Here is a 121,896-nt window from a genome sequence, read left to right as displayed (position 1 = left end):
ACACACTCAAAGATAAAATTAAGAATTTCAAGGTAGTGGCTACAGAGCATTAAATCCCAAGCTCCAAACTCTCCTGGACATGGATCCCCATGTGGCTGAACTAGTTACATATGTCCATGAAATTTACCCTGTACACACAAGGAAGATTTCTAAATCTCATTAAATAGCATAAGTACAGGAAGTTGAAACAAAAAAAGGAAAACACACTTCACATAGATATTAACTTTAGATCTCTCAGACCCATAATGCAAAAACACCACTTACATCCTCACCTGGAGGATGAGCTAAAGAGCAGGCGTCTCACCTCTACTCCATTCAAGCCAGACTGCAGAGCTGACCAGAAGCAGTGGTATGTATGGATGAGCTAGAACTAGATTTCTAAGCATTAAGTTAGGCTTTATTCCAAAGTATAATGCCTTTAGCTATTCAAAGGGTATTTCATAAAAGAACACAGAATAATATCAGAACAACAACAAGAAGGAAATATGACCAGTTAGTTTCCTTTGCCTTAATAACTTATGCTTTTATGGCTTAGCAGTTCAACATGAGCTTCATTCCCCAGAGGTTTATATTAAAAACTTCCTGTTGGGATTGGCTCCAAATAAGTCCTTTTGTATTTCTGGCATCTTTTGCTGGGCTAAGAGATCCAGTCGACTTTCTAGGGTATTGGAAACCTTTATTCTAAGATTGCCACTGTAGACCTCCACACCGCCAGGTGCACCTCTCGATCAACTTGAACTGCCACACGTTTTTGGGAGACTGACATGTATTCAGGGATGCTTTTCTTGTACAATCACCACAGGCTCCCACAGTCGAAACAGACCCTGGAGCGCTAACTTATACTAGTAGACTTCTGGGTCTGCCACAGTCCTGATGAGTCTCAGCTTTGCATCATTCAGCACATCTGAGACGAGGTCATTTGGGCTCTCAGGACATTCAGCCTTGCCTGATTCCTTATGATAGACATCTGGATTGTCTTCTGCTGCTCTGTCTGATTTTTCTTCTTCTCAGAATACTCTATAATCTTCAGTTGTTGGGTTTGCACAAGGTGTCCTTTCTCGATGTTGAATTCTTCCTCAGCCTTGGCATCTATTTGTTCTGCCTTCTTATTGGCTTCCTGCTCAATGAAAGCCATCATGTGCTTAATTTGCTTCTGCACATCAACATCACTCAGGGCCATGGCTGCTCCTGGAAAGGAGGTGGAGGGAGAAGTGGCAGGCCCTCTGGATCCTTTGAGTAGGGCTGAGTTTGGGGAGAGTCTCCAGAATTCCACCTCCTTAGCTGCGGAGTGCAGAAGGGGCAGAAGGAGAGAGAGCATCCATAGAGGAGGTCCTGGAGACCATCTATCCACCGCTCATTTCACAGACGAGGAAGCTGAGGCCCAGAGAGGGGAAGCAACCTGTCTGGGGTCATACCTTAGAAGAACAAAGACTTGAACCTGGGTTCTTAGAGTTCTCTCTCTACTACACTCACCGTCTTTTTGTCATCAAATAATAATGAGACAATATGGCAGATCTAGTCCAAAAGTTTTCTAGTCAGGAAACATTACTACAGATGCCACACGGATAAAAAGAATCACAAGGGACTACTATGAACAATTATATGCCAACAAATTGGAAAACCTAGAAGAAATGGATAAATTCCTAGAAACATACACTCTACCAAGACTGAATCATGAAGAAATGGAAAATCTGAACATATCTACAACTAATAAAGAGATTAAGTCTGTAATTAAAAACCTCCCAACTAACAAAAGCCCAGGACCAGATGATTATATTGAAGAATTCTGCTAAATATTAAAAAAAAAATTAATGCCAATCCCTCTCAAACTTTACCCCATCCAAAAAAAAAAAAAAAGAGGAAGCACTTCCAAATTCATTTTATGAGGCAGACATACAGAGCAAAGGAACAGAACAGAGGGCTCAGAAGTAAACCCACACATATGCAATGAAATGGTTTTCGACAGGGGCACTGAGACTGCACAATGGAGAAAGGATAGTGTGTCCTCAATAAATTCTATTGGGAAAACTGAATACCTATATACACAAAAATCAACTGAAATGGATTAAACATAAGAGCTAAACTTATAAAACTCCTAGAAGAAAACATTGGGAAAATCTTTATAATATTGGTCTTCGCTAGGATTTCTTGGCATGACACCAAAAGCATAGGCAACAAAAGCAAATGAGACTATATCAAATTCAAACTCTCTGCAGCAAAGAAAGCAATTAGTATAGCAATAAAGCAACTTATGGAATGGGAGAAAATATTTGCAAACCATATATCTGATAAGAAATTAATATTCAAATTATATAAGAAACTTGTAAAACTCAATAGCAAAAAAAAATTTTTAAAAGAAGAAAAAGAAAAGAAAGGAGGAAAGAAAACAAGTAAAGAATAGATATTTCTCCAGAGAAGATGTACAAATGTCCAAAAGGTATATAAGAAAATGTTCAACAGCACTAATCATCAGGGAACTGCAAATCAAAACCACAATGATATATCACCTTACGTTTGTTAGGACAGCCATTCTCACCAACCCCCCGCCACACACACACACACACAAAGCAGAAAATAAATGTGTTGGGGAGGATGTGGAGAAATTGAAACTTTTGTGAAATATAGGTGGAAATGTAAAATGGTGTAGCAGTTATGAAAAACAGCATGGAGGTCCTTAAAAAGTTAAAAACAGAACTACTATATGATCCAGCAATCCCATTTCTGGGTATTTATCCAAAAGAATTGAAAATAGGACCTCAAAGAGATATTTGTCACTCTCCCTTCATGTTCATTGCAGCTTTATTCACAAAAGCTAAGAGGGGGAAACAACCTAAGTGCCACTGAGAGTTGAATGGGTTAAAAAATATGTGGTATATACAAACAATAGATTATTATTTTGCTTTAACATATGACAAGGATATCCTGTCACCTGCTACATCAAGGATGAACCTTGACATTATGCTAAGTGAACTAAGTCAGTCACAGGACAAATACTTCATGATTTCACTTAAATGAAGTATCTAACATAGACAAATTCATGAAAACAGAAAAAGGAATGGTGGTTTCCAGGCGCAAAGGCGGGGGAGAGTTGGGAAGTTGATGGCTATAGAGTTTCAATCCTGCCAGATGCAAATGCTCTCGAGATCTGCTGTCCAACAATGTGCATATAGTTTACAATACTGCAATGTAACTTAAAAATTTGTTAAGAGGGTAGATTTCATGCTCTATGTTTCTTAACACAATAAAAAAATAGAGTGGTATCCCAGAAAGATGTACTACTCACCAAACTTGGTGGAAAATGACCCAGTAATGGTGACAAAGACCAAGACTTTGGGTTTATCCTCACAAACTGTTATTGGAAGTTAAAAAAAAAAAAATTCCCTCATCAATTTAGGATGTCACTTTTTAAAAATTGCACTTTTGTAAATAGAACAAAACATTATCTGCTCTTAAATAAGACTAATAGCTGGGGAGGGGGAGACACCCTGGGTAACTCTGCTGGTCACCAGATTTGGGAGCCAGTGTCAATGAAAGCAGAGAGAGCAGACGTCCAGGAAGCCCCAGGTTCTGCGTGTAGAAGAAAAACTGTACCAGATGAAGCCTTACCGGTCCGCTGCCAAGGGCCAGCCTTTGCTCTGGTGCCTGGAGTCTACAGGCGGAATGCAGAACTTGGAAAGCACAGTGGAACCTGGCACTGTTTCTTCTTTCTGCAGACGACCCTCACATTCTGCCCAGGCAGCTTGAGCCAAAGAGCCAGGCTGTCACTGGGGAAGGCTGGCCAAGTCTGCGAGAGGAGGCCAAGAGGGATTTCCCTGGCACACAGGCCAAGCGGGGGCTCCCCTTATGAGCTCGGAATCTCAATTAAGTTGGCCGATGGTGGGCTTCAGATCTGGAGTAGGCTCACCTTAACCAAGCCATCAGAAATGGATATGTATGTGTGAACCGGACGGCCAGTTTGTTAATTTACTAATGAAAAATACAGCTGTGGTATTGGCAGATCCTGGCCTTTCCCCCTAGTATATGAGTCGCATGGGAAGACAATCCAAAAGTGGTTTAATGAGAAACCAGAGCAAGTAATATTTGCCAGATGGTCTTTAAGGGGGCCACTCCTACCACGGGCTGGCCTGCTTTGGTGAGGGAGGGTATCTTCCCCAGGTCCAGATGGGGCTGACCTGGGCACCGCCAGCTTCCACGGGATGGATTCTGGAGTCAGACTGCCGGAATGCAGACGCTAGTGCTGCACTTACCACCATCTGTGACTTTGGCAAAGCAGCTCACTCCCTGAGGCTTCATTTCCCTCATCTGTGTAATAGAAATAATAGCATCCCCGTCATAGGATTATTGTGAGGATTAAATAAAAGAAATGAATTTTCAGCATAATGCTAGGCATGTAGTTAATTATCATGCTTGGTAGTTATCATCACTACTACAATTACCACTACGTATTAGTAGCATCTCTTCTCTGCTTCAGACCTCATTCCTCTTCACAATCACTCTGTGTATACAGATTGCCTGTGGCTGATGGTTTCCACGCCTTAAAGTAAGTGGAAAAACAGCCTAGTCTCGTCTCCTTATATTAAACTTAGCAGCCCTTTGTGAAGTTTGAGAAGCTCCCGGTACTTCCTGGCATCTTTACCGACAGTCTCAGATAACCAGCCCCCTCCTTAGTGAAGGCAGGTCAAGTCCCTGGGTCCAGGGTTCTGGGGCTTGGGTGGAGTCACCTCATAGCCTGTCCCACGCCACCGCACTGAAATCTCAGTCCAGAGTTCTGCCCCCTGCCACACTCCTGCTCCTACACACCTTATCAGTGCATGGACCTGAAGGTGGCGACAAGGTGGGTCAGGGTTAAAAGTCAGGGTTGAGCAAGTAAGTGTCTCTGCAGGCATTGCAGGTGCTCGTGGAATGTGTCTGGCAGATGGAACTTTCAGTCTGTCTGGGATGAGGATTATGAGGCTACATGGGCCGCTGGTGTGAGCAAAACAACAGGACAGACACAGAACCAACCGACAAATGCAAATCGCACACCGTCTGCCCTGGTGTAAGAGCCCACAGCCCTCTATTCTGATGGGGCAGCCTTGCGCTGTAAATGGCATCCCCCTTGCCCATGCTTGAGGCTGGGGGCAGCATCTAGGGCTCGATAGTACTGCCCTGCCCCCATAAGCTATTCAGTACCAAGATCTTTCATTGCCTTCTACCCCCAACACATCAGGCTGAGCCCCAGTTAATAGCTTCTGCTCGCAGTGTTCTTTCAGCTAAAATGCCCTCCTCTGCTTCTCTCCACTTACCTAAATCCCACCTGTATATTCAGGCCCAGGTTGGAGCCTCACCACCTCCTTAACCTCTGGACTCCTCAAAATAATGACAACATGGCTCTTTGCCAGATATAATTCAGAGCGGGCTTTGGTGTCTTGTTTTTTGTTTGGTTGGTTTTTTTTGTTTTCAGTTACCTAGCTTCTTCCAGGAAATTCCTTCAAGACAAGAATCTCCATTTCCATCAGGGTCTGGGTGCATGTAGGCATGGGTTAAAAATGGACTGATCAGATTAAGAGATGGGGAAGGGGCAGGGATTTCTTTTTTTCTCTTTTTTGTTGTGAAATATAATACATATATGGAAAAGTATATGGAACAAAGGTGTGTGGCTTTACTGACTTACTGTGATATATAAATATCCTGTACCCACCACCTAGGTCAAGAAATAGAACACGGCCAGCACCCCAGGGGCCCCTGCTTATGACATGAGTGAAATAGTTCAAAACTGATGATTTTGTATTTGTGGGCATAGCAGTATCCTTAGAGAAAGTGTGAGCTTAGAAATCTCTCTTCGCCAGCCTTTACCCTTGCCCAGGGAGCCTGTGTGTGCCCTAGAGAAGGAAGTGCTGAATCCACAGCACCATGAGAGGGAGGGGCCGGCAGCAGTGCCTGGTGGGCAAACCTTGTCTGTGGCCTGGAGCCCTGCCCAGACCCTGAAACATCTGTTCTTCATTCCAGCTAGGAGTTGTAAGCAAGCCTAAGGACAGACTTCTGGGTATGGGCTCCCTGCCGCTGGCCACAAAGTGAGGCAGCCCCACCTGGGCCTCCAGGCACTTAGAGGTTGCGGAGTGAGGAAGGAGAGGGACATTATGTACCAGGCACTGTGTAGGCACTGGGGATGGAGGAGAGAACAAGTCAGCAACCCTGCCTCTCCTGCCCACAGTGTAATGGAGAAGAAGAACCAGTAAGCAGGTTATCACTTGATAGTGTGAGGCATTAGGAACCAATAGTTTCAAGAAAGCTAAGTGAATGCAGAGATCCAGTTGCTTAGTCCCCTTCCAAGTTTCATCATGGGTTCCTTCATAATATAAATACATTGTCCTATAGACAGGTAAACCCTGTAGTGGGTCGTTTGAGAAATACAATCATTGAGAACAGATACCTTAACTTAGTGAAAGTTACCTGGTAAAAGTAACAAGTTGGTAGAATTCATTAAGGAGGATAGAGATTTCTGCCAAAGAAGATGTACAAATGGGTAACAAGCATGTAAAAAAAAAAGTTCAATATCACTCATCTTTATGAACACCTGACTCTATGCAATACTTTGGGGTTTCTAGAGAGAACCTTGGTTCAGAAACTTGGAAAGGTATTTGGCACCCAAAATGGGATGGGATAAGAGCCAGGAGAGGATACAGGTTGAACGGCTACAGGCTTTAGCCAAGAGTGGTCCTGTGGAGAAAGGGTCAATCCAGAAGGGAGGGGTAAAGACAGGCATTGAGGGACCAATCCTGTGATAAGCAGAGAGGGTGAGATGGTCTAGCTCGGGAGAGCGCTGGGGTCCAAGGCACCGTGGTAAGGACATGTAGGAGGACTGGGTGCAGAGAACAGACTGGTTTGATGGCAGCAAGCAGGCCTGCTGGAGTGGTGGGAGTGAGCAGTGTCCAGAAAGATGGGTGTAGTTCAGCCGGGGAAGGTTTGAAATGTCAGACTGAGATTGGGGCATTGGACAAAGGAGACCCATCAAAGGCTTCTAAGTAGGGCTGGAACTTAGGTTTGGCCAAATTCCAGCCCTGCTCAGGAGATTAGCAGAGGAGAGTCTGGTTATCAGCCAAATGCCAGGTGGAGACTGTGCATGGTTGAGGGCTTGGACAAGAACACAAGGACGGAGCACTGGGGTGGAAGGAGATGCGGTACTGAGCCAGCGGCAGGTCTGGCGAGTCACCGCTGCAGCTCACAAAGCCGAGCAGCTCAGCTCAGGGCCAGTGAGTAAGGGGACACGTACAATTTTACTCTAAGTACTCCACCCCCAGTGGCAAAGCAAGCTTGGGTCAGGGCAGGAGAAAGCTAATGCCTACAGAGGCCAGAAACCAGCAGGAGAAGAAACACTTCTCCCCAAATAATTTACACTGAGAATTCACATCTTAATTTCCCCTTTTCAAACACCTGTAGGAAGGTTGCTTGGAAGCAGTTAGGTTCTTTCCAAGAGCAATTTGCTTCAAAGTTGCATATCTCAAAGGCTTTCAACCATGGTTTCCCTCCAAAGATTCCATTCTTGTTTAAGGGGCCCAGGCCTCTGCCATCTTAGGAAATATTAACTTTGGGGTCATAAGATCTGATATTTTAGAGAAGTGGAAATCCCATTTTAAAAGAAAAATCCACCTATCTATTTTCTTCATTTTATTATGGTAAAATATACATGACATACATTTTTACCATTTTAACTGCTCAGTGACGTTCAATGGCGTTCAGTACACTACATTATTGTGTATCCACCACCATCATCCATCTTCAGAACTTTCTCATCTTCCCAAACTGAAACTCTGTACCCATGGGACACTAACTCCCCATTCCCCAGCCACACCTTCATTTCACTGTGTGTCTCTATGAGTGTGACTATTCCATGAACTTCATATAAATGGAACATTCAATATTTGTCCTGTGTGACTGGCTGATTTCACTTAGCATACTGTTTTCAAGGTTCATCCATGTTGTAACATGTGTGAGAATCTCTTTCCTCTATAAAGCTGAATAACATTTTCTTGAATGTACCTAGCACATTTTGTTCATCATCTATGCTTTCATCTTTTGGCTGTTGTGAATAATGTTGCCAGAAACACGCCTGTACGAATATCTCTCCGAGTTCGTGCTTTCCACCCTTTTGGGTGTATATACCTAGAAACTGAACTTCTGGATCATACAGCAATTCTAATTTTTTTAAGAAACTGCCAAACCACTTTCTACAGCGGCTATTCCCCTTTACAATCTCACAAGCAAGGCACAAGGGTTTCCATTTCTTCAATCCTTACCAATACTTGTTTTTTTCTGGGGTTTTTGATAATAGCCATCCTAATGGGCATGAAGTGATACCTTATTGTGGTTTTGATTTGCATTTCCCTAGTGATTAGTGATGCTGTGCCCTCCTTCACATGCTTATCACTCGTTTGCATATCTTTTTTGGCAGAAATGTCAATTCAGGCCCTTTGCCCATTTTTTAAAAATCTGATTGCTTGTTTTAGTTGTTGTTGTTGGTGAATTGTAGGAGTTCTTTAACTTTCTGTGGTTCTGAGCATTCACTTCCAGCTGCAAGCCAGGTAGCCATCCTGCAAACAGAGCCCTGCGGCGGGGGGGGGTGGAGTGGAGTGGGGGGGAGTGTTCAACGTGTGAACCATGCAACCAAATCGAATACAAAATCTGGAGTTTATTACAGGTAGTAAGGTTAAATATTATGTAGTCAAACTTTTATATGTTATATATGTATATCTAGATGTATACATGTATATATACATATAAGATGTATGTACATATTCTGATTCACAGTGAAAAATATATTTGTTACTGTGATTTGTAGTATAAAACCTTTAAGAAGCACAGCCTTCAAGTTAATGGAATCTACCCTCCTCAGAAAGCAGCTCAGCAACCATTTATTGTTACTCAAGTAGATCCTTGGAAGGTCTCACTCAATCTACTTATCAAAGTATTCACCCTCCAAAACAGGCCTCTTCTAAGGGGGAGAGGTGGCCTAAGATTCTGGCTCCATGAGTACAAGCAGTTTATATGGCTGATGTTTATTGTGCTCAGTAAACACAGGATGTCATGGGATGCTAATTCCTCCAAGGCAGGACCCACTTCTCCCTCTTCATACCAGGGGACCTCTGAGGGTAGGAAACAAGCTGCCCCTGAAATTAAAAATCTCTCTCTTGGCCTCAGACGCCTCCTTAGGCAGCAGCTTGGGGTGCGGTGAGAAGTGCGAAGGACTCTCTCAGGTTTCAGTCCTGACGTCACTCAAAGCCTGGGCCATGTGCATAAAGGCTCAAAATCTGTCTGAATTCCATCGGGATAAAGACACAAAGCCTTGTCTGTAAAATAAGAAGGTTAATAAGGAATTCTGCTGCTCTGTCAATGGGGCGGTGAAAGCCAAATGATGTAAGGAGTGAACAACCTTTGTGCTGTGCTAGGTCAATGTCAGATGCCATTCACAAAATACCCTCCGTCTCATCTTGCCCTTCCTAGAACCACAGCCCTCAAGCTGCCTGTGGGGAGGTAGGCCTATGCTTCCAGAGGGTCTGAGTTCAGCAGGGAGCCCCAGGACACAAGCTTCCAGAGGGTCTGAGGTCAGCAGGGAGCCCCAGGACACAAGCCCTGCTGAGAACTGGCTGGCCAAGCCTCCAGCCTGTGAGCTGTGGGCAGGAACAGCCCCAGTGGAGTACAGGTGCTCTGCTTGCTCAGAAACACAGTCTTCAGCTCAGGGGACAGAGATGCCAAACACTGCTTTTAGTAAAAGGTGAAAGACTTATAGGACCTGAAGAGAAACCAGCGTATGCAAACGCTGCTTTAATACTGACTTAATTCTCACTGTGATAGGTCCTGGCTGGCCTCACCTCTGCTAAGAGACACATCTCAATCCCTGACACAGGGAAGGGTCTGGTTTGTAAGGAGAGTGTATCCATCCAACTCTGCTCCTTACTATAGATGAGGACTTCTGTGATGATCTTATTGGGGAAAGTACTATTTCTGACTCATCTTAATATATACTTCCCACAGAGTCCAGCACACAGCATCACTTAATTATATACTGCTCACAAAAATTAGGGGATATTTCAAAATGCACTTTCAAGATCAGGGAACGTGCAGCTACTCCAGTACTTTCAGCCTTTTGTATAGTGCATTTTCACCAATGAAATAAAAGTTGGTTTTGCATCTCATTTGCATAATTGAACAAGTTTGATTTGTCATTTGCTTTTCTGATTTTTTTTATCACTTCATATTTATTTAGAAATATCCCCTAATGTTTATGAGCAGTGTATTAGTTGGACCTATAGATGAATAGATGAGTGGTGAGGAAATAGTCTCCCCTGCGGGCAATCACAACATTAGGGATTTGCAACCCTCTTTCAGAGGAAAAAGGGAGGTATGGAAAATGGGAAGAGTGCCCAGAGGGACACCTCCTCCCATCCTGATCACATTCCTAGAACAGAGAGCTCAATAAGAACTTTAAAAATGTAAGTTAATTTTTTTTATTTTAGTGAGGAAAGAGAGAGAGAGAGAGAAAGAGAGAGAGAGAAGGGGGGAGGAACAGGAAGCATCAACTCCAATATGTGCCTTGACCAGGCAAGCCTGGAGTTTCAAACCAGCGACCTCAGCGTTCCAAGTCGACACTTTGTCACCAAATGTTCACTGTGCCATCCCAGGTCAAGCTAAAAATGTAAGTTATTTAAATAATTTTCCTGGGTCCTCAAGTCTATTCTACTCAGAAAGGTGGCTTAAAAACCCAAGAAGGCTCCCACAATCCTAACATATCCCGTTATCAGAGATGACACTCAACATAAATAACAAACAGTTAACCAACCAGAGCAGTCCTGCCTCAGTAGCAACAGGGTCCTAAAGGCCCCTGGCTCTGTCAGGTATTAGCCCTTGATGTTGAATGAAGAGGTCAGAGCAGGCCTGGGAAAGGCCTGCAAGGACTGGAGCACCTGCAAGAGAGGGCTTCAAGGCAGGCAGCATTTACCAACCAACATGAAATCATTTTACTTATTTTATAACCTGTCCTACTATATCATTGTACAGAGGTTGAAGGTTAGCCCTGTCCCTGTGGAATCTATTGGAAATTTTTACCTTTAACTAAAGGCCTTAGGAATGCACAGTTTAGGACACAGATATGGTATTTGTTGTTTTGTTTCATTTCCTTAATCTTTTTCTCTGTATATTTTAGTTTGGGTAGGTTCTGTTGTTATGTCTTCAATGTCACAAATATATATATATATATTAGTGAGAGAGAAAGAGAGAGAGATGGACAGACTGAAAGGAAGGGAGAGAGATGAGAAGCATCAATTTGTAGTTGTGGCAACTTAGTTGTTCACTGATTGCTTTCTCATATGTGCCTTGACTAGAGGGCTCCAGCTGAGCCAATGACCCCTTGCTCAGACCCAGTGACCTTGGGCTCACACCTGTGACTTCTGGGCTCAAGTCAGCAACAATGGGGTCATGTCTATGATCCCATGCTCAAGCCAAAGACCCTGTGCTCAAGGTGGTGAACTCACTCTCAAGCTGGCAACTTCGGGATTTTGAACCTGGGTCCTCAGCATCCCAGGCCGATGCTCTATCCACTGTACCACTGCCAGGCACAGATATTTTTTTCTACAATATCTAATCTGCTGTTAAAACCAGCCAGAGAATTTTTCCTTTCAGGTACTGTATTCTTCAATTCCAGAAGTTCGATTTAGTTCTTTTTTATATCTTCCATTCCCTTCCTCCTCATCTTCACATTTTTCTTTAAATCCTTATTTATATTTATAACACTGTTTCAAATCCTCACCTGCTAATTCCATTATCTCTTATTTCTGGGTTTGTTTCTGCTGTTTTTTCTCTTGATTACATTTTTCTACTTATTTGCATGTCTAGTAAGTCTTGTCATTCTGAATGTTATATTATTGAATGTCTCTATTCTGTTGTTGTCCTTTAAAAAATGACAATTATTTTGCCTGGCAGTTACGGTAATAGTGAATGCACTTGTTCTTTATGAGTCTTGTTTATAAACTTTGTTGGGGGGGACATCTACAGCTACTTTTACTCTAGGGTTAATTTAGCCTTTCAACAAATGCATACCCCTTCTGGAATTTCTACCAAACCTTCTGCACAGTCTACAAGATCTCTCCCTATTGGCTGGCTGGAACGTAAACATCTCCCAACTCTGTGTGAGCCCTGGGAAGTAATCAGCTCACGTTCCCTGGCAGTTCTTTGCCTAGCATTGTGGAGTTTCACTCCATGCATGTACAGTTTAGTATCAGCAGCAGACTCGAGAGGCTCATGCTGGAGGCTTTTTTTACTGCTATACCCCCTCCTCTCTGGTACTGCGTCTTGAAAAACCTCCTAACCTATCTCCTCAACTCAGCATAGCCACTGTGGTCTGCTTCTGTTCCCCCCTTACTGTACTGCAACTCAGAAAGTACTTTCTGGAGAAAGTCAAGGTGAGAGTAAAGCTTGCCTCATTTGTCCTCTTCTTTCAGGAATCACAGCCCCATGCCATGTGCTGTCCAGTCTCTGAAAACAGTGGTTTCATATATTTTGTGCAATTTCCAAGTTACTTACATTAGGAAGGTATTATAGGTTGAATGTGTCTCCCCAAATTTGTATGTTAAAAACTAAAGCCCAAAGTGTTGATATTAGTAGATCGGCCCTTCCAGAGGTGATTAGGTCACCAGGGCAGAGCCTTCATGAATAGAATTAGTGCTCTTATAAAGAGGCTCAACAGAGTTGCCGAATGCCTTCTACCATGTGAGGACACACAAGAAGTCTGCAACTCATAGGAAGGCCCTCACCAAACCACGCTGGTACCCTGATCCCAGAATTCCAATCCCCAGAATTTTATGTGAAATATATTTCTGTTGTTTATAAGCTACCCAGTCTGTGGTATATTGTCACAACAGCTGGAATGAACTAAGACAGAAGGTAACTATTATACCCGTTACTTGGGTATGGCAGAAATGGGAACCTCTACATGAAGCACAATCAATATTATATACTGCTCACAAAAACTAGGGGCTATTTTGTCACTTCATATTCATTTTGAAATATCCCCTAATTTTTGTGAGCATTATAGTTTCCAAATAAATACAAGCCAGTTCCCCTGCGCCACTAATCTAGCACTCTGTTCACCCTAGATGACTCACCATTCCCAAGAAGTTGTGTGCTGTTCCTTCTTGCCCTGGTTTGGGTCAGGCTTTCCCAGGCACTCTTATCTTACCCCTATTAGCTTCTTAAACCCCAGGCCAAAAACACTCTTCCGCAAATCCTTCCTTCGCTAGGTACTAACAGCCTCCCCTGCACTTCCAGAAGCCTGTTCTTTATCCTTTACCATTCCACTGATCACATTATATAGTAATTATCTATTTGCTCATCAGTTCCTTTCCTCCTCCCCTCCAGCGATCATGGTTTTCCAGGTCTTTGTCTCCTGCCCGGGAATAGAGCCTGGCATCTAGTAAACCCCAATAAATGTTTGTTAAATGAAATACTGGATGAATCAATGAAGAGTAGGAACTACAGGAACAAGAGAAGGCTAAGTAGAGATTTCACTGTGCTCACACAGACCACTGTGTGTCTTGACAGTTACACTTGACACAACAGGAGAAAAGCAAGCAAGCACAAAGCCTATGGGATGCTTAGAAACAAAGTTGATTTCTGTCTCTCAAACCCCTAAAATTTGAGAACTGTGTTTGTTGTCGTTACTGTTGTTTTTACCATTTGAGGCATTATCCTCTTCAGCCATAGGAAAGTGAGATTTCTGTTAAGATCTATTTAGTCCTTCAAGCTAACCCACCCATGGGCTGACCTGGGGTATCCAGCATAATTTCTCCCTCCACTTCACATACACACTAGTGGAATCAGCCGAGAGCTCTAAGTATTCCTGGCAGTCAGTTTTGGCTTTTCTATGGGCCAAAGGGATGAGGTCACCATCACCAATGAAGTCACCTCTGCATGATTCATCTGACATCAGCTCCCCACGTGAAATGCACTGACATTTTCAGAGCTTCTCCCAGACCATCCAGAACCTGGGGTGCCTGACATTTTTTAAGGTTGTAGATCTGATCCTCCAGCACCTTGGATCCCTAGTAAATGTGTGTCCCGAAAGCACTGGTAAGCTGGAGTCCTGAACTGGGCAGGTCTCTGAGAAGCCTCCAGTTATGGGACAGACTTTGTCATACCTCATAAAGGTGTTCCCCATGTCTTCAGCAACTGCTTCTCCCCTTGTCCCAAAGCTGTTCTCAGGAGCTCTCAGGACACATTCCAAAGCACCCTGGAGTTCTCAAGGGAAAGATCTGATCTTATTCTTACAGCTTGCATTTATAGATAAGGAAGCTGAGGCCCAGAGAAGCGGGCCTCTAACTAGCATCTGAGCTGGGATCAAAGGCACTCTCCCGGTTGGTTGAGTACACTCCAGTAGTTTCTAACCTTTTCTGATGGAACTTTCTTTCAGAATACTAGTCCCAGCAAATGCTGCCTAAAGAAATGGTCCTATAGGCAAAGGGGAGCGAGTCCTTCTCTCTTCCCCTGTAAGAAGTGGCAGTAAGGGGCCCTGAACCAAGATCTGACTTCAAGGCTGCCTTCCTTGTCATTCATACAAAGTATCTTCCAGATTCATTGCATAAGCTAAAGCAGTGGGCAATGCAAATGCCCACCCACCCTTAGAAACATTTGGAGGGCTCTGGTGAGATTTTTTTTTTTTTTTTTTAGGTGAGATTTTGAGTGTGATTTCACAAGGATCTACCAATAATCTAGGAAGTCCTCCTGGGAAAATGACAATCGGGTTTGGGGTTGAGAGTTGATGCCTCAGAAATGAGCCATAAGGACATAACAGTATTTCCCAAAGTGAAATGTTCTTGAACACTGGAATTAGCTGGAAGTCTTTGGGATAAGCACTTCAACTCTCCAAGTCTGTTCGCTTAATTACAACCTAAGGAAGTCTGAGGAAGATGGTCCAGTTGACCTCCGTGCTGCTTCTCAACACAGCATTTTTTAGTCCTGTGGCTCAATGAAAGAAGTGGTTCAACCTCATGTCAGCAGAGGGTGGGGTGCCATGTCAGTGTGGAGTGTACCCACTCTCCTCCACCCTCTCCCACAGTGTCTAACTTTCAAAGTAGCACTATTGGTCAGTAAATGGGACCGGGCGGCCAGGTGTTTCCAGGCTTTGCCAGGCAGGGAGACCGAGGTTGCTGCCCTAGTGGCCAATGCTTAGAGCACCAGAGTGTATCACTTCTCAGGGATCACAACACCTTCAAGAGGCACTGGGGATTGCCAGGGGGCCTCTGAGAATGTCTCTTGCAGTGGGAACAAAGGAACATTTGTTGCCTTCACAGCTGGTGGTATGTCCCTTTTCTGGATGGTTGTGGGGTGCTACAGTGATTCAAGATGCTGTAACTCCCTTAGTCACCAGTTTCATAGTAAATGATTCAAGCTTCTGCTGTGAAAGGCATGGGTGGTTGTGGGAAAGGGGCCCAAAAAATAAGCCAGAGGTTCCCACTTTTCAGCTCAAGGACCACCACTCCATGAACCTTAAAGAAAATTTTTTATAACTCTCTTGGTCTTTCTTTCTTCCCGATTTCTCGTTCTGTTGTGCACTTAAGAGGCCGATGGGATGGATCCTGCCTTCCGGGTGGAGTTTAAAATGTATGTATAATTTTGCATGCCTATTGCGTCATCATTGGAGTCGTCGTAGTCCCCCAAGAGGCCTCCTGGTCTTCTCCTAGCATTGGGGCCTTTGGACGCTTCCGGGCGCTTCGGGCACTTTCGCGAGGAGCCCTCGGCTCCTCCCTAGCGGTTCCCTCACGGCCCCCTCCCCCAGCCTTACCTTTCTCCCCTCCCTTCTCCTGGACTCCTCCTCCGCGTCCCCTCTCTGCTGCCCTGACGGGGAGTCAAGCTAGGGTGAGCCGGCAGCGCCGAGTGGCGGCCGCCGGCGGGTCGCAGGAGCCGGCCGGCGTGCGCGGGCGGGCGACCCGCACTCGGAGGAGGCGCCTGGTCTCCACTCCTGCACTGCCGAGCCGGGAGTGGGCCCGGACCGCGCGGGGCGGGGAGAGCCGCCTGGCCCCTCCCATCTCTGCCCTCCCCAAAGTTGCGGTCTCCCCCCCGGGCCGGACAGTCTTATGATCCAGCGGTTCCTCCCGGGGAGGCCGGGCCGGGGCGAGCGCGCGGGTACCGAGCGGCGGGGGCAGCGGGCGGGCGCGGCGACCGGGGCCCGGGTGGGGATCCGGGCAGTGACCGAGGCGGCGGCAGCGCCCCCGGCCCGCCGCCCCCTCCCCTTGGGTGGGGGGAGCCGCTGCATGGGTCCGGAGGGACGGCCCTGCTGCGCGGAGCGGCGGCGGCGGCGGCGGACCCCCCAGGCGGGCTGGGGTTGAGCCCGGTGCCGGGGCGGGGGTTCCCGGGGGACCATGCCCGGAGGCCGGCCGGCCGCAGCATGGCTAACGGGCCCGGCGCGCTGATGCTCAAGTGTGTGGTGGTCGGCGACGGGGCGGTGGGCAAGACGTGCCTACTCATGAGCTATGCCAACGACGCCTTCCCGGAGGAGTACGTGCCCACCGTCTTCGACCACTACGCAGGTAAGCCTCGGGACTGCTGACTAGGGGGCTGCGCCCCGGACAGGGAACTTTGGAGCAACTTTGGAGGAGCCCCCTCGCTGCCTCCCCTGAGCGCGCTCCCCACCCCTCCCCCGCCGCGCCAGCCGCTGGGCGGCCAGCCCCACCCCCAGGCTTGCCTTTGGCCATTCCCTTTGCGGGCAGATTGGACCCCTCTTCCTACCCCCACTCTCCCACCCCCGTGCCCAGTGCCAGCTCCCCGCACTTCCCAACCCTTTTGGCGTCTTGGGCCGACCTCCTTGACCTTCCCACAAACGCCTCCCCTTCTGCCCCAAGCCCCCGGGATTACATTTGGGGGACCCGGCGGGAGAGACGCGGCTACCGGACTTGGGGGAGGGGAGCAGGCTGTAGCTTGGGGCCACATCGCACCCGGACCTCACGCCAGTTAAGAGTGAGCTGAGCACAAAGGGGTGACGTCTCGCTGCGAGCGCCCTCAAGCATCCAGCTGGGTTGGGAGAAGAAGGTCCTGTTGGGGGAGCGAAATTGTCCCAGAGTCTATGTAATTGTGAGTTTTTCTCCCCGCCCCCACTTCTGCCCCTGCAGTCAGCGTCACCGTAGGGGGCAAGCAGTACCTCCTGGGACTCTATGACACGGCAGGACAGGTGAGTGTCTTAGCCCCTGGCCGACACCCCCTACCCTTTCCAGATTCAGGGTGCCTGCGAAGGGCCTTTGGTAACTGAGGTGTCTAAGGAGGGAGGGCGTGTCTGCGAGGGGCTGCTCTGGATCAAGTCTTTTCTTTTTTCAAGTCAGCAGATAAGAAGGAAAAAAACTCAACATCAACCCAGAGCAGCCCACACCATGTGAAGCTCTGGGCTGTGAAAGTTTTTGCCTGTGTGTGCCTTCTGTATGATGCCCGGTGTGTGGGTCCCCAACTCCTGTTGCAAAGTGGCAGCGGCCAATCGGGAAGCGCCCTTATTTTTGGTTGCAGATGACCAGGTCTCCCCCTCACATCCTCTGTCTGGTCTCTCATTGGTGAGTGGTCTGCCTGCCCGAGGATCCTGATTGGTGGAAAATGGCATCATCTAATATGATGGGAAGGCATTTGGTACTGGTTATGTTTATTACAACATCACTGCACTCTGGGACTGGAGTCCCTGAAAACATAATTGGTGTTGTTACCAGGGGACTACAGGGAAAAAAGAAAAGAAAAAAACAACTATTCAGCCCCTCCCCCGAGGTACGGAGGGGCAGGAAGGGTTAGGAGTTCAGTGTGAATCTTGGAAGTAGGGCTTTATTTATTTATTTTCTCTGGGAAGGCCAGGTGACTTTGGCTTTTTTTATGGGAGAGGTTATTGTGCACAAAGAAAATGCACACTTCTCCCAGCAGTCTCTGGCCATTATTTGCAAGTTAGAAGTGAACTAAAGGAGTAAGTTCACTTCTCTCTTCCTCTGTTACAGCTCTACCCTCTTCTCAGACCCACTTTTGCTCTGGGGCTAAGATGATTGTGTGAAGTTTTGCAAAATCCAGCCCTGTGATTAGATCATACAGACTTGGGTCCTTGAGGACACCTTGAGCAGCTGAGGGGTTTAGTGAGTGTCTTTGGGGGATGTCCAGCAATAGCTTCCTTATTTGTAAAAGGTACTTAGCACTGAGTCTCTGGCACATGTTAGGTAAGTGCTCAATAAAGGGGAGCTGTTCTTTATGGCTTTTCTTGTTTTAGATTTCAGAATTGTGGTACCAGGTTAGATTCTAAAAAATGTCTTATCAGGAGCGTGCCTTGATGTGGCCTCTGGTTTCTAAACTGTTAAGTTAGAGGAGCACCTGAGGATTGAGAAGCTGTTGTAGTGGGAGGTGCCTGAGGCTGCCCCCTTTCTCCAAACTGACCCAAGTTAGTACAAAGAGTTCTTCTAGCCCCTTTTGGTTGCTAGCATTATAGTTGTAATTCCTTCTCACTATTAGAATGCATAGAAACTAACTTTTAAGTAACAGTTAACTTTTAAACAACAGGTTGAAATTACTGGTTGAAAGAAGACAGGTTTTAAAATATGGTCTCTATTTTTAACTTCGGTCACTACCTCTTTTTTCTTTTCTCCTTTACTGTCACCATGACCAGTTTTTATCCATGAGTAGTATTCAGTAGGACAATGTATCAGAACTGTTCTATGCTCATTCAAACCCAACTAATATTTACTGAGTTTCTTCTGAAAATGAGGCATGGGATAACCACGTGCAAATATTTTGTATTTTCTCCACAAAACAACTTTATGAGATAGAAGATACTCTGTCTTTGCAGATGAGGAAACGGGCTCAGAGAGTCAGGGCTGCTGACAGATGGTCACAGCTACTGAGACATAGTGCTGGGTTTAGGACATGGGTCTGTTTCTGCCCCATTTAGAAGTGGTTATGTACACAGGAAGCCATGGGAGGTGCTGAGATACCACCTGGGGTGATTGAATTGCTTGTGTGTCTGTAGACATGGTATTTGGAATCTTCACAGCTATTTTCTGAGTGGGAGCTGTATGCCACCTCTACAGAGTAGAGAACCCAGATCCAAAGAGTCACCCAAAATTAGAGCCTACTCACAAAACCAGGACTTCCCTTATGTCATCATAATTGCTGTTTCCCATGGAGATTCTAAAATATATACCAGGTGAGATTAACCTCTTAATGAGGTTCAAATACTACTATTTTTGGCCAGTGGTGAGACCCCTCTTCTGTTGGCCAAGATATGTATTAAACCCCTTTGGTATTTCTCCCAGTGTCTGAGACTTTTGTTTTTGGATCAAAGTTAGTGATAATTCATCTTTCAGCATTTAAGGGTTTATTATTAATAAGCAATCTTAACAAAGTAATGATCAGTAAGATTAAATGGTGAGTGCCTACTGCATACCTAGCATTGTGCTAAATACCTGGGAGGTCAAAAGAATATATTTAAGATAAGTATCTGCCATGGCTGATGACAACATTGGTGAAAGTATTTGGATCAGATGCTTGTTCATGCATGTTATGTGGGCGATTTCTGTGTTGTATTTGGTCATTATGACCCCATGCCTCTGAATAGGTATCTGATTAATCTTACAATAACAATAATGATAAACACATGCGCACAAGAACACACACACAAGAATTTTAGGCCTGATGGGTGACCAATGGGCTTTGTAACCCAACAGGCTTGAGCTCAGATCTTTCCCATGTTCTACTAGTCATATGATTCTAAGTTATTTTCTTTCTTTGTGATCTAGTAAAAAATGTGGATAATTAGACTATACCGAAGTGTATTTGAGCCAACTTATATTGTTTAATTTATGTAAAAGCATAGACACTGTCCTTCCTTTACACATAGTAGGTGTATAATGTGTTACGATAAATAATTGTACTCTACCCTGGGCAGTTTTGTGGACAGAAGGGATCACAGGTGGACGAGGACAGTGTATTATGCTGGAGTTGATCTTAGTTCCACTAGGGATTCCAGATTCTATACTGTTCTCAGCAGCGATGTGGAGCTGGCTGTGCACTTTATACATAATCCCCACAGCCCCATGGACATGGTGGAGTACTCTCTGCTCCAAGCGCCCTATTGTGTCATATGATTCCTTTCTGAATCAGCCTGCATCCTCAGTGATGTAAAAGAAATTCTTAGAAAAACTAAGAACTCAATGTAAAATTTGAAAAACAAGTGGGGTGTGTAGGTTTTGGCTGTTTCTACTTTGGGAGGCAAGATGGGATGAGGAGGAAGCTCACAGCACTGGAGAGCAGTTACTTTCTCCAGAAAGTTCCCTCATGCACATGGGCACTCACTGTATTTGCACAACAGTACCTGCCTCTGGTTGGCACTTCTAGTCTACATGCTTATTCTTCTTGGTCTCTGACCCCAGTTAAATTCAAAGCCATAGGCAAACATTTGCCCAATTTGCATGTTAGGGAGCTCAAGAGATGACTGTATAGGCCTACCTCGTTTCATTGTGTTTTACTTTATTGCGCTTCACAGATATTTTGGGGTTTTTTTTTTACAAATGGAAGGCAGGAGCCTCCACTAGCAAAAAGATTACAGCTTGCTCTGTTGCAGTGGTCTGGATCAGAAGCTGCAGTATTTCTGAGGTATGACTTTAGAAGATGACCTGCTGCCTTCCAGAGCAGGCTGCTTCCCCTCTTGACCTCTCTCGTACTGCTGCTGTTGGGAGAGAGAGCGAGGAAGAGGAAGAAGTATGAATGTGAGTGTGTTGGGCAGTGTCAGTCCCCCTCACGTGCTCTGCCTGGGGACATCCCTCAACATCCCCAGCACCACTCACTAGCATTACTGCCAGAGGGAAGCCCCCTTGGCTGGCCAAGCCCCTGGGTGGTCCAGGAGCAGCTGACATTTTAACTGCCAAGCATTTTGGAGTGGAAGTTGAGGGCAGCGCCTTCCTCCTCACTGGGGCCTTGTGCAGGGGTCTGGCTTCCGGCCTGGGCCTCTGTGGAGCTTCTCCTTTCTTGTACAGCTTTCAGAACTTCAGCGTAGGCTCTGCAGCAGCCCCGCTGTTGCTCAGGGAGGGCCTGGCGAGGCGAGACTTTCCTTCCTGCCTCTGCACTGTTTGGAAGCACATGGGAAGTGGGAAGAGCTCTCGCTCTCTGTGCAGAGGAGTGGTGGGGAGCTGCCTGCCAAGCTGCTCTGGAGCTGCTGGCTCTGGACTTATCTCTTAATCCTTGGCAGGAAGGCAGAACTTGATACCCTGAACAGAGAGGACTGACGCCCCGTTTATCCCAGGTCCCGGAATACCCACACTCAGGAAGGAGTGTTGGGGGTGAGTTTGGGTTCCCTAGAGTTCCAGATTTAGCCACAGTGTGTGGAAGTCCATATGTGTGCTTTTGGGTGTGCTGTTGCTGTGTCTGTTAACTTAAACACACTCAAGTTCAAGGACGCATACATGAGAGCTATAAATACCCTTAACTCAGGTGTTCTTTGGGGTTGCTTTTTTAGTGACAAGCAAGATCTCTTTCTCACTTGACATTGCCCAGCAGCTGTGGCTGCCCCGCAAGCCCTCTGGGCACCGAGGGAAGCACTTCCCCTCCCTAGGGGAATCTCCACGGGAGGCAGCCTCTGAAGGCAGCCTCAGAATTCCCCACCATGCCCCGCCTTCTGTATTTCGTGGGGCAGCACCCAAGGGCCCTTTATAATGGGGAGGGGAAAGGAGGAGGGCTGGGCGAGCTCCTCCCACCTTCGGGCAGCACTCCTTACAATGCCTTCCCAGGGAGACTTTTCCCAGATGAGGAAATTGAGAGTGAGTGGGCTTATGACAAACAAAGACGTGATTAGGGAAAAAAGTTTTCTTCGAAGGGGACCTGCAGGGAACATCACTAGGGCTGAGTAAGTGCCCGCTCACATCACTCAGGCCCCAAGTCCCTGAAGCCCTACTTTACATCCGTGAGGTGAGGGGCGCAGGGAGCGGAGTTTAGGAGGAGCCGCGGAATTCCTTCCAGAGGGCAGCTGCAACAGGTGAGATGCTGGCACTAAGCATCCTGGTTTCCCTTAGTAACCTACTGTAGATTTGTCATCTGTGCATTTCACTAACCTTTTCAGAAGCTATTTATATCTCCAGCCTGCACCACATCATATGGAATGCTGGCTCCCCGCTCCGTGTTGGGAAGGTGGATGGCCTTAGTTGGCTCCAGAACGTCAGCCATGACTGAGTGACCTGTGTTCCTTCTCTTAGGACTCGGATGTGAATTTGGGAAGTGCCAGGTCAGACAGGCAGGCAGGGACCTCGGGGTGAGGACAGCCCCCATCGGTTCTGATAGCTTTCTCTTTGTGCCTTACCCCTTCCTGACCCTCTGATCCATCTGGCTTCTCCACTTCTGTCGTGATTCTCTTGAGGTCTGGTGACAGCAGGTGTATCAGGGTGTTACAGGTGTGCTGCTGGGGGTGGGGCAGTTTGCAGCCCCAAGAAAGCTGAGCCTGTGTTGCCATTATCTGTGTCTGCAGGGTATGAAAATGGTAGGAAGCGTGGCTTTAAAGCTCATGGGTCAGAGGCCCAGTGAAGAGCTGGGTTTTTGTGGTTTTGTTGTGGAATTTTGGGTTTCAGGAGAGAGACCTAAGGGTATTAAAACGAAACAAAATAAAGCGGCTCTCCAGAGGGGTATCAGTTTCTGGCAACGGCACATGTATTGGCAGCAGCAGGTCCTGTCAAGAGGCCTCAGATATAGAATAGCAATACTGCAAGGAGGAGGCAAGAGAAGCAATTACAAACAAAACCAAGGACCACATGTCTTTTTTATTTTTTTGAGAGAGAGAGCAAGAGAGAGAGATGAGAAGCATCAGCTCGTAGTTGCATCACTTTAGTTGTTCACTGATTGCTTCTAGTATGTGCCTTGACCAGGGGCTCAAGCTGAGCCAGTGACCTTTGGATCCAAACCAGTGACCTTTGGGCTCAAGCCAGCGACCATGGGGTCATGTCAATGATTCCACGCCCAAACTGGTGACCCCATGCTCAAGCTGGTGAGCCTGCACTCAAGTTGGCGACCTCGGGGTTTCGAACCTGAAGCCTCAGCATCCCAGGTTCATGTTCTGTCCACTGCGCCACCACTGGTTAGGCCACACATCTTTTTTAAACACTAAAATTTCTGTGCTTCCATTGAATTTCATTTTGCTCAGAGGGACTTGGCTTTGCCCTAATTTGGCATGCTAGGTCCAGGGAGCAGCTCTCCTTGACTTCAGCAGCTTGTTCTTCCTCTTTTAGTTTCAGACAGACAGCTGCTTTGCATGAAGAAGCAAAGGGACACACAGCCAGGATGGCAGCATGGGGCAGCAGGATGGTCATGCCTGGGTCATCAGAGCTCCCCCAGGAGAGATCTCCTAGTTCCACTGCCTGCCAGCACCTCCCGTGCCAGTTCTGGCTCTTTTTAGCTGCACGAGGACAGACCACTGTGTCTTGAGTTTTTCTCCACCACGGTTTTCAGCATTTAGCCCAGAGCCTGGTGCGTGGAAGGCATACATCAACTATTTCTTAGATTGAGTTCTCATTTGGCTGTCAAGTCATTTTTTGCTAAAAAGTGAACCAAAGACTAAGGTTAGAGCTGTTAGAGAATAGCTTCAGGCACAACCCTTTTCTTGGGAAAAAGCTTTGTCAATCCAGTAGAAGTCTCCAAGGTTAAAAGAAGTGATGGAATGGAGGTGTGCAGCAGGCCACAAGGCCTGGCTCTCAGGTCTTCGTGTCTTGCCTGAGACCTCACCCGCAGGTTTCCTGAGAAGGAGGCAGCTTGGCAGTGCAAGTGTGAGTTTTAGATTCTCCAGACCAACTTTGAATCCCAGCTCCTCCTCTTTGTAGCTGTGAGACAGACCACCAGCCAGCCAGCTCACCTCTGTGAGCCCCTCTCCGCTTCCTGTAAACTGGAGATAATGTCTACAGTGCAGGATTGCTGTGAAGCTTAGAGAGGAGGTGCGGTTCCCCCGTATGGCCTGGTGCTCAGCCTGTGGTTACTGAGAATGATGGTCCAGTCCAGCTTGGGGGCTTTGCAGCAGTTCAGATGGTGTTGATTCAGCACCTGCTCTTGGTTCGACCTTCTGTGGGAGAAGTGGGTGGGGGATTAGATCACAGAAAGGTCCATTTGTGTAACTGGAAAACCTCACTATGTGAAACTGAGCACTGTTCAGTCCCAACTAGGAATAGTGGCAGGGGTGAGCTTTTTGGAAGATCTAGGCATTCAGGAAGAGCGGGGAGGTGGTAAGAGTATCCTGGTTACCTCTGTGGGCCCCACAGTGGACTGCCAGAGCCTACTTCCCAGCAAGGAGCTTGACCTCTCAAAACTTCAGTTTTCTAATCTGTGTAATGGGGATTATAATAGTACCTCCTTGTAGATTCATTGGATCAAACCAGAGCTTCTCAGCTTCCATATAATGGATTTTCTCAGGCTCAAGGCAGCTAGCTGACTGGGGCCTGGGACAGGCAGCCCTGGCTCAGATTGTCCTTTCCATTGTGAGCAATCCAACCTCAGTCACATAATCCATGGCCCCTCCCTCCCACCTGCTGTGTGCTCAACCGGTATTCTTTTCTCTGTATCTTGAAGTCAAAACTTGGGAAACATTGCAGTAAACGAGGTCATGCAGGCAGAGGGCCACGGGGGCTCACATTCTGGTTGGAGGTGTAGGCATGGGGTGTCCCAAATGTGTCTTTTTATGAACCTCGGATCTCTGCTATCAGTATCAACATATAGAGTAGGGTTTATAACTAAATTAGGGAGTTTCCCACCCAGTAACTGACAATTTAGTAATTAGGAGATATTAATTTGGTGCTGTGTTCCTTGTTGATTTTAATAGAAGGAACAAAAAGTGGCGGAAGGGGCTTTTATTGTTGCTGTTTTGTTTCAAGTGACTGGTAGGAATAGTGAACCAGCCCTTCCTGGGCTCGGGTTAAAAAACTGGACGGTAGGGGCTGCTGCTAAAATGGCTTCAAAAAAACTGCCCCCTACCTGGGAAGGGAAGGGTCTTTTGTTAGTTTCTTCATTAACCTCTACTCTTGCTTATACAGGACATGCCCGGGTGGCCACATTGCTGGTGGGGCTATGGGAGAAGTCCAGGCCATCCGTATGCAGGTGTGGCCTCTCCCCAGGAAGGAGGAAGGGGGCTCGGAGGAAGGGGGCTCTGCCACGCTGACAGTAGCTGTCTCTCCTCAGGCCCGGGCAGCAGGGCTCCCTCCTTGCCCTGGGGCTCTCACCTCTGCTCTGCCTGCTGGCCTTTACTTGACGTTAGCTTGCTGGTTGGGTGCTGCAGAGCAAGGCAGCTTTGGCCTGCAAATGACAGGTGTCTTTTCTGTGCCAACCAGCTGCCCCAAGCCTTTCTTTTCTCTGAGAGTTTCTGTAGGTGAAAACTGCCATTTCAAATCTGTTTTGTCTCTCTTCCATTTGAATATGCGCTGCATATACCCAAAACTTTTTCTGACACCTGCTACTCATTTTGTTTGCCTTCCTGGGCTCTTCCTATTGGCACCACCTCTGCGTGAACTGCATCCTGCCTGGGCTGGCTGTCAGGACTAGATGAAAACATTCATGCAGTCAGTCAGCAAACATTCCCCAAGCACCAAATGTGAGCTGAAACCTGTGCCAGTGGCCAGGCTTACCAGACAGGCCAGACACAGGCCCTGTCCCCAGGAGCTCACAGTTCACTGGGGACACAGAGGGGGTCAGGTTCTGTCCTTCCAAGGTTATTAACGGTTCCTAGAGCTAAGCTGACCAAGGGGTTCTCCAGGTCAATTTTTGATGAAGAACGTTGCTCAGATTGGATTCTTAAATGCTCAATATGTTTAAGAAGGGTTCCAGTTACTGGTTCTCATGTGTGCATGTCAAACCAACATGTATCCAGTGAACTTGTTACAAATCCAAATTCTTAGTCTCAACCCCAGACCTGAATGGGAAACTTTGGGAAGTCTCTTCCAATGAGCCCTCCCGGTGATTCCGGTGCGGGTGGCAATGCAGAGCAAAACAGAGGGAGTTAAGGGACTTACTACCTCCTCTTAGTGAGCCACCGTCCCTCCCCCCTCCTCCAACACAAATACTCCCCCTTCCGCAGGCACCCTCACTGACCCTGGAGTGCATAATTTTGTCACTGTTAACCCCTGCACCACCAAACGCACCTCCTTTCTAGATTTTTACACGTGGTCGTGACTTCCCCGGATTTGTTGCAGTGAATTGAAGCAAGCACTGCTGCTGTCTTCCTGGCTCTCCTCATGGAGGTGGAGCCAAGGCACTCTCAGGGAAAAACAGAAGCAGAACTTTCTAAGCCTCCCTTGGCTCCATTGGTGTACTGTCTGGCCCAGGGCTGTGCACACAGCAGGCTCCATGGGCATTCTTTGATGAGCCATTTTCTCTTCTGTGCATTAAGCGGCCAGACAGATTGGGGCCCGGGCCATGCCTATTCACCATGGCGGAGGCTAGCACTCGGGTGACGACAGGCCTGCCCCTGAGGAGGATGCCATTGTGGTTTGTGCTAAATTAGTTCCAAAGCAACAGATGAGCGATGAAGTCTTTTTGTGTTAAAACTCCCCAGGCAGATCACCAGGAAAGGTTGGAGGAAGGACTGTTACTGAGACACCCATCTTGGCAGTAATTCCTTCTGGGGCTAACCCAGGCTTTCTGTGTGAGTGTCCTCCTACTCCATTTCTACACAGACACACACACCAGACAGACAGACAGACACACACACACACGCACACACCTTAAAGTTCTTTCTTCCTTCCATCTTCTTTCTTTCCTTTTCTGTCCTTCTGTCTGTCTGTCTCTCTCACTTTTTCTCTCTCTTTCCCAGACTCGTCCAGTGTAGAAAAGCCACCTCTTTCAAATGGCATAATAGTTGGGATTACAAATGAGTTGGCTCAGAACATGCTCCCTCTGAGAGCCACTGCTGAGAAAGAACATTTAATTCGGATTGTCCAGTTCAATTAAAATTCCATTTACCCCAGCTTAATTTTCTAAGGGCTGTCCTCCCCAGCAGGCCGGTTTGGAGCTCACATTTACTGCCTTAAGGAGTTTCTCCTGGGCTCCTTGGCCTTGATGGGGTGGGGCTGGGCTTAGACTGGCAGGAGGTAGCTTCTGGTCTTCAGCTGCAGAAAGTGAGAAGGTCCTTTCGAGGCTGAGACATCCGCGCCCTCCTCCTCAGTGACTCCAGCCTTCTGGAGGCTGAACCCTTCTTTCAGTTTCATCTGAGCAAAGTATCTGTTGGCTATAGTCTAGCATTTGGTATGATTCACGTGTAAATCTTTACTCGGCACCCAGATGGTAATGTAGCAGATAGCACTTAGCACAGGGTTTACAGGGGATGGAGGGGCAGAAGAAACCAGGTATGTTTTGGATTTAGGGGAATCTGTCAGAAACATTAATGGAAAGAACCTTTCCCATGACTTGACGTCATCTCCATGTTGGCTTTCTTATCAGCTCACTTTGAAGGGAATTCTGATCTGTCTGGACATTACTGAAGGCCTTTAAAAATCAGGGTATAGGTGGTCATTTTTTTTTATTTATTCATTTTAGAGGGGAGAGAGAGAGAGAAAGAAAGGGGGGAGGAGCAGGAAGCATCAACTCCCATATGTGCCTTGACCAGGCAGGCCCAGGATTTTGAACCGGCGACCTCAGCATTCCAGGTCGACGCTTTATCCACTGCGCCACCACAGGTCAGGCTAGGCGGTCATTTTAATGCATTGCTAGTTTAAGCACAGTAAAACACATTTCTTAACTCCCAGAGTGTATTAGTAGAAAGGCTGCCGGATCTATTTGGGCATAATATTGGCCGGAGTGTGTATTGTTCTCCAGCAAGTGTGGGCCTTTAGGAACCCTTGGTGTTTGATGTGAGCTATCCCTTCAGGGTATCCTGCGGCCCTCGGTTGGGAGCAAGGGAAAGAAGGTGAAGAGAATGGGCTGACCTGATCAGCTCTGCCTGGATAGGAGGGAAGCCACAAGCCACATGCTGCCCTGGGGGGTCCCTGACATCCACTTCCTGACCTGCCAGCGTATATAAACAGGCACATCTAGGCAGGCTGGTGTGATGAAGAAAGTGACTACTCAGAATTCCTGGTGGATCGGACTGCTTGCAGGGGTCCCCAAACTTTTTACACAGGGGGCCAGTTCACTGTCCCTCAGACCGTTGGAGGGCCGCCACATACAGTGCTCCTCTCACTGACCACCAGTGAAAGAGGTGCCCCTTCTGGAAGTGCGGTGGGGGCCAGATAAATGACCTCAGGGGGCCGCAGTTTGGGATCGCCTGAAATGTATAAGTTTATTCCAATTTCTTTCTTTAAAAATTGAGATGCAACTCACATTCAGTAGACTTTATATACTTACAAAGTTACACTACCATCAGCACTATTTAATTCCGGAACAGTTTCATCACCCCCTGTACCCTATTAGCAGTCACTCCCTATTCTCCCTTCCCCCCAGCACCTAGCAACCACTAATCTACTTGTTGCCCCTTGGGTTTGCCTATTCTGGACATTTCATATAAATGGAATCATGCGATAAGTGACCTTTTATGTCTGGCTTCGTTCACTTAGCATAATGTTTTCACGGTTCACTGTGTTGTAGAATGTATCATACTTCATTTCTTTTTATGGCTGAATAATCCTTGTCTTTCCTTTTTATTCTCTTTTTTCTGTCTTCATTACATGGGCATTTTGCCCCGGGCTCTGGGAACCATTTTTGAGGTTGTGAGGCAGAGGGTGAGGTTCTGCTGGTCATGCATGTCTGGTGCCGTTTTCACCCAGCCTTGGGTAGGGGTGGGGGTGGTCTCCCCTCTCCCCTTCCAGTGTTCTGTTCATAGCCTCCCCCATCTCTGTCCCCATCCTTATATCTTTATTTGTCAAATACACGAGCATCTGTTAAACACAGGCGAGTAGAGTGAGGAATGTGAAGATTCATCACATAGGGTTCTTCCCCTGTAGGAATTTAGAGTCTGGTGGGAGGGGAAGATATATACAGATGACCAGAATGCAAGTAGACAACGGGATGTGCTGTGAGAAGGTGAAAACGGTCAAGTGTGAGGAGAGTTGTGAAGTGTTCTGCTGCCTGGCTGCTTGCCCAGAGCCTCACAGACAGGCAGGGACTCCGCGGGGCTGTCTGGATTCAGAAACCGACTTTATTGAGGCACTCACCAGTGTTTTGGTCCGCAAGTCTGATCCGTGTTGATTCATAAGAGATCTAGATATAAATGAGCGTGCCAAAGGATTAATTTACCATGTAGTCTCGTAAAAATGGATACAAGACATAAACCAGTAACTCACAAAAAAAGGAAAGCAAATAACCAGTGAACACTCGCTATGCAAAGATATGCAAATAAAAAATATATTTTTTACCTATCACATTGGATAAGATGGGACAACAGTGTTAGCCAGGAGTCAGGGAAGTGAATGCTCTGGGCACCATTGTTGGGAGTAAAAACAGACACAACAATTTGGAGGTTCTTTTAGTGTTCTGACACTCAATTTCAATGTGTGTGGGAGTATTCCCTGCCCATACAACAAGCAAACATCAGCAGGGTTGTCCAAGGATTCAACTCAATTCTGACACTGTATCCTGAGGCAGCATCAGATTCCACAGGTTAGGGGTTCAGTCCCTCTCCACCCCTCCCACTTCAGACACCAGTCTCATGTCCAGGTTGTTGACCTGTGCTTCTGACCAGCCAGTGACAGATTGTAGGTTTCTAGGACCTGCTTCAACTCAGAATGCCAGTTGCAAGTCCAGATTGTTACCTGTATTTCTGACCAACTGGCTATCAATCAGGTTCCCATGATTCCCTCCTTAGGGAGTTCAGTTAATTTGCTAGAGTAGCTCACAGAACTCAGAGAAACGTGTTTCTTACTAGATCATGGGTTTCGTAAAGGGACTATCAGCCAGACATAGAGCTGCATAGTGCAAGGTGTGTGGGAAGGGACATGGAGCTTTTCTGTTCTCTATGAGCATGCCACTCGCCATGCTCCTCCGTGAGTTCCCCAACTCTGATATCTGAACTGTGTCCTTTTGGGGTTTTATGGAGGCTTCACTGCGTAGGCACGATTGAGTAAATCATTGGCCATTGGTAACTGATGCAACTTCAGCCCTTCTTCTTTCTCTCTCCCCGGAAGGGGTGGGGAGGAGTTGGGAATTCCAAGTTCCAACCCTCTAATCACACGGTTGGGTCTCCTGGAACTGGCCCCATCCTTAGGTGGGGTCCAAAAGTCACCTCCTTAACATAACAAGAGACACCTTTATTCTGTCCTCACTTAGGAAATTCCAAGGGTTTTAGGAGTTCTATGCCAGAAAGGGGGATCCAAACCAAATATATAGTTCTTATAAATCACAATATTACAGAGGTTAATTTAGCAAAAACCCTTAAATTTCCAATGATCTGTTTCTTTTGATTTACACCAAAACATTCAGAGCACCAAAATATTTACATAAAATGATATTCTTCACAGCAATATTTATAATAGTGATGAATTATAAACACATTAATGAATAGTAAAAAGGAATTTGTTAAATGATGGCATGATGTGTATTAGCATAATCATAGCCATTAAAAACTGCTTTCAACAAATATTTAAAGATATATGAAAAGGCTAACGATGTGAGTATGAAAAAAAGCAGGAATCAAAACTATATATGGCATGATTACAACTATGAAGAATTTGCATAAGTATGATGTACAAGGAAAGAACCGGAACAAAATTGTCAAAATGTTAGAGTGGTTAGCTCTAGGTAGTGATATTTAATATTTTTAATAATTTATTTCTTTATACGTTATTTTGTTTTCCTCCAATTAAAAAAATCATTTTTATTAAGGTTATACATGCAAATGGCTTAGTCAACAATTTTGTAAGATCCTATTATGGAGAAACAAATATCCTTCTCCACTTCCCCTATAGTAGTGCCATTTCCCACTCCCCTGAGGCAACCACTTTCAATTCTTAGCTGTTTATTTTGGTAAAAAAATATTCTCTGTTGACACCATGCATGATGAGGCATTAGTTCTCTTGCACACATACTTTCCACTTCTTATCCACCCTTTCTCAGTAACTATATTGTAATTTGATCACTGGTCAGCGGTTATATATTTTTTTTCCTTTGCTGCTATTTGCTTTTTAAAACAATGTATCTTTTCCATGCACCTGACAGAGTTATTCTGAGTTTCTTCTTGAGGGCGTCCCTCCTGAGACAGATCTGCTCCAGTGTGGGCTGTTGCCTCTAGCCTGCCCCACAACTGTCATCTTGGGATTTCCCTTCTTCATTATTGGGTTTCCCTTTCCCTCATAATAGATCCCTATTTTGACATTTTTTTGGTTGTCTTGTTTTATTCCCTCATTCTGGTGGAGCATACATTTTATTAATTTCCTGAGAAAAGTTGCATTGTAGGCAAAGCATTTTGATACCTACTATATTTGAAAAGGTCTATATTTCCTTCATATCTGATTGACAGTTTGAAAATAGATTGGAAGTCTTTTTTTTTTTTAAACTTAGAAGAAAAAAGTCTCCATTGCCTTCTTGCTTCAATTTATGCTATTCCAGGTCTGATGCCATTCTGATCCATGATTCATTGTCAAGAACATGGAGCCCTGGCTGGATGGCTCAGTGGTAGAGCGTCGGCCTGGCGTGCAGGAGTCCCGGGTTCGATTCCCAGCCAGGGCACACAGGAGAAGCGCCCATCTGCTTCTCCACCCCTCCCCTTCTCCTTCCTCTCTCTCTCTTCCCCTCCCGCAGCCAAGGCTCCATTGGAGCAAAGTTGGCCCGGGCACTGAGGATGGCTCCATGGCCTCTGCCTCAGGTGCTAGAATGGCTCTGGTTGCAACAGAGCGACGCCCCGGATGGGCAGAGCATCGCCCCCTGGTGGGCATGCCGGGTGGATCCCGGTCGGGCGCATGCGGGAGTCTGTCTGACTGCCTCCCCGTTTCCAACTTCAGAAAAATACAAAAAAAAACACAACCCCCCCCAAAAAAAAGAACTGGGTTTCATTTCTGGAAACTTCTAGGAGCTGCCATTTTACCCTCCAGAAATTTTACAATCAGTGACTTTGGGGTAGCTTGCTGACTATTGTGGGCCCTTTAAATCTAGAAACTCACGTCCTTCAGTTCTGAGGAATTTTCTTGGTTTATTTCTTTGATTCCTTCACTTCCAGTTAATCTCTTCTATTACACTAGAACTCACAGTATTTAGATGGTGCAATTCTTGGGATGATCCTCCAATTTCCTTTTATAGGGTGCGGCAAAAGTAGGTTTACAGTTTGTTCATATGGAGAATGGTATAATAATTAATAAATAATAACACAAGAATATGTTCTGTTTCTCATACTCAAAACTGTAAACATACTTTTATCTCACTCTGTATTTGATCTGTGTCTTTTTGCTCTATATTTTGGAGAGTTCCTTAATTTTATAATCTACCCCTTCTATTTTTTTTTTAAGTATTCCATTTTTTAATATTCAAGAAACTTTTCCTGTTCTGTATTGTACCTTTCTTTTTTTCTTTAGCATCTTTTGAGTTTGGTTTGGCTTGCTTTTTGATTGCTTTTTGTTTTGGCTTGCTCTAATTTCTCTAAAGATATTAATTATAGTTGTGGGGTGTTTTTTTGTTGTTGTTGTTTTAATGAGAGTTAAGAAGGGAGAGAAACGAGAAGCATCCACTTTTCATTGCGGCATCTTAGTTGTTCGTTAATTGCTTTCTCACATGTGCCTTGACCAGAGGGCTCCAGCAGAGCAAGTGACCCCTTACTCAAGCCAGCGACCTTTGGGCTCAAGCCAGCGACCATGGGGTCATGTCTATGATCCCACACCCAAGCTAGCAATCCTACACTCAAGCTGGTGAGCCAGTGCCCAAGCAGGTGACCTCGGGGCCCCAAACCTGGGTCCTCAGCATCCTAGGCCAATGCTCTATTCACTGCGCCACCGGCTGGTCAGGCTTAATGATAGTTTTCTGAAGCTTTGTTTCCCTGTGTAGTCTCTCATTTTGATCTCTGTTTCATGGCAGTTCCTCAAGTGTCTACTCATGTGGGGAGCCTGGTGTATGTGTGGGGCTGGCTGACTCTGGCCTTGACTGGACGTGGGGGTGGGGGTTTCTCACCCTCAGCACCTTTGATATTTTGGGCTGGATAAGCCTTTGTTGTAGGGGCTGTCCTGTGCATTGTAGGATGTTTAGCAGCATCCCTGGCCTCTTCCCAGTAGAGGCCCCACTCTCATAATGACAATCAAAAGTATCTCCAGACATTGCCAAATGTTCCCGTGGGGCAACATCACCCCTGTCACTTCCTCAGTGAAGAACCACTGCTGTCGGGTGATCTGTCTGGGCCTTTCATTGGGGAAGCTGTAATGTCAGACTTTGGTCTTTCCTCTTGAGCTGGTATATTCCCCAGAAAAGAATCTTCCACCCTCCTGCCTGAGGGTTTCCTGCTGGGCTGCCAGTGTTCTGGGAGGTGAGTGGAGGTAGCAGGGGAGGGGTCTCAGTTTTCAGTGTGGACCCTAGCCTTGTATGTTTGGTATGTTCAACTGGGCCTTCCATCGCCCCATCCAGGGAACCCTCTGTTCTGCTTTCTCCAGAGAATAACTGTCCTTTGCCTTGCATCACAGTTGGGGAGAGTGTTTACCATGATAGAGAGGGGTCTGGGACTAAACTGCTTCCGAAGCCTGCTGTCAGTCCACCCTCCGTGCGGCTCCACCTCCTGCCCGTGCAGAACACAGGGCTACAGTTTAGTCCCCACACCTCTGGGGGTTCTGTTGTGCAGGAGGGGGTGCTTCTTAACTTCTCCCCTCTCTGCTAGCCCAGGATTTGGCTCCCTGAGTCTAAATCACTTCCAACTTCTTCTTTTGACTTCTGGCTTCGAAAATTGGGTTGCTCTTCTGTCTCCTTTCCTGTTTGCTTTGTCCTTGTGACTTTAGATCTTTCCTTTTTTAAAAAAAAATTACTGTACCTGTTAGAGAACTTTGGAGCGATCAGAGAAAAGTGCATGTTTTCAGTCAATTGAGGTTTAACTGAAGAGTTCCCCATTTTTTTCCTAATAATTAGAAAACATTTATAAATAAGAAGAAAAAAGTTACAGTGCTATACACTTTTTCCAGTGCCTGCTACCTTGTGTACCTTTCCTTAGCATCAAGGTACCTAAAAAAATCAATTCATAAGCTTGTTTGGGATTGAGGATTTTCAGCAAAAGGAATTAGAAGTCTTAGAGGAGATGTATATTTCATCTGAGTCCTGAAACCATGTAATGAACTTGCCATTCCATGAGAGCATGGCTTTCTCGTGACCAGGATATGTGTATCCACCAGATCCAGCATCTTACCATTGGCACAGCTTGATGGACACTAATACAGTATTCTAATTGTGCAATTTCTCCTTTGTTAGATTCTGTAGTCTCTACAGACCATGATGTTTTAGTTAATATTTTTCAGGCAGGCCAAAGCATACTTTATTAGGATACAGCTTTCTTTATTTACACTTTTGTTACCTTGAATAGATTTGGATGTTTTCATATGTCTTAGTCATCTTAATATGACCCATACTGCAGATGACTAATAACTATTATGGTTTGATTTTCATCAATTTAATTCTTAAACGTAGCCTTATGTCAGATTATTAGGATAATTTAGTATGGTTTTGCTGTACTTATTAGCTATACCTGTATGTTATCAATGACCTTGGGAGGCTGGAAGGAGTACTTTCAACTCTGGGGATGGTGAGCAGAGGGTCTGGACAGTTTTTCTAGGTAAAGAGATGGTGTAAGTATATGGGTTTGGGGTGAGGAGGGGGCACAGGTAGGACAGGGTATTTCATGCAGCCTTTTCTAGTCCTCAAAGGTGGACATATTCTTTCCCCTCTGAATTTCTGTGGCATTCAACATAAGTGTCTCTTATCTTTGATCTTGTGCATGCATTGGCCTTCTATGGACCTGGTTACCCCATTTTGTGATAATAGTGACTTTATGAGGTAGAAAATATTATCTTACTCCTTCCCCTCCAATTTTTCTTATGAGAAAACAGACTCAGAGATAGTGAACTGACCTGTACAGGTTACATGCACAGCCCATGTGAGAGGCAACACAAGACTTCCAACCAGTCCCTTTGGCTCTAGATCTAGAATTGACCATTTTTAGTGACTTCCTCCTGCTGCCAGCATCTTACAAAGTTGCTTACCCAAGCTAGTGGCTCTCTGAAGGGAAGCTGTGTGCTGTTGGATTTTCCAGGCAGCACATAACACAGACTCAATAAAGGAGTTGATGTGACAACAGGACTCACCCGTGTGGGTAACACAGGGCAGGGCTAAGAGCTGGAAACTCACAGGTTTCTATGCAATCTGACCAGATCGTCGGGTCCATACTCAGAGTTTGAAAACTCCTTCACTCTCATCCTGACCCATCTGACTGCTCCAGTGGTAGTTTGCCACCGTGTCGTCTAGTGCCCTGGGCTCAGCAGCAGCCCACACCATCCTGGAGGGCGGATGACAGCACCTGTTCCTGCAGTGCCTCCAGGGATTATCTGAGGATACAGAAAAGAGAATAGACACTTGGAACCACTGGAATGACCTTTATTTGGTGCTTTTGTTATAAAATTTTGTTGTTGTTGCTAGTTGCATCACCTGCCTGTAGTGCTGCTTCTCTTGGATTGTGTTGCCCTGGCTGTTGGTTGGCTTCGTAAATGTTATGTATCCCTAACCAGGTTCTTTAACGTGGAAGTCCGCACCCTGGGTTGGCTGAGATTCTTAGAGCACAGGGGATGCTGGTGCAGACGTGGGTCTCATGAACACTGCCCCTCAGCCCCTGGAAACTGCCCATGGCTCTGAGCAGCATGAGCAAGCGAGCGCTCGGGTCCACTTGCTTCTTGAGTCTTCGACTTCCCAGGTCTCATTAACCATCATTTAAAAAAAAAATTTTTATAGGTAATATGGTATAGTTGTTTTCAGATATTTTCAGAAAATACTGACTTCAGTACTTGCCTGCCATGTTAAGCCAACAAAACTTCTTAGTGTGTTTTTCACAAAGTCAATTTTAATCTCAGTCTTCATTTTCCACCCATTTACTCCTCTGCCCCAAATCTGCTACAGCTCAGTGGGGAAGGAGATCTACTGGGCATGGTTGTAAGGTAGCAGCCGTGTTGCTAAGTGCCTTTCATACCTTAGCTCATTTAATCTTCCCAGCAGCTGAAGAGGAGCATCTATTAGTAATTCGATTTTATAGATCAAGGAAAACATATATTAGTACTTCATTTTATAGATAAGGGAAGCAGAAAAGACAAGGGACACATGTGATTCAGAGATTCAGAAGGTCTGTGTTCAAAACCTATGATCTATTACCTGGTTAAAACGAAGGGGCCAGGCTGGTCTTAAACTAGTTGATAAGAGAACTAGATCCCTGCCTCACTTCTGCCCTCCTCTCCGGTGACTTGGGAGAAGCAATAGGCTTCTTTGAGTCTCAGTTTCCTCTTCAGGAAAGTGGGAGCTGCCCTGTCTCATAGGCTGGTGGGGTAGTTGGGGTTTGTGTGAAAGCAGGAACAGGGTGCTCTTCTCAGAGCTGGGGGGTTAAATGAGGCCGTAGTAATGTGATACGGTTACTTGTTATAAGCCTGGAAGAGCTCTGTTGGCAGCTTCCTGTAGCACAGGAGGGCCAGAAGCGGCGGGGAGAAGATGAAGGAAGAAATGCAGAATAGGCAGAGGGGGTATAACACATGTATGGAAGTGCTTGACAGCGGGGAAGCAAGCGTGGGGATTAATGCAGCTCCCGAGCGGTTGGTGGTTGGTGCGCTGGGTGCCAGGCACTTCCTGCAGGGTGTGTTTGCTGTGTGCCACACCTTTCTGAATTTCAGAGAAATCTCTGTTAACTGTGTGTGTGCATGCGTGCATGTGTGTGAATACTTGCAAGGTTCCAGCTTGCACATTTATGGACCTATATCTTTCTTAAATTCAAGTGAAATTCACAAAACAAAATGGATCATTTTAAAGTATACAATTCAGTGGCATTTAATGCATTCACGATGTTGCACAATCTACACCTCGATCGAGTTCTGAAACATTCTCATCACCCCAGCAAACTGTATGCTTTAAAGGGTCAGTTCAGTGAAAGCATGTTTGTGAACTGCATTAGGTCATCCTGATTCTGCCTGCCTGCCTACTCACCCTCAGATGGCAGACCTCACTATATGCTTGGCTAAGGAGGGTGGTTTAAGTACTCAGATTCCAAATGGGTTTGTTAGTCATAGTTCAACTCCTCCATGCAGCTTGGCTGCCTCATCTGAGCATGGAGAAAACCAGCATTTCAGACTTAATCAGGGTGTAGTGGCTGGGGTCTTATCTTATGCTTGGCTGCTTGTCTTGGTATATTAAAAGACCAGTGAGAAACTTCAGTATTCTTAAGCCTCTTCCACAACCTCAGAAGCAGAGAAGAGTAGGTGTCAGTTCACAGCCAAAGAGAATGGTGTTTCCTCTGGGTTTGGCCCATCCATTACTTACAGTTCTGTGTTGGCTGTTCCCCTCTCCTCTTCCCCGTAACCCCCACTATGAGAAGCCCATGTGACCTACATTCACAGTGCCCTAGAATCCTCTGTAGCCTAAGTGTTGGAGAGGGTAAGAGGGCTGCTCCCATGGAAGTGTGAGGCCTGGTTATTATATGTGTCTCCCTCTAAATAGCTAGCCCTGGGGTGGTATCTACCCCAGTGTGATACAGGGACTATAGCAATAACTAATGTAGAGGGGGTCCAGAATAGTCTTAATAGGGCCCAGTGAATGGCAATAGTACACTGAGAGAGAAGGAGGGAGGGTGGAAGGGAAGGAGAAAAAGAGAAAAAGCAGAGGAATAGTAGAAAGGGAAAAGCTGGGAGTGAGGAGCTCCTTTGGATAATCCAGAGACTACTTCATTCTGATTGGGCTATTTAGGTCATGTGCTCCTCTGAAAACCAATGCCTTTGGCCAGGGGGTGGGGAATGAAACTCCATGATTGGTTTAATCCAATCAGGAATTCGTTTAGCTGAGTATGGGATTACAGTCCCCAGAGGCATCTGTCTGGATGAAGGTGAGGTGGGTCGTAAGGAAATCAGTTTTCAGAAGAAGGAAATTGAAAGATGCTCAGTAGACAATCAGTAATACCCCTCCTACCTTGGTAAAATAAATGTCAAGACAATGACAGTGGTGTAAAGTGGTAACAAGAAGTAACATGCTGAAAGTAGCACCCAGTCTGAGGCTCTCTTTTTTAGAGCTCCCATTATTCAGGTGGGGGGGTTGGACTCATTGGTGTACCTGATCCCAGAGCCGTGATCCCAGGAGCCTTGGCTGAATGTGGTGACGGCAACCTGAAGAACAAGCCTGTGACTGGAAAAGTCAGATACTTGCTTCACCTTCTTCAGCTTTGTAGCTGATGAAGGCGGTGCGGGCCAGCACTTGCCAAGCCGCTCGTGATCCGGCTGCAGTTTACCTTTCTGATTTCACCTTCCCACATGCTATCCTCATTCACTCAGCAAGAATTTAGTATGCAGTCACCACAAGCCAGGCTTTAAAGAGTAGTGTCCTGCTCTCAGGGAGTCTTGTGGAGATTACAGATAAGAAAAGAGACAATCCTCTTACAGTGTAAGAAAGGGAATGACAAAAAAAGCCCAGGGCGCTACAGATTTGTTGGATGAAGAAATTTCTAAACCAGAGCCTGAAAGATGGGTCGGAGCTGCCCAGGTATGGAAGTCTAGAGAGGGAAAGGACAGTGAGACCGGCTGGGCAACTGACTGATCCGATGTGTCTTTGGGGTGATACTGAGGACCTCCCGGGTCCTGGCTTGAGCCTGAGTGCGTGGTGATTTTTTTTTTTTAACTGAGATGGTGAACACAGGAGGTGTTGCAGATCTGAAGAATAAATGAGCTCAGTTCAGAAATAATGAATTTGAGATGCTTCTGGTTTAGCCAAAAGGAGGTGTCGGGAGCGGGGTCTGGACCTCAAGAGGCAGAGATCTGCTTCAGATAAACACTTTCTGACAGTTCTTTCAACATGTCAAGCTTAACGTGTCCAAAACTGGCCTCTTGAATTTTCTCCCTAATGTGCTCCTCCACTCTTAGTCTCCCGCACCGCCCTGCGGAAGACATTATCCATGCAGCTGCACAGGAACCCTGGGTTATTCCAAAGACCTCCCTGACCTCAAGCCACACATCCGGCCCATTACTCAAGCCTGAGTTTATTTCTAGAATATTTCTAGAACCCGCCATTTCTTTAGCTGCCTACTGCTACCACTTCATCTAAGCCGCCATCTTCTCTCACCTGAGTTACTGTAATACTCTCTCCTTGTACTCCTCCTGTCCACCTCTGGTTCATTCTCCGCAAAGCAGCCTGAATTGCCTCTTTTTTTCTTTTTTAATTCATTTTAGAAAGGAGAGGGGGGAGAGAGAGGAGAGAGAGAAGGGGAGGAGGAGCAGGAAGCATCAACTCCCATATGTGCCTTGACCAGGCAAGCCCAGGGTTTCGAACCGGTGACCTTAGCATTTCCAGGTCAATGCTTTATCCACTGCGCCACCACAGGTCAGGCAAATTGCCTCTTTTTAAAAATAAAACACATGACTCCTTTCTCAACATTTTTTTTGGTGACAGAGAACAGAGAGTCAAAGAGAGGGACAGATAGGGACAGACAGGAAGGGAGAAAGATGAGAAGCATCAATTCTTTGTTGTGTCACCTTAGCTGTTCATTGATTGCTTTCTCATATGTGCCTTGACCAGAGGGCTACAGCAGAGTGAGTGACCCCTTGCTCAAGCCAATGACTTTTGGGCTCAAGCCAGTGACCATGAGGTTATGTCTATGATCTTGTGCTCAAGCCAGCCACCCTGCACTCAAGCCGGGTGAGCCTGCGCTCAGGCCAGTGACCTCAGGTTTCAAACCTCAGTCCTCTGCCTCTCAGTCCAACACTCTATCTACTGCGCCACTGCCTGGTCAAGCATCTCTCAACTTTCTGTTGACTTTCCATTGCAGTAGGTTCTGATGATGGCTAGCTCTCCAAGCCCATCTAGTCACCCTGGTGCATACTATCCTGTCTCTAGCTCTGTAAGCCTTCCCTCAGATCTCAGGTTAGACGTCACTCCCTCTGAGAGGTCATCCTGGTGATTCTCCTAGTTCCTGGCTCTCTTCCTTCAGTGCAAGTATCCCAATTTGCATTTATAGTCCCTTTTGTCCCTATTTGTTGAATGCCTACCTCAGTGCCTCAACCAAATCAGGGTCATCCCCTCTTTTATAACAAATGTTTCTCCTTTACTTATCCTCAAATGAAATCTGCAGGTAATATAACTTCTCTATACACATAAGTTTAAATCAGTACAACATCCCAGCAGTAATATGAAGGAGAACTAAAAGTAAAGTGACCCGTCATAAAAATACTTATTTCAGTGTTAAATTCTTAAGTTCTCAGAGCTCAGTTCTCCAGAAAACATAAGTAATCAGGTGCCTACACCTAGAGGTAGAATTACCATGAATAGAACAGCCACAAATGTTGACTAACGTAGTTGTGGTTTATTGGAGATTCAGACAGTAAGAGCAACATTGCTAGTGGTATGCAACTTTCTACAATGGTAAGCAACTCCTGTAATGTTCTGAACAAAATATAGTCTGTTTTACTCCTTCGTTTTGCACTGAAATTCCCTTCCTAGAAAATTCATTAAAACCGTGCAAGAAATACTTTGTGTTTTTATGTACACCAAAGTTAGGTCTTCGATTCGGGTAATTATAAAATGTTTTTTTTTGTTCACCGGTGCCAGGCAGTACACTCACCAATCATGCACACAGGGTACCTAGCACCCTGGCTCCTTGAATGCTTAGGGATACCATATAAATACCATTTCACAACTAAACTGAAAGTTATAGGGGAAAAAAGCCAAATATTTGAAAAGTTTTTGAAAAACAGTTACCTCTTAGAATTTTATAGCACTTAAAATAATTTATTTCCTGCCTGACCGGGCAGTGGCTCAGTGGATAGAGCGTTGGACTGGGATGTGGAGGACGAGGTTCGAGATCCTGAGGTCTCCAGCTTGAGCGCGGGCTCATCTGGCTTGAGCAAAGCTCACCAGCTTGGACCCAAAGTTGCTGGCTTGAGCAAGGGGTCTCTCGGTCTGCTGAAAGCCTGCGGTCAAGGCACATATGAGAAAGCTATCAATGAACAACTAAGGTGTCGCAACGAAAAACTAATGATTAATGCTTCTCATCTCTCTCCATTTCTGCCTGTCTGTCCCTATCTGTCCCTCTCTCTGATCTCTGTCTCTGTAAAAAACAAAAAATCATTTCCTCCCCCATTCATGTCGACACCTCCTACATTTTAAAAACAGTCCCTGGACACTCGCTCAGACCTAATTGAGAGGCACTTGCCTCCTCCTCTGTCACACTGAACTCCATAGGGCAGGGAGCATTCACAGAGCTCAGCCTTGAGCTGACAGATTCTTGTTTGAATGAGTGAGTGAATGAATGAATATTCCATCAACATGAAATTTGTGCCAAGAAAATTAGAAAAGGAATATACTGCGTGGAAACATGACCTGATCTTTACCTTCTCTCTGCATGCCTTAGGGCAGCAAACCTCTGTGTTAGTGAAAGAGAGTTGTCATTATAGTTCCAGACAGTGTAGAATTTCAGCTCTAAACCCTTTACAATGAGGCAAGTCATCTCACCATGCACCAGAGAAACTGCACTGGCTCAGAAGTTGTGGTTTGTCTTTTTTTGGAAAGTCAGGCTTGTCTGTTGAAGAGCTCAAAACACTTGACCAGCTCTCTCATTTATCTTAACATGTGTATGCTATATTTATTCTCCCCTCACAGATGGGGAACTACAGCTTGCCTAAGGGCCATATTTAGCTGTCTTGATCCTCTACCTTGTGGGGTCAGCTTAGATAAAACAAAATCCTAAAACTTGATTTTTACCCGGTCCGTTAAATCTCCTCCCACATTAAATCTGTCACTAGGGTAAAAACTGTTCTTTTGAGGATTTCTAACCATGTAATGTGGCAATCTGGTTCAGCCCCAGCTTTTGGAGAAGAGGAAGTGCTGGTTCATAATGACACGGGTAGATAAGGGCAGGGCCAGTTCTCTGGTGGGTTATCTTTCTGCTGCAGCCCATTTCAACTTTCCATTTTCTCCAGCCAGCCTGCATGGGAGTTAGAATCAGTCAGGTGGTCAGAAGGAAGGTAGTGGTGGAAAGGAGCCAAAGATTTGGTTCACTAGCTCCGAAATAATTGGTAAATCAATTGGGAGCCTGAGTTATTATATCATAAATCAAAATACATCAAGATGACAGTTGCTGAAACTTAGAAGCAAAACCTTCAATTTCAAGAATTCTTTTACTAAAAGCTAATCAGACCAGTGATATATATTAAAAACCATTTCACAACTAAACTGAAGATGAAAAAAGAAAAAAAAATACCAAATATTTGAAAAGTTTTTGAAAAACAGTTACCCCTTAGGAATTTATAGCACTTAAAAAAATTACTTTCCTCCCCAAATTTCCTTTAGTTCAGCAGTAGTAGAAGGTAGTAGGCAAAATCAATAAACTCATCACTGATGTATTTTAAACCAAACTTACCAAAATGCTTCCAAAAGGGACCCAACCCAGCTTCTGTGAAAAAGACAATTATTGTTAAGGGGGTGAAAAGTGATATTTTCCTTTCACAAAGTTAAATACAAAATGAACTCAAAAGTGACAGGACCACATAAAGGAGATAAGGTTTCATAGACAACTATTACTAAGAATTATTGTAGGAATGTTTATAATTTATATTAGATTTGTGACGAAACGTTTTTCCTCTTCAGAAGTTAGCTTCTTAACGTGTGGCCTCTGGACTTCAGTACAGCGCGCTCTGGGGGTTCCAGAGTTTGAGGAGCCATGCCTGCTCCCTGTTCTGGGCTTCTCACAAGAAACAGAGGTTTCAGAGGGAGAATACTACTGTGTGCTTTGGAAGTGACAGAGCTGTTCCTTCACATACTGCAAGCCACCAGTTGTCAGGGAAATTCGTCTTGTCTTACATTTTATCTCTTGAAGTAGTTAGAAGCTGTTTTAGACTTGAGAAGTCTGGGGCTTATCTGTTCAAGAATTATTCACCTGTGAGCCTACTTTTTATCTTTCAAGGTTGTTGTAGGTTTTCATAAATGACTGTTTTTTAAAGTAGCATGCTGTATTTTTCGGGAATATAATGTTGCTATAGCACTTTATAGTCTCCAAAGCCTTTGTCACTGACTTTCTCCCATTTTACAGACAGAAGCTAAGCCTCTGAGAAGTAAGTGACTGACTAAGGCCATATTGCTATGTGCTAATCTTCTATGTGCTAATCTTCTCTGTTCTTACCTCTTCTGATAAGTCTTTTAGCATCCCCTGATTACCACTCTTGGTATCTGACTCGTAATATAGTGTTCACATGCATTTGTCTCCCTTACACTGAACTCCCTAAGAGCAGGGCCTGTTATAAATGTTCGTCTGTCTCTCACCTGTCAAATTCTTCCTCCTCTGTGCTAACCTTACGCATGTTCCCATGCCAGCTCTGTAGCTCATTCTTCTCTTCTAGGCTGTGGCTTTGAGGTCTGCAAAGCTCTATTGAGGTGCACAAGTACATAGTGGGCACTGTTATTGCTCATTTGAGCCCATTGCCTTGTTTTTAAAATATAGATACCTTATGGCAGAGTTTTGCAAATGTTTATAAGGTGTTATATAAATCAAATATGATCTGAATCTTTCTCTTCTTTCATTTCTCTAATGATTGCACTTCACACAATTCCGGACACATAGTAGGTGCTTATTAATGTTTGTTGGGTTAAGCATTTATATATTTACCTGCCCAGTTTATACTTTTCTTTCTCCCATTATTTAAAATGACTATTCTTTTATATGTATACTAGAAAGCCCGGTGGTCATACGAAATGACCGCTGTTCTAGATATTATAAATTGTAATTAAAATGATTTGTGCAAAGGTGTCTGCTAATTCAAACTGAATTACCCAGGGCAGGCGGCGAGGACGCCCCTTTGCTTACTGCCCCACGGGGTTTCCCCCTTCTACTTGCTTAATTGCTTAAAGTAGAGTGCAATGAAGGAAACCACTGGCGGTACATTTCTTAAGAGCCACCGCTAGCTCAATAAATAAAGGTGATTTAAATAATAAAATGTTAATTCACATGTCAAAGATCTCTTTGTACACAACATTTCTTGTGTAGATCTTTCCATCATTTTTAAGCTCGCCTTGCAGAGGACCATCAATTATTTTTAATTTTACGTCCGTTCTTTCACGAACTCTTGAACAGGCAACATAAAGTTGACCGTGTCCAAATGCAGGCTCAGGTTTAAAAAATGCCAACATGCTTAAGCGTTTGGCCCTGAGACTTATTGATGGTCATAGCAAAGGCAAGTTTTACAGGAAATTGTCTACGTGGATAATTCTCAATTAGTGGAACTACAATGTTTCCATACTTGCAACATTGAGAAAATCCTTTCTTGCCACGGTCAAATCAATTAGTTTCTAACTTGAAGTTTAAGGACTGACAGTGTTCACATTTAATATTCATGTCACCAGAGGAATGCTCAAAAATTAAAGTTTCTCCGTTTGAAACTGTTTTAATCCTTTTTGCATTTCGGTCAGCATTACTCTGTCGTTTTTTTGCATTTCTCTCCTGCCTTTGTTCAAGGGACTCATTTTGTCAAGACAGGCTTTTTTGTCTTGCATCTGAGGCAAGCCTTGTTTCTCTATGCTCATCAGTCTCATTTTGCCAAGAAAGACGCATTTGCTCTGCGACTGAAGCAAGCCTTGTCTTTCTCTGCTCAGTGGTTTCTTTTTGTCGAGAAAGCCATTTTTGTGCAGCTTTAGCTCCTTTTCTCTCCTCTTCAATGCTGTATTTTCTAGGAGGCATTCTTAAAAGAAATTACGTTAAGACGTAGTTTTTTTTTTTTTTTTTTTTTTTTTCTTTTTTTTTTTTTTTTTTTTTTTCATTTTTCTGAAGCTGGAAACGGGGAGAGACAGTCAGACAGACTCCCACATGCGCCCGACCGGGATCCACCCGGCACGCCCACCAGGGGCGACGCTCTGCCCACCAGGAGGCGATGCTCTGCCATCCTGGGCGTCGCCATATTGCGACCAGAGCCACTCTAGCGCCTGAGGCAGAGGCCAAGGAGCCATCCCCAGCGCCCGGGCCATCTTTGCTCCAATGGAGCCTTGGCTGCGGGAGGGGAAGAGAGAGACAGAGAGGAAAGTGCGGCGGAGGGGTGGAGAAGCAAATGGGCGCTTCTCCTATGTGCCCTGGCCGGGAATCGAACCTGGGTCCTCCGCACGCTAGGCCGACGCTCTACCGCTGAGCCAACCGGCCAGGGCCAAGACGTAGTTTTTATGTAAAACAGATGATTGCCAATGCAAACAAATGTTCACCTTCCCCCTGACACGCTCAATTTGCGTTCAGCTTTAAATTGTTTCAAAAGCAGATGATTGCCAATGCAAACAAATGTTCACCTTCCCCCTGACCCACTCAATTTGCGTTCAGCCGTGGCAACTTCACCCCACTGGCTAGTACAGTTACGCAAGCAACCAATAAGCTATCGGCGACAAACAGACACTTAAGCCGCATATAATAAAGATGTCTTGAACTCCCAACTAAACTGTAAGCTCCAGAAAAGACAACCATTTCTTGTATATATGTCTGTGTATCCCCAGAACATCTTCCATGTAGTACAGTCTCAATAAATCTTTGCTAATTGATTTAAGTGGCCAGCATGTGATAGCATACCCATGAACAAAGCATGTTAGGCCTGTACTACTATCCAGTGTAACTGGTTTTGTTTAAAATTAATGTTTTGGATGTGTATTTTAAATAGACATACACATGTTAAAAATACGTATTTTAAAGAGAATTCATGAAAATAGGAGCACCAGGTCCACATGAAGGGAACAAAGGTCGTTTAGAAGAAGGCATGGTCCCCTGGCCGGTTGGTTCAGTGGTAGAGCGTCGGCCTGGCGTGCAGAAGTCCCGGGTTCGATTTCCGGCCAGGGCACACAGGAGAAGTGCCCATCTGCTTCTCCACCCCTCCCCCTTTCCTTCCTCTCTGTCTCTCTCTTCCCCTCCCGCAGCGAGGCTCCATTGGAGCAAAGATGGCCCGGGCGCTGGGGATGGCTCCTTGGCCTCTGCCCCAGGCGCTAGAGTGGCTCTGGTCGCAACAGAGTGACGCCCCCGGAGGGGCAGAGCATCGCCCCCTGGTGGGCAGAGCGTCACCCCCTGGTGGGCGTGCCGGGTGGATCCTGGTCGGGCGCATGCGGGAGTCTGACTGTCTCTCCCCATTTCCAGCTTCAGAAAAATAAAAAAAATTTAAAAAAAGAAGAAGGCATGGTCATGGGCACTACTGGCTGAGCTGTCCATGAAACCCCCCCCCCTCCATGGCCACTTGCTCCAGTTCTGTTACATCCAGAGGTCTTTAGTTTCCTCTCAAGAGCACCATCATTGAATCTTTTTGTCTGTGGATCCTTGTCAGGTTGCGTGTTCTATTTTTCAGGGTTTAAGTTGTCATCATCACAGATCAAAGACTCTTGACAAGAGTGGAGAGTAAGTTTAATCATTAAGCTACCAGAAGACATTTTTTTAAAGAATTGATACTTCTGGTAGTTATCCAGTGGGTCAGAAACTAAAGCTTTTACTAAGCAGTTCAGTAATCTTATTGATCGAACTCATGCCTGTTTTTATGGTTTTGATGTGAGACAGTTGTCTTTAATACAGCTTTCTCTACTCCTGGGAAAGTTCCAGTTACCATGCTGAAATATCTAGAAACCTACTTTTTATTTTTTTTAAAAGAACTAAAATATAATCGATTTGTTAATTAAGAAGACACTAGAGAGTTGGCTTTGAGAAGTTCTGACTTTGATAAATGGCAGTCATTCCACATTTAATTTCTTTGTGTTGTTGAATTTAAACCATATAGCTGGAGGTGAAATTTATTTATCCCCCAAATCTAGAATTTCACATTAAATTCACTCCAGATACTGCACAGTAGATATAAATGATTTTATGTGATGCAGGTTATAGTGTGTATAGGGGCTCATTTATTTTTTTTTTAATGTGCTGTCTATTATTAGACTTCTAATTACTCAGACTGGATGGAAGCAGAAAGGTCTCCTTCTTATAATAACTGCCAGTTATTTAGTTGGAGATTATAGGCAGAAGGAGTTCATTTTAGGTAGTTTGATTTAAGAGATAACATTTGTTTTTAAGGAGTTCTAAGCATATTTGTCTTTGTTTTGTTCTTTTTATAACCCAAGTCCTTTACATTTTAATTATTTCAACAAAATCTGCAATTTAACCAATATCTAGAAATGATTAATTTAATTTCTTCCTTTATGCCCACATGTCTCTCATTGAGGAAAGTCAGTATTCACTATGGTTATGAAAGCAATCCATACAGTACTTAAGTTTTGTAGAATATATGCACTAATTTATTAAGCATATCTAGGGAATTTTGCATTCACTTACTTTTTATTCTTTGTAATATCCTTCTAGAGAAAATGTGCATTCCAGCTCCCTGATGAGGTAAACTTACTTGAAAAGTAAAATTTCATTTAAAAATCTCATTTGATTTTCTTAGAAATATATACATATTTTTTTGGCTACATTTTAAATAGTCTTAAGGCTATTGAGTCCCCAGGTGACTAATTAGCACAACAATAATATTCTTTTATTAATGTGAAAATTATACTGTCCTCAAGAGACCTCAGTTTGATTTGTGTGTTTTGATGCCAGTACAGAAAATTTTATTTCTCACTAAAGGAGTTTATTCTCTGTGGTTGGAGAGAGATGCAAAACAAGGACTGGTGTGGGGCTGTGGGACCCTGTGTGGATTATGGAAGATTTAGGAGAATCAGTTTCCCATGGGATGAAGAATTTATGTGGAAGCATTGGAATCTTTGACGTGTCTGGTGCTATGCTGAAGGATTTAGTTGCATTATTTCATTCATTCCTCATAATCCTATGTGATAGTATTCCCATGTCTAATTCTGAGAAAATTGGGAGATCTAAACTTGGATGAGGAGAGATTTTTAACAAGAGCACTCTGTTCCCTGACCATGCCGAGTTTTCTCTCTGGAATGTCAAGTTGCTGGGTAGATGCTGGGATGACGTGCTGTCACTTCTTCCCTCTTATTGACATGTAGTTTGAAGTAGGCAGCAGAGTACAGGAAAGTGTATTTAGTGTATTCAATCATACTACTTAACACTCAAACTAATTTTTACAAACATTCTGTTTTGTTAGGAAGTCTCTGATAGTAACTGCTGGGGTGGAACATGTTTGCCACCCACATTACTTGATTTCTTTATTAATTTCTTTTTTTAATATCTTATTTACTAATTTTTACAGAGATAGTAGAGAGGGGTGGGGAGCGAGAAGTATAGTTGCCTCACTTTAGTTGTTCATTGATTGCTTATTTATTGTATGCACCTTGACCGGGGAAACCCAGGGTTTCAAGCTCTGTCCACTGCATCACCACAGGTCAGGCCAATTTTTTTTTTTTTTTTTGTGACAGAGAGAGATGGAGAGAGGGAGAGATAGAGACAGAGAGGAAGGGAGAGAGATGAGAAGCATCAGTTCTTCATTGCAGCACCTTAGTTGTTCATTGATTTACTTTCTCATATGTGCCTTGATGGGAGGTGGTGGTGGGCTACAGAAGAGCGAGTAACCCCTTGCTCAAGCCAGCGACCTTGGGCTCAAGCCAGTGGCCATGGGGTCATGTCTGTGATGTCTATGATCCCATGCTCAAGGCAGCAACCCCACGCTCAAGCTATCGACCTTGGGGTTTCGAACCTAGGTCCCCTGCGTCCCAATCCAATGCTCTATCCACTGCACCACCACCTGGTCAAGTCAGGCTACTTTCTTTTAATAGCAGAGCACTGCTCTATTCAAAACCAATCAAAAGCCTCCACTTTTAAAAATAAAGGGTAACAAAGACTGAGGATGGCATTTTCCTTCTCGTCCTGCACTAGCCTACGCCTGAGACATCTTTCAGCACCCACGCTTCAGACTGTAGGTGTGCCTTTTGGATGCATCACAGAGAAACAGAGGGTTAACTCCAAAGTCAAGACTTTGAGATGTAAAAATATGCTCGAGTTGAACATTATACTAAGAAAAATGTTAGAAGATGACGTGCAAGGGAAACGGTTCCATGAGGGGAGGAACTCCTGCTGCTGAAACTCCAAGTGGATGCTCTTCATATTTGTGCCTTTAGTTCCGCTCATTGCAGTTTAGTAGTGAAGTGGGTCATCTAAGAGGGGTGGTGGCCTAGACCCAAAATAAAGTTTCCTTGAAACCAGATGAGAGGCTAGCCCTGACCAAAATAGAATCCTGACTGTTCACTCACTAGGATGTAACTAAGCAGAATTTTGTGTCATAGAAAATAGTCGAAGCAAAAGAGGATCTTCACTGCCTCTTGTGATAGATGCTAAAGCCCTCAACAGTACAGCCCTTGTGTGAAGTACAAAGCAGCAGTTTGTGTTCTGGTCTGGAAAGATCTGCGACACACTGAAGTGTGTAGAACTTGCGCTGCACGATCTCTTCTAGCGCAGATGTTTGAATGCATACAGTTGTATGCATATACATGCATGAAAAAAGAACTGGAAAGATACATCTGAAAACATCTCCATTTCAGGAAGGGAATGGAAATTGGAGAGGAAAGGGTTTTTTGTGTGAATTTCCTCAATGTGTTTCTATCTTTAAATTTTTATACACACACACACACATTAAAAGCCTATATAAACAGGGAAAGCAAAGATCTAATGTCTCAGTGAAGATGTGTGGTGGCTAAGGCATAGGTTCTGGAATAAAAAAAAATTGCCAGGGTTTAAATCCCATCTCTTCCTAATTGGCTATACATCCCTACGCAAGTTATTTAACTTCTGTGGCTGAGTTTACTCACATGGAAAACAGGGATAATGGTACCTTTGTTATAGTATAGTTTAGGGGTCCCCAAACTACGGCCCACGGGCTACATGCGGCCCCCTGAGGCCATTTATCCGGCCCCCACTGCACTTTCTGAAGGGGCACCTCTTTCGTTGGTGGTCAGTGAGAGGAGCACATTGACCATCTCATTAGCCAAAAGCAGGCCCATAGTCCCCATTGAAATACTGATCAGTTTGTTGATTTAAATTTACTTGTTCTTTATTTTAAATATTGTATTTGTTCCCGTTTTGTTTTTTTTATTTTAAAATAAGATATGTGCAGAGTGCATAGGGATTTGTTCATAGTTTTTTTTATAGTCCGGCCCTCCAGCGTTCTAAGGGACAGTGAACTGGCCCCCTGTGTAAAATGTTTGGGGACCCCTAGTATAGTTGTTTTGAAAATTAAACAAGTAATACTTGGCAGGGCATGTGGCGTAGGACCCAACCCAGTAAACTTTCAGTATGTGTTAGTTATTATAAACGATAACACTTAGACAACACCTAGCTAGAATCAATTCTTTGTGCAAACTTTTCAGTGGAAAATGTTTCCAGCGACAGCTTTAGTCACCACAGTATGTTTTCTCCAGGTTTCATTGTAGTTGTCAGTGGTCTTGTCATATTTTCACCCTACTGGTGCTGAGAACTTCAAAAGGAAGCATAGCAAAAGCAAATGGGATTATCTTGTTTTATGAAGAGGGCCATACATTTTACTTGTGGAATACTCCTGACTTTGCTTCTTTGACCGTGCTAATCTAATGTACATATTATTAATACATTATTAGTCAACTAAAGAAATGGAGACGGAAATAATGAGGTTTTTCTTTCTTCTTTAGGAAGACTATGATCGTCTGAGGCCTTTATCTTATCCAATGACTGACGTCTTCCTTATATGCTTCTCTGTGGTAAATCCAGCCTCGTTTCAAAATGTGAAAGAGGAGTGGGTGCCAGAACTTAAGGAATATGCACCAAATGTACCCTTTTTATTGATAGGAACTCAGGTATGTCTGCTTTGATTTTCCCCATTGAAGAAGACTCTCTCAGGCAACAGTGTGGTGCTGCCCTCAGACACATGCACCTAAGGTTTAGTTTAGTAGATGATGTACGTGGTTAAGCTCAGTTGTAGTTATGATAAATTCTATTACATTTTTGGGAAAAGTAGTGCTAAAAGAAAGCCAGTTATATTAGTTGGTTTTAAAATTAAGTTTCTTTGTTTAAGCTTTTACTGGTATGTGGGGATTAAGTGGGACTACATGCTTGATTCATCTTTAAAGACTTGTAATATTATGGGACGTTATTGACCTTTCTTAATTAGATTGATCTCCGAGATGACCCCAAAACTTTAGCAAGACTGAATGATATGAAAGAAAAACCTGTATGTGTGGAACAAGGACAGAAACTAGCAAAAGAGGTAATGGAACCTTTACAGAATTTATGAGTAAGTGTAAAAGCAGCTAAAGTAATACTAGAAGCTAACATTATTGCGCACTTACTACATGCTGGGCACTGTGCTGAGTGCTTTCCGTGCATTATCATCTTTGATCCTTGCACCGACCCTGAGGTAGGTCTGACTGGTTCATAGTTTTACAGAACAGAAAACGGAGGCTCGGCAATGTCAGGTCACTTGTTAGGTCCTGCAAGTAATAAATAAATGCCAGAGCTGGGTTTCAGTCAAGGCCTGACTCCAGAGCCCTGACTCTTAGACTGCCAGTATTTTCCTAATAAGTCATATGTGTAGATAGAGGCATCAGAAGAAGGTGCTGACCTATACACCCTTCTTAATCACTTAGATATCTGTGCTGTGCCACCACAGGCTCTGTCTGCAGTTAACACTCATGGAGTAGGTAGCGGAGCGACAGATTAAATCTGCAGTTAAAAACAAAAACTTATGGCTAGGTTCGAAAAGAGATGAGTTGAATTTTCTTCCAATCTCTTAATAAAAGATAGGAAGTAGCAGCATTCTAAAGCATTTATAACTGTGATGTATCTTTTAACTTCTATATTTTCCTCACCCCAAAGCTAGGCTTACTTTTTTCTCCGTTGGGCCCAACATTATTGGATTCTGTTTTTTATATATGACTTTAATAGGACTTTGGTGGAAACAGATTCTAATAAAGTCCTTTAAAATGTACTATCAGGAGACAGAAGGAAACAGGAAAACTTTAAGGAGGACAGTTTTTCCTAATGCAAAAGATAAATAACTTCACTAACAAATCACTTTAGAAATTTCACATATTCAATTTTGTAAACTTGGGGAAACAAGAAATTTCTAAATGCCATAAAGAGGGAGAGTCATAAATGAGAATATTAATGTTTTAACTACATAAAAATTTAACACATCATATACCAAAAATAAAAGTAATATAACAAACTTGACACGTATGGCAGAAAAATGGGTTAATACCCCTTTTTTAGAAAAAATTTAGAAAATTAAATTTAATGGGGTGACATTGATCAATTAGAGTAATGGGTTAATATCCTTAGTACACAGGAACCCTTTGCATATGAATTAATCAGAAAAAGACATATCCCCAGTAGAAAACTGGGCTAACAACATCAATGTAAAATTCACCAAAAAATACAGATTGCCATTGAAGATAGAAAATGTTTAAACTCCTTAACAGTCAAATGTAAGTTCAATTTCCACCCATAAAGTTGGCAAAAAAAAATAAAAGAAATGAATTATAATAACCCCTTTTCCAGGGTTGCAAGGAAATGGGCATTTTATTATATAGTGTTGGTTGTTGAGTAAAAGCAGTCCTGATAATACACAAAAGCCTTCAAGTCATGCACACTTGATCATCAATTCTGTATGTAGGAATTTATCCCAAGAAAATTATTTAGATGTGCTTAAAGAGATAGCTACAAAGCTGCTGCATTGTTTATAAAGGCGAAAAATAAAAAAACCCCTGCCATCTATTAAAAGTGTATACTAGTGTAGCCATTGAGGTGTTCAAATTTATTATGTAGTTTAAGAAAAAAGTGGTTGCAAAACAATAGGATCCCAATTTTAGGCCTCTCAGCAGCATTTGGCACAGTTTTTCCTTCATGAAATACTTTTATGTGGCTTCCTTGAATGCCCTCTTTGGTTTTTCTGCCCTCTTGTTGGCCTTTCCTCTGTCTCTTCATGTCCCTTTCTCTGAATGATGGAGGGCCCAGGGATAACACTCAGCTTCTTGGACATCTTTCTCTAGGTCTGGGTAAGCTTTTAGCAGTCTCGGGGTTTGGACAGTAGATCCCCAAACTCCTGTCTCCAGCCTGGACCTCTTCCCTAAACTCTGGGCTTGGTTGTCCATCCATTCCCTTGACAAGTCTGTCTTGGTGGCTGAGCATCTCAAAATTATCATGATGAAAACAATTCCTAATTTTATCCTCCAAGCCTGTCCTCCCAGTTACTCAGGTCAGAAACCTTGAAGTCACCCTTGACCTTGATCTTCTTAGATGAGAAAGTCAACCCTGTAGCAAAACATACTGCTCGACCTTGATAATATAGCCAGAATCGAAATGCCCTGCGCCATTCCCTCCTCTTTCAGTCAGGTCCAGATGCCTCCATCTCTGGCCTGGACTACTGGGACAGTTTCTAACCCATCTTTCTGCTTCTGCCTGTGCCCCGTGTTAACCTGTGCTCAACACAACATCCTGAATGAATTTTTTAAAATATAAACCCCATCAGGTCACTGCTCTGCTCAGAGTCCTCCGGCAGCTCCCAGCTTGTGCAGGGTCGAGGCCAGAGTCCTCAGTGTGGCTGCTGCTACCTCTCTGCCTCACTCAGGCACATGGCCTTGCTGTTCCCCAGTCTTCTACCTCAGGGCTCTGAACTTTTGCTTCTCCCTCTGCCTGAAATGCTCTTCCTTCTGGAACATTATTCGTCCTTTCATTCCTTTAGGATCTCTGCTCAAATAATCGCTTTGTCAATGAGACCTTACCTGATCTTGTCCCCAATCCTTACCTATTTCATTTATCCATTTTACTGCAGACCACACATTACCCTCTGACAGTCTACCTCTAGTTCTTATTAGTTCATGGTCTTCTCCCTCTAGGGTAAGTTTCATGAATAGAGACTTGCTTTTGTTCCTGCCTCTATTCTCTCATTTGACAAATAAAAGCGCTCAGTACATTTTCAATGAATGAATGAATAGGTCTCCTCTTAAGAGTAGAAGCCAAAGTCTTTAGTGTGCTCAAGACCACCTCACTGACCTCATCTCTTATCATTCTGCCCACTCACTCTCTCCTGCCATTGTGGCTTCTTACAGAACACTCCAAGCAAGCCTGCGTCTGGGTCTTTGCCCCTGGGATCTGTCCGCCTAGAGATTCTTCCTCTAGGTATCCCTCACTGCTCAGACTTTACCTTATAGTGCTTTCCCTGACCAGCGCCACCGTCGCTGCTATACCCATCTTCCTCACTCTTCTTTCTTTTCCTCCAGAACATGTACCACCATTCCTCTTTGTCCCCCCAGAACTTAAGCAAATGCATGCATCACACAGCAGGGACTTTGCTCAGTTGTTCATTGATATACTCAGCACCTGAAGCAGTACCTGGCATATAGTAGGTACCCAGTAAATATCTGATGAAAGAACTTAAAAAAAAAATCTGGAAGAGTATATACTAGTAATTTAACAGATGTCTCTGAATATTATGATAATTTCATTCTTTTTGCATAGCTGTATTTTATAATGTTCCTTATAATGGTGTCTTTGTGTCATATCAATTGCGTAAAAAAGGTTTTATGTATTTGTGATTTTTTTTTTCTCCCTCCCAGATAGGAGCATGCTGCTATGTGGAATGTTCAGCTTTAACCCAGAAGGGATTGAAGACTGTTTTTGATGAGGCTATCATAGCCATTTTAACTCCAAAGAAACACACAGTAAAAAAAAGAATAGGATCAAGATGTATAAACTGTTGTTTGATTACGTGAGAAATATCTTCAGTGGCCAAGGAAACTGTTCATTTCTCTCTAAAAAAGCATACGAAATGCTACAGCTATACCTAGACCTCTTATAAACACTGCAGCAGTTTAAAACTTGAAAGAAGAAAACAACCCTGTCCTCAAATTCTATAAAGTTCATTAGAATGTTTTTAAAGGTCCAAGAAGCAGCAGACAGCATCTGAAGCCACAATCTATTATAAATACTTTATTTCAACTAGAAGGTACAATCTCTCAGGGGTTTCATAGTTTAAAAAGCTACAATCACATCATGTAACTACATAAAAAACAGTGCTGTAAATGGAACTGCCCGGCTGAGACCATATACGTTTCTGCACAGTCTTTATGGAATCTGCACAAAGAAACAAAACAAAACAAAAAAACTTCTTCCTTTGTTCCAATTAATTGTTCTTATATGTAAGTTGCTTTCTATTCCAGTATATCCAGAGTGGTGAAATAACAAGGCCAGCCACGTAGCCAAAGGTCGCTCCAAGCGTACAGGAGATGGGCCATACCTGAGGAGAGAATGTATGAGATCAAAAGAGAACAAATGTTTTATTATTACTTGAGCACAAGTTAAGTGTAAACTAAATATTTCTATATTAAAGCTTAATGTGCTTTCTTAAAGAATGCCAAAAGTGTAATAAGATCATAACTGCATTTATCATGAACACTAAAAATGTACATGTCTTACTAGTGTGCATTCAACTGTAACAAGGCTTCTGCGACTGTAGATTTAGTTTGATGCTCCCCAAACTGCATGAGAGACATGCTAAAATTACAAATTAAAATTTTGGGTCAGACTTTGCCATAATCTTGGACTCAATTTAGCTCTCTGAAGTTGATAATTTGTTTTTGAATTTCCACATTGGCTTGTATATCAAAAGAAATGAGAAGTATGTATGATGACCAAATCACAAGAAACTTTTAAGTTGTGTTAAAGAGAAAAGACCTAGAATTCAAGCATGTTACCTGGAAATTATAACAAAATAATTGCTTCCATTATAAAACTGATGTCACCTTTCAGATACAAATATTGGAACCATAGCAGAAGTTACAGAACTACAACTTACGTCAAACAACTAGAGCGTAAGTTAAACAAAATACTGGCTTCCAGATACCCATTTTTTTGCAGCCATATTACATTTCACAATATTACACCAAGCCAGAAGTAAATAATATTGATTTAATCAATCCACAGGCAGTGCAAGTTGGTCCCTAGGTGAAAGGCTCTGTTTTTTAAAAAAACTTTTTCATGCGATCTCTGTGAAGTTTATTTGGTGTACTAGAGCCATTTCTAATCTTTCTGTGGGAGAACAGGCCATAGAATTGTGTTAGAGGTGAACCATCTTAATTACTAGTTCTGTTACCTAATTATGCTTCCTTGTTTGGTCTGCTGTAGATCTGCCTATTCCAAATGCCATGCAATAAATAGTGTTAGACAAAGTTTCAGTGTGGACAAACCAGTGCAGTGCAGAGAAGCATAATCTAATCTATACATTTTCCCCAGCCTTTTCTACATTTAAACTTGCTGTTGCCTAAATTATGATTTTATATCTTTGGTGATCTGTTAATTTCCATGACTTGAGCATACAGCTATGTCTATTGCACAGATTGGGTAATGGAACACTAAACTTTTATACTTGAAAATGACAGCCTTAAATACATCAGTCACAAATCTAGGATGGACTATCTTGTATGTGAGCTTTGTAGACATTTTTTAAAACATAAGCATCACCTTCCCCATTGAAGAGTAGAGCGTCTACTGGATAACTAGTCAGGAGCTTTCTCTCTGAACCAGACAACGGATGCCTTCTTTATCCCAAGAAGTGGTAGTTCACATTAAGTGCCATGGCCTTATTATGTATGCTCAAATGGAATCTTACGTAATGCTCTCATTTAATTTTGGTCTGCTATTTTTAGATAGAATTGAAAGGAACTGTATAAATCAGTTGGTATATTAGCTAAGTTGTCCAACACATGGTATAAAGGAATTAAGACAGTCAAGTATTGCACATTTCCAACTTGTCTTTGGGGATTTGATGGGAATTTATTTTTTCTCAAATTCTTATCTCTGAAACTTCACACTTGGTTTTACTAGCCAATGAAAGTTAAACTCCGGAATTTGTCCTCTAAGAGAAATGGACTAGGAATCTGGAAACACAGCTCTGGTAACTCCTGTTTCATGAATGGGCCTCAGTTTCTTCATCTCTGAATATGGAAGATAGAACAGAAGATCTCCAATATCACTCCGTTTTTTAGTTCTTAGGATTTTTTTATTTTTCACAATAATCATGGTTGGACATTACCTTCTCAGCTTTACATTCTTACGATGGTACAAATCCTGTGCACAGATTGTTAGAATGCTAAACAAAGATGAGTGTATCGTCTGAACCTGAGGTGCCTTAGGTACTCTATTGACCTTGATGGGGTTTGGAGTTTCCCATTGCTTATTAAGAGCCTCTTCATTGCTCTGGTTCTCTAGTGTGTATTTCTTTTTGCAAAATCCTTTCTGCCACTTCAAAAACCAAAGATTTGTTTTCTATTCATATGCAGATTGTAGAAAATTGCCTTATTTTCAGGAAAACATCTTCATTAAAGGCTCAACAGAAATTCAGACTAATCACTGGGAAAACTAGTTGAAAATAGTGAAATACAATACTTCAAAAATACTGACATGAATTTTGCTAGTGAGTGGAAATACACTGCTTCTAATAAGGGTATGAATGAACTTAAACTTATAGTTAACATTTTTTATATATAATCAGCTCTGAAGTTATTAAAAGTAATTTTAGAGGCTTCCTGAAATCTCATTTAACACTTGGCTAACTTATACCCTCATTCTATCTCTCAAGGTATATTTTAGGTTAGCACATTTTGAATTATCGTATTTCCAATAAGTAGAGCCTGAATTATGGTTTTTATTGTGAATTATCTTACTTTAGACATTACTTCCATTTGATTTTTAATTATTCTTAAGTACCAAATTAAGTACTGGTTTGTTGGTTGTTGCTTTTTAAAGTGATTGTTACTTTAACAGTGTTCCATCTTAATACATGGGGTTACAAATAAAATATCATGCATAGTTTACTGTCTATGTAAAGCACTGAACTTCTTACCTTAGTTTTATTTAACACCCTGTGGAAACATTTGGGATAATATACTCTTTCCTCTGTTTCTCATTACTCATCATCGGCCAAGTGTAAACATCTGCACTTTGTTAAAAAGCACACTGTCCATGAGTAGGGAGAATAATTCCTTGGGAATCCCAGTCAAAATCCAATTTGGGTTACTAAATTCTACTTTAATTATTTTGTAATTTCAGTGTGGCTCTGTGTTTCTAAACACATACATATATTCACACACATTCTTTAAAAGCTACTGTACTTCACCTCCAGTGGAATGCCAAAAATGAAGTAAATATCGGTCTTAAAATGTTGTCTAATGAGGGGTTAAGGCTTCTTGGAATACTTGCTATTATTAAATGTCTCAAGAAATCTATGCTGTCAGCAAATTAAAATGTTGGACTGGCTTTGAAGATTGTTTCCTAGTGATGGATCAGGCTTTCTTGAGTCTTGTTACAGTCATTTTTATTTTAAGAGAATTTCTTTATATAGGGTAACTTCCTTGATTTTTGTATGCCAAGATAAGGAATGGCAAAAGGAGTAGTTGAACCTGACCTGTGGTGGTGCAGTGGGATAAAGCGTCGACTTGGAACACTGAGGTCACTGGTTCGAAACCCTGGACTTGCCTGGTCAAGACACATATGGGAGTTGATGCTTCCTGCTCCTCCCCATTCTCTCTCTCTTTCCCTCTCTCTTTCTCCGCCACCCTCTGAAAATTGAATAAAGTCTTTAAAAAATATTAAAAATTTTTAAAAAGTAGTTGGAGGTGTGCCCACTAATAATTTTTCCTCAAAAAATTTACTAACCTTCCTATAATTGTTTCAAAAACTTTAAACCTATACTCGAGCAACAGAATTCATAGACTTGTCAAACAATCCTAGCTTCATCATGTATTCATAATTAGATCTTGAAGTTTATATTTAAAATTACTTGTTTAACACACAGAGATGTTTCTATTTAACATTCTTCATGTCTAAAAGGGTTAAAACCAACACATGGTATCTTCTATTAAATAGACGATTCAACTGCATTGCTACAAACATTTCTCCAAATTATAATAATCTGAGATGGCTATATATAATTATCTTGTTTTGTTTAAGGAAATAGAATACTCATAGACATTTACGTAAAGGAAGTCATTCATCATAAGTCTTTGCCACCAAAATGATGGTCCTCTTTTTATCCAATTTTTTATAAATTAAAAAAATTTTCAAGTCATGAAATAGAGTAAAAAACCCAGTGCATAACAAAACATAATACAATGCAAGTGAGTAAAATTATTAAAGTTACTGTTAAAAAGAAAAACATTTGAAAAAATGAACAGCTATATCGTGAAGAAAGTATCTTGCTTAGTGTACTATTATCCTTTCTCTATATCAAATGACACAGCTTATATTTTTCATCACTTAAGAAAGGCCAGTGCTAAAATAATCAGCATTAACAAGGGCCTAATATTATAGGTTCTGGGTACAGGGTATCCAGAAATAAATTATTTCTCAGAAATAAAACAATTTCATCCCAATAAGCTAAAAAGACTCTTTAATAAATAATAGTTTTAACTGTGTTTTCTCTCTCAAGTTGATACTGTGTCTGGTTGAAAGGCATTTCAAAATTATACAAGCTTATTTCTACCCAAAGACCACACTGCTCTCTTCTGACTGAGTATTATTATAGAACTCTGCTTACATTCTAGGAAAGGAAAACGTATTAATATATCTATGTAGTGTTTTTCAAAGCATGTTCTGAGTAGAGCAGAATAGAGATGAAGAACACTGATTTTTTGTATTAGACTGAATGAATCAGCTCTGCCATTTGTTAAATATGTGATCTGGGCAAGTTACCTTTCTGCACTTTGGTTTCTCATCTGGAAAGTGAGGATCATCATAAAACTCACCTCCTGGGGTTGCTGTAATAATTAAATGAGATAACACACTATGCAGAACTTCCAACCATACCTGTAATAGTATCTGATACACAGTACAAGTGACCAGTATATGTGAGCTACACTTGATATCTTTTAGTTCATGTCCCAAATCAGTACATACAGAGTGGGGCAAAAGTAGGTTCACAGTAGTTCATAAGGAAAACTTTACAGTAATTAAATAATAATACAAGAGCCTGGCCTGTGGTGGTGCAGTGGATAAAGTGTTGATCTGAAACCAGGTCACTGGTTCGGAAACCTGGGCTTGCCTGGTCAAGGCACATATGACAAGAAATCAATTAACAATTAAAGTAAAGTAACTATGGGCTGATATTTCTTGCTCCCCCCCCACCCCATAAAATCAATAAACAAAATCTTAAACAAAATAAAAGGATAAACTTTCATGTACTCAGAACTGTAAACCTACTTTGCCCTACCCTGCAAAGTTACCACAGTATAGAAAACCATCATTCTTCAAATCTCTACAGCTAAGATTTCTAAAGCTGCTCCTATTTAAAAAAATTAAAAATTCCTGCCCAAATTTTAAGTACTTGGAAAATAATTTTTAAAAACTACATCTAACAAAATTTACGTCTCCTTGTCAAACATGATCCATATATTATATATATAAAGTGCATCTACTTTCAGGGATTCACAGATCTCTGAAGCCCAACTAAGGACTCCCAGTTAGAAATCCCATCACTCTGACAAGTATTTTTATTAACTGCTCTGTTGGCCAAAGAAATACGATGACCCTTTACATTTTTGGTTTCCTCATTTTAAGGATCATGTTCAATGATGTAGATGGCATTTGTTTGTTGTTCTGTGATTTGAGAGTACACAGTTTAAATACATTTTGCTTAATTATAATATGCACAGTATTATGTAGGTCCCTTTAGTATGTATTAAGTGCAAATAGATTTTTAAGATTTTAATGTCATTAAAATGATAGTCACATGTTTTGATACTTTACATAACAGCTAGTTTGGTATGTCACTGACTATGGCTGTGTATAAGCTCCTGCAGACTTACTAAAATGATAATCAGGTATTTATTAGATAATTATGATTTATTGAAATTAGTTAAAAATACTCAACAGAAAGTTTTAAAATAATTACACAAAAACATTAGGCTGCTTTAAAAAATACTTCATATTTTACTTAGGAGCTTTACTTTGCTTTTCTGGGAAGAAGCAAGGGACAGTGGAGTGAGAAAGATCTGAGTTTGCAGGGCCAGGTCAGCCACTTAGGGGCTATGTGAGCCTGGCCAGGGCACTGAACATCTGAGCCTCAGTTTCCAATGGGCAGAACAGGAATAATAGCACCTCTTGTACTTAAAACATGGAGCTACTGTATTAAATGAAAGAGTATTTTTAAATTGTCGTGAAAGCTGTAAAGTACCATGCATTGGTATAATTTTGTGTATTACATGTTCTAAGTTGAAAAAAGTTAAACTTATATGATCACTAATGTATTTCTTAGGTAACTGATACTGTTAGGTAATGATTAGAACCAGCAGTTTAGAACAAATAAAATTGTTCATAAGCAATATTATACCTTGCTGTAAGAACTACAGTATTACCTTATCCTTGTAATACAATTTTTTTTTTTATTAAGTGAGAGGTGGGGAGGCAAAGACAGACTCCCACATGCACCCTGACCAGGATCCACCCAACAAGCCCCTACCCAGCAATGCTCTGCCCATCTGGACCACTGCTCCATTGCTCAGCAACTGAGCTATTTTAGCCCCTGAGGTGAGGCTGTGGAGCGCCCAGAGCCAACTTTGCTCAAACCATTCAAGTCATAGCTGCGGGAGAGAAGGGGGTGGAGAAGCAGATTGTCACTTCTGTGTGCTCTGACCGGAAATCGAACCCGGGTCTTCCACATGCTGGGCTGATGCTCTAAGACTGAGCCAATCGGCCAGGACATTTTTTTTTCCATAATTTTAAAAAGCATAAGTACAGAAAATAGTTCTAAATGAACTACTGTTAGATATTTGTATCATTATTAAGAGTCTCCATATGAATTACTCCATTCATTCATAACTATTTATTGGGGCTCTATTATAATCCAAGCAGTTAAGGTACAAACTAAGATTATTTGGGATATATTTTAATAAATCCATAAAAATGTGTTGCAATATAATTGTAATTTTTGGAGAGTTATATGCCATCACAGATAAGGAAATTGACCTCTCTGATCTAGAACACTCAGAACAATTCAACAGCCATTAGAATTACTGGCTCCTTCAGATAAAAAAGGAAGATTAAACCCAGGCAGCCAGTTCTACTATTTCTCACAAGCTACTTTTTAATGGTTTTGTTTGTTGTGTTTATCACAAATTTGCATTTGCATCACAATTTATCTTTCAAAACCTGCTGAGACTTCTAATTTTAAATCACCGTTTATATTTTCCTCTGAATTTGGTTGTAAGTAATATGTTTTTCCAGATGTTCTTAAAGCAAATGCCATTGTCTGATGTAGGAGTATATGCACAGATAATATACTCATTTGGACACAGTTTTCTAGTTGTAAATGTCTACTGATCTTTGCATACTCTACCACTCTCCTATGCCTAACAGTACTTATTTGGGAAGAGCTATTTGTGGTGTGATGTGTAGTCTGCAGTCTGGAACTTCTAGTCAAAATAATGCTAAATGGTTCTTGCCAAGGTTATGCAAATGAGTTATTCTGGCCAGCACTGTTCTCTCTCATGTTGAAAGTCCTAACACTAGCAACATGATACCTTAGAAATCCACCTTTTAAATCCAAAACCATTTGCTGTCAATTAAGTATTGTGATGTCGGTTGGCAATGGGGGACGGTACATGAGGAACCACACACACCCATGACCACCAAAAGAAACGGCCCAGGAGCATTTTGAAAAAGAACAACTATCAGCCAATGAAATTTTGCCACCCACCACCACCCTACCAACACTATAAATTGCCCCCCCCCCCAGAAGATGTGCGACTTCCCTGGCCCCTGTCTTGCGGACCAGTGAACCTCGCCTGGGAGTGCTCTAAATAAAGCTTTTGCTTGTCCACACTTGGTGGCTACTTCCTTCTTTCTTCCTTGGCGTAAAATACCTTACATCTGGTGCCAAAACCCAGTAGGAGCTTGAGTCCACAAAGGCCGCTCCTCTCCCCTTCCCTTCCAAGGAAGACCAGGAACCTCCGACCTCCCACCCACTTTGGCACATGGTGTGGTAAGTCCCCTGCCTTCAGCCTCCCCTCAGTTCTTTCTGACTCCGAGACTCCCTGTCCGTAATCACAGCTGCGTCAGGGACCTCCTACCCCTTCTGAGTGCGTGAGTGCCTATGGGGACGTCCCGGACACATCCACTCTGCCTGACTGGTGGCCAGAGATTGAGTTACAAGATGCCAGTTCTCATCTCTGATCTCCCCAAGGCTGAGGGCAGCCATGGGGGCACAGGAATCTAAACCTGACTCAAAAACACCCCTAGGGTGCCTTATCCAGAAACTCTCAAACATAGATCCCTCCCTAAAGAAGAAGAAACTTCTTCACTGTGGCCTGGCCACAGTACCCACTGGATAACCCGACCAGGTGGCCTCCTGAAGGGACTTTCGACTTAACACCCTCACGGAATTACAGAACTATTGCCAGAGAACTAGGAAATGGTTGGAGATCCCTTACATTCAGGGCTTCTAGTATTTGCGCTCCTGTCCTAATCTCTGTGCCGCCTGCTCTATGGCACAGGTTCTTTTAGCCAGAGTAACTTCAGCTAAACACTCTCTCTCAGGACTCCTCTCTGGTCCCTCTGGCGGACCTCTTCCCTCCAGGAAGCCCCCTCCCCCGCTGGCCAGAAGCCCCTCCCTTCTCCACTGTGTTCTTAAGCCCCTTCCCCGTCAAGCCGACCTCCGCCAGCCATTGGCCCCCACCCGGGTTTGCAGGGCTCCTGACCCCACGGCCCAGCCCGTCTTCTTGCAGGAAGGCCTGGCCCTGTCCTGCCTCTGGCTCCAGCGTTTCCGGCCAGATCTGGGTGCCAGGCTCCCCAGGAGTCCCCCTCCTCTTATTCTCAGTCCCCAAACCCCTATCCGAGACCTGATGAATATGGCATTTAAAGTTTTTAATGGTTGAGAGGAAAAGGCCGAGGCTGCTCGCCAGGCCCACATGCAGCAGAAGGTAACACTCCAAACCCAAGCTCTTGTCCAACCCTGAGGCAGGCAGATCAACAGGGGCAAGGCACAGGAGGTACCTGACCCAAGTCCAGGCTGCAAAGAGGAACCCCCTCAGGAGCTTGCTTTAAATGTGGCAAAGAGGGTCATTGGGCTCGGCAGTGCCCTGCCCGAGGCTGCCCACTAAGCCCTGCCCTGACTGCAATCAGCCCGGTCACTGGCACAGTGATTGCCCCCTTCGGGTAACAGGCTCTTTCTTGGCGTCCCCATGCGGAGGATAAGCCACCCAAATGGGAGGCCAGGCCAGCCAGGCAGGCCCATCGCTCAAACTTCTTGGTCTCATGGATGACTGACACGGCCTGGACTCGAAGACCCCATCACCCTCGCCGAGCCCAGGGTAATGCTGCAGGTAGCGGGTACATCCATCTCATTTCTTGTGAACACGGGAGCTGCCTTCTCTGTTTTGCCATCACACTCTGGACCTCTAGTTCCCTCACAGGTCTCAGTTATGGGAGTTGATGGGACCCCGTTTCCTCTTCGCACGCCACTCCTGACATGCAGTTTGGACGGAATCCCCTTTTCGCACTCCTTCTTAGTTATGCCCTCATGCCCTGTACCCCTCCTGGGTTGGGACATTCTACACAGTCTCAGAGCCACTATCCAGCTGACATCTTCCCACTTACTTCTACCATTCCTTACTGAAGGCTCTCCCACTACTACAGATCACCCTAACCCGATCACACCAGACGTTGTCAACCCCCAAATTTGGGACGCCTCGACCCCAGTGGTAGCGACCCACCACCCACCTGTGCACATCTGCTTGAAGAATCCCTCCCAATTCCCATCTAGACCCCAATTCCCTATTTCAGCAAGTCACCGCCAGGGTCTTAAACCAATAATTACCTGCCTCTTGAACCAAGGCTTACTCATCCCCACGAAACCTCCCAGGGCTTATCACCTCGTACAAGACTTAACGCCTAATCAACAAGGCAGTAGTTCCCCTCCATCCAGTAGTCCCTAATCCCTACACATTACTGTCACACATTCCCTCAGACACCACTCACTTCACGGTCCTAGACCTCAAGAATGCCTTCTTTACCATTCCTCTACACCTTGACTCTTATTTTCTGTTTGCCTTTATTTGGACTGTCCTGGACACTAATACAGCCCAGCAGCTTACGTGGACCATCCTGCTCCAGGGGTTCAGAGACAGCTCACAAGTATTTGGAAAGGCGCTAGCTCAGGATCTAGCTGCATGCGATCTCAAGACAAGAATCCTCTTGCAGTATGTAGGTGACCTACTCCTCTGCAGCTCCTCCCTGTCTGCCTCAAGGAAACACACCACCACCCTTCTTAACTTCCTCACCATGAAGGGGTATCATGTCTCCTCTACTAAGGCTCAACTTCACTCTCAGTCTGTAGTCTATCTGGGCATCACCTTAACCCCCACCACCTGAGGTCTGACTCTAGATCGAACTCAGACCCTCCACAGTCTCCAACCACCTACCACCGCAGATCAAATCCTTTCTTTCCTCAGTCTAATAGGCTTCTTTAGACACTGGAGTCCCAATTTTGCTCTCTTAGCCAAACCCCTCTAAGAGGCTGCAAAAGAGACTCCCACTGGGACCTCTCATATCCCCCAACGCCATTAAAAGGGCTTTTTCTGCCCTCGAGACACCCTCATTTCCTCTCCCCCTCTTGCTTTATCTGACCCCAGATGCCCCTTCCACCTTTTCACTGATGAAAAGCATTGTAATGCAACTGGAGTACTGACTCAACCTATGGGGCCTACATACCGCCCCATGGCATATCTCTCTAAACAATTAGACACCACTGTCAAAGGCTGGCAGCCCTGCCTCCCGGCACTGGGCGCGGCAGCTGAATGCACCAAGGAGGCTATTAAGCTCACCCTTTCTCAACCCATCACTGTCTTTTCCTCCCACCGACCCACCGACCTCCTTTCACTAAGTCTCTCTCTCTCTATTAGGTCCTTCCTGCTTACAAGAATTTCATCTCTTGTTCAGCGAAAACCCTTCAGTCACTCTTTTGCCCTCTTCCTGACTCAACCCAGCCACTCTACTGCCAGCTCCAGCGACACTTCCAGAACCCACCCACTCTTGTAGAGAGCTAACAGATTTCCTCAACAGACCCAGAGATGGATTATCAGATTAACCTTTAAAAGATCCAGATCTAATACTCTTTGTAGATGGGAGCTCTGTACAGGGACCTGACAGACAATGACAGGTGGCCTATGCGGTGGTCACCACCTCCTCCACCCTAGAAGTCCAACAGCTGCCAGAGGGCACCACCTCCCAGAAAGCAGAACTGATTGCCCTCACGCGGGCACTCACTCTGGCCCAGGAAAAATGCGTAACCACATATACTGACTCTAAATATGCTTTTCTTATCACCCACAGCCAGTCTGCCCTCTGGAAGGAAAGGGGCTTCCTCACTACCAAGGGCTCCCCCATAATCAATGCTACCCTCATTTCTAAACTTTTGCAAGCATTACAGCTTCCTGCTGAGGTGGCCGTGGTACATTGTAGGGGCCATCAAACCTCTCAGGACCTGGTGGCCTTAGGAAATGCTCGGGCCGACACGACAGCTCGAAACCTCACCCTGGGAGCCTCCCCTTCTCCTCTCATGTTTCTCTCCACCTCCTTGAAACCTTCCTACACTCTGAGGAAGAATAGGCCCTCCTCAGAAAGGGTGGAGACGTGTGCAACCAGGGATGCATATTTCTCAGAGATAGAATTGCCTTACCAAAAGGACAGGCTGAGACTCTCCTTTCTGATATCCACTGTTCCTTACACATAGGGCCAAAAGCTTTCTATCAGTTCTTGCAACCACTCTTTTTCTTCCCAGGCCTACAGCAAACTATTGAAAAGGTACACACAGCATGAACAACCTGTTCCAAAACCTCTGTGCAAGGGGGTCTTCACCCCCGCTTCCCTACTCATCAACTGAGGGGGCACTTACTGGGCCAAGATTGGTAAATCGATTTCATTCACATGCCCCCTCACAAAAAACTCCGCTATCTCCTAACTTTTGTTGATACCTTTTCAAGGTGGATAGAAGCCTTTCCCACCTCTCGAGAAACAGCAGACACCATTGCCTCCATTCTCGTTGAACGTATCATCCCGCAATTTGGACTGCTGACTACCATCCAGTCAGACAACAGCCCGGCCTTCACTGCCCAGATAGCCCAGCAGGATGCCATCTCTCTCAACATCACCTGGAAGCTCCACATATCCTATCACCCTCAATCATCGGGTAAGGTGGAAAAGGCCCATGGCATGCTGAAGGGTCAGCTAACCAAACTTTCCATCAAGACCAGACTCTCCTGGCCAAACCTCCTCTCCCGGCACTCACTAGAATCACAGCAACCCTGCAAAACCCCACTGGACTCAGCCCCTTTGAGCTGGTTTACAATAGACCATTCCTAATCAATCACAACTTACCTATTAAACCCCCTCCTTTTGCCACATACTTCCCCTTTCTATCCTTACTCCACAGTCTTCTCAGGGAACACACAGACCAGACCTCTCCCTCCCATCAGGGTTCTAGATGAAGCACACCCAGCGGTCCCCCTCCAGCCAGGAGACAGGGTTCTTCTGAGGGAGCTCCAGCCTGGCTCCCTACACCCCAGGTGGACAGGACCCCATACAGTAATACTGACTACTCCTACCGCAGCTAAGCTCCTAGGGCAAACACCTTGGTACCATGTCTCTCGCCTCAAGCTTGCCCCCATACAGGACCACTGGCAGTCGGAACCACTGGGCCCCACCCATCTCCGGCTCACCAAAAGGTTGGGCCCTGCAGATCCTCCTGTTACTCCTGTCCCTCCCACCAGGAACCTGCCACCAGAGTGAATTAAAGCAGGGAGCAATGAGACTGGCCTGGTGGAAGAAAACATCAATGTCCTCCACCATCTGCAAGAGAAACTGCAAGGACCTCTCTTCCTACAACCCGCTTAACTCCTGGTGGCAGTCACCCATCCTCACCTGAGTTGCCCCTACCCTAGGTCCTCTTCTAATTATCAGCATATTACTCATGTTTGCTCCTCTTTTTCTTAGATTCTTTCAGGGCCGCATCCACAAGGTTTCTCAAGTCACGGTCAACCAGATGCTCCTACACCCATATACGCGACTCCCCGCAGAGCCACCACCTTCTGAGCTCCTTTCCCCATGAAGCTCCTAATCAGCAGGAAGTAGCCAGACAAATAGCAGAGCCCCTATCTAACATAAAAGGTCGGAATGTTTGGTTGGTTGGCAATGGGGTAAGGTCACATGAGGAACCACATGCCCATGCCCACCAAAAGAAACAGCCCAGGAGCATTTTGCCCCTGTCTTGTGGACCAGTGAACCTCACTGGGGAGTGCTCTAAACCAGTGGTCCCCAACCTTTTTTGGGTCACGGACCGGTTTAATGTCAGAAAATATTTTCACGAACCGGCCTTAGGGTGGGATGGATAAATGTATCACGTAACCGAGACAAGTGTCAAGAATAAGTCTTAGACGGATGTAACAGAGGGAATCTGGTTATTTTTTAAAAATAAAACATCGTTCAGACTTAAATATAAATAAAACGGAAGTAATGTAAGTTATCTATTCTTTCTCTGCAACCAGTACCAAATGACCCACGAACCGGTACCAGTCCGCAGCCCAGGGGTTGGGGACCACTGCTCTAAATAAAGCTTTTTTGGTTGTCCACACATGGTGGCTACATCCTCCTTTCTTCCTCTGCAGAAAATACCTTACAAGTATTATAGTTTTTTTCCCATACTTGGAACATATCATTCATATAAATGACCTTATTTTGGTCTGTCTCAAACACTGTTTAAGTAACCTAAAAGCAGGCTATTCTTCAATAATTAAATCCATAATCTTAGTTTTGTCTCTCACTCTAGCATTATTTATAGTAATTCATTTAGTTATAATCCTTATAATCCCTAGCTTCAATTTATGAAAGAATTGTCTATGGCAGCTGTGATTTTAGAAAATTAATATATGCTTCCCAAATATTAAATTTTTAACCTAATAAAACCAGAGGGGAAAAAAAAGGATTTTTAAACAACAATGCTTCATTTATCTGGTATTTGATGGGAATAAGTACAAATGCTTTAAAATAATTTTAAATTGTTTTAAAGAAAATCTCAATCAATTATGCATTTTAAGAAGTAAGTATGCTCAGGGGAGACTGGATTATTTGGTTTAATTTCATTTTGGAGATAGTAACATTAAAGTCCAAAGTTTAAAGGCATCTAGATAGTTGGATATTTGATAATTTTTACTTTCTTTGTAATTAATATTGCTTAAATTTTCTAAATAAATATCCACTGTTTTTATAATCAGAAAAAAGATTCATGTTAGAAAAAGAAAATATATTTTTAATACTACAATTCCATTTTATCTTAAAATATATTTTTAACAAAGTTTTCCAACATTTTATGTTGGAAAAGTATATTTTTAATTCTACAATTCCAAATCATACTAATAATTAAAAAGATGTGAAGCTACCGATTCAAAGGTGTTATGAAAGCAGTTTATAATAGTAAAATATTGAAATAACCTAAATAATCAACAGTGAATTTGTTAAATAAATTTTGGGATTACTATATTATAGCATACTACTAAGCCAGTGGTAGTCAACCTGGTCCCTACCGCCCACTAGTGGGCATTCCAGCTTTCATGGTGGGCAGTAGCAGAGCAACCAAAGTATAAATAAAAAGATTGATTTAACTATAGCAAGTTGTTTTATAAAGACTTATTCTGCCAAACTTAGCGAAAATCCAACATAAAGTACTTGGTAAATAATTATTATTATATGCTTTAACTTGCTATAACTCTGCTTTATAAATTTTATAAAGTAAAGTTACTTCCCTACTTTATAAATCACCATTACTATGGAACTGGTGGGCAGTTAGAAAATTTTACTACTAACAGATACAAAAGTGGGCGGTAGGTATAAAAAGGTTGACCACCCCTGTACTAAGCCATTAAAAATTAAGACAATGATATATGCATTAGTAGCTCAGTGAACTTTAAAATATTACATATCTTCTTGGTACCAGTTTCCTCATCTGTAAAATGGGAATAAAAAGAACCCTGACAGTGCTTACCTAAGCTTATTGGCTATATATATCCTATCTTGAGAGAAAACAGAAAACCTGATGTTAATGAGCTTCCATCTATATCATGTACCCCTTTTAAAAACCTACTTTGCTACATGCTTTTAAAAAAATATTTTGCCTGACCTGTGGTGGCGCAGTGGATAAAGCGTTGACCTGGAATGCTGAGGTCACTGGTTCAAAACCCTGGGCTTGCCTGGTCAGGGCACATATGGGAGTTGATACTTCCTGCTCCTCCCCCCTTCTCTCTCTCTCTCTCTCTCTCTCTCTCTCTCTCTCTCTTTCCCTTCTCTAAAATAAATAAATAAATAAAAATCTAAATTAAAAAAATATTTCAAAGTCAACATTCAATGTCGCCATCAATCACATTAACAAAAACATGACTTAAGACCACAGAGGCAATGAATATCAAAGTTGGAAATAGGGAATTCCTGCAACTTCTGGCCTATTTAAAAAAAAACACCTCCTATTATATTCACAGACTAAGTTTGTTTGTTCACCTATATATGTAGAAAAAAACCCAGTGCTGGGAGATTAGAACCAGGCTGATTTGGATGCCTGTGGCACTGAGACAGGCTCCAATAAGAAGTCACCTACATTACTGTGACGGAACTGGCAGCCCTACTGAAATGAACAACAAAACTATATATATATAGTTATATATATAGCTGATGAGTTAGCTTCATCAGTTTTATTATTGTACAAACATTTATTTTGTTGCTTTAAGTAGCTGAAACCAACCTGCCAAGGTCTTTCCCAATCGAGTGGAATAGGAAAGGCTCCAAGCCATGTTCCTACAAAACTGGAAATGGTAGTGATCTGGAGATTATTCTCCCAAATGGACGTAACTCTGTAAAACACAAATATGTAAATCAGTGGTAGTATGTATCCAAGCTGAAGCACAAATTAACACATGCATACATAGTGTTCATTTAAAATAGGCACCTCAAATTGACATTTATTTCCCGTGAACTATTAACAATTAACTGGCAAGAAGAAATGTTTTTCAGTTGGAAAGCTAACATGCACATAGTAGAAGTCAGACAATATGAAAGAGCACTTGCAGTGAAATCTAAGTCTTCCTGCCTTTATTATCACTGCTAGTTCCTCTCCCCAGAAGCAACTGCTATTACCAACTTATTACATGTATCCTTCCAGAAATACTTTATGCATGCACCAATACACACCCTTCTGTTTAGAATGATATATGCATATTTGCATATATGCACACATATATGTATATGTCCTTCAAAACAAAACTCAAAGCATCATGTTATGAACTCAGTTTCACTATCTTTCCATAACAGGAGTATTCCATTGTATAGAGGGAGCTTCGTTTATTCAGGTCCTTCTTATGGCACATTTTATTTACACACGTCAACTGTATTTGGTGGATTAAAGAACAAGAACAAAATAATTCAAAAGATTCAGTAATTTTGCCTACCACTTTAAGTGTAAAGGTGGAAAGACAACACTCAGCCATTCTCTTAGGAGGTCTCTATTTCAGCCTGCTGCGTGGAACATCAGTCTGGTTACCGTAGAGTAAAACCCCACAATGCAGTAATTTGGAGTATCTGTACTCCAAACATTTAATTGTTTAAATGCAGGGTTATTATAAAGTTTATGAAAAGTACTTTCTTTCCGTCACTGTGGAATAAGGGTCAAACATCTGTTATGTTAGATGATTTCTTTCATTAGAAATAAGCCAATTATTACACCAAAATGTACACTGAATTAAAGAAGTCCCAGATGACAAGTCAGTTCATAAACCAATCCATCACTTGTCCATCTTATTATTCCTCCCTCTCACTCACACAAGAGCTTAAGCTTGTTTCTATTGAAAATTGGGGTTTGGCCCTGGCCGGTTGGCTCAGTGGTAGAGCGTCAGCCTGGCATGTGGTGGTCCCAGGTTCGATTCCTGGTCAGGGCACACAGAAGAGACCATCTGCTTGTTCACGTACCCCTCTTCCCCTCCCACATGTATGGCTCAGTTTGAGCAAAGTTGGTCCCAGGCACTAAGGATGCCTCATGCGCTAAAATAGCTTGGTTGCCAAGCAATGGAGCAACAGCCAAGATGGGCAAAGCATTGCCTGGTAGGGAACTTGCAGGGTGGATCCCAGTCAGGGCACATGCTGGAGTCTGTCTCTGCCTCCCTGCCTCTCACTTAATAAAAAAAAACATTGGGGTTAGAAAAAGGTTGGGGACAATCATTATATATACTTGATGGGATTTATTGTTCTTTATTTTATGTAACACAAGGGTAGTCAACCTTTTTATACCTACCGCCCACTTTTGTATCTCTGTTAGTAGTAAAATTTTCTAACCGCCCACCGGTTCCACAGTAACGCTGATTTATAAAGTAGGGAAGTAACTTTACTTTATAAAACTTATAAAGCAGAGTTACAGCAAGTTAAAGCATATAATAATAATTATTTACCAAGTACTTTATGTCAGATTTTCGCTAAATTTGGCAGAATAAATCTTTATAAAACAACTTGCTATAGTTAAATCTATCTTTTTATTTATACTTTGGTTGCTCTGCTACCGCCCACCATGAAAGCTGGAACAGCCACTAGTGGGTGGTAGGGACCAGGCTGACTACCACTGATGTAACACCTACCAATGCCAGTCAATTTTTTTTTAATTTTTAAATATTTTTTATTTATTCATTTAGAGAGGGTAGAGAAAGAGAGAGAAGGGGGGAGGAGCAGGAAACATCTCCTTCCCTCCTGCAGCCATGGCTCTATTAGAAGTGAGATAGAGAGAAGGGAGAGAGGGAGGGGTCGAGAAGTAGCTGGTTGCCTCTCCTGTGTGCCCTGACCAGGAATCAAATCCAGGACACCCACACCCCAGGCAATGCTCTACCAATGAGCAATCAGCCAGGATCTGCCTCCAAATTTTAAAAGTACTGGTCCACTGTTTTGATTAGCCCGAGAAACTCAGAGCCATTCTGGTTCCTAGTGTTCTGAAAGTAGCATGTTTCCTCTACCACCCCATCTCTGGTACCCTTCAGAGTCATCTCTTCATTACTGGTTATCCAACACTTACACTAATGGTCTTGATGTGGCTGTCTTTTCATCCCTTATCACATGGCCCTTCTTAATCTACAATCTCAGCTCTTGAAATTTTCTTTTATTTAATGACTTGCTTTTTCTTACTCTTTTTGTGGAAATACTATACTGTTAAATTTGTCTTCTGATTTCCTTACCTTTTTAACTAATTTCTCCTCTCTCTTTTAATTTGACTAAGGGATATTGTCAACTTTGTCTCTACTTCTGTTAAAATTTTTTCTACCATATTTTTAATTACCAAGAGCTTTCTTGTTCTCTGAATACTTCTTGCTTGCCCCTATTCATGTTTTATGGATGTAAAAAAAATGTACATTATCTTCTGGTCTTTATATTGCCCGTTTTCACTTTCCTTTTTGTTGTTTTCATTTCTGGATTTCATTTTAGAGGTGTTCATCAAATGTCTAGTGATTCTTCATTTCTTATTCTCCTTAGAATACTATATATGAAATGTCCAGAACAGGCAAATCTATAGAGACAGAAATAGTTTAGCAGTTCCCTGGGCTGGGGAGTGAGGTGGAAGAGAAGGGAAGGGAGGAATAGAGGATGACTGCTAATAGGCATGGTTTCCTTTTGGAGTGGTAAAATGTTCTCAAATGAGATTGTGGTGATTGGTATAAAACTGTATACTAAATACCTTTGTTCTCTACATCATTTCTTCTAGAATTGCTTTATTCTTCCCCTTTTCCTACCCCTCATTCATTTTAATTAGGTCAGGCCTTTCCTCCATGCTAGAAAGTGATTTTCTAATTTGTCTATGTTTCTAACTTAAGATCTATAAGGGTATGGTTTGAATTCTCAATTTATTTCATTAATGTAGAATATCCCTCACCTAATTTTGTTTTATTATCTCATTTTTGAGCTCTTACTTTATTTTTCCATTGATTAACTTTTTGAGAGAGAGGAAGGGGGAAAAAAAGAAATAGAGGAAGGGAGGGAGAGACAGAGAGAGAGAGTCAAGCATTAACTCATATTCCACTTAGTTGTGGATAGCATGCAGATAGCTCTTCATAGATGCCCTGACGAAGGCTCGAACCAGCAATCTCAGGGTCCAGCCAGCACCCTTGGGATGAGGCTGCTGCCCCAGGATCCAACCAGCGACTTCGGTGCTCAAGAACAACACTATATCCACTATGCCACCAGCCAGGGCTGAGCTCTTATTTTATTTTTTTAGTGAGAGAAAGAAAGATAGCAATGGAGAGAGATGAGAAGAATCAACTTGTAGTTGTGGCACTTTAGCTGTTCACTGATTGCTTCTCATACATGCCTTGACCAGGGGGCTCTAGCTTAAGCCAGCGACCTTGGACTTCAAGTCAGTAACCATGGGATCGTGTTGATGATCCCATGCTCAAGCCAAAGACCCTATGCTCAAGATGGTGAGCCCATACTCAAGCCGGTGACTTCAGGGTTTCAAACCTGGGTCCTCAGCATTCCAGGTTGACGCTCTATCCACTGCGCCACCACCAGTCAGATGAGCTCTTATTTTATCAAATTCATATCCTTAATAATATTTTTCTATGGTAAACTGTTGGTATTTCTGTTTTGTTTCTGTTCCTTGGGTAGTATTTTCTTCTGAGCTGGATTCTTTGTCTTCTGCACATGTTTTTCTTCAATAGTATGTCTTCAGGGTTGCCATGCCATTTCTTTTCATCTTGCTAACACTTCACATGGGCAGGCTGCCCACACCACCTCTCTGCTCCGATACAATAAGTGAGTTATGTTTGAAACTGTCATCCCATCTTAACTGACACCAATTTTTTCCTGAATTGAAGCTGCATTTTGAGGATTTGTTATTTTCTATCTGGTTTCTGTAACACGAGGAAGGAGAGAATGGAGGAAAGGAAAGGGAAATGCTATCTCTAGAGTTTCATCAGTAATATTCAGCTGAAATTTAATAACTTATGTTTCCATAAGTTAAACTTTTAAAAAACTTTGACCAGGGTGTATGTATCCCATTAGAAAACAGACAAAGTCACTGTAGCACACAGTCTGCCCCGTGGCAGAGCCCATAAGGCAGCAGCCCCAGTAGACTGCTAACAAGTAACAGCCCTAATGGGGATTTAGGGAAACTGGCACTTTTAGATGCGCGTATATATGTATGTGTATGTTTATATTCGTATGTACCTATTCTTTAAATTAGTATTTAGTTTGGCAGTATCTTTCCTTTCTTCTAAAGGGAAGTAATCTGACTACCTTAAAGAGCTGACTGAAGATTTTAGAGCTTACAATATTTTTATCATTCAACCTGTGTACTAGTATATTATACATGGTAGAATTTTTGTTTTGTTTGTGTAGAGTTGACCCTTTTAGTTAGTATTATATTATCGAAATATGATAATTTAGATGTTCAGCATGAACAGGCCAATTTTGTACTGGGTTGACATCTCACTTCTTTTGATCTAGGAATTCTATTCCAGAAATCTAGTCAACAGAAACCCTTGCATAAGTATTCAAAATTAAATGGTACAAAGATGTTCATAACAATATCATTTATAATCATAAAAAATGTGATAATAACCTACAATAGTAAACTAGTTATATAACTAGCTCATAGTACATGGAATACTTGTAATAATGATCAACAGCCCAACATTCATCTCGTCCCTGATTAGACTAAGTAAATAACAGTCATCCCATTCTCCTTCCAAATGATTAGTTTATAAAAATGCAAGGACAAGGGACTGCTGCCATCTCACTACCGGCCCAAGGATGAGAACCAGGAGCATCAATGAGAAGCACAGCCACATCTTGACTATCTGTATCTAGAACCACACAATCTGTTATGTAAGATAATCAGTTTCCTTACTGTTCAAACCAATATAAATTGAAGTTTTCCATTGCTTACAGATTAAAATATACTAAGGATACTATGTAAAAAGAGGTAGGTTATACACACATATAAAGACATTCCTAATAAATAATAAAAAGTAGTGGATAATTAATGTAACCAATTGTTTTTACATTACATATATGCTATATATATAGACAAAATTAGAATATAGACAATGTTACTAATAGTTGTTTTTTGATAGGATTACTAGCATCTTTAACTTTCTACATTGTTCTATTATTAAAATTTTTATAATATGTTTCTTATAATAAACAATTATGATAAAAATAAATAAAAAATTTCTTCCTGTTAATATATAGCAGCATTAACATTGGTTTATTCTTATAAGTTTTCATAATAAAGAAAAAAGAGGCCTGTTGTCTTTGTCTACACAAATTGGTCTTACTGTCTTTACCTTGGCAACATAACTACAGATTCAGGAACCTATTCAGTAACTCAATTTTTTCATTTCACCAAAAGTGACCAGATTCTCACTTAAACATCTACATAACAGCATAAAAGAACTAATAAATCAAAAAGCAAACTTCAATGAGAAATACAGGTTTAAGGTAGTCAGATTATTATTTTCCTTTAGAACAAAATCTACAAGTGAAAAGAAACCCCACAATAATTATAACACAAAGGCAACAAACTGAATTAAAGTAGAACTAATTGAGTACAATCATTCAGTAATAAGCATACTAAAAAGTTGACAGAACTTTTAAAGAAACCAAATGACTTTTCTACCTTCAAGTTTCTTTAAAACAGCATTTTTTAAAAATCTGGAATAACTTTACATATGCATTAAGGGAAAGTCTTGTTAAAATAGTGTAATCTTCATAGTATCCCAAGGTCCTTTACTCTTGGGATATAATCCCAACTCAGTTCTCACAATTAATGCTTTTGTGTTTCTCAGTTTTCAACTGATTATCTTCTACTCAATTTAAACATGCAAATAAATACATTAAATATTAGGCTGTAATAGTTATTTCACTTAAAAGTAATATAAAACATGTATATCGAATCAATGCTGAGTGAGATGTCAACCCAGTACAAAATTGGCCTGTTCATGCTGAACATCTAAATTATCATATTTTGATAATATAATACTAACTAAAAGGGTCAACTCTACACAAACAAAACAAAAATTCTACCATGTATAATATACTAGTACACAGGTTGAATGATAAAAATATTGTAAGCTCTAAAATCTTCAGTCAGCTCTTTAAGGTAGTCAGATTACTTCCCTTTAGAAGAAAGGAAAGTATTTTAAACTTTTAATTAACTAGGACTATAGCATTAGAACTTCAAATCAGAACTTTTTAATTTCTGTTGTAAATAATTATTGGGCAGGAAAAAACATATTATTCGTGTTTTGTATAACCTCTTTAAATAATAATATAATTGTTTGAAATTAAAGTTGTGACTCAATATAAATGATGCTAACTGTATATTGGGACAATTTCAAAATAACACTAAAGTAATTGTTTTTTGTATTTCATATTCTCACTGCAGAACCACCACATCTTTGAATTTTGAAAATATTTTTGCTTAACAGTAAACATTTAAGAAACTCTAACATTAAAAAAAATAAGCTATCAAATTATTTCCTAAGTCATCCAAAATTTGACATGCTTTTTATTCTGAATTCTCGAAGTATGATAAATATGCTAGGGAAAAAAGTGAACTATCACTAATGGATAGGGGAGACATGAAGACTTAAGTTCCCCTCTCATGAAAAAGTTCAAATTATTTTTCACATTCAATGAACTAAAAAAAACTGTACCTTCTTCATGGTTGTCTATACCCTGCACTCCTTGATCTGTTACTTGATCCAGGAAGAGGTGCTAAGACAAACAGACCGAAGGTATGGAATATAAAAATGCTCCCTGACATTTGTTAATCCATTGGACAAACATTTCTTGAAGCACTTAGTATGTATTTGATTTCACTCAGTTCTGACAATAAGCCTGTAAAGTACAAATCAGTATTATTCTAACAATGTTACATATGAGGATCTGTAAAGTTAAATAGCTTGTCTAACATCACTGGCCACTAAATAGTGAAGACAGAGTAAGAACTTATTTTCTGACCCTCAATTAGTGGAGTCCTCTAAGAATTTCTATACCATTAGATGATCTGGATTCCTACCTGTTTCTGGCTATTGGGCTTTGGCAAATGACTTAACCTGTTAGCTTTCCAATATCTTCACCTAGAAAATGGAAGTTCCTCAAAAGATTAAACATGGAGTTACTATACGACCACCCAGAAAGTCCACCCCTCGGCATATACTTAAGAGAAATGAAAACAAAATCCATACAAAAATCAGTACATAAATGTTTATAGCAGCTTAGTCATAATAGCAAAAAGTGTTAACAAACCAGATGTCCATCAATTGATGAATGGTGGCATATATCCATACAATGGAACGTTATTCAACCATAAGAAGGAATTTAGCACTGACACATGCTATAACATGGATGACCCTTGAAAACATTAACCTAAATGAAAGGAGGTCAATTACAAAAGATCACATAATTACATGATTTCATTTTTATGATGTGTCCAGAATAGGCAATTCTATAGAGACTGCAAAAAAGATTAGTGGTCGCCTAGGGTTGGGGAAGTGGAAATAAAGAAGTGATATCAATAGGGTATAGAGTTCTGTTTGAGCCTGACCAGGCAGTGGCACAGTGGATAGAGCATCAGACTGGGATACAGAGGACCCAGGTTCGAAAACCCGAGATCGCTAGCTTGAGCACAGGCTCATCTGGTTTGAGCAAGGCTCACCAACTTGAGCCCAAGGTCACTGGCTTGAACAAGGGGTCACTCAGTCTGCTGAAGCCCCCCGGTCAAGGTACATATGAGAAAGCAATCAATGAACAACTAAGGTGTCGCAACGAAGAATTGATGCTTCTCATCTCTCTCCCTTCCTGTCTGTCTGTCCCTCTCTCTGTCTCCGTCACAAAAAAATAAAATAAATAAATAAAGAGTTCTGTTTGAGATGATGAAAATGTTCTAAAATTGACTGTGATGATTGTTTCTGCATATGTCTGTGAATATACTAAAAACTATTGAATTGTATGCTTCAAATAAGTGACGTGCACTATACATGTATTATATCTCAATACTACTGTTTAAAAAGCTCATCTTCCAATTACCTCAGTTCCCCTCCTGTGCATGAGCCACACCCTCTACATCTGGTCTTAACATTGTGTCAGATTTCCAACAACCCTCCTTTATCATGTTATAATAACTTAGAAGACGCAACTCTTCCTACACCTACTTCCAAAATCAAATGCAAGTTTTTTCCAGATTTTTTACTGTCCAAGTTTGCATAGTGCAGGGATTTTTAGGACTGTATATGCCATATTATAGCAGGACTAACTATAGAATAAGATGTCTCCCCAAATACACTATTATCAGGAACAGAATTCAAAGCTGGATAAATCACCAATCCAAACCAATAAGGTTTCGACATTTTCATTGTTTAAAATTTTCAACCTAAAATGCTAAAAGAAATTAATGCCATTTGGGATAATGTGGTAACAATGTGGGAAAAGTTTTCAATAATTAAACTTTTGTTTTCTAGAGACTTTATGAACACTAGAAGATAGTTCTGAAGGGGAACAAACAGTATTCATTTCAAAAAGAAAAAGTCAGTAATATATGGAGCCTCGCTACCCATCAGACATCCTCTGCTCTAGTTGAGCTGTTCCATTCCAAATCACATGAAAATACCATGTTCATTTCAGTTCTACGGTTTCATTCATTCTGCTAGCACGAAGTGTCTTTTCCTTTCCCCTTAGTTTCACCAAATCTCACACTCCTGATCCCAGTCCTTCACAGAGCTTCACACCTCCAGCTCTCCTACCCCTCTGAGTTCCTAAAGTACTGTTTGATTTACACAATTCTAGCCTCACATCGTTAGTTCATTTCATTCCTGTCCCTTAAACACATAAGCTTCGTGGGGAGAGAATCATGACCAACACTTCAGAATCCACACGAGCTTGCACAACAAGCCACACAAAGCAAGAGCTGAAGAGTTCCTGCTGCTAAGCGATAAACAGGAAAAAACTATGGGCACCAAGTAATTTTCTAGTTTACTAGTTATGACTCAACCATTTCTGCTACACATCATCTCAAAGCCTTTCAGGAAGCTAAAATCTGGCCTTGGCCAGTTGGCTCAGTGATAGAGCATCAGCCCAGTGTGTGTCATGTCCCAGGTTCAATTCCCAGTCAGGGCACACAGAAGTGACCATCTGCTTCTCTACCCCTCCCCCTTCTCTCTCTCTCTCTCTATTCCTCTCCTGTAGCCATGGCTTGATTGGTTTGAGTTCACTGCCAAAGTGCTGAGGATGGCTCTATGGAGCCTCCACCTCAGGTGCTAAAAATAGCTCTGTTGTGAGCATGGTCCCAGATGAGCAGAGCAACGGCCCTAAATGAGGGTTGCCAGCTCGATCCCAGTCTAGGCGCATGTGAGAGTCTCTCTCCCCTCCTCTCTCTTGAACAAGAAAAAAAATAAAAAAGAAGCTAAAATCTTCATTTAGCTATGCTGAAAATACACATGGTCACTAAGGAAATACCAGGGGTCCTCAGGTTATGACACAGCTGGTTCCTATGACAGTGAAGTAACCCAAATTTTGATGTAAGCCAAAACACACCCTAGACTAAGTCACTTACCTGTCCTAACACAGGTGTAAAATCATAGTCTAGAACATAAAAACACAGCCACAGAAAAAGGAAAAGGACATAAATATACTTACTGTACTATACACTGTACTGCATATTCTTTCACTGGGCACAACCAAACTAGTCTATAAGTATAACTACGAGATGGCTGTTGTTAAACTAACTAAACATTTTTAGATTTTGGACCCCAATTCTACATTATAAGATGCATAGAAGCAATTTTATCTGTAGCAATTTTATCACAAAGACAAATTATCGCTGAGGAGTGGTTTTCAAAGTTTTCCTTTGGTAGCAGGCCTTTCTCCAAACAAAAGGCTAAGTGGAATTCTACCACACTGAAACATGCAGAGCTGATCATGCTAAAGTAGAAGGAGAGGCCTGTAGCTCTGCCTGCCTGGGTCCCGCTCAATTGGATACCACTCCTTCCCTCTCTCCAGTCCCCAAAGGCACTGGTCTCTAAGGCAACTCTGACAACTATACAGTACTGAGAAACACTCATGGAACAGACAGCTAGCTAGCTAACTGCCATGAATAGAAAAATATATCAATTTAAAATTTTTTTCAAACATCATTAAAATAAAAAATTAAAACTTACCCATTTCTACTGAAAACTCTTAGCCATGCTTTGATGTTTGGTCCTAACAAACACAAACAAGGTACAGTAGTAAAAGTAGACAAAAAAACTGCAAATGAAAATGTTTCCAACGCCAACCTAGAAAAAAAGAACTTCATTAATTTTTTTAAAGTGTTAAAAGAGCACATATACACACATACATAGTCCTTGTTACTTAAACAGATTTAATATAAAAATATTTTATTGTACTTTACTTTGAAGAGTAGGGGGAGTCCTATCAAAATGATGACTATAAAAAAATGTTAGCTATAAAAAAAATCTAGCAAATATCTGATTAGATATGACTTCAGAATGATAGAGTTCAGAAGTGTTAAATATCCTACAATTCATTCTGTCCAAGGTAAAAATGCCATTTCTAGATAATTAGAAATTATCTTTCCTCCTCCATTGTCTCTGGAACTTTCTTTGCAACCAGTGATTTAACTTTAGCTTATATTAGAGCCACTTAGAAAGCTGGATAAACTAAAGATGGGGACCCCACCTCTAGAGTTTCTGACCGACTGAGGCCTTAGAATGTGCATTTCAATAAAATGCTGACGATGGTTTTAGAAGCACACTTTGAGAATCATTGTTCTAGACATTCATTCTACTTTAACCGATTAGATAAAAATATCCATTTATCATTGCAAAGGTCTTGTCTTCCCTTCTCTAGAAAACAATTACTTGTTAATTTAATGTGCATATATATAAAAAAAACTTTTTAAAAATATATATAACTATATATATAGCTGTATTTGTGTGTATATATATAAATCACTCTTTTGACCACATGATCATTTCTCACTGTTCAAGTTTCCCAAACTATAATGAACATTATATAAGAAATATTCATGAATTTAATTTTCACTCATTTAAAATTGGTCAGTTTTGAAAAAGTGTTGAGTTGAATTTTACCTTTAAACTATAAACATTAGCATCTGACCAGTGGGGCACAATAGATAAAGTGTTGACCCAGAAGTCACTGGTTTGAAACCCAGAGGTCAACGGCTCTCAGTGTGGGCTCCTCAGTAGGGGCTTGTCAGCACAGGCTTGCTGGCTTGAGTGGGGGATCATCTAGACCGGGGTAGTCAACCTTTTTATACCTACTGCCCACTTTTGTATCTCTGTTAGCAGTAAAATTTTCTAACTGCCCACCAGTTCCACAGTAATGCTGATTTATAAAGTAGGGAAGTAACTTTACTTTATAACATTTATAAAGCAGAGTTACAGCAAGTTAAAGCATATAATAATAATTACTTACCAAGTACTTTATGTCGGATTTTCACTAAGTTTGGCAGAATAAATCTTTATAAAACAACTTACTATAGTTAAATCTATCTTCTTATTTATACTTTGGTTGCTCTGCTACTGCCCACCATGAAAGCTGGAACGGCCACTAGTGGGTGGTAGGGACCAGGTTGACTACCACTGATCTACACAAACCCAAAGCTCACCAGCTTGAGCCCAAAGAAGTCACTAGCATGAAAAGCCCAAGGTTGCTTGCTGGGTTGAGCAAGGGGACACTAGCAGGGCCTGGTCAAGGCTCTTACAAGAAGCTCAATGTACAATTAAAGTGAAACCAATGAGTTGATACTTCTTACCCTCACTCCCTTCCTCTCTCTCACTCTCTCTCTCTCTCAAAATAAAAAATAAAAATAAACTATGAACATTAGCTTATTAAGCATATTAAACATTTAAATGCAGGAATCTATTGATTTTTCTTAAGAAAACAAACTCTTTTTCAAGCACTTCAGAATCACATTTACCAAGAACTGATGTACTAATATGTATAGTAACTAACTTATCTGTTCCCCACTGTAGTAAGTTCCCTGAGAGGTTCTAAGCGTCACACATTTATTGGTATAGTACAGTTTCTCATCTACCTCCCTCTACCCTTACGTGCACTTGCATAATAGAAGGGTAGGTAATAAGAGCATTTGATGAATTAAGTTATTTCTGTTTTTAAAAGAATAACGCTGCTAAGGAAGGGCAATCATGTCAGTATCCTTCCACGATCCAATAATCAAACACACAAGTCTTTCTCTGATCATCAACAGAATTAGCCCTTTGTTTAGTAAACAAGTATTTTAAGATATAATTGCCTTAAGATAGAAATTTCAGACTTACTCTATTAATGGTGCTCCATATAGAACAAAGATTATGTGAAAGAGGAAACAAGACATAAGAAAGTAGATACCGCATTTCAAAAATCTGGTTACCTAAAAAAGAAATGAATAATTTAAAGACTCAAGATAATGCCTAAAGGACAGCAAATATTTCCATTTTGTGTACAAACATAACGTATTCCCATGTGTGAACAGTTTAATATTCTTTATATTTGGGTATTCTGAAGTCAGATCAAGTCTTGTGCAGTCTTGTACACAGCCCACAATACAGCCCTTTAAAAAAGGCTATAAGGCAAGTATCACCCCCCATCCTACCCACCAAACTAGCACTGTAGTCAAAAAGCATCTGTTTCTATAGTATATATTGAGCTACGTTGTTAATCAGGATTTTTTTATTTACCCTTAACAGACTGCTAGAATACAAGAAAACACAAACACAGTCCTTATTAGGTGATGATACATGAAATATTTGCTGTATTATTCACTGAAGACACCCTAATTCAACAATTAATGCACCGCAAGGATCTATCAAATGTCGTGGGCAGCCTTCCAGCATGTAACAGGGCACTAATTTGGACAAAACAACAACAAAAACAGGTTCCCTTTAGTCACTATAAGTAACCCAATTGAGTACTTGACTAATGCCTTTTTTCCATTAAAATAACCACTACCACTATCTAAAAATCAGTTGTCAAGAAATAAGCCTTACCTTGTATGATAATGAACTTCTTTTAGTGGATGCATTTGGTTTCACCACTAAATATAATACTAGATTGATGGCAGTTACAAAAACAGAACAGATACACAACCACGTCAAGTGTGTCTCCAATACTGAGAAGTTCTCCAAGAAGAATGATGGAATGAAGATGCTTAAGATAATTGAGAATATGCATAAAAGATGGGTATACAGTAGTCTCTTGATATCAGAATTTTTCATGTTTTCTTGAGTTGCTCTCTAACGAAAAACAAATTAAAAAGAGTATATGCAATGACTTTTGCATTGTTTTAAATGTTTCAACACCTAAAAATAAGTCATGAACCAACCTCAATTCTCTGTACTAATTTCAGAATGTAGAAAGATGCATATGTGTAAATGCACATGTAGACTAATATGGTAAACAGTTCTCAGAGCCTAAAAAGGATAAACTTTCTAATTTTTATTTGTGACTGCTTTCTGCAAAAGGGTCAATAAGTGAATCCTTTTTTTTTCTCCAAACAGGTTGCATGGATTAATGATCTGCGCCTGTTGGAAATATAACCTATGCATTCTAGAAACCCCATGAATACACTTTGGCTAAATTGTTGACATTTTTTACCATGGTGGATCCTTGTCTAATATTACAGTAGTTCACATCTTCTAGCAAATGCCAAATTACACCTGAATACTCAAATGATGACCAGTGTAATCAAGAAAGTTCAAAAATATGAATAGTCCACATGTAATTGTGGTTATTCCAGAATATATATATTTTATCCACACATATACGGAGGCACTCACTATCACAAACTAGCCCACGCCTTACCCTAACAGCTCTTATTTAATGCACACAATAATTCTCAAAGGGAAATCTTTTACTGATAAGGAAACAGGCTAAAACCGGTTAGGTGACACATACAAGGTCTCAAACTTCCAAGTGCTAAAGCCATTTCAAATAAAGATACACACAAGGGGTTGAGAAGAGCATGAATGACAAGATGAGCTAAAGGAAGTTTCTCAGAGGTGCTATTCTCAGCTGAGGGGCAGGGAAGCTGATTTACAATACACTGTCTCAACAGACATCCCTTAGCACATTGTTCTTTTGGGCCACTCTCAGAATCCCAACTGACACCAGCATATTTGGATGCAATACAGTGAGCAGCACCCAAATTCAAATGCTTACTGAATAAATGAATGAACGAACGAATAAATGAATGAACGAGGGACCAACAAACAAGACTGGGTCAACTGTTTGCCCCTCTGGAGATACCAGCCTACTTAGGACGTGGCGAGGAAGCGCACGAAGACAACCATCAGGCTACGGCCCAGGCGTCCGCGGTCTGACCTGGCCTGGGTCCGCATACATCGTGGGGTGAGACAAGGCCCTTCTAAGCGGCTCCCGAAGGAGACTTCGCGGCAATCGCCGGGCCTTTTTCTGCAGCCCCATCTTAAACTGGGTCTATTGGGACTCTGTCCAAGCCTCAGCTGGCCGCAGTGCGGGCAGCGGGGTACGAGCTGAGAGGCATAATCAAAAAGCACAGGCGTGGAGACCAGGAGAAACGGAGAGACACAGAAAGTCAGAAGGCCGGTCCATCAGGGCAGCCCCTGGGTCACGCGGGAAGGATGGCGCGGGCGGGCCGGGGGCACAGGGACTCGCGGTTCTTTGGGTAGTTGGCAGGGGTGGCTTGCACCCGCAGAAAGTCCGCGTGCCGGACCGCTCGGCTGGGCTTACCTAACTCCCGCCCGTAGAAGGGTAAGGGGAGCTACTACCTCCCACCATCAGGTGCGACTCGCCCTGAGAACCTTCGCGCAGGCGCAGGCCTGTGGGGCGGAGACCCAAGGCCGCACAGCCAATCTCAGAAGCGGAGGGGCGGACAAAGGAAACAGCCCCGCCTTCCCACTGGTGTTTATTCCTCCCTCGGTTTTCCAGGTGTAGAATAGGCGGGGCGGAGGGCCGGGGGCAGGAAGTGGATTTTTATAACCCGGAAGGGGAATCCTTCCTGGTTGTGTTGATGTTTTCAAGCAGCTACAGCGACTGCGGCTAAGAGAACCGTTGCGGAAGGATGGTGTGCGAAAAATGTGAGTTAAGGTGCCGCTTCGACAGGAGAGAGAGGGTAGGAGAACCTAACTGGAGTTCCCCGGGAACTGTGTCCTTTCTTTTTTTCCCTTCGGCCGCTGGTCTTTGGTTCTAGTTTTTGTCCTCCTACTGTCCTTTGACCATTCCGGCCCATCCCCAAAGACCATATTGCCCTAAATATTTTGCATTCTAGGTGGCTCTTCTGTTTTTGCACCTCTTCGTTTATTTGTGTTGTTTCCGTCCAATCCCAGGTCTCATCCCATACAGCTTCGTGACTGGCTCCTTCTCCCCACTGACCCTCAAGGAAAGGATCTTAAAAGTCACTTATATATTTGCCAGATTTAAGCAAATAAAAACGCCTAATTAAATTTGAATTTCAGTTAAACAGTGAATACTTTTTGGTATAAGTATATCCCACTAAGTATTGGTGACTTGGTTCTGTTTGCTGCTCCTTATTACTGTAAGAGTGCTTTGTCCTGAAGCACTTTTAGAACAATCTTTCTCCAAAAAAAGAAGTATTGTGAATCTGAAATTTGAACTTAACTGGGTATCCTGTATTTTATCTGACAGCCTGAAGTCAGTGTCCTGACTACTGTCTAATTAACAGAATCAATTTTGGTTGTATACCCTCAGTAGATACGACTTTGAACACAGACACCCATGAGTTTGAATCACAGGTCTTATATTAAGTAAAAGAATGGCCATGGACAAGTTACTTTAATAAATTCTCAGTGTGCAAAGAATACTTTTGCGTTTTTATATTTAGAGCCTGGCATAAGGATCACCCTACACAATAAGGCCTCACAGCTTTCCAACTTCATTTTCACTAGCCTTTATCCTTTTCACGCTTTGGCCATACCAGACTCTCTTGCATGCTCATGTGTACCCTGCGTTTTCCATGCCTTTCCTCGAGATGTGTGTCCTTTTTCTACTTTGTCTTCATCCTCTTTCCTCACAGTCCCATTGCTACATACCCTCTCTTTCACCTTTCCCACAGAGCTTTCCTGGATTTCCCTAGCCAAGATTATTTCTTTCTCTGTGGAATTTCTTCAAGTGTGTTAGCTTTCCATTTATTTTAGCTCTCAATTATTATACTTTTTTTTTTTTTTTCAGAGACAAGAGAGAAAGAGTCAGAGAGAAGGATAGATAGGGACAGACAGGCAGGAACGGAGAGAGATAAGAAGCATCCATCATCAGTTTTTCGTTTGGACACCTTAGTTGTTCATTGATTGCTTTCTCATATGTGCCTTGACGGTGGGCCTTCAGACCGAGTAACCCCTTGCTCAAGCCAGCAACCTTGGGTCCAAGCTGGTGAGCTTTGCTCAAACCAGATGAACCTACGCTCAAACTGGCGACCTCAGGGTCTCGAACCTGGGTCCTCCGCATCCCAGTTCGATGATCTATCCGCTGCGCCACTGCCTGGTCAGGCTTAATTATTATACTTTTTATTTGCCACCTTATATTTTAGTTAAATGGGTCTTAACTTGGTGGGGGGGTTCTCTGAACCCTTTGAAAATCTGATAAAAGCTGTACACTCATCAGAGTCTGTGAAAAAAAGGGAATACTGTATACAAAAAGTTTGTATATATAAATAATTTCTCCTAAGGTCCACCCCTAAACCCAAGTTAAGAACTACTGTTAGAGAAATCACAAGGCTCCTTGAAATTTAGAACTTAATCTGCCTCATTGGGTGGTTTTTTCTGTATTTTGTACCATAGTTTTTTGTTTTGTTTTGTTTTTTTACTTGGTATAAATGGTTTATAGATTCATTTATGGAATGAATAGACTTAACAGATTTGTTTACCTGATTTGTTTAAAGTATACAGAGGAAGCCTCGTATAAGCCTATTATACTACAAATTTTACCAAAGTCGTTTATCCATTGCCCACAGTTAATATCTCATTTCACTGGCCCTGACCCTAGCATTAATAGGCTCCTACTATAATATGACTGTTGATATCATTGTGAACTTTAGGTACAACATAGTGTATTTATTAGGTAAATTCCCCTCACTTCTACTATCTTGTTATAACAGGTGAAAAGAAACTTGGTACTGTTATCACTCCAGACACGTGGAAAGATGGTGCAAGGAATACCACAGGTATTTTCCTTTTAGAACACAGAAGTTGGATCAAATACTTCCTGTGAATAATGTTTTAACTTTTAGATTATTTGTAAAATGACATGTTATATGTACAAAATATTTCATCTATTAAACATTAAATTATACTGGATCCCTCAACAATTTAATATCTTATTTAGTTCTCTCAGTTACATATCAAGGTTCCTAATTTGGTAGGCAGGAGATTGTAAAATAATTAAATGATTTTCAAGCAATGAATAATATAGTAATTGATTTGATTCAGCTTAATTACAGTTGGTATTTGATTCCCCTCTCTTCAATTGATTGTTACATTCTTAAATCATTTAAATCAGTGGTCCCCAACCTTTTCTGGGCCACAGACCAGTTTAATGTCAGAAAATATTTTCACGGGCCAGCCTTTAAGGGTGGGATGGATAAATGTATCACGTGACCAAGACAAGTGTCAAGAGTGAGTCTTAGACAGATGTAACAGAGGGAATCTGGTCATTTTTTTAAAATAAAACATCGTTCAGACTTAAATATAAATAAAATGGAAATAATGTAAGTTATTTATTCTTTCTCTGCGGACCAGTACCAAATGGCCCATGGACCAGTACCGGTCCGCGGCCCGGAGGTTGGGGACCACTGATTTAAATGTTTCCACCTTCTTAATCAATTTTTTGCTATTAGATAATTTATTACAGACTACCTAGTATCACCTTCCTAATCATTAAATACAGTGCAAATGTCAAAAGGGAAGGAAAAAAACATTTTCACTGTATTCAGGTCTGTGGCACCAAAGTAAACCACAGTAATGGTTTCTAGATTTTACAGTGCATAAATTAAATGCAGATCCATTCCAAAAGTCCTCCTTTGAGTCTGAGAAATAAAATGATTGTGTTTTATCTAAATTGTCATTGTTTTTAATAACTTTTCTATTAAGTAATGTCTTAAGAACCTAGCTATTCAGTGAAGATTTTTGAAAATTTTGATAGAAGGTAGTCTCTTGGTAAGAGGTCAAAAAGTGAGCTTTTTAACTGTTTAATGTTATATTATGTATTATATGTGAAATATGTTGAAATAACTCACTGAAATATGTATGTTTCAATATAGAAAGTGGTGGAAGAAAGCTGAATGAAAATAAAGCTTTGACCTCAAAAAAAGCAAGGTAGGTAGGTATAGGAACATCTATAGAGCAGTAATATATAAAATTACTACTCTTTATTATTAAGCATACTTAAATGAATTTGGTGTGTGCCATTTTATTATAATAAGACACATAGTTCCTAGCATGCAAAACCAAGCTATCTGTTATAGCCTGCTGGTTTCACCCTGTTCTTCCTCACTGTCAATGAAGATATTAGTCCTACTTGCTTTTTCTAATTTCACCAGAAAATATGGCTTTTATTTTTTCTACTTCTTAATTATCTTGCAAATCAGGCAACAGAGAAATGTGGAAAGAGCATAAGTTCTGGAGTCAGACCTGAATTTGAATCTAGATTCTGTCACTGTCTCGCTCTGTGACCTTATACAAGTTAAGCCAGTTACTTTTCTGAACTTTACTTTTACATCTTAGAATGTCAATAAAAATGTCTTCTACCTTAAAAACAGTTCTTGACACCAGGCTTTATTATATCCAGTCTTAAAAACCCCGTGAACCGTCCCAGCTGCCACCTCATTTCCTGGCTTCCCTTCACAGCAGAAGTTTTCAAAAACCTTACCTAGATAGTTTCTCTGGCCTAAGTTCCATTCTCTCCTTCAGCCATTCCAGTCAAACCTTTATCCCAACCACACCCCTGAAACTGCTTTTATCAAGATCACACTGACCTTTAAAACTGATGTCTGCTTCTTTATTCTTACGTTACGTAACCTTTAACAGCTCTTTATATTTGGAACCCTTTCTTCTTTTGGCTCTGGGATACCACACTTCTTTTCTCCCAACCCACTGGCTATTCCTTCTCAATCAGGTGCCCCTGGACTCAGTCCTAGCCTTTTTTTTTTTTTTTCTATTTATAAATTTATAGTTTCTACTTAATTGACTTTAGTCCAAATGGCTTTAAATTCAAAGTGTCTGTTAATAATTTCCAAATGTATATCTCTAGTCCTGACTTCTCTGAGCTCCAAACATACATCCAGCTGTCTACTTGACTTATCCAATTGGATGTCTTTAACAGGTAACCTCTTTTTCTTTCAGTCTTCTCATCATTGCACCACTGTCCAATCCAGTTGTGTAAGCCTAAAGGCTAGAATTCCTCACTGGTGCTCTCCTACCCTCACTTCCCATACCCATCAGCAAGTTCTTTGGTTCTGCTACCCAAATGGAACCTGACGCCATCTGCTTTTGTCCATCTCACTACTATTTCCGTGTTCCAAACCACTGTTATTTCTTACTTGTGTATCTTATTAACTTTCTATCTCCCTGCTTCCTCTCTATTTCCCTATAGTTAAGTCTTACAGTAACCAGAGCAGTCCTCTAAAGGACATGTAACTTCTTTGCTCATAACCTCCATTGGTTTTCTTTTCACGTTGAATAAAATCTAAGCCCCCTACTATGCTCTTACAAGGCCCCCCATTATCTGACCCCTCCCACCTCTCTGACTTATTATAGCGACCCCCGTGTCAGGTATCCAAGCCCACTCCCACTGGGAGAGGTTTGTGTTTCCTGTTCCTTTCTTCTAGAGCTCACCCCTCAGAACTTAACAGAGTCGGCTCCTTATTGTTACTCAGGTCTCAGTGGAAATTTTACCTCCTCAGAGAAGGTTCCTAACCAATATCTAAACTCTTCCTTCTCCTCATGTTTGCCACAGTCCCCTGTTTGAATTTTCTCTGCAGCACATATAACTATCTGAAAAGCGTGTTTGTTTCATTACTTACTGTCCCTCTCCTCTCAGTAGAATGTCAGCTTGTTTTAAAACAGTCACAGGCATGTTGTATATAGCACTCAGTATAAATTTGCTGAGGAAATAAATACCTATTGATAACATCATCCCAAGGATTGAAGGAATAATAAAAATAAAGCTTTTATTATATCCAGTGCCTGGCACAAAAATAGCACAATAGACTTAATCTTTTAAGTGATGAGCAGTGTCATACTATGTATTTTAACTGACATATTGCTGTCTTCTAAGACCATTTAGTTATTTAATAATTTATTTTTAAAGATTGTATAATTTAGATAATTCTAGTTCCTTTTTACTCCCAAATTTACTCCGCAATCATTAAAAAGTAACTATTACTGTTGGGGGTCTTTAAATATCTCACTTTGAAAAGTGCACTAATGTATTGCATTGAATCAAAACACCATAATTTATAAGATGTATCATTACTTTAAGAAAGAGAAAGCTGCCAGTTGTAAGCTTTCAGAAATATGAAAATGTACATCTTAGAATGATAAAATATAGTTTTAAGAAAAAGTAATCTCCAGACATACAGGTTGAAACAAATTAAGTTTTTGAAAAAAACAAATAGTGCCTATCTTCTCTTGTGGGGAGCAAAGTAACATTCTGTTGGGTTTGACAAATTAACCTTTGAATATGAGCTATTGTACTCTATCTACCCCAAGAGAAAAGAGGGTTCGTATTCAGTATATGAGTATTGTTAAAAAAAGTTACTGCCAAGTTAAGGGAAAGTATTTCCTCTGAAGTTATTTTCCCTATAAGTCACTGTAAGGTGGCATTTTTATATAGTAGGGTCATTTTTATCCAAAGATATTAGATCAGTTAATTGAAGACATCATTGAAAGTAGGCAATCTTTAAATATATACGTATTTTATTTTATTTTATTTATTCATTTTAGAGAGGAGAGGGGGGGGGGGAGGAGAGAGAGACAGGGGGGAGCAGCTGAAAGCATCAACTCCCATATGTGCCTTGACCAGGCAAGCCCAGGGTTTCGAACTGGCGACCTCAGTGTTCCAGGTCGACGCTTTATCCACTGCGCCACCACAGGTCAGGCCTACATATTTTACTTTCAATTAAAGCACATAATTCAACATACATTCATTAGTCATTTAGTATCGAGACAAAGCCTTTTGAGTATGAGTTCTTCATCATTTTCCTCATATAATTCATAACCAGATTATATATCTCCAGTATCTTTAAAGTGGAACAAGAACTGACAGTTGCAAAGTGCCAAATGCTGCCACTTAGGATTTTTTCCCTTTTTTTTTTTTTTTTTTTTTTTTATTTCTCTGAAGCTAGAAACGGGGAGAAACAGTCAGACAGACTCCCACATGCGCTCGACCGGGATCCACCCAGCACGCTCACCAGGGGGCGACGCTCTGCCTCTCCGGGGTGTTGCTCTGTCCCGACCAGAGCCACTCTAGCGCCTGGGGCAGAGGCCAAGGAGCCATCCCCAGCGCCCGGGCCATCTTTGCTCCAGTGGAGCCTCGGGTGCGGGAGGGGAAGAGAGAGACAGAGAGGAAGGAGAGGGGGAGGGGTGGAGAAGCAGATGGTTGCTTCTCCTGTGTGCCCTGGCCGGGAATCGAATCCAGGACTTCTGCACACCAGGCCGACGCTCTACCACTGAGCCAACTGGCCAGGGCCTTTTTCCCAATTTTTAACAGTTGTCTTTCCCATACCTAGATCAATAGCAGTTTTAATAGTTCACACTTAACTAGTTATCCTAAAGCATTTACTTAGTTTTTAATAGAATCAGTCATTCTTTTTGTACCCATATTTCATTATTTTATCAGTTTCCATAGTATTTAATTCTGTCACACCGATTGACAAATACATTGGCCATAAGCAAGTATAGAGTAGCCAGCTGGAAGAGTGCTTGCCTATCAAGTATAGAGTTTGCTTGAGGGATGGAGAGCATAGATTAATCCCATCTGTTGCTTAAGTGAGATTATCTGAGAGTGTTTCTATGGTATTACACATTTTTATTTCTTTTTTAAAAATCTCTAGATTTGATCCATACGGAAAGAATAAGTTCTCCACTTGCAGAATTTGTAAAAGTTCTGTGCACCAACCAGGTTCTAATTACTGCCAGGGCTGTGCCTACAAAAAGGGTAAGTTTAATATCATTTTTGTATTAAACATTTTATTTGGTACTGATTTGGATAATGTAGAAAAAGGAGTAGCCTTTATACATCCTATTAAAGTCAAATCCTTTCTTTCTAAAGTAAAATAGAACTTGTCATTAAAAGTGTATATTTTCTTTTTTCCTTTTCTGATGCAGTAAAATTATGCTTTTAGCTTCAGGATTAATTTAAATTAGCCAAACTGTTGGAATTAGATATTTGTTGGTATTATGATTTGATGCTCATATGTTTTCTTTTGTTTTAGGCATCTGTGCAATGTGTGGAAAAAAGGTTTTGGATACCAAAAACTACAAGCAAACGTCTGTCTAGGTGTATTGATGAAGCGTCTGGCTTTCTATATGATTTTGCTTTCTGTTGTAAATTTTCAAGGCATACATCATGTTCAAATTACAAAATAACATGTTTTCAGAAGTCTTAATATTAACGATGTTACTAGTCTGCCTTATAGCATTTTGTTGAACAGAAAAAAAATGTTATCCTAGTTCTACTGCACTTTTTATTTAACATTATTCACATAATTCTTATTATCCTCTCCCTCTACTTGCAGTTATTGCAAGAATGAAAAAGATTATTGATATTTGCTCAGAACTTGACATCCAGAATTATAATTTTCCCCTCATTCCCTGTTGGTTGCCTAGTTCTTAGAATCATCAGTCCCTTAATTAATTGAAGCTTCACAGGGTATTTAATTTAACTATCTGAGGCCATTATTGCTGAATGGTTTCTTAGAAACTAGCCTTGACCCAAATCAAATACAAGTTGTATTTAATGATATTTAAAAATTTGTTCTTGAAGCCATAGTGCTAATACCACCACTCATGTGAGAATAACACAAGGGACACCCCACGGTATACCCAATTGAACACACGAATTTCAGGAAAACATGTTACACTCATGACCTTGAATGTACACTGTTATGAAAGCCAGGAGATTGTGTTTATTGTGATGATGTATAATGAAAATAAATCACCACTCTTTTGGGAAAGCTCTTTGAAGTAAAAATGAAACTTTGTTAACTCCCCCTTACACAAAATAAAAGAACATTTTGATTCAAAGGAAGAATTTTCTTATGCTACCTTCAGAGATTCAGGACTTCTGCTTTGGAAACCTGCAGCCTGCTAGGGGAGACCAATACAGTAAACCCCTGTGGCTGAGTACAGTATGTCAGTATGTATAAATACCGCTATTAAACGTGTAAAATAGAAAACATGATATATGTAGTATAGATATTGCATTTTTATTTTAAAATTATGGAAAATAAAGTTTTGACTGTTTATAAGGTTTTTTTATTTTAATTATTTTTCATTATTCAGTGAGAGGAAGGGAGGCAGAGAGACAGACTCCCGCATGCACCCTGACTGGGATCCACCCGGCAAGCCCAGTAGGGAGCGATGCTCTGCCCATCTGAGGTGTTGCTCCATTGCCTGGTAAGCGAGCTCTTAGACCCTGAGGCGAGGCCATGGAGCCATCCTCAGTGCCCATGGAGAACTTGCTCCAGTCACCATGGCTGCAGGATGGAGGAGAGAGAGAGAAAAGCAAGAGGGAGAGTGGTGGGGAAGCAGATGGGCGCTTCTCCTGTGTGCCCTGACTTGAATGGGAATCAAACCAGATATCCGCACGCTGGCCAATGCTCTACCGCTGAGCCAACTGGCCAGGGCCAGGTTCTTTAAATTGTGTTTCTGGCATATGTTGTTACTAGTATCTAGAAAAATCACAGGGATAATGTAAACTATAATAACTATATCTGTGAAGGTAGGAAATGGCTTCTCATGCTTGAATCAATTTGGGACTTTTAGTCAGAATCAAGAAAAGGGATTCATAATAGGGCTCAGTTACTAAGAAGGTGGCCCAAATAACGTTAAAAGTCAGGTTGGCCAACTTTGGGAAAGGTACATTTCTTGGATGTTAACTGGAATCAACTTCTACAACTCACATTTTATATTTATGCTTTGAGTAGCCTCCTTCCATAAGTGATCCAGAGGCCAGACTCAGGTTTTCCTATGAAGGTTTTTATTAGTGTTAAGCCTCAGAACAGAATGTAAATACAGTATTACAAATCTTCATATCATTGAAATAATATGATTGCCATACATTTAATAGGGTTTATTAGATGAGAAGGAAAATCCCAAAAAAAACACATGAACATAAAATATTTTTTAAAAGAAGACATAAAACATTTAAGATAACAATTAAGGCCAGGTGTAATTTGTTGTGTGTGTATGTGTGCATGACCAGGATCCACCCAGCATGCCCTCCAGGAGGTGATGCTCTGCCCATCTGGGGCTTTGCTCCATTGCAACCAGAGCCATTCTAGCGCCTGTGATGGAGACCATGGAGCCATCCTCAGCACCTGGGCCAACTTTGCTCCAATGGAGCCTTGGCTCCGGGAGGGGTAGAGAGAGGAAGGAGAGGGGGAAGGGTGGAGAAGCTAATGGGCACTTCTGCCATGTGCCCTGGCCAGGAATTGAACCCGGAACTTCCACATACTGGGCTGATAGTACCAATGAGCCAACTGGCCAGGGCCCTAAGGCCAAGTGTAGTTTTAAAGAAAACAGAAAAATGATAAAATAGGTATTTTTTTAAAAATCTCAGACTACACAAATATGACTGCATTTAATATTTAAATACAGGGGGTCCTTGGGTTATGACAGTCTCAATATACGGTATTTTGAGTTTGCGATGCTCCCATAAAAACTTAAAAATATTAAGACGTGTTTTGGTTTACGCCATTAGTGTTGTACTTAATGGATTATGTGGGCAAACTAGTTTGGTGGCATAGCAGAAGAATGATGTAGTTAGACAAATCAAAATTTTGTAAACATCATGGTAAAATTTTTTTCAGGTAAGAATCATCAAAGGATGCTAATCTAGGAGGGCCAGGTTTGATGAGGAATAAAATAGCAACATGGTCTCAAATTTTTTTCCTCACAAATTAACCACTAATTGCAAAGGAGAAACAGTAACTACACAGTGACTGGCAATATCTTACCGAAGTGATCAAAGTGAACATTACCAATAAGGATACATCACTCACAGTATTTCAACCCACACTGCATAACCTGAATTTAAACGTAAAGAAACATTGGAAAAGCCCAAGGTGTGGGATGTCCTATGCATTAAACTGTTATATATTTTTCAAATATATCAATACTACAAAAGAAAGAGAGGCTAAAGAGTTATGATAGAGCAGGGGTCCCCAAACTATGGCCCACAGGCCGCATGCGGCCTCCTGAGGCCATTTATCCAGCCCCCACTGCACTTCCGGAAGGGGCACCTCTTTCATTGGTGGTCAGTGAGAGGAGCATAGTTCCCATTGAAATACTGGTCAGTTTGTTTATTTAAATTTGTTCTTTATTTTAAACATTGTATTTTTTCCCGTTTTGTTTTTTTACTTTAAAATAAGATATGTACAGTATGCATAGGAATTTGTTCATAGTTTTTTTTATAGTCCGGCCCTCCATTGGTCTGAGGGACAGTGAACTGGCCCCCTGTGTAAAAAGTTTGGGGATCCCTGTGATAGAGGAACACAAACCCAATTGAACAACAAATGCAATTGGAAGAGGAACTGTAGATGAAAATATTGTTATCAATGTTAAGGTCCTGAATTTGGTAACTACTTAGTATGCTTGTTCTTATGAAGTACAGACATAGCACTGAAGGGTAAAAGGTATGATGTCCACAATACACTCTCAAATGGGTCAAAGAAAATTAACAAGGGATAGAAAATAGTAAAGCAAATATGAGAAACATTAAAGTCAAAGTGTAGAACAATATATGCATTTCTTCTATTTAAAATTCCCTTTTGGTACAAAATAAATGCTTTTTTTCCTGACCATTTGCATGTTAGCTACAGATATGATGCCTCTTTACCTCAAATATTTGTGTACTTCCTAAGAACAAGGATATTTTCTAATGTAACCACAGCACAATTATCAAAATCAGAAAATTAACTTTAATGCAATACTATTTTCCATATTTCACTAACTTCCACTAGGGGCTTTCTCTTTTCTTTAAAAAAACCTCTTTTTTCTTCTTTTTCAAGTGAGAGAAGGGGAGATAGAGAGACAAGCTCCTGCATGCGCTCCAACTGGATCCACCTGGCAACTCCTGTATGGGGCCAATGCTCTGTCCATCTGGGACTGTTCTCACAACTGAGCTATGTTTAGCACCTGAGGTGGAAGCTCCACAGAGCCATACTCAGTGAATGGGCTTTATTTTTGTTTTTTTTTAAATTGGAACAGGACACATTCCAGGATAACACATTAAATTTAGCTTCCATGTCTCTAGTTTAGAACAATTCTTCAATTTGTCTTTCAAAAATGTCAAGGTGAAACATATGTTATGACCAGTTATTTTATAGAATGCCCCTTAATCCTAGCTTCTTTTTTTTTTAATGGTTCTTACTGATTAGAGTGAGCTTAGGCATTTTTGGCGGAATGTCCTAGAAGTGGTGTGTCCTTTTCAGTGCATCATCATGGAGTCAGTTGTCCCACTTCAAAGTGTCAATTTCTACCACTTCTTTTAGATGGCATCTGCTAGATTCTCCATGATAAAGTGTCTTTTTATTTAGTAAGCATTTCATGGAGAGATACTTTGAGACTGTAACTATTTTATTTCTCAGCGAACTTTCATGCCTATTGAGCATCCAGTGATGTTTCTTGGCTGAATTAATTATTACTCTGATGGTTGCCAATTGGTTTTTCAATTATGTCATTCCTTGCGCATGTATTAGTTGGCGTTCTGTTGTAAGGAAAAGCTTTTTCTTTTTATTATATTAGTATGAACTCATGTATTCCTCTTTGATTCAGTCTGTTACTCTCATTTGTTTATATATTAAATCGTCCCAGATTTGGCCAGACGTTTCAAGCTGGCTCCTGGCTCATTCTGACATGTCCTTACCATTTTTTGAGAAATGCCTTATTTTCCAGCACAAGTGTTTCAAGTTTATCTTACTGTTTTTCTTTTCCCACCCAGCCTGAAATCATCCATTTTTCCAAAGATTCTATTTTTTTTTTATTGTGTTTAGAACCTAAGATCTGGGCCTGCTGGGATGTCATTGCATCTAGGCCTCTTCCACAGAAAAAAACAAGAAAATGTATATATTAAAAATTACATGTTCTATTGATATTTCCAATTCCAATCTAACCCCACAGACTCTTCCACGCCTTTCTCCATTCAATATTTGTGTCTTTGGCCTGACCAGGTGGTGGCACAGTGGATAGAGCGTCGGACTGGGATGTGGAAAGACCCAGGTTCGAGACCCCGAGGTCACCAGCTTGAGTGCGGGCTCATCTGGTTTGAGCAAAAGCTCACCAGCTTGGACCCAAGGTCACTGGCTCGAGCAAGGGGTTACTCAGTCTGCTGAAGGCCCGCAGTCAAGGCACATATGAGAAAGCAATCAATGAACAACTAAGGTGTCACAATGAGCAATGATTGATGCTTCTCATCTCTCCGTTCCTGTCTGTCCCTGTCTATCCCTCTCTCTGACTCTCTCTCTGTAAAAAAAAAAAAAAAAAAAAAAAAAAAAAAATATATATATATATATATATATATATATATATATATATATATATATTTGTGTCTTCTTCCACAGTAAGAACCTTAGCTTCCAACATCATCAATATAATTACTCGATTTTCATAGTGGTCATGTATTTGTAATTAAAAATAATTTTAAGCTTTAAAAAGAAAATCTAGGAAACCCCACAGGCAAATTACACACATGCAAATGTCATTCATCAGTCTGTCATTACATAAAAATCTTGGAAACAATATATATTTGCTGCGTCCCAGAAAAGTTTGACAAATGAACAAATGGTACTACTTTTTTCAATTCATCTAACATTTATTGTACCTCTACTTTGTTTTCATCCTTAGACTACTGTTATAGGTGCTAAAACTTTTGCTTATAAGCAAGAAATTGATAACCCATAAAATTAATGTCAAATTATAACAATTAAGGTGTGACAATAGATAGAAGAAAAATATATTGAAAGAATAGACTAAAGAGAGAAAGTGGTTCAAAAGCAAAAATTTTAGCAAAACAAAACAACAAAAAACCAGGAACAAGACTAAGGTGGTACTAGGAAAACGGAAATAAAGGGAGATTTAGAAAAAACAGATAATAAATTTCACAGGATTTGTCATCTGAGTGTGGGGGGAATGAGAAGAGTCATAGTGGGTGTCATTTAGATGTGGTAATAGTATGTTTCTCCACCAGATGGCAATGGTGTTCTTTGGTTTTCCATCTTGCTAAAAGATTTAGTTTTAGCAACTTAAAGGTCAAATAAGTAGACTTAAATTTCCAACATTGTGAACAAGTTAGCCAGAGAAACTTGCCATACAAATCCTGGGAAAATATATACACACACATATACATATACATATACATATACATATATTCACACACATGCACACACACATTTTTAAATATGTATATAAAATTTTCCAGTCTACCTGAATCATTACTAGCTAGAAGCAGTGGTCATTGGGACTTGGACATGAGCTGCAAAGTATAGAATTGTGACAACAATTCCAGTGCCATGCGGACTTTTCCTGGATGTGGACTTCTTCTGGACTCTTGCTCCTTGTGATAGCTCCTAACGGACTGAACTGGGGTTGGGTTGCATTCGCAGGGATTTGGAATGGTGTTGGTGCCAACTTGGACTTGGTGAACATGTTAAGGACACTACTCTTTTATGGATTCTTGCTGTATTGGCCAAGAGTTTGCTTAAAGGCTTTAATCACTGTAAAAAAAAAAAAAAAAAAAAAAAAAAATATATATATATATATATATATATATATATATATATATATGACTGGATATAGAAGATGTGGCACATATACACTATGGTATACTACTCAGCCATAAGAAATGATGACATCGGATCATTTACAACAAAATGTGGGATCTTGATAACATTATACGGAGTGAAATAAGTAAATCAGAAAAAAACAAGAACTGCATGATTCCATACATTGGTGGGACATAAAAACGAGACTAAGAAAAAAAAAAAACGAGACTAAGAGACATGGACAAGAGTGTGGTGGTTATGGGGGGGGGAGGGAAGAAGGGAGAGGGGGAGGGGCACAAAGAAAACTAGATAGAAGGTGACAGAGGACAATCTGACTTTGGGTGATGGGTATGCAACATAATTGAATGACAAGATAATCTGGACATGTTTTCTTTGAATATATGTACCCTGATTTATTGATGTCACCCATTAAAATTAATGAAAATTTATGTATAAAAAAAAAGAGCCTGACCTGTGGTGGCGCAGTGGATCAAGCTTCGACCTGGAACGCTGAGGTCGCCGGTTCAAAACCCTGGGATTGCCCGGTCAAGGCACATATGGGAGTTGATGCTTTCTGCTCCCCCCCTCCTCCCTCTCCCTCTCTCTCTCTCTCTCTCTGTCTCCTTTAAAATTAATAAATAAATAAAAATAATTAATAAAAAAGAAGTAAACAAGCAAAAATAAATAAATATGTATATAATTAAACTGGCAAGAAAGTAATAATGATTCTCAGAAGCCAGAAACAAAGGGAGAGTGCAAATTCAAAGGGTAAACTAACACCAAAGCCAGTGCTTGCTGTTAGGAGCATCTGCCAATCCCCTGGGTCTCTAAAGCATAATTTTAAAGGGCATCACACACATGGAAGACAAAGTCATGGACTTGAGCAAGATAGGAACTTAGATCAGAGACATGCATAAAGGCAATACTTTTGGAATTTTAACATATTGTTCTGCACTGTGACTTCTTTTTATAATGTTTCTCATATTTACTTTACCATTTTTTCTCTATCTCTTGTTATATATTTTTTCCTTGACTCATTTGAGAGTATATTGCAGACATCATATCCTTTACCCTTCAACACTACGTCTATGCTTCATAAGAATAAGCATACTAAGTACAGTTACCAAATTCAGGACCTTAACATCGGTGACAATACTTTCATCTACAGTCCCCCTTCCAATTGCATTTGTTGTTCAGTTGGGTTTTTATTTTTTGTTACAATATGTAGTTTAAGATTATATGTTCCTTTACCATGACTCTTAAATCTGGAACAGTTCTTTAGCCTCTCTTTGTCTTTCGTAATATTGATGGGTTTAAAGAATATGGGGCAATTAAAATATAGAACACAGCACCCACATACACATAAAGACAGTGGGGACACTTTGCTATCTTGGCCTTTACCCTGGGAAGACCAGGGCAGGAGGAGAGGGGATTAAAAATCTCTCCAGAGACTTCAGCACAAAGATCCAAAGATTAAATATATACATATATATATTATATATATATATATATGAAATGGAAATTAAGACATGAAAGGTAGAAGAGTCTCCCATACCATCCAAAGTTCCAGAACAGATATATTTAACTTTTTTTTAATAATCTTAAAAATCAGAAATGAAATGAAATGACATTTTTAGGAAGGCAAGTGAGTTTACAGCCAACAGATCCTCACTAGAGGACATTTCTAAAAAGTATATCAGGAAGAAGGAAATGAGCTCAAAAGGAAGGTAGAAAACATGAGAAAGAATAGTGAGTTCCAGAAAACGGTAAATAAAGTGGTGGGCAAAAGTAGGTTTACAGCTCATACCAAAAAATGACAAGAATAAACATTTGTGTACTCACAACTGTAAGCCTGCATTTGCCCACCCCTGTATGTAGGGAACTGTAGTCAAACATTGATTGTATAAGATGACAGTAACAAATTTGTGGAGTTAATAATAACTAAAGCACTAGAAAATAGAATGCAAGTAGGAGCTGAGAATTGAACTTGTTAGAAAAGGAAGTCCAAAGATAGGAGGAAAAGGAAATTAATAAAATATAAATGAATCACATAAAACATACCAAAAAAGAAATAGCTCAACAGAGCAAAAGGTCAGTGCTTTGTAAAGACTAGTAAAATTGTACAACCTCTAGCAACTGATAAAAAGTCAGGAATGATCAATCTTAAGTATAAGCAATAGAACATAATTATAGATGCAACAAATATTTTAAAAAAGAATATTTTGAATAAACATGCCAACATATTTGAAAAATGTTATATGAAATAGTTTTCTATAAAAATAATAGGGGTTGCCTGACCAGGCGGTGGTGCAGTGGATAGAGCATCAAACTGGGATGCGGAGGACCCAGGTTCGAGACCCTGAGGTCGCCAGCTTGAGCCCGGCTCATCTGGTTTGAACAAAAGTTCACCAGCTTGAGCCCAAGGTTGCTGGCTTGAGTAACGGGTTACTCGGTCTGCTGAAGGCCCGTGGTCAAGGCACATATGAGAAAGCAATCAATGAACAACTAAGGTGCCACAAAGAAAAACTGATGATTGATGCTTCTCATCTCTCTGCGTTCCTGTCTGTCTGTCCCTATCTATCCCTCTCTCTGTCTCTAAATAAATAAATAAATAAATAAATAAATAAATAAATAAATAAAATCTTTAAAAAAAAATAGGGGTTAAAATTGACTCAAGAAGAAATTAAAAATTTTAAAGGATCTATAATCATTTAAAAAATATTATCAGGAGTTAAAGAAACTCCAGAGTGAGATGGTTTTATAGGTGAGTTATTCAAAAATTCTAATAACAAGTGCTTCCAAACTTACACACATTTTTTCAAACATACTAAGAGTAGGAATAGTCCTCAACTCACTTATAAGGCTAGTCTTGTAAAGGAAAATTACAGAGCATTATTGATCAGGAGCAAAGATGGAAATGCTAGAAAAGGAATCCAGCAATGCATAACAGTTAATATTTTGTGACTAATGTGGATTAATACCAGGAATGCAAGATTGGTCAACATTTGGAAAAACTATTAATACCCACATTAACAAATTCATGGGGAAAAAACTATGACCATTTTCAAAATAAACAACAACCAATCATAATAAAACTGTTAGTAAACTAGAATAAAAATTCCTCCACCTAGTAAAGGGTAACATCAAAAAGCCCACAGAAAATATATCAAGTGTTAAATACACTGGCTTTAAAATCAGTAACAAGACAAAAATGTCCACTCTTACCATTTCTATTCAACGTACTGGAGATCCTAGCCAGTGCAATAAAATAAGACAAAGGAGGAAAAAAGAGTATAGCGATCAGAAAGAAGAAATAGAACCCTTATTATTTGCAGTATTTCAGTATTCTGTGGATTCCAAAAGAATCCACAGGAAATTATTAAGATAAATAAACGTAGTTTATCTAATGTACCACAAAGGAGATCAATACACAGAAGTAAAACGTATTTCTGCATAGCAGCAAAAACAGAAAATGTAATTTAAAAGTAGATTCTATGTAATAGCGACCAAAAATGTAATAGAAGAATATAATAGAAGGTATTCAAGTTCTCTGTATAGAAAGTTATAAAATTTTATTGAACAAGGTAGAATTCAACAAGCTGATCATAAAAATTATATGGAAGAGCAAAGGGCCAAACAGCACTTTTAAAGAATAACAAGTTGGAGGGATTTGATGCACCAAGTATAAATGATTATTATAAAACTGAAGTATTAAGGCAGTATGGTATTAACAAAGACAGAAACAAAGAGGCCAGGTGTAGCTGAATACATACATAGAAAGGTGGCATTGTAAATTAGTGGGGAAATTCTTCAGCGAATTTAAACTGGACAAAAGTCAAATCCAGGACTTAGATGTGAAAGACAGTCCTGCTCTGCCTGTTGTCCAATATCAGAAAACAGTTTTCTAAATTTTGTCCACTTTTCTTATTCAGACAAAAAGGTAAATTGGGTCCCCAGGAGTCCATCATGGTCATTAACTGGAAGTCAAGGACAGTTTTTTAGAGTTTTCTTCCTATTGAGTCTTTTCTCTCCCTGTCACTTTTATCTGTTTGTCTAGATCTCTATCTTCCTTGGTTTTTTTTTCTCAGATGTCTGATCAGTTTTTGTTTTCTGCTCACTCTTAATAAGGTAGGGGGACTATTGGAAACTGTGTGTTGGTGTGCAAGTTGACCATAATTTCATGTAAGGCAGAGTTTATCAAAAATGACACTACTGACATTTTTGGACCTGATAATTCTTTGTTGTGGGAGGCTTTTCTTGTGCGTTGTAGCATCCCTGGCCTCTGCTCACCAGATGCCAGTGGCACTCCCCTGAGGTTTGTAACAACCAAAAATGTCTCCAGACATTGCCAGATGCCTCTAGCTGAGAGTTACTGATGTAGGATGATCTATCTGGGCTATTTGTCAGTATCTTTAGCAATTTCCTCTTGAGATAAAGTCTCCACAAAATCATCCCCCAATTTCTCTTGCATGCAAGGTAAAGTGGAAAGAATTCAGGGAGCCTTATTATTCAATATACATGCATTCACATATTCTTCCTGTTTTAAGTAATTCACACCCATCCTCACCTGTGCCTGGTGTTCCTCCAATTCAGAAATATCTGTTTCCCAGTTTCTGGAGCCTAAACCTCTAGACCAGTGGTTCTCAAAGTGTGCGCCAGGGCGCACTGGTGCGCCCTAGAAGATTTCCAGGTGTGCCCTATGGTATTCCAGAGAAATATGTGCCTGTTGGGGACCAAAAAACTAACAGGGTTTTTGGAGTTTAGATTATTGGGGGGCAGAGGTGTGGGAAATTGACTGTAAGCTGACAGTCTGCCCAACCCCCCACCTCACTTGCCTGATTAGGTTGCAAAAGGCTGTTAAGCTGTGGTGCTGTATTATTTACACTACCCCCCATGTTCCCCAGAAAGACTGGAAGCAAGTTTCTTCTATCCTTTGGTGTAAAGTTAAGATGATATATATGGTGGGGGGTTTCTGCGTTCAACACAATTAAGAGTAAAAAGAGAGGAATTCTTCAATGTATTGACAAGGAAATGAGAGTTTGCCTTTCAAATATATGCCCAAATATTGAAATTGCTAGGACACATCAGGCTCATGTTTCCCATAAACACAAGAATGTTTCATTAACACATTTGCGTAAGACCTGCTGAATTTACTAAATCTTACTAAGAATGTATCTATATATATAAAAATATAACTTTTTTGTCATTTTTAAAATGTTTTAACCCCTCTTTTTTACGAATTCTAAAAAGCATAACTCAAAAAAATGTAACATAAAAATGTTTTTTTGCCTGACCAGGTGGTGGCACAGTAGATAGAGCATCGGACTGGGATGCGGAAAGACCCAGGTTCGAGACCCCGAGGTCGCCAGCTTGATCGCGGGCTCATCTGGTTTGAGCAAAAGCTCACCAGCTTGGACTCAAGGTCACTGGCTCGAGCAAGGGGTTACTTTGTCTGCTGAAGGCCCGCAGTCAAGGCACATATGAGAAAGCAATCAATCAACCACTAAGGTGTCGCAACGAAAAACTGATAATTGATGCTTCTCATCTCTCTCCATTCCTGTCTGTCTGTCCCTATCTATCCCTTTCTCTGACTCTCTCTCTGTCCCTGTAAAAAAAAATGTTTTTTAATGTCAGAATAAATTTAATTTTGTCATATTTATTTCATTTAATTATCATAAAAGTATGCTTGGACTTTATATTTTTTTCTTTAATATTTGATTTAATTATTATAACATATTTCTCAGAAATTTGTATATAGTGTGCCTACAGTTATTTGTAGGATTTTAAATGTGCCCCGACTTCAAAAAGTTTGAGAACCACTGCTCTAGACCTTGGCCAGAGTGTGGGAGGAGCAATCAATCAGTGGTTTGCAGGTGGACAGGGGAGAAATCCAGGAATCCACCTGATCCTCATATAGGCTTTATTCAACCAGTCTTCCTTAATTCAACATCTTAATTCACCCCACTTCCAAAGCTGCCATCAATCCTTGAGTCTCTGGAAGATTCTGGATGCATATTAAATTTATTTTTTATCTTTATTTAATGTCAGTTTAAAATGTGGTTTTTCAAGTGTGCCAAGACTGATATTGTTTGTCTGTCTGCTCGCTACCTTCCAAACACTTTGGTTCCTTTGGTATCCTTTCACTCTCTTTACTCTTAGGATTTATGTCAACCCCCCAAAACCACCTTTAATGTAGTTTTATGTGGGAAGGATAAGAAGGATAAAAATTAGATGTGAGTTTTATTCTGCTCTCTTTATCCAGAAGCTTCCATTTCATGTATTTTTGATGATTTCATCGTGTTTCGAATGGTCACCAGACATTGTTCGGAATGTGGACTGTCAGGTAGAAAGGAACAGATACTGACTTTTTCCTTCTCACCATGTTTTCTTATAGATAGTATTATAATTATATTTTAACCGAGGGAGGCGATTATCTAAGTAAGAGGAGAAGTAGTGGGGACAAAAAGAAGCAAAGACATGGAAGAATGGAGAGTGAGATATTAAACGGAGGGTTTGGGAGATAACCTAGCCAAAATTGAAGTTGATGTTGAAGAGTCATGAGAGGTGTGAAGACAATAAATAGAAAAAAGGTGGGATCAGATTAAGAAGGTTAAAATATTAGTTTTAAGAGATCCGATTAGATCCAAGAAGAAATAGGAAAGCATTATGGATTTTCCATCTGAGAAGTGATTTGATGAAAGTAGGTTTTATAGAAATTAATCTGACAACAGATGGGCAAGAACAGAGAATGAATAAAAGAAAAGGAGCTTTCTAGGAGACTGCGGCTGAAATCCAGATAGGAGTGATACAGTACTAGGCCATAGCAGGAGGGATGGGAGCAGAAAAGACAGATTGTAAAGTAGTTGACAAAGAAAATTTGATTGTATTTATTACCACTGGCTGTTTTTGTTATTTTATTTATTTATTTATTTTTTAACAGCACTTTTTTTTAAAGATTTTATTTATTTATGTTAGACAGAGGTGGGGGAGAGAGAGAGAAGTGGGGAGGAGCAGGAAGCATCAACTTCCATATGTGCCTTGACCAGGTAAGCCCAGGGTATCAAACTGGCAACCTCAGTGTTCCAGGTTGACGCTTTATCCACTGCACCATCACAGGTCAGGCCCACCGGCTGTTTTTAGAAGTTAAATAGATCACAGTTTAACGTATGGAATCTTATATTCTGGATGACAGGTCTAAAGCACATTAAATAAAATGTTGGTCATGGCAGGAAATGTGCCTAGTAAAGCATCACATGGTTTTATTATTGAGAAAAAACAAAAGCAACACAAGAAAAGGGAAAGGGAAGCTATTATAAGTCCACAGAGTGGTGACATTGGAATATAGGGACTCCTGAAGAACACCAGCCTTCTTGGATCATGGCACTGAAAAGGTACTGAAACACTCTCTATTTCACTTCTGCCTTTTCAGGGAACACGTTTGTACAAGGTCTGTAATCCTGAGGCCACATGACCTTTCTGGCTACGTCTCTGTCACCAACTACATCTTTCCTCTAGTCTTTCAGTTCAAATTCCTGAAAGAAAATGAGGGCCCAGCTCCACCTTTCAAGTCAGGGTGCAAGTTCACTGGGCGGCCAACTCTGGCAGAGGATGGGTTGGGGAGGGAGGGATTACACAGCCATGTCCGTTCAGCAGCAACCATGAATATGGCAGGAAAGTCGACCTGCCCAATCCCAAAGGAAATGGTTGTTTTAATGAATCTGAATTAGAAAGGAAGCTGGCGCTTGTTGGTGTACAGTCTTACCTTTTGTAGTTGGTATCAGATACAGAATCCCCATGCTACCTCTCAAAGCCACTGTAAGGGAGTGATAAGTGCATAGACGACGAGATGAGCATAGTGTGCTTATTCCATCTGTATTAGCAGTTTGTACCTGAAATTAACAACTCACCCAGAGTTCAGCCTGTCAGTCATCTGGCCTCTGACAGCACCAGTCAGTCCTGGTCCAGCCTTTCTTTGTAATGTTTATAGATAAAGGCCATAGCGTGTTTGCCAGTAGTCCAGCGCACCTTTGCCACCCCAGCCCTCAGAAATTGGTCTGCTGTGGAGCTCCAAGGGACTCATCATTTTTTCCAAAAGAACTTATAATTGCTCTACATTTATGCAATTGTGTAAGAGTCAGCAAACGATGGCCCATAGAGCAGTCGCCTATTTTTGTATATAAAGTTTTTTTGGGACACAGCCACAGCTACTCTTTAACAGATTGTCTATGGTTACTTTTGTATATAATGGCAGAGTTGCAAAGCCTGAAATATTTAAAATATAAATATAAAATAAAATATAAGTATAAAAAATAAAAATACCTGGCCCTTTAAAAAAAAGTTTGTTGACCCATGTTCTAGATAGTTCTAGAAATGATCAGCATTTTTGGAAAAACCTTGGGTTGATGTAAAAAGGTTAGTGGTCTCAGAGTAGTGGCACAATGTTTCCCAGGGAATTATTACTGTTTCTTAATTCCTTAATCACTGAATGGACTAAATTTAGGGCAAGAAGTCACTCAGACATCTCTAAAGATTGTCTTACTGGCACAAGCTAAAGGATATGTTATTCTACATTGATAACTAAACTATTAAGTAATTTGATCTCGGTGATTGTTTATAGTTTAACCTCAATGCCTTTAGTTTGTTCTGGTTATCTACCCAAGGATTATACCTTCTACATTCACTCAAGAATAATAGTACGTCGTACTTTAGATCCTGTGTGATCCGGAACGTTGGGCCTTTCTCCAAATGCACCTCCGATTTGTTTTCATGGCATGGAGTGGGCCTTTCGGCAACGTGGTTGAGGTTCCCCAAACACGACGGTAATTTTCCCTCTTCACAGAGGGAGAAACATAATTCGATTTCATGACTTAGTGAGCTAAAGAGCCTCCAACCTTCTCATCCTATCTTTATTTTTTTTAATAAAATAAATGTTAATTTTGTTTCTTTGCGGGTCATTTGCAGCAAACTCATATTTTCAAGTAGCTTAAGCCCCATACTCGGGCGAGCATACCCAGATAAGGCTGCCCACTTGGAGCTTTAGCCAAGAATTTAATGATAAAAAATAATACTCTTCTTTGCCTGAAATATAGGCTCTTTTATGTCATCTGTCACTCTTTCTCCAAGAGTCAAGGGGGAGAGACATTGAGGCTTTTGTATTGTGGAGGACCCTCCACCCCCGTGCTGCTCCCCAAGGCTCCTGATTCAAATAGCACAAGCTGAGAAACAACACAGAAATAGAAACTTCTTGCCTAGACAGGCAGCAGCTAACTCTTTGAGAAAAATGTGTGTACATAATTACCAAATTTGAAATGTATAGCCATCATCACGACTGGAAATTTGGGGCTGGGTCACAGCCAGATCAGCTGCTCCCCGATCCTTCTCCCACTTCAGAGTTGTCTAGCCTGTAGCCTGTCAGAGCTTGTCCTGCCCCAGAGTCCTGGTGTTTTTTCTCTCAAGTGCCATCTGTTCCTTCTTGTCCTACCCAGGAAGCCTTCTCTGACATCTCAAGGCTTCGCTAGGTGTCCTGCCTCAGGGTCCCATGCAACCTGCATTTTACCCATCATTGAGTCACTTCTTCACCTGTCTTTGCACGGCTCCTCCTTTCTCCAACTGAGCTCTAAGATCTTTAAATCCAGAGACCATGTCTTTTTTGTTCAACAAAACTCTAAAAGTGCACCAAGACCAAACTAGCCCCACTTAGAAATTCAATGGTTTTGAATGAAAGGCTAAGTGAATGAATGATGGGATTTTAGATCTGCAAGGGGGTGTGGGGGGGGGGGGGAGGCAGGAACTTTGGAGGTAAAGGCAGCTGGCTTTCCATCTGCCCCAGGGACAGCTAAGTCCCAGAAAGGACCGGCACGAGAGGACAGCCTCAAGTGGTGCCTGGCAGGGTGCAGCTGCCCTCCCTTCTTATCCCCCTCTTCTGCTCCCAGCATGCTAGTATGACTTGCTGAAGAGCCTCCACATACCATATAGATGGTGCTTTCATTGCTTACCCAGTTCTTGGGAAAGGTGCCTTTATTTCAGCCTTGTGTCTAAAAGTCACTTAGCTCCAGGTGCTACACTGCAGAAAATGTGGAAGGCGTGTAAGAAAACTGTACCAGTGCTGAGGGTCTTGTTTTAGTTATTCTGTAAAATTTTACTTTTTGCTTAGTGTTGGGCAAACAAGTGTGCTAAGCTTGCTCACTTGTACTTTGCCTGACTGGTGCATGAGCGTGGGGCAGTACCACGTGTGTATAGTCTATGTAAGGCTGCAGGTGCTTGCCCTCAGGGCAGATTGGAGATTGCAGATTGCCTGCCGCCATTGGGAGGGGCCATTTTTTGCCATTGTTTGCCAGAGAAGGGATTCCCCCAACCTTGGACTGTTTGCTCATCAGCCCAGGGAGAGAGGGAAGCAGTTTTCCCTGCCTGCTTGCTCGTCTGCCATTGTGAGACTCTAATAAACAGAATGACTCACCACTTTTGGGCTCCATAGTTCCTTTACCATCTGCCTGAATCCAATGTAAACCTGCATGGCCACAGCCACTGGCCTTACCACTGTCTGATTTCATTTGGGGCTGACTTCCTCTTTGCAGTCATGAAATCTATATTAATTTGCCTATGTGGCAGAATAATAACCAATTCCTTCCCCGTGTTCACCCTCCTCCTTCCTTCTCCTCATTCAGCTCCTAGCCTATTCTGTGCTTTTTATCTCAGAGGAGGGATATGAGAGCAAGAGACAGAGGAACAAGAGTGTCTTCACTTTTTGTTTCAGAAGCTGCCCTTAGAAAAAAGGAGAAAAAAATTACCAGAATAGACAGAGTATTTGGAAGAAAAGATAGAGTAGAATAAGTGTGCTATTTCTAGGCAGGAGGGGGGCGGAGAATGATGTCAATTCATGGGAAAATACCAAGGGCAGAGATGTTGCTGAGTCTCGGTGCTACTCTGCAGGCGCACCCCAGGAAGGTGGCATAATCCCAGGTGTTTCTGTGGGGTCTAGAAATAGAGAAGACATATTTTTTCCTTGCAAAGTTTTCTATGCCCCAGTGAGACGCAGAAGCATGTCTTCTTGTGCCCAAGGGAGCAATGGAAAAATGGAGGGTGCTCCTGGACCTGAAGGAGTCATGCAAACAGAGTGAGAGATGGGATGATAAATACCAGCGTGTGAGGATGCTCTCGAGGACCAGTTCTTCTCCCCCTGCGGCATACTCTAGCACCTGATAAGCTCCTCCCAGAAACTAGACACAATCCTAGGGAAAGGGGAGACTGAAATCGAATTCACTGAGATCAAGTTTCTCACAATGCAAAGAAGTGGAAGCTTGAAATAAAAATTAGGTTATACTTGTGTATATAAATTTGTGGACTAAGAAATGTATCCACTGCTTATAGCTTACTAGAAAGCCCGGCGGTCATACGAAATGACCGCTGTTCTAGATATTATAAATTGTAATTAAAATGATTTGTGCAAAGGTGTATGCTAATTCAAACTGAATTACCCAGGGCAGGCGGTGAGGATGCCCCTTTGCTTAGTGCCCCACAGGGTTTCCCCCTTCTACTTGCTTAATTGCTTAAAGTAGAGTGCAATGAAGGAAACCACTGGTGGTACATTTCTTAAGAGCCACCGCTAGCTCAATAAATAAAGGTGATTTAAATAATAAAATGTTAATTCACATGTCAAAGATCTCTTTGTACACAACATTTCTTGTGTAGATCTTTCCATCATTTTTAAGCTCGCCTTGCAGAGGACCATCAATTATTTTTAATTTTACGTCCGTTCTTTCACGAACTCTTGAACAGGCAACATAAAGTTGACTGTGTCCAAATGCAGGCTCAGGTAAAAAAATGCCAACACGCTTAAGCATTTGGCCCTAAGACTTATTGATGGTCATAGCAAAGGCAAGTTTTACAGGAAATTGTCTACATCTCAATTGAAACGGCAACCCTGTTTGAGATGGAGCCAAATCAATTCTTGGAATGACATGTATTTCACCTTTAGAGGAGCCAGTCAAAGACTTAGCTATTATGACATTATTTTTCAATTGGAGAACCTCTAGTCTTGTACCATTGCAAAGACCCCTTCTGGTGTTAAGATTTCTTAACAGCATAATAAGTGCTCCAATCTTTAACCTCAATTTGTGAGGTGGCATGCCAGAAGGCGGGACTATTTGAATGCCGTGGCAACTTCACCCCATTGGCTAGTAAAGTTACGCAAGCAACCAATAAGCTATCGGCGACAAACAGACACTTAAGCCGCATATAATAAAAATATTCCAGGATGACATTTCTCATAAAGGAGTAGTGCTCAACTAGCCACTTAAATGTCTTCCTTACTGGTTTTAAGATTCTAGAAACCAAAAGGTGATATACTATTTAACATATGCCATGAAAGTAGAGCCAAAAACTGGGGGGTTTGTATTCCCTGAGCTAAGAATCAAGTCAAATGATGACAAATGTGAAGGGAAAATATTGTTTTTTAACTCAAACATGATATTAACTCTACTTTTAGTATCAACTGATTAAGAAAATACATAAACTAAAAGCTAAGATACATTCAGTAAAATTGTAAGTCAATTTCTTTAATTCATTACAACATTTAGGCATATTTGAGGAGTAATCCATATGACTGAGCACATTTTTCATCCAGTCTACAGTCAGAACGTGCACATGGGTTTGCAGATCCCTTGAGGTCCACAAGTCAGGACCTGCTGGGCCAATTAATGTGAAGTTGCTTTCAGCTGGAAAATCCAATATGCATGATGGCAATGTCTTGCCTAAATATTTCTTGTAGTATTTCAGTCTGTGGGCTCTGGCAGGAATAATAGTTTGCTGCAAAACAGATCACTCTTTTTTTGTTTGCAGTCTTCATCCAGCTGAATCACAGCTTGCTTTTCACTTCTCGTAACACCTTGCAACATCACCAAATATTTGCTGAAGTTGGTGAACAGCGACTGCAGAATAAGTAAACTAAAAGGAGGCCTGCCTTCACTCCCACCCCTGTCAGCACCTTCTGTTCTAGCAGACCGACAGGCAGCTTGAGAACTCTGACTGCCTCTCCAGATTAGGACAACTCTTGGCACCATAGCCTGGAGCAAGAACGGAAGCAAAGGAACCTTAGGGAGTTTTGCAGATGCCAGTACATAATATTGTCACTTTACAGAATTGAATTTATGAATGACTTCATGAAGGTGAATGGCTATGGAAATCAGCCTCTTCAACTTTTATATAAAAAGTAAGGATAGTGTGGGCCATTTATACTCAGGAGTACATAACCTGGGTTTAATGACTAACTAACTACCTATGCTCTAACTTGTAGTTAACTGAGCTCAGATAATGCTAGACCAAGAAGGAACCTAAGCAATCATCTACTTCCGACTCCTGATTTATAGATGAGGAACTGAGACTTGCAGAAGTGACGCCACACGGCTACCACGTGTCAACCCTGAGCCATGTTTCCTCGCTTAGTTTTCTAGGGCTCTTCTCTTCTATTTATACCAGGCTGCCTTTCCAAATGGACTCAACTCCCTGGGTTGATAAGAGAAATGAGGCCACAATCAGATGTAGTGCCACCATTACTTCACTGAGATGTTAAATCAAGTCTTATTGATATGCCGGTGTCTCAGTATATAACTTTCTCCATCAGAGTTAGCATGAATTCCACATTTCAACTTTCATATACCCCAAAAGATGGGTAGAAGGACAGTGTGGGCAGGTAGAGAGTGATCTGAGGAGACTTGATCATGTTTCCAAGATAAACTACATGTAGATAAGCGGTCTGCAAAAACATAGACTATACCAAAACCATATTTAATGTAAGGTAAACTTACTTTAGTAAGTGATTTAAAAGATATCCTTTAGAACATTTCAAGGCCCAGTATCTTGAAGACCTATGTCCAGTGCACGAACACATGCACACTTGCTTTGGATAAGAGATTTCTTTCCAGAGCACAGAAAATTTAACTATTAGGACTCTCCATCAGTTCTTGTAGTGAGGCAGGGCAGAAGCTTAGAGTATTTAGTACTAGTCTTTTAAAACCAAATCAAAAGCCAAAGTTATAACTAAACAGTGAAATTAAAGAATGTTTTAGTTAGAATATTATTTTATTTTAAGGGACTGATGGATACAAATACTTAGTCTCCAAAAGTCTTTAATGTGTGTGAATCGCCTGGGGGTCCTGTTTAAATGCAGATTCTGGTTCAGGAAGTCTGAGATGAGACCCAAGATTTCTAACAGGCTCTCAAGCGATGGTGATGCCCCTGATCATTGGTCCACACCTTTAGTGGAAAGGGACTGATTTACCTGCCATCTCCCTATAGGTGTTTTCTGTGAAGGTCAACCCAGAGTTTCATATCTATGACTACCCCAGTCAGAATCTTTCTGGCCTCTGAAGTCCTAGTACTCTTATATTTCTATATATATATATAATCCACAAGACACTTAGATACTGCTGTGTACTGTTATGTCCCATATGTGTATGTCTTATATACCCCATCAGATTCTAAGCCCTTCTATGTTTGCTCAGCCCTGAGTGGGCTACACAGATGCTGAATGAAGAACTATTGATTGATTGACAAACTGAAGATTATTTCCTACTTACTCAGAATGCTACAACCTAGTTCATCAATGAGCTCAAGACTTAAGTGTCTGGTCTAAGAGCCATTAGGTCTACCCTGCCTCTCATTTTCCCTCCCCTGTATGTTGACTTTTTAGAAAGCTATGACTGTGTGGAGAGTTTCTTATTGGATATGTGATCGTGTGGGGAATGTTATGTAAAGTATATGATTGTTTAACCACTCAGCTGTACACCTGAAACCTATACAAAATAAAGTTGAAAGGGAAAATAACTGTCAGCTGCGAAGGAGGGTGAAGAGGGACCTGTTACAGCAAAAAGCATGTGATTGGTTGCATTAGACCACTCAAGTGGAAGCACTGGGGTGTACTGGAAAGAACACAGGCTCGGAGGCCAACAGACCCAGGTTCAGAGCTTTATACATGAGCTGTAAGTTGTGTATTCTTTAGAAAAGTTACTTAAAATTACTAGGAATTTATTTCCTCTGCAAAATGGGATACTTGCTCCTGTAGTTGTTGTAAGAACTGTAGAAAATTCTACCAAGATGTTCAATAAGAGATAGATGTTATAATATCAGCAGAATCACTTCATGTTGGAAATAAGAGTCCATTTGAGAAGCTAGCTGGGGAGTTTACATACAGGGTATAAGCACCACCTAGTGGTTTGCCACTGCCTGAGTTTCTTTACAGAATTTTTTCTTCCCCTAGTGCAGTGGTCCCCAACCTTTTTTGGGCAAGGACCAGTTTAATGTCAGAAAATATTTTCACGGACCGGCCTTTAGGGTGGGACGGATAAATGTATCACGTGACCGAGACAAGCGTCAAGAGTGAGTCTTAGACGGATGTAACAGAGGGAATCTGGTCATTTAAAAAAAATAAAATATCGTTCAGACTTAAATATAAATAAAACAGAAATAATGTAAGTTATTTATTCTTTCTCTGTGGACCGGTACCAAATGGCCCACGGACTGGTACTGGTCCGTGGCCCGGGGGTTGGGGACCACTGTCCTAGTACACACCTCTGATGGCCATTTGATTGATTTATTGATTTGACTCAACAAGTATTTACTGCGTGCCTGGCACTGATTTGGCTGCGGAAGCTGCAACAGTGAACAAGATAGACGTGGTCCTGCCTTTAGGGAGTCTACGGGCAGGCAGGAGAGGCAGACATTAAATAATTTCCTAAGTAAACTTAGAATTCAAACTCTGAAAAGCAATATGAAGGAGTACAGGATCCTGGGAGTGAGTAAAAAGACTTCCCTGGGGAAGTGACATCAAAGGTAAGAAGAGAACATCAGGCATGCACCAGCCACCCAGCCGCATCTTCTGGAAACTTCAAGTCCCGTTTAGGATCAGGATCCTGCCAGTCCATCGAGCACTTCAACCTTAAACTGTGGCCTCTGTCGTCAGGCATTTAGTATCTCTCACATTCCCCTCTACAAAAGTCCCCATGCATATACAGTGTGTCCGTAAAGTCATGGTGCACTTTTGATCGGTCACAGGAAAGCAACAAAAGACGATAGAAATGTGAAATCTGCACCAAATAAAAGGAAAACTCTCCCAGTTTCATACCTATTCAGTGCAGTTCGATATGGGCTCACACACAGATTTTTTAGGGCTTCTTAGGTAGCTATCCCGTATAGCCTCTACAGACTCGTCACTGACTGATGGCCTACCAGAACGGGGTTTCTCCACCAAACTGCCTGTTTCCTTCAACTGCTTATCCCACCGAGTAATGTTATTCCTATGTGGTGGCGCTTCGGTATAAACGCGCCGATATTCACGTTGCACTTTGGTCACGGATTCGAACTTAGTGAGCCACAGAACACACTGAACTTTCCTCTGTACCGTCCACATCTCGACTGGCATGGCCGTGGGCTGCTCCACTGTATACACGGTGTTATGTCATCATCTGCACATGCGCACATGCTGCCACATCATCCTACAGAAACTGGGAAGGGTTTTCCTTTTATTTGGTGCAGATTTCACATTTCTATCATCTTTTGTTGCTTTCCTGTGACCGATCAAAAGTGCACCATGACTTTACGGACACACTGTATTATCACTGATCTCAGATAATCCTTTTACAGATGATATTCAGAGAAGTTACATAACTTACACAAAATGACAGAGACAAGATTCATGCCCAGGTCTTTCCGTCTTCAAAGTCTATGCTCTTGCTTCAACCCATGCTGTCTCCCCCAGTGCCAAGCCCAGATCTCTTTATTCTGACGCTTGCATTTGGCTGAAAAGAAACCATTAGAAGTGTTTGAGAAGATTGAAAGTGCGGAAGGAAAATAATAGCTTCGTGGGTCATCTGTGAAGGGCGGAGAGGAAACTGCTGACTTTGCTGGTTATGCTCCATCAGCATGTGTTAGAAAAATAAACCCGAGAGAGCTCCTCCATCAGGACAGAAAGTCTCCCTAATAATAATGTTCATATGCTCTTATGATTTAAAATGTGATTGCAGCTGTTGCTAAATTAAAGTGATCTGAGGACTAATTTGGAGAAAAGAAGTTATTCTATGAAGATACACAGGAAGATGCAAGGGTTACCAAGCACCAAGACTAAAACCTCCTTGGTCAGAAAATGGCTGCAGGCCTGTGCAGTGGGTAGGGTGACCAACGGTCCTGGTTTGCACAGGACTGAGAGATTTCCCATAACTCAGGACTTTTGGCTTTAAAACTGGGACTTTCCTGGGCAAACCATGATGGTTAGATACCCTAGAAATGGGTCAGAGTACAGGGGTCTCAAACTCAACTCAGCATGTGGGCCGCAGAGCAAGATCACAGCTGTTCGGCGGGCCGCACTAGGTCTACAAAAGGCAACTGTTATGCAACACTTTTCTCACTGCAGTTGAAAACAAAAAAAAATCAGTACAACAAGCACAATCGTACATGCAGTTTACTCAGTGTCACAAAACGACCAGAAACTGTAGTTCGCATCACAACTGCTGTTAACTAAGCTAATATCTAGCTAGGATGCTAGAGAAATGAAAAATACAAGTAGGCCCCTAGGCTTACTTAATTTTATCCAAAATATTTTGAACTTCATGGATTAGTCTGCGGGCCGCACAAAATTGTTCGGCGGGCTGCATGCGGCCCGCGGGCCGCAAGTTTGAGACCCCTGGGGTAGGAGGTCTGATACACCCATGGAAGTTAAGCTGTGGCAGTTTTTGAAACCTGGGTTCCGGTGGCAGGCTTGGTCATAGACCAAGCAGAAAAGGTGGGACAAGGTAAGGTACCTTTCTGGAGAGTCCCTGGATTACTGTCCCAGAGCCCCTGCTATCGGACCTGAGGGCAGAACTGGCTCCAGGACCTAAGGGCAGGCCTGAGGGAGGTCTTGGGTAGAGGACATATAGGACAGCAGAGTCAGGCTGGTCTGCCCCTTAGTTTCCTCATCTGTAAAATGTAATAACAGCATCTACCTCCTAAGACTGAGGGTGAACTATATGAGTTAATATGTGAAAAGTGCTCAGCACAGTGACTTGCCCCAAAGAATACATAAAGTGTCACCACATAATTCTCAGGATGAGAAACTTTTGTGTCGCCCTGGATAAATCACCTTCTATAGCTGTTTCCTCATCATTTTAAAGTGGAAATCAAAAGCTCTGCCAAAGCTTTCAGAAGAAACAGAACAGGGCTCAAGCAACAGGAAGTGAAAAGCGGTTAGGAATGGATGCTCTGGAATCCAACCACTTGGGTAACATCCAGCTCTAGCATTTAGATGTTCATTTATTATTTAGCAAACATGCGCAGGCCGGACACTGTTCTGAGAACTTGGCACACATTGGCTCACTCAGTTCTCCTAGCAGTCTTTACCAGGTGGGTATTTTAATTAGTCAGCCACTTACAGATGAGGCACAGAAAGGTTAAAACTTGCTCAGTTCTGCCTGACCTGTGGTGGCGCAGTGGATAAAGCGTCGACCTGGAACGCTGAGGTCGCTGGTTCAAAACCCTGGGCTTGCCGGGTCAAGGTACATATGGGAGTTGATGCTTCCTGCTCCTCCCTCCCCCTTCTCTCTATCTCTCTCACTCTCTCCTCTCTAAAAATTAATAAAGAAAAAAAATTAAAAAAAAAAAAAACTTGCTTAGTTCTCACAAGGAGCCGGAACCTTGGGCAAGTTTGTGGATATCTCTGTTCCCTAGCTCCCATGGAAAAGTGGGGATATAAAGTATTGACATCTACCTCATAGGGTTGTTACATGGATAAGATGAGAGAATCTATACAAAGCCCTTAGCAAAGGGTCTAGAACAGGGGTAGTCAACCTTTTTATACCTACCACCCACTTTTGTATCTCTGTTAGTAGTAAAATTTTCTAACTGCCCACTGGTTCCACGGTAATGGTGATTTATAAAGTAGGGAAGTAACTTTACTTTATAAAATTTATAAAGCAGAGTTACAGCAAGTTAAAGCATATAATAATAATTACTTACCACGTACTTTATGTCGGATTTTCACTAAGTTTGGCAGAATAAATCTTTTTTTTTTTTTTTTTTTTTTTGCTTTTGGCCAAAAGTGCCTATTTTTTCCATGAGTTTTGGTCTCCTGAGATGGGAGGTGGGGGGAGCATTTAGCAGAGCCACTCACTGCTTCTGATGAGGTAAAAGGGGAGGAAGGGCAGGAAGGCGAAGGCCACGGATTTGTTAAAACTTTCACAGTATCAGATATAGCTGAGCGACAGAATAAATCTTTATAAAACAACTTACTATAGTTAAATCTATCTTTTTTTTTTTTTAATTTTTTGCATTTTTGTGAAGCTGGAAACAGGGAGAGACAGTCAGACAGACTCCCGCATGCACCCGACCGGGATCCACCGGCACGCCCACCATGGGGCGACGCTCTGCCCACCAGGGGGCGATGCTCTGCCCATCCTGGGCGTCGCCATGCTGCGACCAGAGCCACTCTAGCGCCTGAGGCAGAGGCCACAGAGCCATCCCCAGCGCCCGGGCTATCCTTGCTCCAATGGAGCCCCGGCTGCAGGAGGGGAAGAGAGAGAGAGAGGAAGGCGCGGCGGAGGGGTGGAGAAGCAAATGGGTGCTTCTCCTGTGTGCCCTGGCCGGGAATCGAACCCGGGTCCCCCGCACGCCAGGCCGACACTCTACCGCTGAGCCAACCGGCCAGGGCCTAAATCTATCTTTTTATTTACACCATGAAAGCTGGAACACCCACTAGTGGGTGGTAGGGACCAGGTTGACTACCACTGGTCTAGAACATAGTAAGTGCTGGATAATTAAACACAACATTCCTTATTTAATTGGAACGACAATACATACATTATTTGCTATAATTATCAAAAATATAACTGGCATGTTGTGACGAGATGGGGGCTGTGGTGATTCGTGCAATCAGGAATTTCAACCTCGAGAACCGGGCGGAACGGGAAATCAGCAAGATGAAGCCCTCTCCCGCGCCCAGGTACCCCTCCACCAAGAGCCTCCTGTGAGAGCAGACGAGAAGCCATCCACATATTAAGGGGGAAATTGATAGAAAAGATGACAAACTGCTGTTGTTACTTAAAGAGGTGTATGTTGATCCAAAGATCCTGTGTCTTCGGTACAGGTGAAAGATGCTGGTATACCTCAAGAGGCAAAGGAGTTCAGATTGCCAAAAGGCCATCACTTTGACCTAAATATTGAGAACATTCCCAAAGGCAAAAGTTCCATTGAAAAGGCATCGACACTTCTCAATAACCATAAACTTTATCCAGATACATAGACTTCTAAGAAAATAGCAGAAGAATACCATCTAGAACAGAAAGATGTAAATGCCCTTCTCAAATATTTGTTACTTTTGAAGTCAAAGTCTTTCCTCCTGAAGACAAGAAAGCAATACAATCAGAATAAAAAAAATTTTTTTTTAATATATATATATAACTGGCAGTTTAAGGAAATGGCCAAATGAGTAAAGTAGTAAAAGTCTGGGATGGGGCAGGGTACATAAAACACCCTGAACTTAGGAACTGGGGGGCAGACCTAAAGATCTCATTTGCATGAGAGACCTTCTAGGCCTTTAGGGAAAAACGGTGAAGAGCACTTTAAGGGTCCATAATTTGTCCTAAAACTCAGGGCTTTACTTTTCTGAACTACAAGAGACAATTAACAAGCCCTCGCCTCCGGGAAGAAGTCCTTAGAAGCCCCAATGGGAAAGTCGAGGCACTGGAGAAGCCCACTCCTGGGCATGGGGCTGCAAGGCTGCGGTGGCCCACAGTGCCGTCTGTTCTTCCTCCGGCTGCAGAAAGCCTGGATGGGGCAGGCTCCAGTGCATGCTCCACATTTCTGCCATGACAGCCCTCTCACTTGCCAACTCAAAACCACTGTTGTCCTGGCATTATCTCTCTGGCTTCATCCATTTGGACTCTCATCTTTGACTCACTTCACTCAGCCTTCTTCCTTCTCCTGCTCTATTTTTGATTGTGCCCTCCACTGCCAGACAAGGCCCACCACTCTATGTGCCCTGGGCGGAGGGACCTTGGGGGCACAGAGGATTGGCCAGCACTGTGTGAGGTGAGGGGAATCTCTCTGGCAAGGGATGTGGCAACGATGCTCACAAATGGCGCTAGACTTCCAGCCAAGTCCAAAGACCTCACCCCAAGCTCTGTTAATCTACATTTTGGAAACCTAGTAAGAGTTGTAATTAGCAGCAGGAAGAGAACAAGAACCCTTCTGCAGGACGAGCTGCAAGAGCAGTAAACACTGAATGAACACTGGCTGTCCAGCCAGGCCACAATCCCTTTCCTCCACCCTCATTTCTGAAAAAGGGGCTGGAGCCATGCTCTTGGGTGCGGGTAATTATTGCAGACTGCACTGCTTTGCCTCCAAATGAGTTTTTCATCTCTCCTGATCCCTTTTGGAAGGATGGCTGGATTGAAAGGTACTTGGTTTTCCTTTCTATTTCTCCTCTGGATGCTGCCCTCCTCAAATTATTGGCATCCAGTATTGGCAAATTCTATCTCTCCCCTTTAAGCAGACGCTATGCACAGCCGTGGCCAGTGCCTCGGGCCCCCTTGTCTGTGAGGAGGATTTGGGTGATGGCTGCAGCCACCTTGCTGCCTGGTCTTTCAGCCCTGGTTTCCGGAGTGTTGGGTTGTGGGTAGGATGCTGCAGAATGCAGCACCACAACGGGGAGACTCCCCTGCAATGGGAAGGTGGAGGTTTCTGTGGGAGGAAACAAGCACCTGGGAAGCCTGGTGGTCAGAGGCCATTGAAT

General features: G+C 41.8%; 4 protein-coding genes and 1 pseudogene across 5 annotated transcripts; 3 read left to right on the top strand and 2 right to left on the bottom strand.

Moving 5' to 3' along the window:
- Positions 1–566: 566 nt before the first annotated feature.
- On the bottom strand, positions 567–1,180 carry ATP6V1E2 (ATPase H+ transporting V1 subunit E2). The gene is given in 4 exon segments (XM_066372391.1): positions 567–715; positions 718–788; positions 790–922; positions 925–1,180. Coding segments are annotated over 4 exon segments (609 nt in total).
- A 14,853-nt stretch (positions 1,181–16,033) lies between these two features.
- On the top strand, positions 16,034–58,348 carry RHOQ (ras homolog family member Q). Of its 2 annotated transcripts, XM_066378346.1 has the most exons (6): positions 16,508–16,556; positions 17,136–17,194; positions 17,339–17,564; positions 50,722–50,886; positions 51,201–51,296; positions 54,646–58,348. In XM_066378346.1, exons 3-6 carry the CDS (start codon positions 17,439–17,441, stop codon positions 54,799–54,801), a joined length of 543 nt encoding a protein of 180 aa, XP_066234443.1. In that variant the 5' UTR covers positions 16,508–16,556; positions 17,136–17,194; positions 17,339–17,438; the 3' UTR covers positions 54,802–58,348. The 2 variants fall into 2 exon arrangements, with proteins under 2 accessions (XP_066234444.1, XP_066234443.1); XM_066378347.1 differs by lacking the exon at positions 17,339–17,564 and having other exon boundaries at positions 16,034–16,556.
- PIGF (phosphatidylinositol glycan anchor biosynthesis class F) lies at positions 55,004–85,982 on the bottom strand. The gene is made up of 6 exons (XM_066378345.1): positions 85,880–85,982; positions 84,160–84,405; positions 83,452–83,543; positions 81,307–81,423; positions 70,863–70,971; positions 55,004–55,325 (listed from the first exon to the last, which is right to left on the bottom strand). The coding sequence occupies exons 2-6, from the start codon at positions 84,385–84,387 to the stop codon at positions 55,212–55,214; spliced, it is 660 nt and encodes a 219-aa protein (XP_066234442.1). The 5' UTR covers positions 84,388–84,405; positions 85,880–85,982; the 3' UTR covers positions 55,004–55,211.
- Positions 85,983–86,100: 118 nt separating this feature from the next.
- CRIPT (CXXC repeat containing interactor of PDZ3 domain) lies at positions 86,101–94,628 on the top strand. The gene is made up of 5 exons (XM_066372390.1): positions 86,101–86,226; positions 88,260–88,325; positions 89,421–89,475; positions 93,213–93,316; positions 93,594–94,628. The coding sequence occupies exons 1-5, from the start codon at positions 86,211–86,213 to the stop codon at positions 93,656–93,658; spliced, it is 306 nt and encodes a 101-aa protein (XP_066228487.1). The 5' UTR covers positions 86,101–86,210; the 3' UTR covers positions 93,659–94,628.
- A 25,382-nt stretch (positions 94,629–120,010) lies between these two features.
- Positions 120,011–120,533, top strand: LOC136397924 (NADH dehydrogenase [ubiquinone] 1 alpha subcomplex assembly factor 4-like; annotated as a pseudogene).
- The last annotated feature ends 1,363 nt before the right edge of the window (positions 120,534–121,896 follow it).

Source organism: Saccopteryx leptura, chromosome 3 (genome assembly GCF_036850995.1).
Source record: "Saccopteryx leptura isolate mSacLep1 chromosome 3, mSacLep1_pri_phased_curated, whole genome shotgun sequence".
NCBI classification, from domain to species: Eukaryota; Metazoa; Chordata; class Mammalia; order Chiroptera; family Emballonuridae; genus Saccopteryx; species Saccopteryx leptura.
Note: the sequence above shows the minus strand (reverse complement) of the source record. Positions and strands in the feature narration are given on the sequence as shown.

What these genes read in the sequence shown, in the direction of transcription:
- RHOQ (XM_066378347.1), top strand. Translation starts at nt 16,415, where the DNA reads ATGGCTAACGGGCCCGGCGCGCTGATGCTCAAGTGTGTGGTGGTCGGC. An exon ending in CGTCTTCGACCACTACGCAG is followed by an intron (nt 16,557 to 17,135) that starts GTAAGCCTCGGG and finishes CTGCCCCTGCAG; the next exon opens with TCAGCGTCACCGTAGGGGGC. An exon ending in TCTATGACACGGCAGGACAG is followed by an intron (nt 17,195 to 50,721) that starts GTGAGTGTCTTA and finishes TTTCTTCTTTAG; the next exon opens with GAAGACTATGATCGTCTGAG.
- PIGF (XM_066378345.1), bottom strand. Translation starts at nt 84,387, where the DNA reads ATGAAAAATTCTGATATCAAGAGACTACTGTATACCCATCTTTTATGC. An exon ending in TATGGAGCACCATTAATAGA is followed by an intron (nt 81,424 to 83,451) that starts GTAAGTCTGAAA and finishes CTTTTTTTCTAG; the next exon opens with GTTGGCGTTGGAAACATTTT. An exon ending in AGAGTTTTCAGTAGAAATGG is followed by an intron (nt 70,972 to 81,306) that starts GTAAGTTTTAAT and finishes TGTGTTTTACAG; the next exon opens with AGTTACGTCCATTTGGGAGA.
- CRIPT (XM_066372390.1), top strand. An exon ending in TGGTGCAAGGAATACCACAG is followed by an intron (nt 88,326 to 89,420) that starts GTATTTTCCTTT and finishes GTTTCAATATAG; the next exon opens with AAAGTGGTGGAAGAAAGCTG. An exon ending in TTGACCTCAAAAAAAGCAAG is followed by an intron (nt 89,476 to 93,212) that starts GTAGGTAGGTAT and finishes AAAAATCTCTAG; the next exon opens with ATTTGATCCATACGGAAAGA.